The sequence below is a fragment of the Pongo abelii genome, chromosome 5, assembly GCF_028885655.2.
Source record: "Pongo abelii isolate AG06213 chromosome 5, NHGRI_mPonAbe1-v2.0_pri, whole genome shotgun sequence".
In the NCBI taxonomy this organism is placed as follows: domain Eukaryota; kingdom Metazoa; phylum Chordata; class Mammalia; order Primates; family Hominidae; genus Pongo; species Pongo abelii.
In genome coordinates this window covers 7215267-7359445 of record NC_071990.2, presented here as the reverse complement: position 1 = coordinate 7359445, position 144179 = coordinate 7215267, and the positions used below count along the sequence as shown (strand labels likewise).

The following is a 144179-nucleotide window of genomic DNA, read 5'->3' as shown; positions in this document are numbered from 1 at the left end:
TTGCTGTATAGTTTTTGGAGAAAAAAGTGATTTGACATAAAAATACTAGAGGGAAATAAACTACAAGTGTTAACAGTGATTACCTCTTGGTGGAGGGATTAGGAGTGATTTGATTTTCCTCATAACTTTTCATATTTTAAATGTTTGTGGTGAATACTACTAATTCTATAATCTTAGAAAAGATACTATTTTTAGAATGAAAAAAATATATATCAAAAAGAGGCAGGATACCAGGAGTGGTGGCTCATGCCTGTAATCCCAGCACTTTGGGAGGACAAGGCAGGAGGATTGCCTGCGCCCAAGAGTTACAGACCAGCCTGGACAACATAGCAAGACCTTGTCTCTACAAAATATAAAAAAAATTAGCTTGGCGCGGTGGCTCACGCCTGTAATCCCAGTACTTTGGGAGGCCGAGGTGGGCTGTTTACCTGAGGTCAGGAGTTCGAGACCAGCCTGGTCAACAGTGAAACCCCGTCTCTACTTAAAATACAAAAAGTTAGCCAGGCTTGGTGGTACGCACCTGTAATCCCAGCTACTCGGGAGGCTGAGGCAGGGGAATCGCTTGAACCCGGGAGGCAAAGGTTGCAGTGAGCCGAGATTGCACCACTGCACTCCAGCCTGGGGGACAAGAGTGAGATTTCGTCTCAAAAAAAAAAAAAAAAAAAAAAAATTAGCTGGCCATGGTGGCATGCACCTGTGGTCCCAGCTACTCTGGAGGCTGAGGTGGGGAGATCACTTGAGCACAGGAGTTTGAGGTTATAGTGAGCCTGTGATAGGTTTTGCTCTGGGAGCTGCACATTTGCAACCACTTCCTCAAGGAGATTCTGTAATAGTCCCATTCACAGACATTTTATTTTGTGCTTGTGTCTAAAAATTACTTTGAGAGTCATAGTCATTTACTCACCTCCATCGCTACGTGTTGACACATGTGTGACAGCCAATCTGCTGTTTAATAATGTCTTTCTGCAATTAACCCTCCCACAGTGCAGCTGGGGGAGGTGGATACGCGGTCCCCTCTCACAGCAGAACAGGGACGTGGGAAACTCACGCTCTTTTCAGCCATGGGTGGGAGTGCCCGGGCTCTGACTCATCCATGCACCAAACTGTTTTATCTCCTCCTTCCTCGCCGTACGCCCTCTCCATCTCGTCCTCTGTAGAAGCCAGGAGCTGAGATAAAAGTGGGCACACTGCTCCCCAGCTGCAAGGAGGCTGCGGAATTAGGAGCCAGCCTGGAACTCATAGAGCGAACCTGATAAGTTTCACGCATGCGCCATGACGTTCATCCCAGGCTTTTGGAGCCCTTGAGAAGCACTAATTTAGGAATCCTCCTGCAGGCCCCAGGAAGTGATCTGGGCTTGTCAAAGTGGAGAAAACTGTGGCGCAATGGGGCCCAAGGTCATGATGAGTATCTTGCAAGGGGATGCTCCTCCAAGAACTCAGGACTTATGCGTTATTTTTTAACCCTTCCGTCCTCATCCTTCTTCCTGTTATTTTCTGGAATTCAGCTCATATTTTCAATAAGTAGGGGAAACATAATAACAATTCAGTACAAAATATGATCCACAAACAGACACCCACTACTTCCAGACAGCCCAGACAATCTATGTTCCAGCAGCTTTTAGCAAAGCTTTTCCTCCTCAACTCTCCCAGGAGTATCTGATCTCTCAGGTTTTATTCCTTACAGTGCCAGCACCATTTTGGAAGGCCATTGACTCACGTTGTAAGACTCAGTGTTTCCCAGACTTAAATGTGCATAAAAGTCACCTGGGATCTTATTAAGCTGCAGCACCTGATCCAGTAGGTCTGGGTGGGGCCTGGGGTTCTGGATGTTGAAGAATCTCTCAGAGACTGCTGCTAGTCCACGGACCACACTTTGAGTGGCAAGGAGCTGGACCTAGGAAACCACCTGTAGACCATACTCCTCTTGATAAATGACATCTGGAGCCTCACAGTTCCTTCCCTCACTTTCAGCTTTCTGGGAGCTTAATTATTCTGCACCTTAAATTATTCCAAGTTTAATCCTTCTGACTCTTTTGAGTCTTGCAAACCATGCTAATGTTAGCATATCACAGCACTGTGTAGAGGTAAGAAAATCATGTTTGTTTAAAAGCCTGTACTAGCTTGGGAGACAGTATTATCTCTGATTGCACTCCACACAATTAATAGACATGCTCCTTTGAAGAATAGTACCAGGTATAATTGTTTGCTAAGCAACATTCCAATGCAATAGACTGAAAAAAGAACAAAATTAATAGGAGGTCATTTGGGAGCAAAAAGAAAAATTGCCTTTCAAAACAACCATCCAATGTGTCTCAAGTACATAGTCCAGGCATCTAAGAGGTTTTACAATATTGTTAGTGTCCAACATGACCTTTCACCTCCACCGTTTTATTTATGGGCCCCGCAGTTGTCATGGCAACACTGATAACCAGCTTCTCAATGCCCAAGGAATGCCAGAGTCATCAAAGCAATCTCATTTTTTTAAGTCTTCCAGCTTGTCACCCTATAAACTAAGAGGCAGTTGAGGCTCGGAGGCACACTTTCTAAATAAGAGGGTAGATGGTAAAACAGGAGCCTCCCCTGACTGAAGACCTCAAGGCCCAGAACAGGAGACCATTACCAAAGGAGGAGCCTCGGTTGTGCCCTTCTGGCACAGATACCAACTGTGCAGCCCCTAGAATAAGGACAACGTTTGCATCCGGCAGCATCTTACTGCCCAACAGCACCTCCTGAGATGAGTCTGCATGGTGAGGACCACGGAGACAGGGCTGTCAACTCATCCATCATGTTCCACCCCAAAGTGGGTAGAAGAGGAGGAGGAGGCTGAGGGGTGAGTAAGCAGCTCTCTTGGCTCTGGTTTCATCTGTACCGCAGATTTTCATTCTCTGCACAAAGTCCTACAGCCCGACAACATAAAACTTCACTTCGTTCTTTAGTATTGGGAAATATTTCACCTGTACTGAAAAGTGCAGCTAATATTGCAAATATGTCTGTGCCAGCTTTATCAAACATTGATTTTGTTTAAAAGAAACCAACCTGTATGGGTATTGTTAATATTCTCTGGGTGTCCCTCCCAATCCTCTTTCTCTTCCTCTTTCCAGAGCTAACTACTATCTTGACTTTGCTATTTATCATTCCCGTGCATATTTTATGCTATTGCTTCATATGTTATATGATAACAAAAATGTGTTATTGTTTTGCATGACTTTATAGAAACAGTATCACACTGTATGCATCCACTTGCAAACTTCATTTTTTTCACTCAACATTATGTTAATGAGATGTATCCATGTTGATACATGTAACTCTAGTTCATTCTTTTTTTTTTTTTTTTGAGAGGGAGTCTCGCTCTGTCACCCAGGCTGGAGTGCAGTGGTGCAATCTCCCCTCACTGCAACCTCTGCCTCCCGAGTTCAAGCGATTCTCCTGCCCCAGCCTCCCGACTAGCTGGGATTACAGGCGCCCGCTACCATGCCCGGCTAATTTTTGTATTTTTAGTAGAGATGGGGTTTCACCATGTTTGCCAGGCTGATCTCGAACTCCTGACCTCAAGTGATCCACCTGCCTTGGCTCCCCAAAGTGCTGGGGTGACAGGTGTGAGCCACCGTGCCCCGCCGAGTTCATTCATTTTTATTTGCTGAATAATAATCCATTGTATGAAGAAAAATGATTTACTTGTTCATTCTCCCATTCAAGGGCATTTAAATTCTCATTCTTTGGAGTCTAATTTGCAAACCATGCTAATGTTAGCACATCACGGCACTGTATAGAGGTAAGAAAGTCATACTTGTTTAAAAGCCTATACAAACTAAGGAGACAGTATTATCTCTGGTTGCACTCCACATAATTAACAGCCATGATCTAATGGATAAGTTAGTTATTGCTTAAATTTTTCACTCTTTCAAATAAGGTGTTCATGAACATACTTGTAAATGTCTCCCTGTGCCCATGTCCCCAAGTTTCTTACCTAGGAGTGGAATTGTTGGGACACAATGTAGGTATATCTTTAACTTAATTAGATGCCATCCTCCCTGGAGTTCTCAGTGTTCCTGAAACTTCTGGACCTTTTAAGGTCCAATTAATTTGCTCTTCCAACATCTACCAACTCACACTCCCACCAGCAGTAGGGAGAGTAACTATCTCCTATCTCTCCACATCTTTACCAACACTTAGAATAATCAGACTTTTTATTTTCTGGTAGTCTAGTGGGAAGCAAATTCCATCCCTACCCCTTTTATTAATTTATGTATTTTATTTTATCTTTTTTTTTTTTTTTTTGAGGCAGGGTCTCACTCTGTTGCCCAGACTGGAGTGCAGTGGAATGAACATGGCTCACTGTAGCCTCAGCCTCCCAGTCTCAAGCAATCGTCTCAAAGTAGCTGGGACTACAGATGCGCACCACCACATCCAGCTAATTTTTGTGTTTTTTATAGAGACAGGGTTTCGCCATGTTGCCCAGACTGGTCTAGAACTCCTGAGCTCAAGCGATCTGCTTTCCTCAGCCTCCCCAGTGTGTTGGGATTGTAAGCATCACCCACTGTGCCCAGCGTATTTATTTATTTTTAATTTTTTCAGCTTTATACTTTGTCAAGACATACTTGACAAATAACAATTGTCTATATTTAAGGTAAACAACATGATACATATGGTGAAATGATTACCACTATCAAGCTAATTAATCTATCCATCAACTCAAATGGTTATCCTTGTGTGTGTGGTGAGAACACTTAAGATCTATTCTCACAAATTTCAAGTATACAATACAGTATTATTAACTATGTCAGCATCCTGTATATATGGTTTCCATCCTCTACTTTTTAAAAACAGCTTTATTGACATATAATTTATATACCATACAATTTACCCATTGAAGGTGTGTAATTCAGTGACTTTTAGTATATTCACAGAGTTATGCGTCCATCACCACAATTAATTGTAGAATATTTTCATTACCCCCAAAAGAAATTTCATTCCTCTTAGCTGCCACCTGCAATTCCTCTCTCCTCTCCTGAAGTCTCCCCTGCCTTAGGCAACCACTGATCCACTTTCTGTTGCTATAGATTTGCCTATTCTGGACTTTTTATATAAGTAGAATTATATTTTCATTTTCTTCACAAATTCCTATAACCTGAAATGTAACACATCACACATCTTTTTGTAAATATTGGGAAATATTTCAGTATTTTATTGGTACCTATTTTAATTTGAATTTCCATTTCCCTAACTGCTAGCTAAGTCTAGCAATGTTTTCAAATGTTTATTGGCCATTTGGAATTCCTTTTTTTTTTTTTTTTTTGAAACAGGTTCTTACTCTGTCACCCAGGCTGGAGACACAATCTTGGTTCACTGCAACCTCTGCCTCCCAGGCTTAAGTGATCCTCCCACCGGGAGTCTCAGCCTCCCGAGTAGCTGGGACTACAGGCCCACACCACCACACTGGGCTAGTTTTTGTATTTTTAGTAGAAGCAGGATTTCGCCATGTTGGCCAAGCTGGTCTTGAACTCCTTACCTCAGGTGATCCACCTGCCTCAGCCTCCCAAAGTGCTGGGATTCCAGGCATGAGCCACCGCACCCAGCCTCCTCTTCTATAAAGTGCCAATTTACATTCTTTTATCCAATTTTTGATAGGATTGCTTACCTTCTCCTTATTTGTAGGAATTAGCTAATTAATCATATATTAATCCTTTTTGGTTATGTATGTTGTAGTTCTTGTTGGAAGGCCATCCTCCCTGGAGTTCTCAGTGTTCCTGAAACTTCTGGACCTTTCTGAGAAACAGTGACATGCTAAAAAGATAACGAATGCCTCCTTTTCCCCAGAACCATTTGCTTGCATTCCAAAGGATTGTAAAACCCCAGAGACCTTCCTCTCCTTTCCCCAGAATAGATTTGTGTTTGCCTTGGAGATCAAAGGTCTTTCCCTCCGCCTCCAGAGTGAGTGAGAGGCCCAGACATGCCAGCAGCATCTGGCTGTGCTCTGAGATGCATCATTTCCAAGCTCTTGCCTGTGCCACAGAGGCCTGTATCTGCAGGGTACATCTGGGTCACACTGTGCTGCCCTGTGGGAAATTGAGGGATGGGGAGTTGGCAATCAGACTGCTATTCGAGCAAATAATTGGTCTGTTTTCTGATCCAGAAACCTTGTGTTTCCAAACAGGATAAATCAATGAATATAGATATAAAAACCAAACAAATGTCTTCTCCTAGTCCATAGCTTGTCTTTTCCCATTGTTTGTGTTGTCTTTTTAAAAATATTGTGGTAAAATATACATACATAAAATTTATCATCTTAACTTTTTTTTTTTTTGAGACTCGCTCTGTCGCCCAGGCTGGACTGCAGTGGCACCACCTTGGCTCACTGCAACCTCTGCCTCCTGCGTTCAAGCGATTCTTGTGCCTCAACCTCCCGAGTAGCTGGGACTACAGGCCCACACCAGCACACCTGGCTAATTTTTGTTTTTTTAGTAGAGATGGAGTTTCACCATGTTGGCCAAGCTGGTCTTGAACTCCTGACTTCAGGTGATCCACCTGCCTCAGCCTCCCAAAGTGCTGGGGTTACCGGCGTGAGCCACCGTACCCGGCCTTAACTATTTTTAACTGCACAGTTCAGTGGCGTTATGTACATTCACAATTTTGTGCAACCAACACTACCACCCATCTCCCCAATTTTTTCTTCTTCACAAACGGAAACTGTCCCCATTAAACACTAACTCCCCTTTCTCTCCTCCCCACAGTCCCCTGGCAACCATCATTCTACTTTCTGTCTCTATGAGTTTGACTACTATAAGGACCTGATCTAAGTGGAATGACAGTATTTGCCCTTTTGTGTCTGGCTTTTTTCACTAAGCATAATGTCCTCAAGATTCATCCATGTCATAGATGAATTCCTGTGTCAGAATTTCCTTGCTTTTTAAAAAACTGTGGTAAAATATACATCACATAAAATTTATGTCTCAATCATTTTGAAATGTACATTTCAGGGGCATTAAGTACATTCTCACTGTGGTGCTACCATCACCACTAGCTATCCACAGAACTCTTTTTCACGTTGCAAAACTGAAACTGTAACATTAAACAAGAACTCCCCATTCTCCCTTCCCCTCAGCTCATTTCTTTTTAAGGCTGAATAATTTTATTTTTATTTTATTTTTTTAGAAACAGAGTCTCTCTGTTGCCCAAGCTGGAGTGCAGTGGTGCAATCATAGCTTACTGCAGCCTTGATCTGCCCCGGTTCAAGCAGTCTTCCTGCCTCCGTCTCCCAAGTAGCTGGGAATACAGGCGTGAACCAACACACCTGGATAATTTTTTTTTTTTTTTTGAGATGGAATCTCACTCTATCACCTGGGCTGGAGTGCAGTGGCACGATCTCAGCTCACTACAACCTCTGCCTCCTAGGTTCAAGCGATTCTCTTGTCTCAGCCTCCCGAGTAGCTGGGATTACAGGTGCCTGCCACCACTCCTGGCTGGTTTTTGTATTTTTAGTAGAGACAGGGTTTCACTATGTTAGCCAGGCTGGTCTCGAACTTCTGACCTCAAGTGATCCACCTGCCTTGGCCTCCCAAAGTGGTGAGATTATAGGCGTGAGCCACTGCACCCGCCCTAATTAATTAATTTTTTTTGTAGAGAGAGGCCTCCCTATATTGCCCAGGCTGGTCTCAAACTCCTGGGCTCAAGCATTCCTCTGGCTCGTCCTCCCAAAGTGCTGGGATTACAGGTGTGGGCCACCGTGCCCAGCCCCAAAGCTGAATATTAAATCTATTGTATGTGTATAGAACATTTTGTTTATCCATTTATCTATTAATAGACAGACTTGTGGGCAGCTTCCACCTTTTGACTATTGGGAATAATGCTGCTATAAAAATTGGCATACAGTATCTGTTTGAGTTTCTGCTGCCTTTTTTTTCTTTCTTTCTTCTGAAATAGGGTCTCATTCTGTCGCCCAGGCTGGGGTGCAGTGGTGTGATCACAGATTACTGCAACCTCTGCTTCCTGGGCTCAAGTGATCCTCCTCAGCCTTGTTTATGCTCTTTTAATAAAAATAAATAAATAAATAAATAAATAAAATAATATTAACACATTTACTTTTTCTACCCTTTCCTTGATGGTCTGTGCTTTTTATGTCCCATAAAACATCATTTTTAAATGCACCATGCTTGCTCGGATGGCCTGCCTGGTTTCTGGTTCCCATTGCCCCATAGTCATAATGCTGAGACTATTTACCCCCAACTCAGGATCTAGACCAATGCCGGCTGAATCACAGCATTGCTCTCACAGCCATGAGCCCATTGGCAAACACAGAGCTCATTAGCCACAGAGTGGCTAGTCACACTCAAGCCTCATGTCCTGGGTCCACTAATCAGCCTCTCCTGTCAGCATTCCTTGGGTCCAGCCCTAGTCAAGTAACTCTGATGTCAGGCCCGGTTGCTCTTAGCTGAGCCTGTCTGTTCTCAGGGATTCTTCTAATGAATGGAGTCTTGTACCTGAACTCAATCCCAGGATTGAGTGTGGTTGTTTCCTGTGCCTGGACCTCCGTAAGCCCTCTTCAGATCATGATTATCTTCATTCTACTCACCTGCCAGGACTTTCTCCAACTGCTTGTGCCAGAGATCTTTCCTAAGCCTACTTCCTGGGTCAGGGAGGGTTAGGTGACCAGGGTCCTGGGGTCACAGCCTCCTCCCCAGTGCTGTTTAGACTATAACTAGAGGTGCCGACATTCCTCATGTGCACAAAATAATCATAGTCATTCCACAATTTGTATACCATGTACTATGTGCCAAGCACTGCTTGGATGCAGACAGATAAGACCCACACACACACGGTGCTTACAGCATGGTTGATGCTAAAATAATTCATTGGGAGGTCATTAGGCTGAGGAGACTCCAGCACCCTGGGTTCCTACCTAGCAAACTGAAACCCAACTCTCTGTAAATGGTCATATTCTAGGCATCATAAACTGCCAACTAACCTCTAACAAGATTTTACACAGAAATGAATTTATTTGTCTTGCTTCTGTGTTCACCCTGTAAAAGCCTTCCCCTAGTACCTCTTTGGGGGAAGCCCCAAATTACTTGTGGTCTTCGAACTGCCAGATTCATGAATTACTGTTTGCCAAATAAATTTTTTTTTTGAGACGGAGCCTCACTCTGTCGCCAGGCAGGAGTGCAGTGGCACAATCTTGGCTCACTGCAGCCTTTGCCTCCTGGGTTCAAGCAATTCTCCTGCCTCAGCCTCCCGAGTAGCTGGGATTATGGGCACCCACCACCGCGCCCAGCTAATTTTTGTATTTTTAATAGAGACGAGGTTTCACCATGTTGACCAGGATGGTCTTGATCTCTTGACCTCGTGATCCACCTGCCTCCGCCTCTCAAAGTGCTGGGATTATAGGCGTGAGCCACCACACCTGGCCCAAATAAACTTTTTAATATTTTAGTGTGCTTCAGTTTACCTTTTAACATTGAAGATCAGACAATAAATAAGTAAACAAAGGAAATTGTTGCAATATAGGCTAAGGCTCTAATGGTTCTAAACAGGTGTTAGGCTAGAGAATCACTTGGCCATGGAGATGCTCAGTCTAAGGTGTTTGGGGAATGACTCTTTGAGGAGAAGATAGGAGATCTGAGAGCTAAAGGTGGGGAAGGAGCTGGAGGATGAGCATGCTAGGCAGAGGCTGACAGCAACTGCAAAGGCTTTCAAAGCCAGCAGGAGAGTCAACGTGCTGCTGCCTGGGCTGAACCACAGCTCCCAAGCCTATGCCAAGGAGCCCCAGTTCACCAGCAGTGCAGCCAGCTTTGTGATCCCCATGGCACTGCCTCCTTGTTTGAAGGCCCCTCATCTCCACCTGGCCCTCCCAAGATCTCATCGCCAAGGTGGGCCTCGGCCAAGCGGCCGTGACCATTGCTGTTTCCAAGAAACTAATTTGACAAGATTTTAGGAGCTAACAGATGATCAGCCTTAACGATGCAAATGTAAATAAGCAAAAGAATTGAAAGCAAGCCCAAGGCAGTGGCTCATGCCTTAACCTCAGCACTCTGGGAGGCCAAGGCAGGAGGATCACTTGAAGCCAAAAGTTGGAAAGCGGCCTTGGCAACATAGTGAGATCCCATCCCTACAAAATAGGAAAAATTAGCTGAGCATGGCAGTGTGCCCCTGTGGTCCCAGCTACTCAGGAGGCTGAGGCGGGAGGATCACTTGAGCCCATGATCACACGACTACACTCCAGCCTGGGCGACAGAGCAAGACCCTGTCTAAAAAAAAAAAAAAAAAAATTAAAAGCAGAGTCTTAAAGAGATATTTGTCCACTGATGTTCACAGCAGCGTTCTTCACAGTAGCCAAAAGATGAAAACAAGCCAAGTGTTACACATGGATAGTACTGTATTCAAAATGTAATATTGAAATGTTTCAGACTATAAAAGGAAGGAGATTTTCTTTTTTTTTTGAGACGGAGTCTCGCTCTGTCACCCAGGCTGGAGTGCAGTGGCACAATCTTGGCTCACTGCAACCTACGACTCCCTGGTTCAAGCGATTCTCCTGCCTCACCTCCTGCATAGCTGGGATTACAGGCAGACACCACCATGCCCAGCTAATTTTTGTATTTTTAGTAGAGAAGGGGTTTCACCATGTTGGCCAGGATGGTCTTGATCTCCTGACTTCATGATCTGCCTGCCTCGGCCTCCCAAAGTGCTGGGATTACAGGCGTGAGCCACTGCACCTGGCAGGAAATTCTTACAGTCTGTAACATGGATGAATCTTGGAGAACATTACGCTCAGTGAAATAAATCAATCACAAAAGGACAAATACTGTATGATTTTACTTATATGAGGTTCCTAGAACAGTCAGATTCATAGACAGAAAGTAGAATTGGTGTTGTCAGGGGCTAAGGGGAGGAGGAATGGGGAGCTATTGTTTAATGGGTACACATTTTCACTTTCGGAAGATGAAAAAGTTCTGGCAATGGAGGGTTTTGATGGTTGTACAGCAGTGTGAATGTACTCAATGCCACTGTCTTGTGAGAACCCCAAGAACTCTCAGCCTGAAAAACTTCATCTAAACCTCTCTTCAGGGCTTTGACCAAACTCTGACATGGCGTCTAGCAGCCTACAGCCTGACCCCTGGGAAAATCCAACCCCCCTTGAGTTCCTGTCTGGAAAAACTCAAGGCTGACAACTGATCTGACTATTCCAGGCACCTGATGACAGGCCCCTGACCTCCCTTTCTTAGTGCATTTACTTTGAAAAAAAAAAAAGCTTACAATTGTAAATCTTTTTTTTTTTTTTTTTGAGACAGCGTTTCACTTTTGTTGCCCGGGCTGGAGTGCAATGGCGTCATCTCAGCTCACTGCAACCTCTGCCTCCCAGATTCAAGCAATTCTCCTGCCTCAGCCTCCTAAGTAGCTGGGATTACAGACACCTGCCACCACACCCAGCCAATTTTGTATTTTTAGTAGATATGGGGTTTCACCATGTTCGTCAGGCTGGTTTCAAACTCCTGACCTCAGATTACCCACCTGTCTTGGCCGCCGAAAGTGCTGGGATTACAGGCATGAGCCACCATGCAGAGCCCCACAGTGCCCTTTTAGCATTGCCATCTGCAGATGGACGGTGTAGATGTTAACCATTTCAGTGGACCCTCTGCCTTTTTGCAAGGGCAGAGGACCGGTGTGACAGCTTTCTGTATCCCACGCTCTTGTCCAGTGTACCGGAAGTCAGGTCACACATAGAGTTGAAGGATGAATGCAGGAGTCTTAGTGAGTGGTGGAGGTGGCTCCCAGGAGGATAGATGAGGACCTGGAAACGGGACAGCGTGGAAAGATGGTCTACCCCTGGAGTTTGGCCTCTCAGCAGCCAATCTTCTGACCATCCCCAGCCAAACTCCTCAGCATTTAGATGCACCTTCTCGCCATTCTGCCATTTGCTCATCTCCTTGTCTGCTTCAGGAGCCTGGGGTTTAATAGGTACAGGATAGACGGGTGTGGCAAGCCAAGACAGCTTGTGGACATAAAAACAAGAATGCTTGGCCTCACTTAGGGCAGCAGATATCCACACTTGAAGATGGGGTCTTTGCCAGGGAACCTCCCTCTTCTGCCCAATATTTGTCTCCTGTCTATCACTACCCAGATAGCATTTGAGAGCTTTATAACTGTCAGGAATTAGTGGGTTCTCGGTCTTACCGACTCCAAGAATGAAGCCACAGACCCTCCCCAATTCTTAAAGGACGTGCGTGTGGAGTTTGTTCTTTCTGATATTCGGGTGTGTTCAGTTTCTTCCTTCTGATAAATTCATGGTCTTACTAGCTCAAAGATAAAGCTATAGGCCTATCACAGTAAATACTGCAACTCTTAAGACAGCACGTGCAGAGTGGTTCATTTCTCCCTGTAGGTTCGTGGATCTCAGTAGCTTCAAGAGTGAAACTGCAGGCTACCACGGCAAGTATTACAGCTCATAAAGTAAGCATAAACCCAAACACCAACAAACACCAAAAAGCAAAAAAGAACAAAGGTGCCACACCGTCGAGGAAAACACCAGCAGGTTCCCACTGCTAGGGCGGGCAGCCTGCTTTTATTCTCTCATCTGGCCCCACCCACATCCTGCTGATTGGTCCATTTTACAGAGAGCCGATTGGTCTGTTTTACACAGAGCTGATTGGTCTGTTTTGACAGGCTGCTGATTGGTGCGTTTACAATCCCTGAGCTAGACACAAAAGTTCTCCAGGTCTCCACTAGATTAGCTAGATACAGTGTAGACTGGTATATTCACAAACCTTGAGCTAGATATAGAATGCTGATTGGTGCATTCACAATGCCTTAGCTAGACATAAAGGTTCCCCAAGTCCCCACCAGATCAGCTAGACACAGAATGCTGATTGGTGCATTTACAAACCTTGAGCTAGATACAGAGTGCCGACTGGTTTATTCACAATCCCTTAGCTAGACATAAAGATTCTCCACGTCCCCACCAGATTAGCTAGATACACACTGTCGATTGGTGCATCCACAAACCCTGAGCTAGACACAGGGTGCTAACTGGTGTATTTACAATCCCCTAACTAGACATAAAGATTCTCCAAGTCCCCACCAGACTCAGGAGTCCAGCTGGCTTTACCCAGTGGATCCCACACCGGGGCCGCAGGTGGAGCTGCCTGCCTAGTCCTGCGCCGTGCTCCCGCACTCCTCAGCCCTTGGTGGTTGGTGGGACTGGGCGCCGTGAAGCAGGGGGCGGCGCTCGCGGGGCAGGCTCTGGCCGCGCAGGAGCCAGCGGCGGGGGAGGGGGGAGGCTCAGGCATGGCGGACTGCAGGTCCCGCGCCCTGCCCCGTGCGGAGGCATCTGACGCCCAGCGAGAAATGCAGCACAGCCGCTGCTGGCCCAGGTGCTAAGTCCCTCACTGCTCAAGGCCGGCGGGGCCGGCCAGCCTCTCCGAGTGAGGGGCCCGCTGAGCCCACGCCCACCCAGAACTTGCGCTGGCCCTCAAGTGCAGTGCAGCCCTGGTTCCCATCCGCGCCTCTCCCTCCACACTTCCCCCCAAGCTGAGGGAGCCGGCTCTGGCCTTGGCCAGCCCAGAACGGGGCTCCCACAGTGCAGCGGCTGGCTGAAGGGCTCCTCAAGCATGGCCAGAGTGGGCGCCAAGGCCGAGGCGCCAAGAGCGAGCGAGGGCTGTGAGGACTGCCCGCACGCTGTCACCTCTCAAAATTAGGAGTGGCTGGATGCAGTGGCTCATACCTATAATCCCAGCACTTTGGAAAGTCAAGGAGGGTGGACTCCTTGAGCTCAGCAGTTGGAGACCAGCCTGGGGAACATAGCGAAACCTTGTCTCTACAAAAAATACAAAAATTAGCCAGGTGTGGTTGTGCATGCCTGTAGTGCCAGCTACTCGGGAGGCTGAGGTGGGAGGATTACTTGAGCCTGGGAGGTCAAGGGAGGCTACAGTAAGCCTGTCATCTAGCCCAGGTGACAGCGAGACACTGCCACCAAAAAAAAAAAAATAATAATAATAATTTTTTTTTTTGAGACAGAGTTTTGCTCTTTTCGCCCAGGCTGGAATGCAATGGCACGATCCTGGCACACTGCAACTTCCACCTCCCGGTTCAAGCGATTCTCCTGCCTCAGCCTGCTGCATAGCTGGGATTACAGGCACCCACCACCATGCCCAGCTAATTTTTGTATTTTTAGTAGAGACGGGGTTTTGCCATGTTGGCCAGGCTAGCTTCCAACTCCTGACCTCAGGTGATCTGCCTGTCTTGGCCTCCCGTGGTGCTGGGATTACAGCATAAGCCACCACGCCCAGCCAGAAAGAAAAGAGATTTGGGGTACTGCTATACTCCAGGCACATTTGCACTCAACCATGGGTGATGCCAGCGGCACAAGGGCTTTGAGTGATTGAGATTCATCCCAACTGTAATTTCTACAGAGACTGTGTTGTTCTATTGCTGTTTAACAAATTACCCCAAAACCGAACAGCTTGAAACAACAATAAACACTTTTTAGCTCACATGATTCCTGTGGATCAGGAAGTTGGGAATGGCCTGTCTAAGCAGTTCTGGCTCAGGGTCATTCATGAGGTTGCAGTCAAGAATCAACCAGGGCTGCTGTCATCTGAAAGCTTGGCTAGGGCTGGAGGATCTACTTCCGAGATGGCTCAGTGGTATGGCTACAGGCAGGAGGCCTCAGTTCCTCACATGTGAACCTCCTCATAAGGCTGCTTGAGTGTCCTCACAACATGGCAGCCGACTTACCCCAGAACAAGTGGTTTGAGAGAGCGAGGAAGAAGCTGCAATGCCTTTGTGACCTGGTCTGGGAAGCCACACATCCTCACTTCTGCATACTCTACTCAGTGGCAGTCAGTCACCAAGTCCAAGCCAAACACAAGGGGAATTAAGCTCCATCTATTAGAGAAAAGAGTATCAAAGAATATGCAGACCCCACAGGGACCAGTTTCTTTCTCATGCTAAGGGAGAAGAGGGAGGGAAAATGGGAGGAGGAGGTGCTAACGCTGACAGTGCTGAAGGTGGGGGGACAAACAGAGCCATCAGTGAGGCTGGCATCCAAACCACCAGCCCTGGAATTATGCATTAGGCCAAGTCTGGTGAGATACTTAGATGCTTGATTTCAAGAGCAGGAGGGAATCAGAAAAAAATTAGTGGATGGTAGTCTTCTTTAGAAAAAATTGGGAACATATCAGAAGGTCTTGTATGATAAAGCTATTAAATCAAAGACTTAATGAAATGCTCCAAAGAAGACACAGAGAGAACTAGTGTCTGGGGATCACGAACACACAATTATTAAATACTGGTTAATATTTGAAAATTAAAAAGCAAGGATTTTCTTTTTTTTTGAGACAGAGTCTTGCTCTGTTGCCCAGGCTGGAGTGCAGTGGTGCAATCTCAGCTAATGGCTCACTGCAGCCTCCACCTCCTGGGTTCAAGCAATTCTCATGCCTTAGCCTCTTGAGTAGCTGGGATTACAGGTGTGTGCCACCACACCCAGCTAATTTTTTGTAGAGATGGGGTTTCACTATGTTGCCCAAGCTTGTCTTGAACTCCTGGGCTCAAGTGATCCACCCACAGCAGCCTCCCACAGTGCTGCAGTTACAGTTGTGAGCCACTGCACCCAACCAAAATTATTTCTAAGTAAGATTCCTAGAAACCACAGAACAAAAAAATCAATCAATCCAACCTCTTAAAAAAATTTTTTGTTAAAAGATCCTTGGAAAACTTATCTTCCAAATCCCTATCACAGACAAAGACATATAAGGGCTCCTGAAAATTAATAAGAAACTGAACAAACTCAATAAAATAATGGGCAAAGATAGCTCATAGAAAACGCTCTTCACATCAGAAAATCTGTCAACTTCTCTCATAACAATAAAATGCCAAGTTAATGGCCAGATGTGGTGGCTCATGCCTGTAATCCCAGCACTTTGGGAGGCCGAGGTGTGCAGATCACTTAAGCCCAGGAGTTCTAGACCAGCCTGGCCAACATGGCAAAACCCCGTCTCTACAAAAAATACAAAAATTAGCTGGGCGTGGTGGTGTGCACCTGTAGTCCCAGCTACGTGGGAGGCTGAGGCAGAGAATCGCTAGAACCTGGGAGGTGGAGGTTGCAGTGAGCCAAGATCGCACCACTGTACTCCAGCCTGAGTGACAGAGTGAGACTCTGTCTCAAAAAAAAAAAAAAGAAAAGAAAAGAAAAGAAAAGACAAAGTTAAAACCCCCCAACTGAGACACATTTATTCATCATTTAGTTTGGCAGCATGAAAATGTTAACAGCATATTGACAGTATCTGGGGAGAGGAGCATTCATCCATTGCTGGTGGGAGTGTAAACCCACGCCTATATCTATGAAAGGAGACAAGAAAATATCCACCAAAACTACAAGTGCACATACCCCTTAATCACAATCCCACTTCTAAGAATTTAAGCCTACAGATAACCTCCTGGATGGGTGAAATCATGTATGAAGGAAATTATTCACTGAAGTTTGAAAGGATTGGAAAGAACCAAATTTCCATCAAGATTGGGCCAGTTAAGCCGGGCATGGTGGCTCACACCTGTAATCCCAGCACTTTGGGAGACCGAGGCAGGAGGATCACTTGAAGTCGGAAGTTAGAGATCAGCCTGGGCAACAGGGAGACCCCAGTCTCTACAAATAATGTTTTAAAAATTAGCCAGGCATTGTGGCATGTGCCAGTGGTCCCAGCCACTTGAGAGTCTGAGGTAGGAGGATCACCTGAGCCTGGGAGGTAAACGGGAGAGTTCCCTGGCCCCCCTCACAGGGCATGTGACAAGGGTGCGGCTCTCTGTTCGACCGCCCACTGCAAGCTCAAACTTCTCGCAGGAGGGGAAGCATGCAGATGGGCAGGTGCAGGAGCCAGAGCTAGCACTTTGGGCTCCAGCCCTGCAGTAGTGTCTTTCACTCAGCATAATGTTTTCAAGATTCAGCTATGTTGTTGCATGTTGCAAAAGAACTTACTCATTTTTAAGGCTGAATAATAATCTGTTGTTTGAATACCCACATCCACTTATTAGCTGATGGACATCTGAGTTGTTTCTACTTTTCAGCTATCGAGAATAATGTTTCAGCCAGGCACGGTGGCTCCTGCCTGTATTCACAGCACTTTGGGAGGCTGAGGCAGATCATTTAAGGTCAGGAGTTGGAGACCAGCCTGGCCAACATGGTGAAACCCTGTCTGTACTAAAAATACAAAAATTAGCCAGGTGTAGCACCTGTTACAGGCATGCACCTGTAACCCCAGCTGCTCGGGAGGCTAAGGCAGGAGAATCACTTGAACCCGGGAGGCGGAGGTTGCAGTGACTGAGATTGTGCCATTGCACTCCAGCCTGGCGATAGAGCAAGACTCAGTCTCAAAAACAAAAAAGGGAGAATAATGTTTCAGAAATGCAAAATTTTGATCCACATCCGTTCCAAGATATCCTAATACTCAAAACAAGAATTGGGTGGCATTACTGCCACATGATGGATCTCTTCTATATACATTTTAAAACACGTTCTATATACATGCTGGTCTAGCTATGAAGAGTCCAAGTTGGCTGGGCACGGTGGCTAATACCTGTAATCCCAGCACTTTGGGAGGCTGAGGTGGGTGGGTTACTTGAGGTCAGGAGTTCAAGACCAGCCTGGCCAACATGGTGAAACCCTGTCTCTACTAAAAATACAAAAATTAGCCGGGCGTGGTGGCGCATGCCTGTAATCCCGGCTACTCGGGAGGCTGAGGCAGGAGAATTGCATGAACCCAGGAGGTGGAGGTTGCAGTGAGCCGAGATCGTGCCACTGCACTCCAGCCTTGGTGACAAAGCACAACTCCATCTCAAAAAAAGGAAAAAGAAAGAAAGCAAAGAGTCAAAGTTTCACTTAAGGCAAATCTTTTCTTTCCTGTTCCATACACCTCTCACCCACTCTCCTTGGGTCTTCTCATCTTTTCCTTTCTCCTTCTGCTGCTGCTGCTGCTGCTGTCCTCAGATGCCCCTTCTCTCTCCCAATCCTTCTCTCCTCTCCCTCCTACAGAACACCTTTAGCATGCATTTTTTCATTCTCCCGTCTGTGTGCCAAGATGCACAATCATCATTGCCAAATTAAGTCATCCTGGAAAAATTAAAAAGCTGGCCCACCCAAGCTTTATTTAAACAGTCATTTTTGCCGTGAGCTCTTTGCCTGTAGGCCAAGAGGTTTGTTGAAACCCGTCCTGCCCCCAGTCTTGGGGAAGTGTGAAGCTGTGGTATTTTTCAAGCCCTGGCTTACTGAGAGCCAAGAAACTCAATCTCTTTTTTTTTTTTTTTTTTTTTTAAGACTAGTTGAAGCTGGTCAAGTGGAGCACTGCGGGTGGAGAACCAAGACTCTCTTAACAGAGATTAGGGTCAGCAGCAACTGGACAATGTTTAGCTCCACATAAGTTCTGGAGGAGCTGCTGGGCGCAGTGGCTCATGCCTGTAATCCCAGCACTTTGAGAGGCTGAGGTGGGTGGATCACAAGATCAGGAGTTCAAGACCAGCCTGACCAACATGGTGAAACCCTGTCTCTACTAAAAACACAAAAATTAGCCGGGTGTGGTGGTGCGCACCTGTAATCCCAGCTACTCAGGAGACTGAGGCAGGAGAATCACTTGAACCCAGGAGGCGGAGGTTGCAGTGAGCGAAGATCGTACCACTACACTCCAGCCTAGCCAAGAGAGGGAGACTCGGTCTCAAAAAAAAAAAAAAAAAAAAGAAAGAAACAAAAACAAAAACACATCTGGAGGAGGTCTAGGAAAAGTCAGTCACACACATGTGCAGACACACAACACACACATACACATGCACATACATGAGCCCTCCCGAGGAATCCCTGCTGGGAGTCTCTCCTGGGAGTTAGAGTAAACAAAACCAAATCATTAACACAAAAGATAAGGGCTCCCAGTCTTTCATTGCCATCTGATTTCCCCAGAGAATTCCACTCACAGGGGGAGAGAAGGCCGAATTTACAAGAAAGGCATCCTTAGGAGTGAAAGGTCAGTTTCAGGTCAGTTCCTGTTCAGAATATGAGGCCATTCTACTATGGCCTGAATGAAACTCATGTGGGTTTTAAAATTATATATGGTAGCTGGGCGTGGTGGCTCATACTTGTAATCCCAACACTTTGGGAGGCCAAGGCAGGAGGATTACTTGAGACCAGAAGTTGGAGACCAGCCTGGCCAGTATAGTGAGACTTTGTCTCTATAAATAATTAAAAAGTTAGCTGGACATGGTGGTGCGCACCTGTGATCCCATCTACTTAGGAGGCTAAGGTGGAAGGATCACACAATTGAGGCTGCAGTGAGCCGTGATTGTGCCACTGCACTTCAGCCTGGGCAACAGAGCAAGATCCTGTCTCAAAAGAAAAAAAAAAAACTAACAAAAAAATAAATTATGCATGTCATTGCCCTATCAGTGGCTAAAATTTTTTTTTAATTTTTTGTTTTTGTTTTTATTTTATATATATTTTTTGAGACAGAGTATCGCTCTTGTCACCCAGGCTGGAGTGCAATGGCACAATATCGGCTCACTGAAACCTCTGCCTCGAGGGTTCAAGCAATTCTCCTGCCTCAGCCTCCCGATTAGCTGGGATTGCAGGCACCCACCACCACGCCCGGCTAATTTTTTTATTTTTAGTAGAGACAGGGTTTCGTCATATTGGCCAGGCTGGTCACAAACTCCTGGCCTCAAGTGATCCACCCGCCTCGGCCTCCCAAAGTGCTGGGATTATAGACGTGTGTCACCGTGCCCAGCCAGTGGCTAAAGTATTCTTTAATGGAAGATAGACACATTTTTTTAAACTGCATCTTTTGCTTTGGGAGTGGCAGTGTCATCTCCCCTGTACCACTGGGACAGTCCTAATTGGCCTCTCCTCCTCTCATCTAACCCAGTCCAGTCCACCCTACACAGCGGCACAAGCTGACCTTCCCCCCACATTGCCCTGTCAATCCCCTGCTCCAGAACATTCTGTGACCCTCTGGTACCAACAGAACAAAGTCCCAATTCTCAGCCTAGTGTGTGGACAGACAGGACCCTAGCTATCTTTTCACTGTCCTCCCACACACACCTGACTCCAACCCAACAGGCTGACTCACTTTCATCTGAACACTACAAGCGCATGCTAGCCCCACACTCTCTACTGTCTGTCTAGAAGGCTCTTCATTTCCTCATTCAACAAACATTTACAAAGTCCTCACTATGTACCAGGAGGCAGACTTTACAATGAGACAGCTCATGAGGGCGGCCGACCCGGAATCAGGCAGCTGTGACCCCCGTGAGAAGTGGTATGGGGCAGGGGGCTGGAGAGCAGAGTTGGGGGTTGGACAAAGAAAGGTAACTTCAGCTACACTTGCCAAGCACTTTCTAACAACTGTTAGTTAGGAATAGATACTGGAGGTCTGAAAAGGACACAGAGAGCCAGCGAGTGACCAAGGTCTAGAGGCAGAGGGAATATAAGGCTAATTCACACTTCCGCTATGACAGAAAATATCCTCTCCCTAGTAGATGACTTTGTAACATTACTTCAACCTCTTCATTTACATAGGGCATACCCCAAGTCCTCTAGAGGGTATTTAAACTCCCAAAAATTCGGTAACGGGGCCTTTGAGCCCCTATGTTCAGGCCTGCTCCCACGCTGTCAAGTGTACTTTTTTTTTTTTTTTGAGATGGAGTCTTGCTGTGTCGCCCAGGCTGGAGTGCAGTGGCACAATCTCGGCTCACTGCAAGCTCTGCCTCCCGGGTTCACACCATTCTCCTGCCTCAGCCTCCTGAGTAGCGGGGACTACAGGCACCCACCACCGTGCCCAGCTAATTTTTTTTGTTTTTCGTATTTTTAGTAGAGACAGGGTTTCACCGTGTTAGCTAGGATGGTCTCGATCTTCTGATCTCGGATCCGCCCGCCTCAGCCTCCCAAAGTGCTGGGATTACAGGCTTGAGCCACAGCGCCCAGCCCGAGTGTACTTTCATTTTCAAAAAACCCCCTTCATTTCTTCCTTGCTTTGTTTGTGCGTTTTGTCCAATTCTTTGTTCAAGATGTCAAGAACCTGGACACCCTCCACTGGTGACAGGTCTATGTGCCACACTGCACCTCACGAGGCCACCTCCACGCAGAACCTTCCCAGATCAGGGCAACCCTAAGTGACCAATTCTGGGGAACAGAGGCTCTTCCATTCTGTTTCCTTGGGCCAGGAACGGCAGGTAGCCACGTTTGCAGTGTTTCTAAACCTTTGCATGCGTGTTCCATCTTGCTCCCCAGCTGGACATGTTCCTGTGGGCAGGGCATAGTTTCATCCACACTAATTTGTACAGAATAGGCAGTCAATAAAAATATCTGCTGAATGAATAGTGAATGAATGTACTCACAGCACCTGGCTATCCATCCAAAGCCATCCATCCAAGAAATAACTACAACCTAGGGTAATTAGTCTTTCTCACTTCCCAGGGCTGCTGGTTAGATCAATTCATTTGTGTCCATAGTAAGAATTGAGCTCTTCAGATGAAAAACACTAAATCTTGCTGGCTGAAGAAGAAAAGGCTTACAGCAGGGGTCCGCAGCCCCCGGCCGTTGACCAGTATCTGGGCCGCACAGCAGGTGGTGAGCGGAGGGTGAGCAAGCATTACCGCTGGAGCTCCACCTCCTGTCAGAACAGCGGTGGCATTAGTCTCATAGGAGCACAAGCCCTATTGTGAACTGCGCGTGTGAGGGATCTAGGCTGCGTGCTCCTTATGAGAGTCTAACTAATGCCTGATGATCTGAGGTGCTGGTTTCATCCTGAAACCATCCCCACCCTCCCATCCATGGAAAAACTGCCTTCCACCAAACCGCTTCCTGGTGCCAAAAAGGCTGGGGACGGCTGGCTTACAGAATATATTTCACCCAGGAATAAGGGCCTCCATGAATCTCTTTAATGTGTGTATAATGTCTCCTTTAAACTCAAAATATAAGCAGTGGAGAGCCCAGAACGAGGGAGAAAAACTCATTTTTCCTCTTTAGATATCTTTGTCTTCTTGCAGTATCTAAAATGATCTCTGAACAGTGCATATGCTTCAAAAAATAAGAAGAAAAATCAGAAGAAATGTACAAAGTAATGCACAGCTCTGAGTTGGCCTGTTCCTGCAGGGTGGGGCGGGCGGCTCCCCCAACTCGTTCGCCAGGACACCAGAGGACGGAGGAGTGTCTCACTCAGCAATTACGGCTCCTGGAGCCACACCCAGGCCCCCAGCACCCTCCTGCTTTTGTTTCTGGGAGAAAATGCTGCTGAGCACTGACGAAATCTGCAAAGAGATTAAAAATAATTGAGGGAGATCCTCAGTTTTGCTCCCCTCGCCTTTCCCTCAGGGCTGCAGCTGCCTGCTCCCAGGAGGTGCCGTGCAGGGTGGGAGGTGGCTTTCAGGAAGGGCAGTGGGCCTGGGTGACCACACCCTTCTTCTTTAAGGCTGTCCTCCTCCCCAGTTTGGGGACACCGTGTTTTCGTTTTCCTCCCGACTCTCCTCCTTGCCAGTTTTCTGACCCTACCATCTTTTCCCACCCACCCCCATGCTCACAGTCCTACCTACCTTGAAGGTTGACGTTGTTGTTATCTTCCCTTCTGACTCCTCACCCTCTGTCTGGGTGACTCACTTATTCCTATGATGTCCGGTAGCACCCCGTAAGGGTGACCCCAAATCTTCACATCCATTCCCACATCTGCCCACTGATAGCTCAGACTCATTGTTTCCCAAAGGATCTCATTCTGTCTCCAGTTCTGACCCTCCACTGATTTCCCATCTTGATCACTGCCTACCCAGTTACTGTCCCAGTCGAAACCTGGGCGCCATGTGACGACTCTGCTCCCCTCTCTACAGCTACACAACCGCCGTGTGCTGTCGGGTCTTATCCTTTCCACCCTAGCTCCCAGGGCCTTGGCTCCTGTCCCCACTTTCTCACAAGCTTCCCATGGGGCTTCCCTGCCTCCATTCACTCTCTCAGTCCAATTTCCACATTTTGGTTGAAGGGATATCGCTAAAATGCCAATCTGATTATGTTCTCCCCTACTTAAATTCCTAAAGTGGAATCGTACTGCCCAGAGCAGTGATTTCTAAGTCTGATTGATACATCTGGGAGCTTTAAAAAAAACAGAGATTCTGAGGACCCAAGAAGGGCTGAGTCAGGATCTCCAGGGAGTCTTAGGAGGTCATTCCTGCTGTGGAGCGGATTTTGAAACTCCTTGCCTGAAGAATCATCTTCAGATCCCTTCAAAGGCCGCTTCCTCACCACACATCCTACTCTTCAGACACACTGAATGATTTCATCTCCCCACTCTCTGCATGAGCTGTTGTGCTATCTGATGTCCTCTCCAACTGAAGGCTTCCCTGATGCCCCCAGGCAAGATCAGTTCCATCCTCCTTTGGGCTTCTTTTGTAGCTCATAGTCAGGAAAACTTCTGCTGTACCTCTCATCACGCTGTCCCTGTATTGCAGTTTTTAAAAAGATGTCTCTCGGCCGGACATGGTGGCTCATGCCTGTAATCCCAGCACTTTGGGAGGCTGAGGGGGGTGGATCACTTGAGGTCAGGAAGGAGTTCCAGACCTGCCTGGCCAACATGGAGAAACCTGTCTCTCTACTAAAAATACAAAAATTAGCAGGGCATGGTGGCATGCGCCTGTGATCCCAGATACTGGGGAGGCTGAGGCAGGACAATTGCTTGCATCCGGGAGGCGGAGGTTGCAGTGAGCCCAGATCGTGCCATTGCACTCCAGCCTGGGCGAAACAGCGAGACTCCCTCTCAAAAATAAATAAATAAATAAAGTAAATAAAAAGATATCTCTCTAGCTAGATTACAGACACTCCCCAAGGGAAGTCTTTTTTTTTTTTTTTGAGACGGAATGTCACTCTGTCGCCCAGGCTGGAGTGCAGTGGCGCAATCTCGGCTGACTGCAAGCTCTGCCTCCTGGGTTGACGCCATTCTCCGCGCCTCAGCCTCCCTAAGAGCTGGGACTACAGGAACCCGCCACCACTCCCAGCTAGTATTTTTATTTTTAGCAGAGACGGGGTTTTACCGTGTTAGCCAGGATGGTCTTGATCTCCTGACCTTGTGATCTGCCTGCCTCGGCCTCCCAAAGTGCTGGGATTACAGGCGTGAGCCACCGCACCTGGCTTTTTTTTTTTTTTGGACAGTGTTTCGCTCTTGATGCCCAGGCTGGAGTGCAATAGCACAATCTCAGCTCACTGCAACCTCTGCCTCCCGGGTTCAAGAGATTCTCCTGCCTCAGCCCCCCAGGTAGCTGGGATTACAGGCATGCGCCACCACACCCGGCTAGTTTTTTGTATTTAGTAGAGATGGGGTTTCATTCACCATGTTGGTCAGGCTGGTCTCAAACTCCTGACCTCAAGTGATCCACCCGCCTTGGTCTCCCAAAGTGCTGAGATCAGAGGCATGCACCACTGCGCCTGGCTGGGAAGTCTTAATAGCTTTGCGTCCTTCCCCTGTTCAGCAACACTGGCATGTAATTGGTCTTCAATGAATACGTATTAAATGCATGACTGGATGGAGTTAAATATGAGAACACACATTATTTCCACATATGGAATTTTATAAAGATGGAATAATATAAAGAGCTAGAAACAACCGTTACAGTTTCTGAAGTTTGAAAATTTCTGAAACCCCAGAAACTTTCCATTTTCTGCCTAAAATCTAAAATCTATCATTGTTATGAGCCTGTTTGTCCCAAGATCCTCAACTAAAACCACCAGACAGATGCAGACAAGGGAGATTTAAAAGACAATAATAAACCGAGCCAGGCGCAGTGGCTCATGCCTGTAATCCCAACACTTTGGGAGGCCAAGGCAGGAGGATTACTTGAGCCCAGGTGTTCAAGACCAGCCTGGGTAACATAGGGAGACCCCGTCTCTACAAAACATTAAAAAAAATTATCCAGGTATAAGTAGCACATTCCTATAGTCCCAGCTACTCGGGAGGCTGAGGTGGCAGGATCGGTTGAGCCTGTGAGGCTGAGGCTGCAGTGAGTCGAGATCTCACCACTGCACTCTAGTCTGGGTGACAGAGTGAGAACCTGTCTCAAAATCAATCAATCGACTGATCAAAACTTTCTCTGCTTTTTCTTATCATGGGCTGGCAATTCCGAACAATGTCAAGAGATAAAATGCTTCCCATCCTGCTCACCAAGTAAACCTGCCCTCTTGTGATTCCTTTTATCACTGTCATGAACTGAGGGACCTGTACGATTTTTAAAGCTTTATCAATGAGATTGATTAGAAAACGCTATCGATGACTGAATACTACTTTCTCCTTTACCTTCCTTGGCCTGACAAGATTTTGAGAATATAGACATGGAAGAATTAGGCACTTATTTAAATGTTTTCTTGAATTTTAAGAGCATATACCAATGAAGTAAGATTTCTAGTCGTTTTCAGTGTCTGTGTAGCCTGAACTACTACAAATTGTTACTATGTAGTTCAGAGGAAAGATAAGTAACGAACACACCACTCATCTGTAGTTCAGGGAAAAGATAGGTAACGAACGCAGACCTCGTTTTCCCTCCTGAACTACTAAAAGCAAAACAACCCACAAGAATAGGGAGAACTTAAAAGGAAATAAAACTGCGGAAAAACGTACAAGACATACGTTAGTGCTAGGATAAGTTAACTAACCTGAGAAAAGCTGAATGCTACGGAGGGGGAAAGGTAACAGCCCAGAATCCTCAGCTTCTCAGAAAGAGACAGCACCAGGTAGCCCTGAGAACTAGTACGTCTGGAATTTGTGGGTTCTTGATCTCACTGATTTCAAGAATGAAACAATGAACCCTAAAATGTTTTAATTGTACAGTTGCGTGTTACAACTGGCAAACACAGCGTTGCCCAGTTTTTCATCTGGTGAGTTTGTTGTCTCACTGAATCAAGTGTAAAGCCACAGACCTTCACAGCGAGTATTACAACCCTTAAGGCACCACATCTGAACTCCCTTGTTCTATCCCGAAATGACTGTAACCCATTATAACTTCAGGAAAAAAACTGCAGACTTCTTGCAACAAATACTAGCACACACAAAAACAATCACAACCTAAAAAACAAAATAACAAACGTTTCCCCCCATAGGAATAAACCTTAACCAAATTACCACCACTAGCTCCGGTAGCCTGCGTTTATTCTCTTATCTGGCCCCACCCACATCCTGCTGATTGGTCCATTTTACAGAGAGCCGATTGGTCTGTTTTACAGAGAGCTGATTGGTCCGTTTTGACACGGTACTGATTGGTGCGTTTACAGTCCCTGAGGTAGACACAAAAGTTCTCCACGTCCCCACTAGATTAACTAGATACAGAGTGTTAATTGGTGTATTTACAAACCCTGAGCTGGACACAGAATGCTGATTGGTGCATTTACAAACTTTGAGCTAGATACAGAGTGCTGATTGGTGCATTCACAATCCCTTAGCTAGACATAAAAGTTCTCCAAGTCCCCACCAGATCAGCTAGACACAGAGTGCAGATTGGTGCATTTACAAACCTTGAGCTAGACACAGGGTGCTGATTGGTGCACTTACAAACCTTCAGCTAGATACAGAGTGCTGATTGGTGTATTCACAATCCCTTAGCTGGACATAAAGGTTCTCCAAGTTCCCACCAGATTAGCTAGATACAGAGTGCCAATTGGTGCATCCGCAAACCCCAAGCTAGATAGAGGGTGCTGATTGGTGTGTTTAGAAACCTCGAGCTAGATACAGAGTGCTGATTGGTGTATTTACAATCTCTTAACTAGACATAAAGATTCTCCAAGTCCCCAACAGACTCAGGAACCCAGCTGACTTCACCCGGTGGATCCCCCACTGGGACCGCAGGTGGTGCTGCCTGGCAGTCCCGCCCGTGTGCCCACGTTTTTCAGCCCTTGGGCCCTCAATGGGATCCTGCCCTGTGGAGCAGGGGGTGGCGCTCCTCGGGAGGCTGGGGCTGTGCAGGAGCCCACGGTGCCGGGAGGAGGAGGGGGTTGCTCGGGCATGGCGGGCTGCAGGTCCCGAGCCCTGCCCTGTAGGGGAGGCAGCTAAGGTCCCACGAGAAATCGAGCACAGCTGCTGCTGGCCCAGGTGCTAAGCTCACTGCCCTGGCCGGCGGGGCCGGCAGAACCCAAGCCCACCCGGAACTCGCGCTAGCCCGCAAGCGCCACGGCGCAGCCCCGGTTCCCGCCCGTGCCTCTCCCTCCACACCTCCCAGCAAGCCGAGGGAGACGGCTCCGGCCTCGGCCATCCATGGAAGGGGTCCCACAGTGCAGCGGCAGGCTGAAGGGCTCCTCAAGCACGGCCAGAGTGGGCGTCGAGGCCGAGGAGGCGCCAAGAGCGAGCGTAGGGCTGCGGGGGCTGTCAGCACGCTGGCACCTCTCACTAGCGGGGAAGGAATTGTGACTGGGTTCCTGAGGAGGAGCTGTTAAAGATGCTTTTAAGTCCCAGCATCCCTCCCCGACTCCTGGACGGGCCCTTTCCCACTGCAGCACAAGCCTGGGGACAGATATATTCTCAGGAGAGGGGAAAGGAGAAGGTCTCTGCACTGGGGACCGGCGGCACAGCTGCAGGGGAGGAGCCGAGAGTCAGTGGGGAGGGTGGTGTGAATGTTTACACCCTAAAGAATGCAGCAGCATACCACCGAAGTCTCTAATATCAAGGAGACCCAAGGAAAGGGGAAAAGCAACTTGGGGAAATGGGACACCCCAGGGAAAAGATAACTTCCAGAACCCCCTCGGGTATTAATAAGAGAAACTGACCTGTCTCTAGCTGGAGACTCAACCAAGTCAGGACAGCATGTTTTTAAAGCCAGATGACAGCAATATAGAGAAAAGAGAGTGAAGAATGCAGTGAGGTTTTTTGGTTTGGTTTGGTTTGGTTTTGGTTTGGTTTTGAGACGGAGTCTCGCTCTGTTGCCAGGCTGGAGTGCTGTGGCGTGATCTCAGCTCACTGCAACCTCCGACTCCCGGGTTCAAGTGATTCTCCTGCCTCAGCCTCCGGAGTAGCTGGGATTACAAGCACGCGCCACCACACCAGGCTAATTTTTTTATTTTTAGTAGAGACGGGGTTTCACCATGTTGGCCAGGGATGGTCTCGATCTCCTGACCTCGTGATCCGCCCACCTCAACCTCCCAAAGTGCTGGGATGACAGGCGTGAGCCAACACGCCCGGCCCGCAATGAGTTTTTTTAAAGTAGCATTCAAGAGAACAAAGAAAGATCTATTGGAAATTAAAAATATAATAGAAATGAAAAGTTCAAGGTAAAATTGGAAATCTCCCAGAGTAAAATGACAAGGAGATGAAAAATAAGTCAAGGAACTGGAGACTTGATGGAAGAGAGATGAAGAGAATCCCCGTGTGACGGGAAAAGGGGCCTGCCAGATGATTGCTGGACACCAGCATGGGAGCAACGAGCCCGGAGGGTCTGCATGGAGACCAAACTGGGAGGATATATGATGAAAATGAACCTATTGGTACAGGACCCAGACAATGAGCAGAAAGTTTGGAATTGAATTAGCCACAGCCACACAGAAAAGTAGGCAATTTTTTAAAAAAAAGGACAGTTGTTAATTTGGGGGAAAATTAATAGCTAAGCACAAAAGAAAAAAGTAGTTGCAATATTACAAGATTGGCTCTGAACACAGATAGTCACACTGACACAAATAATGGAAATTGATGTGAAAACTCCAAGCTACCCGGGAGACTGAGGCAGAAGGATGGCTTGAACCCTGGAGTTCAAATCCGCTCTGGGCAACATAGGGAGACTCTGTCTCTAACAAAAAGTAATAAAAATTAAAACATAACTGGGGAAGACAGGCAAGAGGACAGAAGTGAAAGTATGTGGAGAATGAAGAACTAAATCTTCAACTTTCATAGAAGAAAATAACTAATGTTTTCAACTGAAAAATAAAGCAATGCAAGCTTGTTAATTAAATTTATCCAGGTAAATACCAAAATAATCAGTCAAAAGAACATAACTGACACTAGCAAAGGAGAAACTGGGGAAGTGGGTATAGGGGAAGTGGTCCGGAAGTGTTTTTTTTAACTTAATAATTTGATTGACTTTGAAAAATAAGGGCATGGCATGGTGGCTCATGTCTGTAATCCTAGCACTTGGGAGGCCAAGGCAGGCAGATGGCTTGAGCCCAGAAATTTGAGACCAGCCTGAGCAACACAGTGAGACCCCATCTCTACAAAAAATACAAAAATTAAGTGGATGTGGTGGCGTGCACCTGTAGTCCCACCTACCTAGAAGGCTGTTGTGGGAAGATTGAGCCCAGGAGGCAGAGGTTGTAGTGAGCTGAGGTCGAGCCACTGTACTCCAGCCTGGGTGACAGAGCGAGACCCTGTCTCATCAAACTTTTTAAAAAAGAAAAATAAGTACATACATATACATTTGACAAAAAGTGAAACAGCAATATTGGATGTTTTTGCAAGTGGAAAAAATGTTTATTCTAAATTATTAACATAAAGTTTAGACCTTTTTTTTCACAATAAAGGAATAGAATCCCCTGGCTATCATTATAGTAGGCTAACACTAAAATGAATGAAATTTCTCATCCAAAACAGGTAGAGTTATTTAATTTCCATAAGAAATTCATAACTCATCTTTGAAGCAATGATATTAATTACATGAGACATTCATAGGAAGTTTAAATCATGCAAGTATGCATCCTTCCTACCAATGCTTTTTATAGAAGTGAAAAACAAGGCCGGGCATGGTGGCTCATGCCTGTAATCCTAGCATTTTGGGAGGCCAAGGTGGGTGGATCATGAGGTCAGGAGTTCAAGACCAGCCTGGCCAACATGGTGAAATCCTGTCTCTACTAAAAATACAAAAAAAAAATTAGCCAGGCATGGTGACACACACACCTAATCCCAGCTACTCTGGAGGCTGAGGAAGGAGAATTGCTTAAACCCAGGAGGCAGAGGTTGCAGTGAGCCAAGATCACACCACTGCACTCCAGCCTGAGTGACAGAGCAAGACTCTGTCTCGGAAAAAAAAAAAAAAAAAAAGAAGTGAAAAACATCTTTACAAAGGCCAGTTTCCCATATTTCAATATAAATGTAAAATTCAAATGGCTTTTAGAAGTTTTCAAATTTGTAGGAAAACCCCCCACCCAAAAAATCTTCTTGTCCAAATCAAGGTAAAAACTAATTTTCAGAATCTGAGAGTCAGAAGGGCCAGGCCCTCTGACTTATGAAAGTTTCTCATCTAGGATTTGGGGCATGATGAGTCCTTGGCCAGGACTTTATTGTGGAAACCCATAGCACATTCACCAGCCAGGCCACAACACATATGGAACTAAAGCCCACCTCCTCCCCTTTTCCTTTTTCTTTAAATGAGCAGATTATTCTCAAGACTTCCTTTTTATTTATTTATTTTTTTGGAGACAGAGTTTCGCTCTTGTTGCCCAGGCTAGAGTGCAATGGCGCAATCTTTGCTCACCGCAGCCTCTGCCTCCCACGTTCAAGTGATTCTCCTGCCTCAGCCTCCTGAGTAGCTGGGATTACAGGTATGCACCACCATGCCCGGCTAATTTTGTATTTTCAGTAGAGACAGGGCTTCTCCATGTTAGTCAGGCTGGTCTCGAACTCCTGACCTCAAGTTATCTGCCCACCTCGACCTCCCAAAGTGCTGGGATTACAGGCGTGAGACACCGCGCCCAGCCAGACTTCCATCTTAAACTGGGTTTGGAGTTTATTGTCTCCTCTCCTCACGGTTTTTCCTAGCTCAGACATCTAGTCAAAATCTACCCTCTCTCGGTCATATTGTGGCTGTCTGTCCTTTTCTTTTCTTTTTTCTCCCCTCCCCTCCCCTCCCCTCCCGTCCCGTCCCGTCCCTTTCCTCTTTCTTTCCCTTTCCCTTTCTTTCGTTCTTTCTTTCTTTCTTTTCTTTCTTTTTCTTTCTTCTTTCTTTCCTTTATTTTCTTCTTCTTTTTTCTTTTCTTTCTTTCTTTCTTTCTTTTATTTTCTTCTTCTTTTTTTCTTTTTGAGACAGTCTCATTTTGTCTCCCATGCTGGAGTGCACTGATGCGATCTTGGCTCATGGCGGCCTGTATCTCCCCGGCTCAAGCAAACTTTCCCCCTCATCTTCACTAGCAGCTGAACTATAAGCTTGTGCCACCATGCCAGCTAATTTTAAAAAAATTTTGTAGAGATGGGGTTCACACTATGTTTTTAACTCCTAGGCTGGTCTCAAACTCCTAGGCTCAAGTGATCCTCCCGCCTTGGCCTCCCAAAGTGCTGGGATTACAGATATGAGCCACCACACTCAGCCCCGAGAGACCTGTCATTTCTTTATCTCATAGTCACCCTTATCTGAGTGGCCCACCCCCTTTCTATTCATGCAGCTGCCCATCTCAACAGCTTACAGACACACACCTGTAGCTCAAGCTGTTTCTCAAAGAAGTAGCTCATAGAACAAGATTGAGAAACTCTGTAGAACCCGACCCTTCTTTCTCCTCTGAACCAGAGGCTGCCTCTAGAACTGTAAGAACACAGCACCATAGGCCGGGCCCAGTGGCTCACGCCTGTAATCCCAGCACTTTGGGAGGCCGAGGCAGGTGGATCACCTGAGGTCAGGAGTTCGAGACCAGCCTGACCAACATGGTGAAACCCCATCTCTACTAAAAATACAAAAATTAGCCAGGCATGGTGGTGTACACCTGTAGTCCCAGCTACTCAGGAGGCTGAGGTAGGAGAATTGCTTGAACTCAGGAGACAGAGGTTGTGATGAGCCAAGATCACGCCACTGCACTTCAGACTGAGTAACAGAGTGAGACCTGTATCAAAAAAAAAAAAAAAGGAGAGAGGAAATGATGGGTAAGGTGTGGGAAAAGCTATCAAGCATACTCTTTAATTAGGAAAGGGAGGAATCTGCACTTTGGAAGAGAGTGGAGATAATGCAGAAGGCAGAGGAGATAGATGACAGGAGCTGTCTGCCCAAATACCCTGGAATCTTTTTTTCTTTTTCTTTTTTTTTTTTTTTGAGACAGAGTCTCACTCTGTCGCCCAGGCTGGACCTCTGCCTCCTGGGTTCAAGCGATTCTTCTGCCTCAGCCTCCTGAGTAAATGGAGCTACAGGCACATGCCACCATGCCCAGCTAATTTTTTTTGCATTTTTAGTAGAGACAGGGTTTTACCATGTTAGCCAGGATGGTCTTGAACTCCTGACCTCAGGTGATCTGCCCACCTTGGCCTCCCAAATTGCTAGGATTACAGGCATGAGCCACTGCACCCGGCCTCTTTATTGCTTTTTATTCTATTTTCTCCTCCAATTGTGTGTTTTCAAATAGCTTGTCTTTAGCTCACTGATTCTTGGCTCAACTTGATCCATTCTGCTGTTGAGAGCCTCTAATGAATTTTTTAATTCAGCAAATGTATTTCTTAGTTCCAATATTTCTGTTTGATTTTGTTTGTTGTTGTTATTTCAATCTCTTTGTTAAATTTCTCGGATGAATTTCTGAATTGCTTTTCTGTATTATCTTGGAGATCACTGAGTTTCCTTAAAACTACTATTTGACTTATTGGTCAGAGAGCTCACATATCACCATCCTGTTGGGGTCAGTTACTGGTTCCTTGGTTTGTCCGTTTGGGAGGATTGTTGTTCCCTGTTTGCTGTTGTTTCTTCTGGATGTATGTCTGTCTTTGCATTGAAAGATGATGTATTCCAGTCTTCTCTAGCTTGTTTGGGTTTTTATTGAATATATTCGCTTAGAAGGTTATTCACTGCTAGGCCACTGCCCCCTTTTCGGCTCTGGGTGGCACCTTAAAGCCCAAGTTCACTTTGACTCTAGTAACTGATCAGTATGTTGCCCTTCCTGGTAGGAGTTTGTGCCCAGGGGACCTGTAAGCTGAACCCCCTACAGTGTGGTGCTGCTAAACAGTCACTCTGATTTGGTGCCTCCTTTGGTTGAGTTACAGAACAGAATTTCCAGGGTGTGGATGGTAGTCCTACCTCCTCCCTTTGTCTCTGCCTGTTCTCAGAGATATTTCTCCCTTTAGGTACTCGCTGTGCTTCCTGTGGGTTAAGGAAGGAACGGATCTCCTGCCAGGGAACCCAAGATGGTAGGGGAGCTGTTTGTTGACCTTGATCTTACTTACACCAGTGTAGAACAGTGAGTTGGGAGGAAATTTTCCACACACTTGCTGCCAGGTAGAATGAGGGGAGGGGTGTCACAGATGTGGAAATCTGATTATCTTACCATCTTCTCGGGTTTTTTTCACCTCTTTGTGGCCCTGAAAACTGTCTTATCTTCATATTTTAGTTCTAGGATATTTCTGGTGATAAGCTTGATGCAAGTCAGGGTTTACTGTTACTTGCAACCAGAAGCACACCAATTGATGCCCTCTTCCCTCCAGGCAGAGCAGGTTCTCTATGATCTACTTCTGGCATGTAGCTCAGCTTTTCACCCTCCCACTCCCCACCCAAACCTATCCATCCCTCAGTCTGGCTCTGGTCCTACCAGTCCCACCCAACCACTCCAATCCATGCCATTTGCTCCTTTCCCTGTACATCTATGGCATGTACCTCTGGGCCACACAATTTAGCACTTAAACCTCACATTCTTTCCAAATCATTTGTGTGTGAGTGTGAACATGTGTGTGTGTGTGCATGCGCACGTGTGTGTTATTGCATAAGAAACAGCAACATTAAGGAAAGGAGATAACATATAACCCTTGTATATTCCCCAATAGCATTCTGTTGATAGGCTTAGAATAATATTCAATTTAGAAAAATAATACAGTGAATGAACTATATGGTTACTTTTGATTTTCATCAACTTTCTATTTGCTAGGGAAGAAGTTTTATTTTATTTTGATAGGAGGATGGGATGTTGGGAAAAGAATCTAAGCCACATAAGTCTATGTTTAACGTAAACATTTACTCCTAGCTTTCAAACCTCTGTTGCAACCTCCAAGCTGATTCCGTGTGGTAAAAGTCTCTTTATGAATGCAGTATGAGGCCAGGCACGGTGGCTCACGCCTGTAATCCCAGCAGTTTGGAAGGCTGAGCTGGGCAAGTCGCTTGAGCTCTGGAGTTTGAGACCAGCCTGGGCAACAAGGCAAAACCCCATCTCTACCAAAAAAAAAAAAAAAAAAAAATTAGCCGGGTGTGGTGGTGTGCCCCTGTAGTCCTGCTACTTAGGGGGCTGAAGTGAGAAGATCCCTTGTGCCTGGGAAGTTGAGGCTGCAGTAAGCCATGTTTGCACTACTGCATTCCAGCTTGGGTGACAGAGTAAGACTGTCTCAAAAAAAAAAAAAAAAAAAAAAAAGGCAGCATAAAAGCTACCCAAAAAGAGCCCAAGGAAGGAAAGAGATCATTAGCCCATTTATGCCTAGTGTTCCATTATTGGAATGCTAAGTGTATGGGAGTTATTTATATTCTACTGCTCAAGGTCATCGCTAAGGTCTGATTTTTCACACAAAAAAATTTGCAACCTCTGGCATAAATGGGTTAACTGGGTGGCATTTCATTCTGCTGTTCACATTTTCTACTTAAAAAAAAAAAAAGAAAGAAAAATCAGGCTGGGTGCGGTGGCTCATGCCTGTAATCCTAGCACTTTGGGAGGCCAAGGCAGGTGGATTGCCTGAGCTCAGGAGTTCAAGACCAGCCTGGGCAACGTGGTGAGACCCCATCTCTACTAAAAACACAAAAAATTAGCTGGGCATGGTGGTGCACACCTGTAATCTCAGCTACTCGGGAGGCTAGGGCACGAGAATCACTTGAACCTGGGAGGCGGAGGTGGCAATGAGCCGAGACAGCACCACTGCACTCAAGCCTGGGCAACAGAACGAGACTATCTCAAAAAAAAGAATCAGACCAGACTCATGGGAGGCTGAGAGGCTTTGCAGTTCTGCAGCTTGTGGGGTGCAGGAAGCAGCCCCAGAGCAGCACTAGCCACTCCCGGAGGACAGACTGTTGACTTCCAAACTAGGGCAGGATGCTGACAGTCAAGGCAACCACTTTTCAATTTCCCCTCCTCTTCTTGAAATTATGTGTGACAGAGAAACGCCCTAATAGGCCAACAGAAAGTGGATCCCATTTCCACAGATCAGATGACAGTTCTGCCCCTATGCTGGAGAACTACCAAAGGAGCTCCTCTGGGCCTTCCTTGTCCTGGTTCCAGGTGTTAACTGAGGAAGAGACACAAACACTAACAGCAGCCTTTCAAGGGTCCGGGCCATCAAACCCAAGAGCTGCCTGATTCTCACCTGCTCTCCCAGGGGCAACCCAAGCTGTGAGGTCTGGCCTCTTGGTCCATCCAGTTTCCACTCTGTGAACATCTGCAAGCACTGGCTAACCACATTCCTAAAAGCCACAGGGTTCCGATGGCTCCAGCAGCCACCCGTTTCCACACGCTGAGCAGCCTTCTTTCATATCTGTTAGTATTTGCAGACACTTCGTTTTCCATCTAGCACAGGCGGTGCATGCGCTGCCTTCACACCCCTGCAGCTCCAGTGGGCAGCACTTGGCCTCTCACAGCACAGCCAGCCCTACCCGCACCCAGCCTCCACCCGCAGGATCCAAAGCCCCCATAATGTGCCGAATATAATCTTTCTCCCCTTCAAAACACATAGTTCTAGGAAACAAATGCTGTGCTTGCTGGGATGCTGACAGTGGCTGCCACAAAGCCCACACCAAAAGGGGTGAGGCCCCTTTGGTGTGGCCCTCCCTAGACCAGGGAGAGCCCGCCGAGGCTGGGGGTGGGGCTCCCTTGGGCTTGAAGATGGAAGCAGCTGAAATTTCAAACCCAAAATATAATCATGCAGCGATCTTTTCTGGACCTGCCTTCTCGTTGGGGCTTGTTTTTTCTTCATTGCAAAAATATTTTCCCATTGTTAACCTATTTGAAGTTTTTTGTTTGTTTATTTCCAGAACTGCCTTGTCTGCAGCAAGCCCATCTAGTCAGAGGGCTGGATTTTTGTCTCTGTGACACCTCTGGTAACTTTGCCTCTCACTCTGGAAAGCCGTCCCCAGAGAATCTTCTCTTTGTTCCCCATCCCCTGCCTCCAGAGGCAGAATCATGTAAGCCCACTCGGCCACCCCAGGACTCAGAACCGCTCCCAAGGTCACGGTATTTTAGAGAGATGCTGGGAGAGCAATCCAGCGAATGCCTCAGGACTGCCCGCTGATCCTGTGGTCAAGACACTTTCTTTCCCGGCCACAGACTGAAGGCAGCAAGCACGGTGTCCTTGCTAAGAAACCACCGCAGCAAAGACGCTACTGAAGAGATCCTAACCGGAGCCGGCTTTCCAGCAAAGCCGCAGCTCCGGGCTTTCCACACTGCACCAAGCTGAGCAACTAACTACATGCTCCATGAGGCTGCCACGAACAGAAAACAAACGAACAAAACAAACATAAGCACCCAAAACAACAACCTGGCTCTCCTCCAGAATCCAAATGACCACTTGGCTTACATGCCAGAGGAAATCTGGGGTCTCAAGTGGCGCAGGGTCGGGAGCTCGGCTGGTGCCACAGCCCCCGCCCTGCTGTCCCGCCCTATGGGACTCAGGCTGCCCGGTATGGGCCGCAGTTCCGTTCCCAGCTCCACCTGAGGCCACAAGCTGTGCACTGCGGTCCCATGTCCCAAATGGGGCGTGGCTTCCTGACGCGATGAAGAGGCCCTGAAAGCTAACCAGCTCCTCCCCCTGGCTTAGGCCAAGGCAGGGCTGGCCCAGGTAAAACTGTGAAGTCAGTAAGTTTGGCTTTTGGATTTCTCCACCCTCTCTTTTCTGGACTTTTCTCTGGACTTCCTACCACGCCCCTTCCACTGCCCTCCACCCATCACCGTTTACTCTACGTATATGAGCCATTTACAATGTAGGGTGAACTGAGCTGCCATTGAGGTCAAGGCCCTCATCTGCTCTTGAGACATATTCCCAGGAGCGGCGTGGGAGGTGAGGACGATTTCCACAGTGATCCTCCTTCCTTCTCCACGGGCTGTGCTAAGGATGGAAAGACCACTTTGCTCTGGAGTGCTGTTTTCAAATCCAAAGGAGCCTGTTCATCCAAGAACACTCACTTCCTCATTTTGGAACAGGGTAACAGAACGACAGAAGGACACCGCAAGTGAATTTGTATTAGACGCTGAGAATTCGTAGGGGAAGCCAGCATTAATTGAGTGCTTCCTACTGTCAAGCTCTGAGCTTTCACTGGCAGCACATTCACCTTCCACACCGTCCTCAGTTCAGATAAGGGAGTATGTTCAGAAAGTTGGATTTGCCCACGTTCGCCCAGTTAGTTAATACTGCAGGAGGCGGCATCCAACCACTGCACTGTGGAGGTTAGCGGACCCAGGCCAGGTGGGAAATGTCCAATGACTTCCCCAAGCTCACTGACCCTGTGCTCAACAACTCAGGAAATTCAGCGAGGCACCAGCTATGGCAGCCTATTTTGCCTTGGCTATAACACCTTCTCCCTTCCTCTAAATTTGATCTTTTTTCCTCTTGATCTTTTTACTGATAGTATTGAGAATGTTGCTTAATGAAGACTAGTTAAAAATTCTTTTTGTTTTTTCGTGTTTGGGTTGTGTTGTTTTTCTTTTTCTTTTTTTCTCTTTTCTTTTCTTTTGAAACAGCATTTCATTCACCCAGGCTGGAGCACCATCATGGCTCACTGCAGCCTCAACCTCCCAGACTCAAGTGATCCTTCCACCATAGCCTCTGAATAGCTGGGACCATAGTCGCATGCCACCATGCCTGGCTAATTTTTTTTTAGTTATATTTTAATAGAGATGAGGTCTTCTATGTTACCTAGGCTGGTTTCGAACTCCTGAGCTCAAGCAATCCTTTTGCCTCAGCCTCCCAAAGTGCTGCAATTACAGGTGTGAGCCACTGTACCTGGTCTTAAAAATTATTAATAGGCAAGGTATACATTATTTTTAAAAAATTAAAAAGGAGTAGCAGATCCTGGGCTAGAATCAGGTTCTCTTAACTCAAATCTGGGACTTTTCAATTACAGCACATGACTGCCTACTAACACCTGCATAAGTATTAACGAAACTGTAGGCCGGGCGCGGTGACTCACACCTGCAATCCCAGCACTTTGGGAGGCTGAGGTTGGTGGATCACCTGCGGTCAGGAGTTTGAGACCTGCCTGGCTAACACGGTGAAACCCCGTCTCTACAAAAAATACAAAAAAATTAGCCCGGCGTGGTGGCACATGCCTGTAATCCCAGCTACTTGGGAGGCTTAGGCAGGAGGATTGCTTGAACCTGGGAGACAGAGGTTGCAGTGAGCCGAGATTGCACCATTGCACTCCAGCCTGGATGACAAGAGTGAGACTCCATCTCAAAAAACAAAAACAAAAACAACAACAACAAAAAACTGTAAATGAATGGGTACCTATATGTCCTACAGCAGCCTCCATGCACATACCTTAAAGTATGCTTCTCTAGTACATTGAATATTGTCCAAGTCTAAGAAAAAATGCTGTTGCCCTTATTCTTCATTTTATATGAAATGGCACCTATTAGGAACCAAATGAGAAAAGTAACCGGTATTTATTTTTATTAAAGCGTATTGCGTGCTAAATGACATGCCTGCATTATATCTCATTTCATCCTAACTGCAATATAATGGATACCATTGTCCTCCAATTGACAAAAATCTTGCCACACTCTCTTTTTAGGAGCAACAAAATATACAATACAATTATGGTCATCCTGATGTGCCACAAGAAAACTACAGGTTAAACGTGGGGAACTACTTTCTGGAGCATCATTACTTGATGTGAGTTTAAAACTTCAAACATAACAGAAATTTATTATGAACTGGAGTGAAAAATTCGCATGAATTTTGTTTTAAGTTGATAGAAGAAATAAGACGTGGTGTTGATAGATCAGTAGGGTGACTATAGTTAATGTTAATTGATTGTATATTTCAAAATTAGCTAGAATAATTCAAATGTTCCTAGGGTAAAGAAAATATATATATATATATATATATATTTTTTTTTTTTTTTCAGACACAGTCTCGCTCTGTTCCCCTGGCTAGAGTACAGTGGCACGATCTAGGCTCAGTGCAATCTCCACCTCCTGGGTTCAAGCAATTCTCTTGCCTCAGCCTCCCGAGTAGCTGGGATTACAGGTGTGCACCACTGTGCCCAGCCAATATATATATATATTTTTTGTATTTTTAGTAGAGATGGGGTTTCACCACGTTAGCTAGGCTGGTCTTGAACTCCTGACCTCTAGTGAACCACCCGCCTCAGCCTCCCAAAGTGCTGGGATTACAGGCATGAGCCACTGCACCTGGCCTAAGATAAAGATTTAAGGTGATAAATATCCCAATTGCCTTGATTTGACTATATGAATATATCAAATTATCACATGTCCCCAAAAAATATGTACATCTGATATGTATCAATTTTTTTTTTTTGAGATGGAGTCTCACTCTGTCGCCCAGGCTGGAGTGCAGTGGCATGATCTTGGCTCACTGCAACCTCCACCTCCCAGGTTCAAGCAAGTCTTCTGCCTCAGCCTCCCGAGTAGCTGGGACTACAGGCGCCCGCCACCACATCCAGCTAATTTTTGTATTTTTTAGTAGAGATGCAGTTTCACCATATTGGCCAGGCTGGTCTTGAATTCCTGACCTTATGATCCACCCACCTCAGCCTCCCAAAGTGCTGGGATTACAGGCGTAAGCCACTGTGCCCGGCCAATTTTAAAAATAAATTAAAACAATTTAACAGGAATTTAGTATGAAAAGGAATGAAAAATTCACATGGACTTTTTTTCAAGCTGAAAGAAGAGATTTGAAAGAAATGTCACGCCTGGAGGTGGAGTAGAAGCAGCTCAGCGATGTTCTTCCATCTTTGGCAGAAAAGTTTGAGGAACAAACTAAGCTAACAAAATATTGTTGGGGAAAAAAACAAGTATTTTATATCTCCTTTTATTTATTCTTAAGAAGTCTCATTTTCCCCATACTCTGTATATCAACTGTATTTAAACCAATTGGAATGGAAATTTTAACTTTTTGTTGTTTTTGTTCTTCAGAATTAATATTCCTGAATATGAAATTTTAAAGAATCTTTGTGAGACTGGCTCTCACTCTGTCGCCCAGGCTGGAGTGCAATGGTGCGATCACTGCTCACGAAGCCTCAACCTCCTGGGCTCAAACGATCCTCCCACCTCAGCCTCCTAAGTAGCTGGGACTACAGGCAGTCACTACCACACCCAGCTAATTTGTAAATTTTTGGTAGAAGTGGTGTCTCTCTGTTACCCAGGCTGGTCTTGAACTCTGCCTCAGGAGATCCTCGGCCTCCCAAAGTGTTGGGATTACAGGTGTGAACCACAGCATCCAGCTAAAAAAGTATCTCATGTGAAGTTTAACTTAGATTCTGGGGGAAAGTTCCTTCCTTTGTATGTGGTTTTATCCTATATATCACATATCCACTAACGGAATTTAAATTTCCTATCCTACCAAAAGGTGGGTGAAATTAATGTAAATATTTGACCCAGTATATGCAAAATATTACCATTTCAACATGTACCCAACATTTAAAAATTATTCTATACATTATTTATTTCATACTATCTTCATAACCCAGTGTGTATTTTACACTTACAATCCAAACTAGCCACATGCAAACGCTCAGTAGTCACATGTGGCTCCTGATTCCCTACTGAAGAGGTGAGCTCTAGACCTGTCAGAGGCTTTATCAGTTCAGTTTGATCTTCATTTTACATATGTGAAAGCTGAGGCCCAGAAAGGTGACGTGAGCCTCAGCAAGTTCATCAGCATTCACCCTCGCAGTCTCAAGCCCTTTAAACGTCTATTTTTGTCGTTATTCTTTTGTTAAAGCGTGCGTTTTACTTTATGTTATTTTTTGAGATGGAGTTTCATTCTTGTTGCCCAGGCTGGAGTGCAATGGTGAGATCTCGGCTCATTGCCATCTCCACCTCCTGGTTTCAAGTGATCCCCCTCAGCCTCCCACGTAGCTGGGATTACAGGCATGTGCCACCACACCTGGCTAATTTTGTATTTTTAGCAGAGATGGGATTCCATGTCAGGCTGATCTCAAACTCCTGATCTCAGGTGATCCGCCCGCCTCAACTTCCGAAAGCGCTGGGATTGAACTGTGAGTCACAAAACCCGGCTTTATTTTAAAGTAAACCAAATCCTGATAGGATGAACTACAACTTCTGAAAAATATTACTTAGGAGTTACTTCCTCAGGAGTTCTTCAGTAACGATTAATTCTAAAATCAGCCACTAAACAGGCCAGGTGTGGGGACTCACGCCTGTAATCACAGTGTGGGGAATTGGGGGGTTTTTGGTCTCACTGACTTAATGGAGCCACAGACTCTTATGGTGTGTTACACTTCTGAAATGCAGCGTGTGCAGAGTTGGTTTCTTCTGGCATTTAGATGCGTTGTGAGTTTTACTCTTCATAGCAGATTAATGGTCTCACTGGCTCAAATGAAGCTACAGACCTTTGCGCTTAAGTGTTACGGGTTTCTAAGGACCCGCATCTAAAACTTGTCTGCTTTTTCTAGTGGGCTCGTGGTCTCCTAGGCTTTAAGAAGAAAGCCGCAACACTTTCACAGTGAGTGTTACAACTCACAAAAACGGTGTCCACCAAAACACTAAGCAGTAATAAAGCTTATTGTAGAGACTAAAAAAAACAAACTCGTAACAGTTTCCACATGAGACCTGAGCAAGTTACCACTGCTGGCTCAGGCAACCTGCTTTTATTCTCTTATCTGGCCCTACCCGCATCCTGCTGATTGGTCCATTTTACAGTGAGCTGATTGGTCTGTTTTACACAGAGCTGATTGGTCCGTTTTGACAGGGTGCTGATTGGTGCGTTTACAATCCCTGAGCTAGACACAAAAGTTTTCCACCTCTCCACTAGGTTAGCTAGATACAGAGTGTCCATTGGTGTATTTACAAACCCTGAGCTAGACATAGAGTGCTGATTGGTGCATTTACAAACCTTCAGCTAGATACAGAGTGCCAATTGGTGCATTTACAATCCCTTGGCTAGACATAAAGCTTCTCCAAGTCCCCACCAGAGTAGCTAGGTACAGAGTGTTGATTGGCGCATTCACAAACCCTGAGCTAGACACAGGGTGCTGATTGGTGTGTTTACAAACCTTAAGCTAGATACAGAGTGCTGATTGGTGTATTTACAATCCCTTAGCTAGACATAAAGGTTCTCCAAGTCCCCACCAGAGTAGCTACATAGTGTCCATTGGTGCGTTCACAGACCCTGAGCTAGACACAGGGTGCAGATTGGTGTGTTTACAAACCTTGAGCTAGAGACAGAGTGCTGATTGGTGTATTTACAATTCCTTAGCTAAACATAAAGATTCTCCAAGTCCTCACCAGACTCAGGAGCCCAGCTGGCTTCACCCAGTGGATCCCGTACTGGGGCCTCAGGTGGAGCTGCCTGTCAGTCCCGTGCCGTGCACCCGCACTCCTCAGCCCTTAGGTGGTTGATGGGACCGGGCGCCGTGGAGCAGGGGGCGGCACTCGTCGGGGAGGCTCGGACCGCGCAGGAGCCCATGGCGGGGGTGGGGGGGCAGCTCAGGCATGGTGGGCTGTTGGTCCCGAGCCCCTCTCCTCTCCTTTCCTTCCCTTGCCGGGAGGCAGCGAAGGCCAGACGCGAAGTCGAGCACAGCAGCTGCTGGCCCAGGTGCTAAGCCCTTCACTAAGCCCTTCACTGCCCAGAGCCGGCGGGGCAGGCGGGGCTGGTTGGCCTCCGAGTGCGGGGCCCGCCAAGCCCACGCCCGCCCGGAACTCGCGCTGGCCCGCAAGCGCAGCGCACAGCCCTGGTTCCCGCCCGTACGTCTCACTCCACACCTCCACGCAAGCTGAGGGAGCCGGCTTTGGCCTCGGCCAGCCCAGGAAGGGGCTCCCACAGCACAGAGGCGGGCCGAAGGGCTCCTCAAGTGCCGCCAAAGTGGGAGCCCAGGCAGAAGAGGTACCCAGAGAGAGCGAAGGCTGCTAGCACCCTGTCACCTCTCACTAGCACTTTAGGAGGCTGAGGCGGGCGGATCACCTGAGGTCAGGAGTTTGAGACCAGCCTGGCCAACATGGTGAAACCCCGTCTCTACTAAAAATATAAAAATTAGTTGGGCGTGGTGGCAGGCGCCTGTAATCTCAGCTACTGGGGAGACTGAGGCAAGAGAATCGCTTGAACCTGGGAGGCAGAGGTTGCAGTGAACCGAGATCGTGCCATCGCACTCCAGCCTGGGAGACAAGAGCGAGACTTTGTTTCAAAAAAAAAAAAAAAATCAGCCACCAAACATGCCCACACTACCACCAGGGTCTGTTGATGTAATCCTTCTTTGAGGGGAATGCTTGCTGTCCTGCACAGTCTACAGTTCTGGCCCTCAGCAGCCTCTCCTCAGCTTGCTTGAGTACAAGCTAGTAATCGGAACCCAAGAGCACACCTCCCTCTAGAGAAGCAAACATTATTGCAAAGCCAATGAACAATTCCTATTGCAAAATTAAAATAGCACAGGGTAAAAGTTGCCTTATGAGATTATGATTCATAGAAAAGGCATACCTGACCTGTGTGATCGACACTTTCAACCCATTTATTTTATTTATTATTTATTATTTATCTATTTATTTATTTTTTTAGATGGAGTCTGTCTCTGTCACCCAGGCTGGAGTGCAGTGGCGCGATCTCGGCTCACTGCAAGCTCCGCCTCCTGGGTTCATGCTATTCTCCTCTCTCAGCCTCCGGAGTAGCTGGGACTACAGGCATCCGCCACCACGCCCGGCTAATTTTTTGTATTTTTAGTAGAGACGGGGTTTCACTGTGTTAGCCAGGATGGTATCAATCTCTTGACCTTGTGATCTGCCCGCCTCTGCCTCTCAAAGTGCTGGGATTACAGGCATGAGCCACCGCGCCTGGCCATTTTATTTTTAATGAACAAGTCCTTTCGGGAGTTGTAATTCCAACCTGGCTGTTCCAAATCATTTGTTATTTTTTTTTTTAATAACAATTTTAAAGACGAAATGTTATGACCATCTAGACCAAGTTGGACTAGATAACCCAATTCCCTCAATTTACAGATGAGCAGTTTCCCCCAAAAGGAAAGAGTCTTGCCCAGTTCCATGGCAGGTTGCCAGTAATAGCCAAGAGAGGGATCTTGGACTAAAGTCGGCAACCCCATTTCCCCTGAGCAAGGTTGACAATGTTTACATGCAGAGGCAGCAGGAGACAACCTCCCAACATTGCTGTCATATTGGTACTATTTAAGGAAAAATTAGATTGGACAAGACTAAGTACCCACTAACAATCACATCAGTCCCGTGGGGCTGGGGCACTATTTCACACCCTGTTGGAGGAAAGGATCATGGCAGTGTCACTGTGGGAATTTGTCAGGCTGTCAAGTAGGCCGAGGTCTTGTTTAAACTCAGGGCCATCTCTTGGAATCAATAGCTCTTTAAATTTTTCAGCTATAACATTTGGGAAGAGATGATGACGTGTGAACACACGTCTTGATTTCATAAAGCTTCCCATTTTCCTATTTTCTTTTCTTTTTTTTTTTTTTTGAGACAGAGTCTCGCTCTGTTGCCCAGGCTGGAGTACAATGGCATGATCTCGGCTCACTGCAACCTCTGCCTCCTGGGTTCTAGCGATTCTCCCGCCTCAGCCTCCTGAGTAGCTGGGATTACAGGCGCCCTCCACTGTGTCCGGCTAATTTTTCTATTTTTGTAGAGACAGGGTTTCACCATGTTGGCGAGGCTGGTCTTGAACTCCTGACCTTAGGTGATCCACCTACCTCAGCCTCCCAAAGTGCTGGGAGCCACCGTGCCTGGCCCCATTTTCTCACATATTGTGATGATTTAGGATTAACTCATTAGGTAATCTTTTTTTGGCTGAGCCCTTTGGATGATAGTCAAATGGTCTCACATGGTCAAGATTAAAATAGCAACATTCCTCGATTATCTTAGTCTAATTTAATCTTAGTCTAATCAGTTCCATTGGCTTGAGTGCCTTCCGCACCAAGGGTCAATGGCAAAACAGGCTCTGCTGCAGGGTGTAGCACTTGAGCCCACAGACCCGACTCTCGCTGCCATTGGAAAACATGGCCGCTGGTCACAGGGAGGATGTGACTAGAAGGTGCAGATCAACCCACGTCGACTCCTTATTTTCATTTTTATGAACGTGAGGGGTGTGATCCATGGATGGAATAGCCTGATCTTTGTTTAGGAAACACAACATATTATTCAGTTAAGTATTTATTGGGCATTGACTATGTTTCAGGCACCATGCTAGGAGCAAGGATACAAAACAAAACAAAGACAGAAATCCCTGCCCTTGTGGAGCTTACACTACAGACCAAGGTGGAAGGTGAGGAAAGAGACACGGTATGAATAAGTAAATTCAACATGTTAGTTTAGTTTGTTAGAAGAGCTATAGAAAAATAATGCAAGTGAGCTGACAAGGCATGTGGGGCCTTCGGGAAGCAGGCAGGATGGCAATTTCAAATACAGTGGTTAGGACAGGTCTCACAGAAGTGGTATTGTTTTTTTTTTTTTTTTTTTTTTTTTTGAGACAGAGTCTCACTCTATCGCCCAGGCTGGAGTGCAGTGGTACAATCTCGGCTCACTGCAACCTCTGCCTCCTAGGTTCAAGCGATTCTCCTGCCTCAGCCTCCCAAGTAGCTGGGATTACAGGTGCACACCACCACTCCCGGCTAATTTTTGTATTTTTAGTAGAGACAGGGTTTTGCCATGTTGGCCAGGCTGGTCTTGAACTCCTGACCTCAGCTGATCCACCCTCCTCAGCCTCCCAAAGTGCTGGGATTACAGGCATGAGCCACCACGCCTGGCTGATAATTGTCTTTTAAAACAAGGATCAGGTTGGCAAAATGAATTCTATCTGCATTTGTTCAATATACAAGTTATCTTACTGCACCCACTAATAGAATCTAAATTTCAGAACCAAAAGGGCATTTCATGACACCAAGCTAGGTGAGTACTGGCATTATAATTCTGCCTAGACCTATCTTCTTAGCCCACATAGTTAAACCTGATGCCTACGCAAAAGAAGTCACTTAAAAGTAGTAAGTAAGGCCTGGCACCGTGGCTCACACCTGTAATCCCAGCACTTTGGGAGGCAGAGGCGGGCGGATCACAAGGTCAGGAGATCGAGACCATCCTGGCTAACACGGTGAAACCCAGTCTCTACTAAAAAATACAAAAAAAAATTTAGCCAGGCGTGGTGGCGGGCGCCTGTAGTCCCAGATACTTGGGTGGCTGACGCAGGAGAATGGCGTAAACCCGGGAGGCAGAGCTTGCAGTGAGCGGAGATCGCTCCACTGCACTCCAGCTTGGGCGACAGAGCGAGACTCCGTCTCAAAAAAAAGAAAAAAAATAGTAAGTAAAATAACAAATACATAGACACTTGTATAATACAGCACTACTATGTGATAAGCCATGTTGAGTGCTCAATATACTTTAACACATTTTTAGAAAACGTTTTATTGCCTGGGTGTGGTGGATGTAATCCCAGCACTTTGGGAGGCCGAGGCAGGAGGATTGCTTGAGCCCAGACGGTCGAGGGAGGCTGAGGCAGGAAGATCACTTGAGCCCAGGAGGTCGAGGCTTCAGTGAGCTAAGAAGATGCCATTGCACTCCAGCCAAGGCAAGAGAGTGAGACACTCTTAAAAATTGTTTTAAAAAACCTTTTTCTTAGATAAATTTTTATATACAAAAATAGTGAGAACAGTATTATGAATCCCCACATATCCATTACCCAGCTTTAGCAATTATTAACGTTCTGCAAATCTTGCTTCATCTACTGCCACTTTTCTTTAGAGACAGGGTGGAGTATTTAAAGCAATCCCAGACATCCTATTCATAAAGACTTCAGTAGATACTTGGAGGGAACACATTTTTAAAAAATGTAACCACAATATCACTATCATATCCAATAAGATGAATAATTCCTTACTGCCATCTAATACATATTTCATTTTTTAATTTTCCTTATTTTTAAAAAACCACCCCAATTTTTCTACAAATCATTTGATTTCATCAGGATCCAAATGCAGTACCCAGCATTGGGATATGTGGTCTGAAACCACTTGTGCTTTCTTTTTTTTTGAGACGAAGTCTCACTCTGTTGCCCAAACTGGAGTGCAGTGGCGCCATCTCAGCTCACTGCAACCTCCACCTCCCGGGTTTAAGCGATTCTCCTGCCTCAGCCTTACAGGCACGGTGCCACCATGCCCAGCTAATTTGTGTATTTTTAGTAGAGACGGGGTTTCACTACGTTGGCCAGGCTGGTCTTGAATTCCTGACCTCATGATCTGCTGGCCTTGGCCTCCCAAAGTGCTGGGATTGTAGGCATGAGCCACCGCACCCTGCCTTCCATTTTTTTTTTCTTATGGACTCTCCCTTATTCCAGATTTGGTTGTGTCCTCATAGGATCATTTATCCTGTTCCTGTGTCCTGTATTTCCTGTAAACTGCTAGTTACATCTCGTGGCCACATAGTTCAGGTTCAATGTTTTTAGGGGCAGGTGAGGTATTTTACAGATGGTTCTGTGTACTTCCTTTTACATCACAATGGGAGCACCTACGGGGCTGGCTGCTCCGCTTTTAATGACAAAGCAATGGGTTCGGGTACTATCAGCCTGATCCATCCATTGCAAACTTTCCCACCAGCTCTTCTCAGCATCTTTCACAATAATCTATGAGGGAGGTGCTACTATTATTTCCACAGTGGTTACAGCATTTGCCTTCTTAATGGTGTCAGGGTCCCAACCCCACAATGGGAGCTGCACCTGAGGTCCAATAAAAAATAGACCCCTCTTCTCACCTTTCTGATTCCTGAAACACTCCCATAGTTCTCATGGTCATGCACCATCAAAAAAAACCCCAAAAAACCCTTTATCCCCAACTTCTCTTCTGAGGGTTCCCTTCTCCTCACTGCATCTACACTCTGGCTTTCCTCTTGGACGCCTCTTCCCTGCTGCCCTCTTCTGCCCCGGTCATCAGATGCCACTCACTTCCCCTCCATCATGGGCGTGGGTGCTGTCCCCTCCTGCAGTGCACTACCTCTCACTCTGAACATTTTAAGCTTGTCTCTGACACTCTCAAACCATGCCCGTCAGAACTCGAATGACTCTCCACAATTCTGCCTTGGTCCTTGCCCTTCTAGCCTTCAGTGCTTTTATCTGCTACTCTACTGCAGCCACTCACACCCGTGGCTGTACCCTAGACACCGCCAGCAAGGGCAACCTCCATACTACAACTTCCTACACCCCATTCTCTCACCGCAGCCTCTCCAACTTAGCATTCTAGCATCCTGACTCCAACAATGTTTTGGCCCCAAAGCCACTACTTTTTCACTGCCAAGTTATATGACTTATGCCAGATATATACTGTACAGGATTTGTAATGGCTACAAGTTCACCCAAAGATGACAAAAGTTAATCAGCCTTTAAACAAACCCAAACATAGCACCAATAAAAGGCAATGGAAACCTGTCTCTGAGATCTGGAGATGGCTCTGCTTTATGCCAGAAGAAACTCTTACCATTCTGAAAAAAAAAAAAAAAAAGAAAGAAAAGAAAGAAAAAAGGATTTTGTGGCAGTGAGCTACTCTAGCTGTAAGGGCCACCTCCTCATGATCATGACCAGCCAGCAACCAAAGCAGGACGTGCAGTGACGCCGAAAAAGAAAGAAAGCTAAAAACCAAAGTCAAGAATTCCACAAATGCAGTCTATATTCTCCAAAGTCAGAGGCTTCTGCAACACCATCAACTGGGACTAAGATCTCTGGAAGGCTAGATGCAAGATAGTACTTCTTTCCTTACAAAACTGGCTTTAATGATTTCATACCAATATTATGGTTTCCCTTGAAACAGTTAAAAGCCTTCATGTCCAAGGCAACACAAACCCAAGGGATATGAAAGTTAAATACTCCAACCAAAATGCAGGGAATGTGACACCCTAATCCCATTTAGGAGACAGAATGTGGAGAGTTCTTGGTTTTGATCCCTGTGCTTGAAATCTTCATGGGAAACTATACTTGAGGAGAATCTGCTCACACTGCCGATCCTTTTAGCTCTTCCATCAGAAAAGTAAACCTCAGAAATCAAAGTAAAGCTCTGAACAGTCAAGGTCTTTATTTACGATGTGTATAGACCACTGGAAATTAGAGAGCATATCAAGCTTTTGAAAATGAAAAGGATTTTTTAGAGATAGCATTCAGAGCCTGACATTTGAGATGTCCTTAAATTTCATTTTTACCTGCATCTGGAGGAACTTTCATTTAATCTCTTCCTTTTCTGAGCCAAAAGGTTAATGAAATCACAGTCACAAAACAGGATGGGCCCACAGCCAAGAAACAAGCTGCTAGCACAGAATTAAACAGAATACTCATGAAAAGGAGAGATCTCAAACAACTCTTAGTACCAAGCTATAAAGTTTTTCAACATCTTGGGTCTGTCTTCATCAAGTTAGCGATAAAGCTGAAGAAAACTTGATGTTAGCCAAGAACCACGGATTCATACTTGACCAGACAGACCTGGGCAAAAAGCTGCCACTGTTCTCATTTCTTCACTAAAAGACCACATGGTCTCAAATGGTGGTGCTAGCTGGGAGTGGTGGCTCATGCCTATAATCCCAGCACTTTGGGAGATGAGGTGGGCGGATCACCTAAGGTCAGGGGTTTGAGACCGGCCTGGCCAACATGGTGAAACCCTGTCTCTACTAAAAATACAAAAATTAGCCAGGTGTGGTGGCAGGCACCTGTAATCCCAGCTACTTGGGAGGCTGAGGCAGGAGAATCACTTGAATCTGGGAAGTGAAGGTTGCAGTGAGGCAAGGTCGCGCCACTGTGCTCCAGTCTGGGTGACAGAGCGAGACTCCATCTCAAAACAAACAAACAAAGAAAAAAAAAAAACAAAAAAGAAATGGTGGTACTTTCAGGCTAAGAAACATTCTATTCCTAAACAGGTTTATCAAAGGAAGAATGAGAGTGACAGCAGCATAGGAAAGAGCTGTAATTTTGTGCTTCAAAGAAGTTACCCAGATTTCTCATAGTAAACTTTTAGAAACATCTGCATTATTTTGATGGATGAGAAAAATCAACAAAACATGAAATCAGATATATCTACAACCAACAAAATAACGTCCCCAGCTTTGGGCCAAGAGACCCAAACTTCACCTTTCCAAATAGAAAGTAACTGTACAACCAATAATCCATTAACACTAAAACCTGCCAAACAATCAAAACTCAATTGTTATCAAAGTCAGCAAGCAGCCCTGCTAGTTGTTTGCTTAAGATTAGGCTCTTTGTAAGCCTTCTGATGAGGACAGTTTCAGACAAGGTTGGCAAGAATACGATGAGTGGCTAGTAACCAGCCATAGCCTTATGACCCAGAATCCAAACCAAGGATACAGCCACATCAGTGAGAGGGGTATCAGAAAAGCTTTTCTCAGGTTAGAATCTTCATTACCAACTCTTGATGTTTTACAAGTCACTTCCTCCCAGTAGCAATGTAAGAGAATGAACTGCCCCACAATCTGGCTATTGCTACACCTGGCCAAGTGGCACTGATTCCAAGCTTGGAAACTGCATGAGATTCAGCAAAAGATAGCACTGAGGAGCTTGACCTCCTAATGCAAACATATCATGTCAGAGAGTAAGACCAGAACAAACACAAGAATTAGAAGATCCTGAAGATAAACTCCCCAAATGTGTGCAGGATTGATATCTGCTTTTGCTTTTTCTTTTGTTGTGCTAACTGTAGACTATTTTAGAGGGACTATTTTTGTGTTTCATTGAAATTATATTTCATATTTTGAACTTTAAAGTCAAAATAAACTTAAAAGAGCTCAAATGATTTCCCCCAATAACCCACTGTCAAGTAAGCAGGGGCAAGCTTCAGTTTAAGTGAAAACTAGGGGTTGATTTATAGAAATTATTTCTAAATGCAATGACTACAATAGTCACTTCCAACATAAAGTATATCATTAAAAAAATTAAATTGGTAATTTTAGTATCTGTACTATGTTGTGATGTAAGGTTGTATTTTATCTCACCCTCCTACCCTCCCCAAACCTGCTCCCACCCACAGTCTTTCCCGTCACAGTTAAGTGGCAACTCCAGTCATCTCAGTTGCTGCTCAGGTCAGAAACCCTGAAGTCACCCTTCACTCCATGCAATCTCATCTCTTCCCTTAGAATGTGCAACCACTTCTCTCATGTCTGCCTCCATCCTATACCAAGCCATCAGCGTCTCTTGCTTGGGTTTACTTCAATGAACATACCCACTGGTCTCCCACCCTTGCTTCCTGGTCAATTCTCCACAGAGGCCAGAGTAATCCTTTTAAAACAGCAGTCAGATCGTATCACTCCCCTGCCAAAACCCTCCCACAGCCGTACAGTATCTGATTGCATCTACTACTTTCTCCCTTGATGATGATGTCTCAGCTCTGTTTCTGGAAGATGTCACGTACACTCCTGCCTCAGGGCTTTGCAACTGCTGGTTGCTCTGCCTGCCATGTTCTTCCTTCTTGTTATGCAAACGATTCACCTTCTTCAAGTATTTGCTCAAATATCAGCCCTCAGTAAGGCCTTTCCAGGAACCCTATTTTAAACTGCCAACTCCTCCATCTATAGGCGCCCTCTCATCTCTGCATTATTTCTCTCCATAGAATTTATCACCTGCTGATACACCGCTTTTTACTAATTTTGGTTAATGTCTTATCTTCCTATCAAAATGTAAACTACTCAAAGGTAGTAATTTTTGTCTAGTTTGTTTTCTGCTGTATCCCCAGCAACTAAAATACTCAAAATTTTTGATGAATGAATGAATATGCCAAATGATTGAATGTAAAAAACTTTATGAACTGAGAGGTCCTAGCTCCAAAAAGAACATTGAAGACGAAATGTAAGAGCATTACAAATGATCACCAATACACACAAAGGCAGAGTTGCAGTGAATGATTAAATCAACAACCAGCTGAACTGTGGGTGAAATTCTCTTTATATAAACATGGCCTTATAATCAGATGACCTCAGATGGGTCTCTGGTGTGTACAAAGAAAGCAAAACCAATTTTCCCATGAGTGCCTCTGGACACTCATGTAAGAGTTACAGATGCTGACTACATTTAAACATTTATCATGCTTCCAAAAACATATTTGTAAGAGAAAAAAATATAAAAATAAAAATGTACAAAATTCTTTATTAAAATAATAGCTTAAATAAATCCTCTGTCAACACCAGACAGAGTCAGTGACTGGATCTAGACTCTAGAGCTTAGAGCTTTTTACATAGTTACATGAAAACATTTGAATCTGTCTTCACAAACAGTGCCATGATGACAATCTGGTTAAAACCAATAAGCCATCTTCCAGATGCAGCTTAGAGTTCAGGCGAGAAAAGTAACTGATAAAAATGACTGTACATAATATGGTTCTCATTCTATTTGCCTTTTTTCGTCTTGGCTGTCTTCTCCTTTCTTTTTTTCACGTGTTTAGGAATTTTGTTTTTTCTTTTCTCTCTCTGGGCTTCCTTGACCATCTTTTTTCTTTCCTGTAAAAAACAAACAAAAAAGCCAACTTTCATTCATTTGGAGTATGCGTTTTTTGTTTTTGTTTTTTGTTTTGTTTTGTTTTTTAGGCAGGGTATTGCTTTGTCGCCCAGGCTGGAGTGCAGTGGCGTGATCATGGTTCACTTCAGCCTCCACCTCCTGGGCTCAAGCAATCCTCCCACCTCAGCCTCCTGGGTAGCTGGGACAATAGGTGTGCACCACCACACCTGGCTAGGTTTTTTTGGGGTATTTTTTGGTAGAGATGGGGCTTCGCCAGATTGCACAGACTGCTCTCGAACTCCTGGGCTCAAGTGATCCGCCCACCTTGATCTCCCAAAATGCTGAGATTACAGGCATGAGCCACTGCACCCACCTGGAGTATTCTTATTATTATTATAACTAAATAAAATACACACATAGAAGAATAAAAGTGAGTGTAATGTAAAAGAAAGAAAAGAAAATGATTATGGTTAGTGGAGGAACTTGGGGTGAAAACTGTCTTTGAGCTTTTTCTTTTTAGAGACAGGGACTCACTCTGTCACCCAGGTGGGAGGGCAGTAGCATAATCATTGTGCACTGCAGCCTCAAGCTCCTGGGCTCAAGCAATCCTCTTGCCTTGACCTCCCTAGTAGCTGAGACTACAGGCATGAGCCACCATAAATGGCCTTGAGCTTCCTCTTTTTTTTTTTTTTTGAGACGGAGTCTCACTCTGTCACCCAGGCTGGCATGCAGTGGCACGATCTTGGCTCACTGCAAGCTCCGCCTCCCGGGTTCACACCATTCTCCTGCCTCTGCCTCCCAAGTAGCTGGGACTACAGGCGCCCGCCACCACACCCAGCTAATTTTTTGTATTTTTAGTAGAAACAGGGTTTCACCATGTTAGCCAGGATGGTCTCGATCTCCTGACCTCGTGATCCACCCGCCTCGGTCTCCCAAAGTGCTGGGATTACAGGCGTGAGCCAGCTGAGCTTCCTTAATAGAAATGTGAAGACAGCCAAACAGAAATATCCCTAAGAATGTTATTAAATGTTTGCAAATACTTTTCTTTACAAGTTCCATATTCTAACAGAAATAGACATTGGAAAGAGACAAAATATGTGTTTCTAGTAGACATATGAGAAAATATGCTAGCAGCTGAGTATGTCCCTCAGAAGTCTTGGGACCCACATTGTACAAGGTTTAAAGGATTAGACTAAGATGGAATAATAATAGTTACATAGCATTCAGTCAGCAGTGTCTCTTATGTCTATGGCTAGGGATTAAAGAAATACAAGAGTCCCTTCTTATCCATATGTTCCAAGACCCCCAGTGGATGCTTAAAACTGTGGATAGTGCCAAACCCTATATATACTATGTTTCTTCCTATACATACATACCTACGATGAGGTTTAATTTATCAATTAGGCACAGTAAGAGATAATAACTAATAATAGAATGGTAACAATATACTATAATAAAAGTTATTTGAATGTGGTCTCTCTCTTAAAATATCCCACAGTATCATATTCATGTGACAGGAGCTTATTCATTGGCAGATGCAGCCTCTCCGGTAATTTTTCTATTTTTTAGTCCAAACCTATTCCTGAATCTGTGTAACTGTTCCTTACGGTAAATGGCCTGGTGTCACTCATTTCAGGGGAACCCTTGCTGAAACCTTTGAAACCTTTGTATAGGCTCAGTGCTTTCTGGTGCAACATCGTGCCGTCAACTGGAAGATGTTTTTGTTTACGTCTTTCACCCACAAATTTCATGCCTTTTCCATCTTAACTAAGCACTTATCACATACTATGGTCCTAAGTTTTGCAGTTTGGGGTGAGACCGCAAAACCAGCACAAACATCTTTTTCCTTTTCCACAATGTCACGGATAAAAGATTGTTACCAGCAACTTCAGCATATGATTTTCCTTTTCTTATTTATTTTTTTGAGACAGAATCTTACTCTGTCGCCCAGGCTGGTGTGCAGTGGCATGATCAGCTCACTAGAACCTCAAACTTCTGGGCTCAAGGGATCCTCTTGCCTTAGCCTCCCAAGTATTTGGGACTACAGGTGCTCATCACCAATGTTTTAATAGAGACGGGGTATCACTCTGTTGCCCAGACTGGTCTGGAGTGATCCGCCCTCCTTGGCCTCCCAAAGTGCTAGGATTACAGGCATGAGTTCCCTGTTAAGTCAAGAATGGTCACCTTTCCACTTAAAAGAAGAATTTTATGGCTTCTCTAAAGCATACCTGAAATTCCAACATCACTACTCTTGTAATTTATGGCTGTTATTAAGCAAAGTAAGGGTTACTTGCACACAAGCACCACATCACAGCAGCTGAACTGACAACCAAGAAGGCTACTAAGTGACTAACGGGTGGGGAGTGTCGACAGTGTGAAGACGCTGGACCATGTGATGATTCACATTCCAGGCAGGATGGAGGAGGACAGCATGAATTTCATCACACTACTTAGGACAGTGAGCAATTTAAAACTTATAAATTGTTTACTTCTGGAATTTTCCATTTAATATTTGCAAACCAAGGCTGACTGCAGGGAACTGAAACAGTAGAAAGTGAAAGCATGGATGGGGGGACTATTATATGGTCTTTCAGATTCCAGAAACATCAAGCTGGGCTATAAATCCCCCTGAAATGGCTCTTCAGTATTTACCCTGGGTCAGCTCTAACATCACTTGTACTTCATGTGAAATGTACTGAATTTAGTGCGTGCTCTCTCTAGGCAATGCCCAAGGTGCTCCGATGAGCAGCCCAATCTCAAGATAATGTTACCACCAAAAGTCAAGTTCACACTTAGGTATTAAAACTGTAATTAGAGGTACTTATCAATAATGTTTTCAGCCATCATATCTAGCTAGATCCTTGAGCAAAGAGAAATAAGAGCGGCTGTGCTCCCACACTAAAGAAAAGGGGAAGGTATTTCATTGCTTACTTTTTTATCAACGTCAGGGTCCGTGGTGTGTTTCTTGGGGCGGGCATGGTCTCCCTGCTCTTCAGAGTCTGTGTCAGAGCACTCAGAGCTTCCAATATCTTCTGAATCAGAGCAAGTACTTTCCTCCACTTGAGTTTCTAGGAGTGCAGGGACCTTGAAATTATTAAAGAACCATGTTATTCTAAACAACACATAAACCAAGTTATGTGTTGTTGTTAAATGTGTTAATGCCAGAATTCAGATTTTAGGCTCACAAATATATGTTAAAAACTAACATCCTGTACTGAAACATCAAAACACCAGAATGAACATCAGGAGGGAAACATGAAAGTAGCCACTCAAAGTAAGGCTCAAGAACATACTCAAACGAAGGAACCAGGGCTTTACTGCGTGACCTAGACCAACGACAGAGCTGTTCTGCTTCTTTCAGCTAATCAGGAGCATTTAGTTGGGATTGGGCAAGAGGCGAAATATACATAGAGGTAGAAAATAAAGATTTATATGGATAACTTCACAGCTGTTTTCCTGTGAACCACATTTCTAGCAATAAATTAATCCAATTGGGAGGGAAAACAATATTCAAAGAAGAGAAATTTTCATTACTTCCTGAAATTTAGCAGTTGTCTAATGCAGCACTTCCTAGCAGTTTTTAAGAGTGAGGTTTCCTTTTTATAAGAAAAAAAAAACTTTAGAAGTCAATTGTACAACAAGATTTTCTAGCTTGCTGCAATAAAAGCTTCATATTCTGGAATCCAAAGCATAACTTCCTTATGACACCTGTTACTGTAACTCAGAAATGCAAAATACCAGAATTCCCCTAATTCAATTCTTTCCACAGAAAAGACATGATTTTAAGAAAGCAAACTGTGATCTTTTATTTAAGTCTTCAATTAGGAAGATTTAAAAAAATAAAGACTGCTTTTATGACTGCCTAAGTTAGAATTACTTAATCCCTGCCCTTCTAAAATGTAAAACAAAACAAGATTGTTTTAAGAAAAAAGAACATTACAGGAATCCAGCACAGCAGGACTTGCTGAACTCATGAGATTGTTCTTTAACAAGTAATACCCTGGTAGGAGACCACATTCCAAAGTTTTCCTAAGCTGGTTGTAAAAACCATCAAGAAGCACAATGGCTATCATTAATAACTCCACAAATGACGACTAGGATACAAAAAGATAAATACCTCACCTGCAATCACTGAACAATTCAGAGACAGAAAGAAAAATAAATTAATTTCCAAATTTCAGTGCTATGTTTAGAAAGAACACAAAAATGGCATTTCTGAAGTTGTCCACAGACTTTGAAAGCAATTATAAAATTTTAACAATATAAAATAGCATTTAGTTCTAATAATATTAAATAATAAATAATAAATAATATGACTAGAGTTTTATATCCTTTAAAACTGTTTTCACATAAACAAACAGTAACACATGTTCTTCATACCTTCTGAACTCCTGACAAATCTTTCTTCAATCCTGTAACAGTCTGGTATAGAATCTTATAACCAAAAGGAAAAAAAAAAATAAGGATCAACATAAAACTAGACAATGAAATATGCATATTGCACTAGTAAGAACAATGTGGGTTAAATAATATCTCCTATGATTATAAAAAGGTATCTAAAATTAATCTCGCTGTAACAAAGGAAGTTTATAATATTGATATTATTTCTGTCTACCAGATCTACTGGCCAAATCCAACCAGCCACCTGGTAGTTGTTTTTGTTTTTTTTTTTTTTTTTTTTTTTTGAGACGGAGTCTTGCTTTGTCGCCTAGGCTGGAGTGCAGTGGTGCAATCTTGGTTCACTGCAACCTCCACCACCCAGGGTTCAGGAGATTCTCCTGCCTCAGCCTCCTGAGTAGCCGGGATTACAGGTGCCTGCCACGATGCTCAGCTAATTTTTGTATTTTTAGTAGAGACGAGGTTTCACCATGTTGGCCACGCTGGTCTCGAACTCCTGACTTCAGGTAATCCACCCGCCTCGGCCTCCCAAAGTGCTGAGATTACAGGTGTGAGCCTCCGTACTGGGCCTTTTTTTTTTTTTTGAGACAGAGTCCTGCTCTGTAGCCCAGGCTAAAGTCCAATGGCGCAATCTCAGCTCACTGCAGCCTCCGCCTCCCAGGTTCAAGTGATTCTCGTGCCTCAGCCTCCCCAATAGCTGGGATTAAAGGAGCACGCCACCATGCCTGGCTAATTTTTGTATTTTTAGTAGAGACGGGGTTTCACCATGTTGGCCAGGTTGGTCTGGAACTCCTGACCTCAAGTGATCCGCCCACCTTGGCCTCCCAAAGGGCTGGGATTACAGGTGTGAGCCACTGCACCCAGCCTACCTGGTAGTTCTTACAGATAAACATTTGCAATCAATTTGAAGATAGCAAACACAAACTTTGAGCCCCAATTAAGTGAAATATTATCTGCCCCACATCAAATAATTCCACTCTTCTTTAGTATACTTGTATTACACAAAAGTGTATTCAGTTATTATGAAAGTATTTCTAATTTCACGAATAAAAATTGAGGGTGAATTTTTTTCTCTCTTGTTACATAAGGACCTATGTAATCACCTCAATTTTGTTTCTTGGCTTGCAAAGCCTAAAATATTTACTATCTGGCCCTTTACCAAAAAGAAATTGTTCCTGAATGATGTATGTTAAAGAAATATATGTTAATGGACCTAATATAATAGCCATTAATAGCCTAGACTTCTATCTGAATCTTGTTTCTACAATTACAGCTTGTTGGATTCATTCAAATGTGTCACCTCCTCTCATAAATTCCAATGAATTCCCTTTGCGTTCAATGTGCACACAAGTTAACACAGATAGAGTTAGTCACTTCGCTAGCTCAGAAGCCAATATTCAAGATTAGGGGAACTTAAAAGGCCCAGATAGGTTTGGGACAGTCCCCTACTACTTTTGAAGAGCTGCTTGCTACACACAAACCAAGCTACTTACATTATCTTGTTGGGCATTCATGGCCATGTCCTCTTCCTTCAATTTCATAATTATGTCCATATCCCTCTCATAATTTTTCACTTCATTCAAGGTTCTAGGAATATATGCTCGCTTAAACACCTAACAGAGAGGAAAAGCAAAATCAAAACTGTTACTCATACACTTCTCACATTCACACAGCATACTCCTCCATCAGGTTACAGGGGAATCTATATATTCATTCATCCCCAACACCGATGCTTGGCTAAGCTGTCTGCACACACTGGTATCCCATCTGTGATTTGGTGTCCCAAAAGTAACACTACTAATGATAGAACACTAAATTTTGCATATGACTTATTTTAAGGAAGGGAAAGAAAACATTAGAGCTGATTCAAGATTATCCTTAGAATAACACTTCTCCTTCATTTTTGTTCCAAAAAGCTTTTCTGAGCAGGAGGGAAAGGGGTGGAATTACAGTTGGCAAGCGCTGCCTGGCTATGCTTTACAAAACATACCCAGCTGCTACAGTGAAAAAGGTGGAGAGCTGCCGACAAACACAGGGCACCCACAGTCAACCATTAAGAGTTGCGAGAACTTTTTTTAAAAGCCTACTATGGCTCCTTCACAAAAAAACACCCTGACTCATTTTTATCAAAGCCTAACATTTAAAATCTATAACATTTCTAGAATCAATATTTAAGTCACTTAAAAACTCACATTTGCAAACTAAAAACAGGCTTTTCCTTCTTGACGCCTATATCCTAACAGGATCTTTAAAAATTTTCTCCATCTAGGACAATGGGCTAACAGGTTGCTGAGTGGACCAATACAGTGAAATGTAAACTATCCAACTTGGTTCACTTAAATCATTTACTGTAATATATCTTAAGGAAATATTACCATCATTTGAAAAAGCTGCTTATCTATTTAAATCAAGTTTATGCTCTAGCAACATAAAAAAAAAAACCCTCAAAACACAAGTGTTTCCAAAGGCTGTGAATAGATAATAAATCCTACCTCTTCATCCACATGATCTTGGCTAGACCTTTCTTCCTTGGTCCTTTGAGATGCTATTTCCATGGCCTTGGAAAGTAAACAAAAATGACTTTCTTTTATATTCAAACTGCAGAAGACATATCCATGTCCCAGTTTTGGTATAAATTTGTTCCAATCTTTATAAGTATCACCTCCTCACACTTATGAAAGCATTTAGTGAGCTCTAATGGTACAAGTTAGCTTTCTAGCACAGACCTCACCAAAAAGGCTGCCATCAACCCAAAAGTAACAATAAATCAAATTCTTCTAGCCTAGGGGGATCCCTAGCCCCCCTTTTTCAAAAGTTATGCTACTTTTACTAAATTTAAATAATTAGCTTTTGCATTTAGTAAATGCTTTAGTATTTACTAAAGGAATACAGAGACCTAAACAATGAAAGAACCATTCCTTAAATTCTGAGCAGTCGGTGAAGGGAATTGCAAAGAAGGCTGGCTGTAAATCTTGAATATACGGCTCTATTGCTGCTGCAGTATAAACCACCAAAGAAAGCTCTCTGAGCAAACAATGACTGAAGCGAGGGTGACAAAGATTCCAAAGGGTTCTTTTGGTTTGTAAAACTGAGTGTCTGTTCTCTTCTCATATAGAAGAAAGGAAAAAATAGTGGGAGCAGAGTTTTTTTTTTTTTTTTTCAAGTTTAGACATGAAAATCAGCGCTGACCCAGGCACGGTGGCTCACGCCTCTAATCCCAGCACTTTGGGAGGTGAGGCCGGCGGATCACCTGAGATCAGGAGTTTGTGACCAGGCTGGGCAATATGGTGAAACCCCGTCTCTACTAAAAATACAAAAATTAGGCCGGGTGCGATGGCTCACACCTGTAATCCCAGCACTTTGGGAGGCTGAAGCGGGTGGATCATGAGGTCAGGAGTTCGAGCCCAGCCTGGCCAACATGGTGAAACCCCATCTCTACTAAAAATACAAAAATTAGCCAGGCATGCTGACACGCACCTGAAATCTCAGTTACTCGGGAGGCTGAGGCACGAGAATCGCTTGAACCCGGGAGGCAGAGGTTGTGGTGAGCCAAGATTGTGCCACTGCACTCCAGCGTGGGTGACAGAGCGAGACTCCATCTCAAAAAAAAAAAAAAAAAAAAAACCACACAAGCACACAAAATTAGCAGGGAATGGTGGTGGGCTCCTGTAATCCCAGCTACTGGGGAGGCTGAGGCAGAAGAACTGCTTTAACTCGGGAGGCGGAGACTGCAGTGAGCCAAAATTGCACACTGCACTCCAGCCTGGGTGACAAGAGCAAAACTCCGTCAAAAAAAAAAAAAAAAAAAAGAGGCCGGGCGCGGTGGCTTACACCTATGATCCCGGCACTTTGGGAGGCCGAGGCAGATGGATCACCTGAGGTCAGGAGTTCAAGACCAGCCTGACCAACACGGAGAAACCCCATCTCTACTAAAAATACAAAATTAGCTGGGCATGGTGGCGCATGCCTGTAATCCCAGCTACTCGGGAGGCTGAGGCAGGAGAATTGCTTGAACCTGGGAGGCAAAGGTCGCAGTGAGCTGAGACTGCCCCATTGCACTCTAGCCTGGGCAACAAGACGGAAACTCCATTTAAAAAAAAAAAAAGAAAAGAAAAAGAAAATCAGTGCTAAGTTAAAAAGTTGAGGAATAAAAATGACACACTTATTTATTCCTTTAACAGATGTGATTGCCTACTATGGGCCAGATATTGGGTACTTGGCAATACAGAAAACTCCTGTTCCATAAAAGTTCATAACTGAGGGTGACAGAATTAAGAACTTAGTATAATAAGTGACACAGTGTGACTACTTCTATTATAGTTATATGAGACTATACCTATGAAAACAATTTCTGCTGAAATCCCCCTCCAGAGAGCTTTCTAACCGGAGCTTTAAAGTTCACCAGGCGGAGCAAAGTTGAGCAAAGGCAGAAATGGGAAGGTATTGCAAGGAAATGGAAAAAGAGGAAAAGACAGGATAAAACCTGAAAACCTGGCCAGGCAAGGTGACTTATGCCTGTAATCCCAGCACTTTGGGAGGCCGAGGCAGGCGGATCACCTGAGGTCAGGATTCGAGACTGGCCATGGCCAACATGGTGAAACCTCGTCTCTACAAAAAATACAAAAATTAGCTGGGCATGATGGCAGGTGCCTGTAATCCCAGCTACTCAGGAGGCTGAGGTGGGAGAATCACTTGAATCCAGGAGGTGGAGGTTACAGTGAGCTGAGATGGCGCCATTGCACTCCAGCCTGGGCAGCAGAACAAAACTCCATCTCAAAAACAAACAAACCTGAAAACCTGTGTAGGGGGCATACATGCCATGTGTTCAAAACTCTATGATTCAGAGACAAAAATAAAAATAGATAAACTGGATCACATCAAAATTTAAAACTTCTGTGCATCAAAGCTTGCAATCAACAGAGTGAAAAGACAAGTCACAGAATGGGGATAAACATTTGCAAATCACGTATCTGACATATCCAGAAAATACAAACAACAACTCAACAAAAAAAAAAAACCCGATTAAAAAAAGACATGGGGCTGGACACTGTGGCTCATGCCTGCAACCCCAGAACTTTGAGAGGCCGAGACAGAAGGAGTGCTTAAGCCCAGGAGTCTAAGACCAGACTGGAAAACACAGTGAGACCCTGTCCCAACAAAATGAAAAAGAAAAAAAAAAATTGGCTGGGTGTCACGGTGTGCGCCTATAGTCTCAGCAGGCTGAGGCAGCTGAGGCAGGAGAACTGCTTGAGTCTAGAAGGTTGAGGCTGTAGTGAGCCAGGATTGTACCACTGTACTCCAGACTGGGTAACAGAGAGACCCTGTCTCTTAAAAAAAAAAAGAGACATTTCTCCAAAGAAAATATATAAATGGCCAAGAAGCACATGAAAAGATGCTCAACATCACTAGTAATCAGGGAAACACAAACCAAAACCATAATAACATACACCTCACACTCATTAGGGGGTCTCTCATTGTCAAAACAAAAGAAAAAACAAAATAATAGGTGTTGGTGAGGGTATGGAGGTTAGTAAGTGCTGGTGAGGATGTGGAGCGATTAAAACCCTTGTGCACTGTTGGTGGTAATGTAAAATGGTGCAGCCACTATATAGTAAACAGTATGGTGGGTTCCTCAGAAACTTGAAAATAGAAATACCATTTGATCCAGCAATTCTGCTTCTGGGTGTATATTCGAAAGAACTGAAAGCAGCATCTTGAAGAGATATTTATACATCCATGTTCATAGCAGCATTATTCAGAATAGCCAGAAGGTATAAGCAACCTGTATGTCCATTCACAGATGAATGGATAAACAAAATGTAGTATATACACACACTGGACTATTATTCAGCCTTAACAGAAGAAATCCTAGGCCAGGCGTGGTGGCTCATGTCTGTAATCCCAGCACTTCAGGAGGCCAAGGCAGGCGGATCACTTAAGACCAGGAGTTCGAGACCAGCCTGGCCAACATGGTGGAACCCCGTCTCTACCAAAAAATACACCAATTAGCCGGGTGTAGTGGCTTGCGCCTGTAGTCCCAGCTACTCAGGGAGGCCAACGTGGTAGAATCGCTTGAACCCGAAGGCGGAGGTTGCAGTGAGCCAAGATCACGCCACTGCACTCCAGCCTGGGTGACAGAGTGAGACCCTGTCTCAAACAAAAAAAGAAGAAATCCTGTCACATGCTACAACATGGATGAACCTTGAAGACATCATACTAAGTGAAATAAGCCAGACACAAAAAGACAAATACTATATGATTCCACTTATAACAGGTACCTAGAGTAGGTGAATTCTCAAAGACAGAAAGTAGAATGGTGATTGCCAGGGGATGGGAAGTTGTTATTTAATGGGTACAGAATATCAGTCTGGGATGATGTAACAGGTGTGGAGACAGACAGTGGTGATAGTTTGTACAACAATGTGAATGTACTTAATGCCACTGAACCATACATTCAAATGGTTAAAGCAGTAAATTTTACATTATGTCTTTTACCAGAATTCTAAAAAATTCTATATTCAGAAGGCCTCTGAGGTTGGGCATCGTGGCTCACACCTGTAATCCCAGTACTTTGGGAGGCTGAGGCAGGTGGGTCACCTGAGGCCAAGATTTCAAGACTAGCCTGGGCAACATGATGAAACCCTGTCTCTACAAAAAATACAAAAATTAGCTAGGTGTGGTGGCGTGTGCCTGTAGTCCTAGCTACTCGGAGACTAAGCTAGGAGGATCACTTGACCCTGCAGTGCAGAGGTTGCAGTGAACCAAGATTGCACCACTATGCTCCAGCCTACGTGACACAGTGGGATCCTGTCTCAAAAAAAAAAAAAGAAAGAAAGAAAGAAAAGAAAAAAGAGAAAGGCCCCTGAGAAACAAAGGAAAAGAATTAATGACCAAAAAACTGACAGTTTTCTTACTAAACTTTCACAAACTTTGACAGTCTATGTAATCTTGCCAGATAATTAAAGTAAAAAGCTTGGATATCAAGTTGACTCAGGAGAAGGAAAAAAAAAAAAACACCTGGCTTTACCATTGGCTGTTGGCTGTTTTGCTATATTTTTGATTCTTCATCTGTTAAGTAGGAAGGAAAAGGTCTCAGGAAGCTGTCAAAATGAATAAACTACACTATGCAATCTGGGTCCCTCAGAAGTGTCAAGCAAATGCAATTACTGGTTAGCATCCCAAATCCAAAAATCAAAAATCTGAAATACTCCAAAATCCAAAACTTTCTGAGCACCAACATGATACTCAAATAAAATGTGAAATAGAGCAGTGAGGATTTTGGATTTTGATATTTCGGATGCTCAACTAGGGTAAGTACAAGGCAAATATTTCAAAACTGGAAAAAATCCAAAATCTAAAACACTTCTGGTCCCAAGCACTTGAGATAAGAGATACTGAACCTGTACTGCTATTTTCTATTCCTCCTTCCTCTCCCCATCTTACCTTTGAGAGGTAAGCATCCATGTTCTCATGTGTAATGGATGGATCTGTGACAAATTCAAAGAGCTCCCGCACAGTCATGACAGCAACACTGTGCTTCATAAAGAAATCTGTCAGAAGGAAAAACGTTAATGACAGCTTTTATGAGGAAAAAGATTATTCCAACTACCTTATAGAGAAACAAGGAGATAAAATTACATACCATCTCCCAGCAAATGGTTTAAGCATCACTGCACCAAACAATTTAGTGAGAAAATTTTATGCCAACAGCTTAACTGAATACAAAACCAAAACAGACCAATGAGCTGTCTCGAAAATTGCCGTTTCTCCTCACCATTGACGTTGGCGCAATCCTTTCTCAAGAACTCCAAGGCATGTGGGTGGTCGTGCTCCACGGACTGAGACACGTCAATGATATACACGCCTCCACCGTGGTACCTACAGGCCAGAGACACAGAAGCTGCGGGATGGTACTACTTTACTGTGTTTTTTGTTTAAAATAAATTCTACTCTTAAGAGCAAGGGAAGTAGCTCACAAAATCACCAAGGTAGATAAGATGAGGCAATCTTGAGTAACAGATGGAAACTGGGAAAATTTCCAAAATCCATTCACTGTTAATGATCCAAGCAGTCAATTCTGTGACTAAGGTCACTGAGAAAAGGAATCCTATCTTATACCATTTGGAAGTCAACAATAAAACTTCAGAAGTTAGTGTGACTTCTTGGATTGGGATTTTGTTTATCATTTTAAAGGACACGAAACAACTTACAGGCAGTTCTTAAGAGACAAAATACACTCACAGCATGTTAAATTCACTGAGATCTGCATGGACGAGTCTGGCATCCTGATACATTCTTCTCATGTACTGAATGACCTGCAGGTACAACTCCCGAGCCTTGGATTCTGATAACTGGACATTTTTCAAGAGTGGTGCAGGCCTTGAAAGAAAAGAAAAGAACTAAGATAAAATGACCAAGAACAAGTTTTCTCGCTTCTTACTATACTGTTACATGCCCTTCTCTTCTACAGCTCATCATGTGAGCTGTATGTGGGACAATCTGTCTCACTGCAGATAAACCAAGAAGGTACCAGCAAATAGATGCTTTCCCGACACACTGTGTAAGACCACCCTCCCACACAGGACTAACTTGCTCCTCATTCTGAAGCATTTTCAGACTTGAAAAGGCAGAATACGTTGATCACACTTATTCACTAATACAGTGGGAAAGATTAATAAAAGAAGTTATTCAAATGGGAAATATTCATATAGTGGATAAACTCAAAGAACTTAAAAATACAGTTCTGAGAATGCAATTATTAGCCCTTCCACGTACTTACATGTCATCTTTACCGATGAAACTCATGACAAGAACATGACTTCTTAGCATTATTGGTTCTGGACATGGTATCTCTGCTGTGTTTAGCCTGTGATATTATAACAAATAAAAGGACAACTGAAAAGTTGAAAAGGGCATCTAAATAAATTACAACTGCAAGTCACAAGATTAATATTGCTGTTAAGAAATAGCACCAAGGCCTCCCAAGTGTGTTATAATATTTCATAAACTCTAAGATAATTTTAAATGGCACCATTATGTATCACTGAGAATGACAAAACACTAGCAATTCAACTATTACATCCCATAACCTGTAATACCCAAAGCAATTCCAGAGATGTTAAACTGAAAAAAAAGTGCATCTTACAATGGAGGAAATAGAGGAGATAGGTCCACAAGTATCTTTTGTGTTGATTAGCCTGAAAAATGCTTCATAAAAGTAGTTGGACTCACACCTAATAGCTTGTTGAACACAAAAGACTTTCAAAATGAGTAGTACTTGCTCAGTACTACACTATCCAATGTGTCACCTGTGTACACCATATAAAAAGTTATAAGACATTTTTAAAAACTCCATAATTTTCAGAAAACTTGATCTCAACTAGATGAGGCCTTTACCTGATAAAAAGGTGTTAGTGCAAACAAAGAATATAAAAAAGTGTCCAAAACTGGACTAAGAAAAGGAAACTATGATAAACAAAGAGTTCACAACCTAACAAGATTAGCCGAAAACTCCAATACCTACGAAAACATGACAGAGCATTATAACCACCTGATTGTATCACTTCCCTGCTTAAAATCCTTTAGCAGTTCCTTATTATCCTCAGTATAAATTCTAAACATTTTCAATGGCTTACAAGGCCTTCCAAATGATCTAGCTTTGTGGAATAAATATGAACTGTGGCAGTATTCTTTTGTAATGGATTCTCAGAATAGAAAACAACAGAATAGGAAACAATCTCTATTTGTCCAGAAATGTGTTTCTTCTGCTTACTTCAGCAGACCTAATAGAAACAAAGGCCCTAACAAGTCCCTACATTTGGGCAGAACCACACTGGGATCTGCTGGGAGGAAGGGCTGATGTTCATATACAGGGCATAGGACAGACATACACACATCCCAGACAGTCACCTGATTAAGTTCCTCATTTCTTTTTCTGCCCAAGTTTTCACCATTTTCCTAGGGTTTCCTTTACAATAGCCATGACGAAATCTTGAATAAGAAAAGTGTTTATTATTTCAATCATTCCATTATTGTTTTAATGTTTTAGGAAATAGAAATTAAACCAACTGGAGGGGAAAATGTGAACTTACCTGAATTCTCCACTTACATATTTATCCCGATCTTTGAACACCAAAATAGAAGTTTTATAAATTTTGATTGCTCTGCTCTCTCCATTTGCTGTGCTAGCATGGTATACATTAGCCTATTTTAAGTCAAAAACAAAGAAAATGAAGTTTATGTTAAATAACTACTTTTTCAATCTTTTTTCTAACCTCAAAAGTCAAGTGAACTGAAATAACATGCATAAGGAATACCACTGTCTTCTGAATATGTGAATTAAAATATAAAACACTACATCAAAAGGACAGTAAACATAGCTCCAATATACAAATACAGTCATGTGCCACATAACGTTTTAGTTACTGACAGGTGACAGACCGCATATATGAAGTGATCCCGTAAGACTGTAACAGGTATTTTTACTGTACTTTTTCTATGTTTAGATAGATAAATATTTACCATTGTGTTACAATTGCTACAGTATTCAGTACAGAAACCTTTTGTACAGATTGGGAACTACCATACAGCCTGAGAGTGCAGTAGGCTATACTATCTAGGTTTGTATGAGTATGCTCTATAATGTTCTTCGCATAATGACAAATTTGCCTAATGATGCATTTCTCAGAAAGTATTCCCTTCATTAAGCAATGCAAGACTGTACAGTAAAATCCAATTTAAATATAGGGGAGAAGTGGTTTCAAACTTTTTTATATCTCAAGTATATGCAAAAGAATTATAGACATTCTTAAATCCAGTGATTTAGGCCAGGCGCAGAGGCTCATGCCTGTAATACCAGCACTTTGGGAGGCCAAGGCGGGCGAATCACTTCAGGCCAAAAATTTGAGACCAGCCTGGTCAACATGGCAAAACCCTGCCTCTACTACAAATACAAAAATTAGCTGGGTGTGGTGGTGCACGCCTGAAGTCCCACCTATTCGGGAGGCTGAGGCAGGAAAATTGCTTGTACCTGAGAGGCAGAGGTTGCAGTGAGCTGAGAACATGCCACCACACTCTAGCCTGGGAGACTGTCTCAAAAAAAAAAAAAAAAAAAAAAAGACTCTGTCAAGACTCTTTTTAAAAAAAATTTAAAAATCCAGTGATTTATAAGTTGAATTTTACTGAGAATTGCTTCCAGCAGAATGAGTTTTACACTTTTAAATAATTGCTTTAAAATAAAACAAAAACAAAAACAGAAACTATATGTGAGCTACAACACTCACATATATTTATTAGATGGCCCTTTCAAGAGCCTGCAGACCCCTGCCATTATAGATGAGTAAATCACAGTAAGAGTTTCCTTCAAGCCAGAGTAGTCAATTTTAAGTCAAAAGGATTTCAAAGTCTTCTCTAACAAACAGAAGGCAGTATTCCCATATGTAAAGAAAAAAATAAGAAAGACTTGCTGACTCATAGAAACATAACCATAAACCCCTGTCCCCATGAGTAATTTATTTTATTAGAACTCAGGCCTGTAATAATCTGGCCATCTCACTCACTACTGGGCACAACTAGTTAGACTCAATGATCCAATGCAATAGCGGTAGTGAAAAGGGCATAGTTATATGTACAATTTCCTCTCTAACCATGAATATTAATGTGTATGGCTTTGTTTTTCTTTCTTCTTAAAGGCATAATGTAGTTCTAAGTGCCAGTTTCATCTGGTATCTGAAATAAGAAAATTAAATATCCAATCATCCAAAGAAGAGCTCACTTCTTTTCCTGTGCTAATGCAGCCATTTATCTCTGTTATGATTCCTCTAGTCAACATCTTGAATAAAATCATTCTTGTTCTGGGATCCAACACCTAAAAAGAAATGCAAAAATTAAAAAGTTCCAAAAGACGGTACCAAATTTTCCTCATTAAAATCTGTGACAATCAATAAACAGCAGACCTTAACTGTACTACGCTATCCTGGTTGACTAAATGAGAGTCACTATTTGGTGCTTTTATTCACTCTAATTGTTAATCAGTAAAGTGTCAGGTAAAGGCCAAAGGAACCAAAGGCAACCAACTAACAAGTTCATCCAGTCATGGAAATCAAAGGCTACCAAGTTCAAGGGAAACAGAACTCTAGGCTATTAGCTAATAGAAATATAATGCAAACTACATAAATAGTATTACATGTTCTAGTCACTACACCGAAAGTAAACAGAATCAGGTGAAATTATCTTAATATATTTTATTTAACTCAAAATATCTAAAACACTATTATTTCAACCTGTATCAATATAAAAAGTCATCAGTGAAATAATCCTTATTTTTGACACTAAGTCTCCAAACTCCGGTGTGTCTTTTGCATTTAAAGCACATCTCAGTTCAGACTAGCCACATCTCAAGTGCCCGGTGGCTACTGCTGTGGACAGGCAGCTTTAAATCAGGGGTCAGCACTCTCCGGCCCATGGACCAAATCAGGCCGCAGCTTGTTTTTCCTTAGCTTGCAAGTTAAGAATGGGTTTTACACTTTTAAAGGATTGCTTTGAAAAAACAATCAACAGAAACTCTATGTGAGCCACAATGCTCACACATATTTATTAGTTGGCCCTTTCAAGAGTCTGCAGACCCCTGCCATTATAGATGAGTAAATCACGGTAAGCTTTTCCTTCAAGTCAGAGTAATCAATCTTCAGTAAAAAGGATTTCAAAGTCTTCTCTAACACACAGAAGGCAGTGAATTTAATGGCTGTTCTTGTTTATCTCTGAAACTAAAGCAGCCAAATATTTGTATGCAATTTCTAAGGATACCAACCAATAGCTCCTTGTGGCTCAGGCAGGCCCTCTATCCCCCATGGGGTGAGACGGTATTATAAACTAGCCAAACTCAACTATACTTTAGGGTCCACCTTCAATGAAGTGGTTGGGGTCACACCAGAAACCTAAGGTTAATATAAACAAAACCACCTGGGAAGACTACAGGACTAAAAACCAAATCACGACCATTGCAACTACAGAAGAATGAAAAGGCACTAGTTTCCATTCCTTCTCTACTGCACAGGTAAGCAAAGAGGGGAAGTCAGCTGGCTGAGTATGGGCCTCTAGGTACAGAACTGTGCTTCTGCAAAGTTGGCAGTTAGACAAGTAAGGGGCATAGGAAGAAGTAACAAACCAAATGGCTTAAGAACAAAACAGGGAAAGAGAAATGATAAATTTACACACAAGCATATATTTTATATAGACAGCTGAAGATTCAAGCTATGTACTCTATCATTCAAAATTAATTTTGAAAGAGAAAAAGAATTTCCTGCCATAACCCTAAAGTTATTTAGGGTCTTTGAAACTTAAGGCTATCTCATTTTTCTGAGGTGAATCATACTTTGTTTTCAATTACAGAAATAAATCACAAAATAAACTAAGGGACAATGAAGACACAGACCCCAGACCCGGCTTCTGTCTAATGGTGGAATTCAGAACATGTGTTTGTGTATATGGGTGGGGGTGGTGGAGAGGGGTGGTGGAGAGGAGTGGTAGGTGGCAGAGGCAAGCAAATGTTCTGACTCTTTTTATCACTTTCTTCACATCAAAAATCTGGGCCAAGGCTAATATCCAATCACATTCTTCTGAATGTGGGAAAATTAGGGGCCAATTTTTCCCCATTCTTGAATAGAAAGAATAAAACAAGCATAATTTCTAAACAAAGGATTCCTAATTGGAAATTTGAAGACATTATCTGCCCCTCTCTCTTTTACACCCACACTTCCTGCTTTGTGACAGACACCCTACCTATCTTCTGGGAAAGCTCACAAAATTCCTACAGACCTTTTCTAAAAGATTGCTGGTCTGATAATCTCTCCAAGAAGGGAAAGCATCACATGGTGGCCCTGCAAGGCCACTGAAGGACCATGACTCTAATTCATCCAATAGTCCTATAAAAGCACGATGTAGGGCTCTAAACTCGAAACTATAAAAAGGAATAATTTTATATAGGAGTAATTTTAGGTAACATTAGCATTAAGCAAAAAGGATAAAAGCAAACTACAATTCAAAGAGAAAAGAAATGCTAATTAAAAAGAGTTTGCAACACATTTAAATTAGTACCTGTTCTACAGTTGCTCTGTCTGCCTTATCTTTGATGCGATACCTAACCAAAAACAAAAACGTATAGTTGACACATTCAAAATTCAGTGAGAAGCCAAAATCTTCTAAATATAGATAATTTCATGAAAATTCCTAAGTAGGTAGTTTCTTTAAATAACAGATTTTATGATATGATTGTAGATTTTTCATTACTCAGTGAAACTTTCTTCATTTCCCCTGAATACGCAAAATTCAATTCTGTATTTTGGCAAAAGGAGTACGTCTACAGTAAAAAGAAAAATCTATTCCTATCTCAGAAGCATCAAAGAGCCGCCAGGGTAAAGTGAACTATGCTGAAAAAGAGAAAACATTGAGTATATTTGTACTGTCCTTCATATCTTTAATGATTCTGTTAGCACAGAATTAAAGTCTTGTCTTTTTTTTTTTTTAAAGAGACAGCATCTTACTATGTTGCCCAGGCTAGGCATAGACTCCTGGGCTCAAGTATTCCTCCTGCCTCAGCCTCCACATAGAGTTAGTCATTTACAAGGCTTTCTGTTTACAGTCATTTTCTAAGACACAAGCTTTTTTGTTTTTGTTTTTGTTTGTTTGTTTTGAGATGGAGTCTCGCTCTGTCGCCCAGGCTGGAGTGCAGTGGCGCCATCTCAGTTCACTGCAAGCTCCGCTTCCTGGGTTCACGCCATTCTCCTGCCTCAGCCTCCCGTGTAGCTGGGACTACAGGCACCCGCCGCCAAGCCCGGCTAATTTTTTGTATTTTTAGTAGAGACGGGGTTTCACCTTGTTAGCCAAGATGGTCTCGATCTCCTGACCTTGTGATCCGCTCGCCTCTGCCTCCCAAAGTGCTGGGATTACAGGCGTGAGCCACCGCACCTGGCAGTTTTTTGTTTTTTAAAATCGTTTCAAGACAGTATTCAAATGCAGACTGTGATTTGCTTCTGTTTATACACTGAGTGACTCCACCTAGCACACTAACCTAAACTAATAAAGGTTTAAACACAAAGATTCAAATAGATACCAGTGAAATAACAAATGACTATGGTGTATCTCAAAAAGCTGATACCTCTTGGACATAGCAATAAATTGGAAGAAAGTTGGCTTTTAAGTTCAATTCTCACAGTTAGTTGTATGATCTTAGTGTCGTTTTCTATAATATAGTGATAATACTTTAGAGTTATTAGCATATAAGAGAAGTTAGCCAGATCTTAAACAATTGGCTTTGAGAACGGAAGTGTAAACAGAAACAGTTCTCAGTTATATCATTAGTTCATAGTCTTCCCTTAAATTTTTAAAAATACCTCATGGGAAAGAATAATTCTTAATAAACTTTAAGGGAACATTTTTGCACATTTTAGTTTAAACTGAAATCTACACTGTTCCCCTCATGAGAACACATTTGTAAATTTCATGAGATTATAGTTTTACTATGTATTTCTTAAAATTCATTAATTTTTATTTTATGTATTTATTTTTGAGACGGAGTCTTGCTCTGGCCCAGGCTGGAGTGCAGTGGCACGATCTTGGTTCACTGCAACCTCCACCTCCCAGGTTCAAGCGATTCTCACACCTCAGCCTCCTGAGTAGCTGGGATTACAGGCGTGCACCACCACGTCTGGCTAATTTTTGTATTTTTTGTACAGATGTGGTTTCACCATGTTGGCCAGACTGGTCTCAAACTCCTGGCCTCAAGTGATCCCCACAGCTCGGCCTTCTGAAGTGATGGGATTACAGGCGTGAGCCACCACACCCAGCCAAGATTCATTAATATTTTTAATTCACAAAGGCATAGACTATCCTGATTTAAGCTAAGGAAAACACACACACACACACACACACCCCCCCCCGCAAAATAATGATTGGTTTAAGTATACAAATGAACATCCTCTGTAAAAGAATTATGATCAAGGTGCTGCTTAATCTAGATTAGCCCTTATCACCCATGCATATCATTAAAATATTACTTACATATCTGCTTCCTTTTGTCTAGACTTTTCGGTGACTTTATTTATGACAGAATCAGTAACATTTAGCTTATCTAAAATACAAGAAACCCACAATGTAAACAATACGTAAGACAAAAAGACACTAACAGAGTTGCTGAACAGGGTATTTCTCCCCTCTTCCTTCTCTTCTATACTTTCTAAATATTTTATTGTAGATAGAATACAGTTTAGTAATGAAAACAATGTAATGTTTTTAAAAGTAGGCACTAAACTGTGTTTCCTTTGTAAGTGTCACTTTCATCACTACAGCTGTCATATTTGAGCCACAGAATTCTAGACGCAGAAATTCTTCAAAGATAATAATTTGCATAATATATTTCAGACACTTGCTAGTACTCCACATGACTAATATAACTGCCTGAATTTCAAGTTTAATTCTAAAAACTTGTTTCACTTCAAGTTATAAGTCTATGATAGGCAAAGAAGGCCCTAAAATACTTATATTAATTTAGCATGTATTGACAGCTTATATGAGAAACACTGTGCTAGGTTTAGAGTGAAGATCCACAAGAATAGAAAGATGGCCTTCCTTCCTTCCCTCCATCCCTCTTGCATTTTCTAAGAGGTGATGATTCAAATTAACATTCTGATGCCTGGCATCGAACAGGTCACTAAATAATTAACACCTACACAAAAAACCTCTAGTGAAACCATATGTAACTATATTCAATACTCTAGTATTTTCAACATCCTACTATGAGATAACCCTATTACAAAATCTAAAACAGGCCAGGCGCAGTGGCTCACACCTGTAATCCCAACACTTTGGGAGGCTGAGGCGGGCAGATCACTTGAGCTCAGGAGTTCAAAACCAGCCTGGTCAACATGGAGAAACCCTGTCTCTACAGAAAATACAAATTAGCCAGGTGTGGTGGTGTGCACCTGTGGTCCTAGCTACTTGGGAGGCTAAGGTGGGAGGATCGTCTGAACCCCAGAAATCGAGGTTGGAGTGAGCCAAGATCGTGCCACTGCACTCTAACCTGGGTGACAGAGTGAGACCCTGTCTCAAAAAAAAAAAAAAAACCTAAAACAGAACAGACAATACTTAAATGGGTTTTTGTAACATTACATTCCTATGGCAAGTGGGAAAACAACCAAAATAGCATAAACTTAAGTCTTTTCCTAAAGTTATGTTTTTAAATTACTATGATTTTTATTTTCTCTAAACATTATTGAGTTAGTAACACTTGAATACATTCATTTCTTTTTTCTTTTTTTGAGATGGAATTTTGCCCTTATTGTCCAGGTTGGAATGCAATGGAGCAATCTCGGCTCATCACAACCTACACCTCAGGTTCAAGGGATTCTCCTGCATCAGCCTCCCAAGTAGCTGGGATTACAGGCATGTGCCACCACGCCCAGCTAATTTTGTATTTTTAGTAGAGATAGGGTTTCACTATGTTGGTCAGGCTGGTCTCAAACTCCTGACCTCAGGTGATCCACCCACCTCAGCCTCCCAAAGTGCTGGGATTACAGGCGTGAGCCGCCATGGCCAGCCTTCATTTCTTGATCTAATAAAATTATACAACACTTCATTGTTTTTGAAAAATGTCTTCTTAGCCCAGTGATGTATTTTGTAAACTCACCTAAATTAATTTTATTCTCAAATTTCCGTAAGACCTTGTCTGCTGGAGTAGACATTTTGGCTGAACTGCTGTCGGAGGTCTGTCGATTTGCCTAGAAGGGAATTCCAGAGTCTAAGGCACTAGTTGTGAAAACAAACCTAAGATTCATCATCACATTTCCTTAGTTCATACTTAGCTATTAAAGCATCAATACTTAGAGGAGTATCTTAAGGAAAGATAAGAGTCAATCAAATTGGCTCAAAAAATTTTTTAAAGAGCATTTGAAACAGAAGGTTAAAATTACTGACTAAAAGAGTCTGCAAAATCTGTTTTTTTAACTTCTCTATGATTCATCTTATTATAAGTAACAGATTAAAATTAAATGTAGTTTTCTAATTTGACTGGTTTATAGACTTAAAATTTGAGAATGTTCATTTACCCCCAAAGTATATAATAAAGAGCTAAGACCAGCATTAAGCTGGTTCAGAATTTCATTTTGGGCCCAATGTCTCAAGAGAGGGAAATATTAAGTACGAGGCTTAGCACTTACACTGGTGCTATGCGCAAACTTAAATAATGAAATTGCTCAAAGCCTCATTACGAATCAATGAAGGAGTCACCAAAACAAGACGATATAAAAATGCGAAATTTCTTGTCACTCACAATGTGGTTATTTTAAAATGCATATATTCTGGTCCATGATATAGCCATTTTATTGTTGTTGTTTTTTACAGACAGAGTCTCGCTCTGTTGCCCAGGCTGGAGTGCAGTGGTGTGATCTTGGCTCACTGCAACCTCTGCCTCCTGGGTTCAGGCGATTCTCCAGCCTCAGCCTCCCGAGTAGCTGGGATTACAGGCGCCCACCACCACGCCTGGCTAATTTTTGTGTTTTTAGTAGAGACAGGGTTTCGCCATGTTGGCCAGGCTGGTCTCGAACTCCTGACCTCAGGTGATCCACCCAGCTTGGCCTCTCAAAGTGCTGGGATTAGAGGCATGAGCCACTGCGCCCAGCCGATATAGCCATTTTAATGGTCAAAGGAAGACTGCTGGATTAACCTTTATGCTCAAGGAAGATGTACCATGTTAATCCTATGGCCTTACAAACTCCTAACACACTTGGTACTTCCAGTATGAAAAGCAGCTGTACGTGGTTTGGTAACTTTTTTTTGTACATGGTAAATAATCACAAACATATTCCTATCTCATTAATACAGTCTTCTATTACAACATCTTTTATGGCTGTATAACGCCTCATTGTATAACGCGAATCAGTCCCATAGCAGGTTTAATCCAGTTCAAGGTTGCTTCCAATGTTCCTCTACCATAAACAATCCTGGAGGATCATTCTTGTAACTAAGTCTTGAAACACTCACAGAATCACTAAGTCAAAGTATTTTGAAGCTTTTAAAGTTCTTATCACATACCAGCTTATCCTACAAGTAAGTGTACCTATTTACTTGACCATCAATGATATGTTTTTTCTTTAACAGTTTCACAGGTGAAAAAACGACATCTCTACAAATTTAATCTGCATTTCTTTAATTACCAATGAGGCTGAACTTTTTTATCATGTTTCTTAACTATTTGTAGTAAACTGCCAATCCATGCCCTTTCCCATGAAGATTTTAAGCTCACAATCTTTGTAACTCTTTTTAAATTTACAGATTCTGGAAAGAATCCACACCCAGGAAATTATCAGAAATACAGAAAGGATGAAAAGTGAAAATCAGTAAAGGCTGAGGCTACGGGACAATATAACATGAAGAAAATCTTTTAGTTATTCAATTTCAGAATCACAAAACAGCCTTTTAAAAAAGTAGACATAAGCAGACTATATAAAGATGTGCAGGATCCTTTATAAAATACCTGTGGGTTGCTTCCTCCGTTCCATACATAACCCTTGGTGAGTTTTCCAACTCCTTCATCCCAGTCCCAGTCGTCATCATCATCATCATCATAACCCTCCTCCTCCTCATCTTCTATTTCACCTTCACCATTCTCATTCACATTGTCTTGAAGGTCTTCAAACAGAATGTCATCCTTCTCTTTGACTGTCTTCAAGTCTCTGTTTTCACTAGAAATAACAATGTTTTATTATTTCATAACAATATTTCCACATACCCTAACTGATCTCACATATTTATTTATGATGTAAGATATTAAAATATTGATAAATCTAAAATAGATTATATATTTATATAAAATACACCTTCCGATAAGCTCCATCTCCTTAAAATCATGTTCTCCTGTTTTCTAGTTCTGTTGCAGTTGTTTGCTCATTCTCCATGCCCAAAGCCTATTATTCAAGAAGCACATCAAGTTAAATCTGCTTCTGCCTTGTTGAAGTTAGAAATTACATTGTTATCTTCTCTGCTGAATAAACAACTCAGACCAGTATACCAGACTTGACTCTAGGAAAATCATTCACAGAGCTGCTTTAGAAAATCTCTAGGAAAATCTTTCTGTAAAAGAAGAAAAAAGAGACAGGGGGAGAAAAGGCTGGTACAGCGGCTCACACCTTTGATCCCAGCTACTCGGGAGGCCGAGGCCATAGGATTGCTTGAGCTCGGGAATTCACGTCTGCAATAAGTCATGATCATGCCACTGTACTCCAGCTTGGGCAACCCTGTCTCTAAAAAAATTGTAATTCAAAAAAAAAAAGCTTTCTGACAAAAAATTTGGGAATAAGTCTAAGGCAGTCTTACTTTGAACTCGATAACACTTTGCAATAAAAGAAGTTACATCAAGATTTGTGTTCCACAAAGAAATCCAAATCATCCCTGTTCATGATGGGAAGAAATGGTGAATACAGGGGCCAGGCACTACAAATGAGAGAAGTAGGCTGTACAATAGAAGTGGGGACTGGCAAACTGAGAGAAGAAGTCCAAGGTAAAGGGAGCACAACTAGTCAGGGCTTTTTCTTTTTTTTTTTTTTTTTTGCTATATTAGAATTCAGGCCTAATGTTACCAGATCTTAATTTTTCAAGTGAAGCTGTAAGTCTGGATTTCTGTGTAAAATCTATCCCTTCATTGGCATAGTCAATTTTTACAAATAACTGTGCATACCAAACAAAACATGTCTGCAGGCCAAATTCAACAGAGGACTCAGTTTTTACCTCTCATGTACAGAAAAGGACAGAAACCATAAAAAAGCAGCTGATAATATGAGATACCAGCTGAAAAACAGACAATGAGTTTAAGTAAATTCAGATTATCAATCCCAATTTATTAATTAGCCATGGCTCTGAGGGTTCCCCATGGACATGTGGAGGAAGAAAACAGATAATCATCAAACACTTGCTATTTACCAGGACTTCATACATATGCTCCACAGATTGATATATAATTGCCTAGAGTGGCATGTTAAAGTTATAACTTTGCCAGATAATTCTTCGTTGTGGGGGACTGTCTTCTGCATTGTAGGATTTTTAGCAGCATATCTCTGGCCTCTACTTACCAGATGCCACTAATGCACCACCACCCCCAGTTGTGACATATAAAAACGTCTCCAGAAATTGCCAAAAGTCCCCTGGGTAGAAGTCGGGATGGCAACATCTTCCCCGATGGAAAATCACTGGTGTATCCTTACAATACCCTGGGGTGGATGGTAAATTAGTGCCCTCTCATTACCATTAATTACCCACTAGCTATGCTGGCTGTGTTTCTTCTGCTGCTTTTCTGCCCTAAAGCTTTTTGTATACTTCTGTGTAACCATAAAACTGGAATGCCCTTCCTCTTTCTCTGGCTAACCCCTACTCATCCATCAAGTATCAGCTCACTATCACTTGCTCAAGGAAGTCTTCCCTATTTTTCACCCACTTCTCCTTTGTACTACTTACCCAATTCGAATACAAACAGTCTAATTATTTAATAATATCGGTTTCCCCTGCTAGGGTGCAAGCTCTGTGTCATTCAGGATGGTATTTACCAATGCCTCCCTACCACCTAAGACGAGATCTGACTCACAGAAAGCAGTCAACATACATATATTAAAAACATCCCCAATAATTAAAAAAATCCGCATGTAATGAATCCTTACTGTAAACATAAAGTACAAACTGTTTTCTTGGAATTCCAAAATAACTCCAATATGTTTCATTTTGCTTTTAGGCAGGAGTTATCCTTCATCCCTCTTTCCCCAGACGCCACGTCCAGTCTACCACCAAACCCTGCCACTTCTACCTCCAAGTCATATCTTTAGGATCTGAGCTCTAGTCCCCACCATCTTTGAATCTGATTACCTTATTGCTTTTGAACTGGTCTCTCTGTTCCACTCCCACCCTCCATGAACATCATCCACCTAGAAGAATGATTCCTTTAAATCACCAATCAAATAATGTCATTCTTCTGCTAAAATCCCTCCTATGGCTTTCCATAAGACCCACATTAATATCGGAACTTTTCACCATCACTTGTAAAGGTCTCCATGATCTGGCCCCCCTTCTTACTTCTCTATCACCCTACCAATCTTCTCAACTACCTCCACTGTGCTCTAGGCACTCTGGCCTCGGGGCCTTTGCTCTTGCTGTCCCTTCTGTGTGAAATGCTGTTCCCTCTGTTCTTGCCAGGATTAGCTCCTTGTCATTCAAATCTGGACTTAACCTTTCCCTACCCATTCAGTCACCACTTGGTATATCAAACGATCTGCATAGTCTACATCATTATTTGGTTTTTAAATGGTGTGCCCTCTCTTTCACGTAGAAGGTAAAGTTCCATGACAGCAGGAAGTTGGTTTGTCTTGTTATCTCCGGAGCCCAGGACAGAACGTGGTACATATTAAGTGCTTAGTAAGTATTTGTTGAAAGCTAAATGTGGTTAAAACGCAAAAACCCATGTTTCCTAATCGCTATTCCCAACTCTGCCTCCCAGCGACGCTAACCGACCTGAGAACCGCAGACTCCCTTGACAAGTAGCTTTCACTTAACTGCCGCGTGAACTGGGAGAAAGACCCGGCTGGGATGCAGAAACAGGCAAAGGGTTGTCAAGAGAGACGCTGAGTGATGAACCACTAGTCTCCCTCTAAACCGCAAACAAGAGTCCACGCCCCAAGGGGGCGGACAAGGAGAGAGCAGTAACCAGAGCCAGGGCACTGTACGGCCGCCTACCTGTCAGAGGAGTCCGCGTCGTCGAATTGCCCGGGTACCACCCGGCTCATGAGAAGCCGCCGGTAGTCCATGACTGGAGAGCGCCGCCGGAGGCCGCCGCTCTACGATGGAAAGGAACGGCTCAGACGGATGTACCCACGGCCGATCCAACGGCCTTGGCGTGGATCTCCGCCTTGCAAACCATTCAGAAGCCAACGGTGGCCGCCACGTGCGACGGGAAAACGGGACCAACAGATCCACCACCCTGCCACCCCAACCGGAAGCCCCTCAACGCCTCGCCCGGAAGTCTGACTTGAGCGGAAGTCCCGCCCCTGCGCCGAGCTGGGAGTCCGGAGCTCTCTGGATGGCGCGCTGTATAGGCCTGTGGATGTTCTGTGCTCTCAGGCAGGCGTGTTGAGTAGCCGGCCCGGCGAGGCCCCTGCTGGCCGTTTCTTCCCGGAGTTTTCGTTTCCGTACCCCACTGTGTGTTTACTGCGGCAGGAGGCGCCAGCTAGCCCACGAGCTGTTCGGCCTAGGGGGTCGTACCCTCCTAACTTCACCACTCTCTGGGAAGACAGACCCGAGGCCGCCCCCCGCCGCACCCACAGTGGGGTCGCTCGGGCCTCGCGGGCTGCACCTGTCCCTGCGGAGAGCCCCCGGCGCGGGCGGACGTCACACAGGGGCGTTCCAGCACTCCGGGAGCCCGATTGAGAGTTTGTGAGAGTCCTCGGTGGAGGAGGCTGGAAAGCGTTCTCCCTCCCACAAAACCCGGTGCAGAGGGAGGGAGCGCCAGTTCCGTAGCGTGGGTCCAAGAAACTATGGATCCTGGAAGTGAGCACACTTTTGTGTCTTAAAAAGTTTGGTGTCTCGTTTCGAGGTGAAAAATGGATGAGATAAGTGCTTTTTAAAAAGGTAAAGTTTGTCGTACAACTGAAAAAGCTTTTAAACAAAACTATAGTTTTTGCCAGTAACTCTCGTGACACCTCTTTTAACTCCTATCTTAAAACAGCTTTAGAATGTCTCTGGAACATCTATTCAAACATTTGATAAATACGTTAAAAATCTAACATAAACCTGTAAGGACAAATGGAAGATGGAAAACATAGCCTAACTTTAAATTAAAAAGGTAAACTGGCAGATTGTGCAGTGCCACATGAGGGATGAACAAAGTTGTAGAAATGTAATCGGAAGTGCTGGGTTCACAAACAAGGAAACCAAGAAACAAGGCCTTTGCGCTTTTTTTGCATTGGGAAAACAAAGCAAGAATTTTTCAGATCTCACCACAATCCAGGCAGCATTATTTGAAAGACAAGGGAAAGGTGAGCATAAAGTTGGGCCTTTCACTGATCCTGACTAGTCTGCTTGACTTACTTTTTTATATTTTACCAAGTGATGACATATGTTTGAAAACAACTAATTTTCAATAAACTATTCATTCAGAAATTCAGTAAAAGAATCCAGGCAGATGAGTAGTGACTGTACATTGAGAGAGCTTGATAGAAATAAGTCATTGGAATGCAGGTTTTATTCAATCAATATTTGCTGTGTAGACAGCACTGGTCCATTTGCAGTAGGGGATATTGGAAAGCCCTAAGTCTGCTCCTCTCAAGACATTTATGATCTGTAAATACAAACACTAGCACCCTTGAAACAGTGGTGAAGCTCTAAAACAGTAAACGAAATCACCAAGTGCTGAATTACAAGATGGAGATTTAGAGACTGAAGACATTGTAGGAATTTTGAAAATAGATGAATGGGTAGATGGGAAGGTTTTAGGAGAGAAGCACATGCCAGGGCGGATGACTGAAGCTTAATTTGTAAGGAACATTATCTGTCTGCAGGGAAATGAGCCTGATCTGAGTAGAGCAGGGGAGTACTGGGTAGGTAATGTCACTCCAGGCTATGGATGGCCTGGAAGGACAAGAAGAATTTATAGACTCAATGTGAGTGGCCATCCTTTCCACTCTCAGCTCTGGACAGGCCTGAGGAAGTCAGGAGAATATGGACCAGTGTGGCAACGCGGGATGGAAAGAAAGCACGGGTTACTGAAAGACTTTTTTTTTTTTTTTTTTTTTTTGAGCCAGAGTCTTGCTCTGTCACCCAGGCTGGAGTGCAGTGGGGCCTTCTCGGCTCACTGCAAGCTCCGCCTCCGGGGTTCACGCCATTCTCCTCCCTCAGCCTCCCGAGTAGCTGGGACTACAGGCGCCCGCCACCACGCCCAGCTAATTTTTTTTTTTTTTTTGTATTTTTAGTAGAGATGGGGTTTCACCGTGTTAGCCAGGATGATCTTGATCTCCTGACCTCGTGATCCGCCCGCGTCGGCCTCCCAAAGTGCTGGGATTACAGGCGTGAGCCACCGCGCCCGGCCCTGAAAGACATTTTTAAAGGAGACATGGATGGGACTTGGTATCTGAATAGCCATGCATGATGAGGTAGAGGGATGCCAAGACAAGTCCAGTTTTCAAACACATGTACCTGAGGGAATAGGCGCAGTATAGGAAAGTGAGGAGGGAAAACTGAGTTACAATGCTGGGTTTGACTTGGTAGTGAGGTGTTCAAGTGGAAGGTATCAAGTAAATAAAAATCCAGGATTTTGTGGAAACTAATAGGTCTCTGATAACATTCTGTAAATATCCTTTGATTAAATAACATAGCGATCCCTTTACTTCTAGGTCCAAAGCCTTCTAGGGAGTTATTGGATAGTAGCCAATACTGTTTGTTTTTCTCCAAATCAGTATTTACTACCATACCAAATTACGGTATACTCAGACTAAAATTTTTAATTTTTCTAATAACTTGACAATTGACATTTCAAATAAGGGCAGTGAACTTTGCTACTTTCTTAATGAGAAGAGGGATAGGGAAAAAACTTTTTGTTTGTACCTACTAATAGACACAATTTTTTTTTTTAAAGAAGCCTTCCATTGTTCAACAGTTATGAACAAGGACTATCAAAAATTTTGGTCATCACCTTCAGATCCTGTACATTTTGAAGTGGATACTTCTCATGAAAAAGTAGAAAGCATGTCAGAATCGGATACCATGAATGTCAGCAATCTTTCTCAAGGTGTAACGCTTTCAGATTCTCCAATCTGTATGGAAACCACCAGTACCACTTGTGACTTGCCTCAGGTGTGCATTGCTTATAAGTTCCAAGAGGCTCAGATGTATTCAGAATTCACATTGTCTTCCATATGAAAATTTCTTCAAAAATATAAGGAACAATAAAACAATATTCAGTGGACACATAAAGGAGGGGAATACAGGGTCTGCTTTTCCCAGTTTCACTAGCGTAAGATACATTTTGACCAGCCTGGGCAACATGGTGAGACCCCATCTCTGCTAAAAATATAAAAATTAGCCAGGCATGGAAGCGAGCACCTGTAATCCCAGCTACTGTGGAGGCTGAGACAGGTGAATCACTTGAACCTGGGAAGTAGAGGTTACAGGGAGCCAAGATCGAGCCACTGCACTCCAGCCTATGCGAGAGAGCAAGGTACATTTTTACACACAGTGTTAAAACTGATCCTTTCTAGCCTCATGAAGTCCCAGGAGTGCAGCCAGGGGACGTGACCAATTCAGTCAGAGGCAGGACAAGAGCCCCAGGAACCTGACTTCTACTCTAATGCATCTTCCACTTAATCAGTATGCAAATGATTCAGTTGTCATTTGTAATGACATTGACAGCACCCTGCATGTAAATGACAACTTTCCTGTCTTCATGAAAATGCCTACCTCCCTTTATTAAAAAATAAAAGATTGTAATGTCCCAATATCTTCATGAGTGTTGTGCTAAACATTTGATAGTCAGTGACATCTGATTCCACTAAATAGGAATTTATAAAAATACATCACAGATATATGCCTGTTTTATATATTTTCAGTGTTAAAAGACTGGAATAACAACCATCTTAATGCTGTTTAGACTAGATTTAATAAACATCAAATAATTATCAATACATAAATATGCTATCACGTATCCCTAAGTTTATAGTCACATGATTTGACTTACCAAAAAACCAAAATATTAAAATAGCAAGCTATTTGTTACATTGTTGTTTAATATTGGGACTCTGTCAGCATAGTTTTACTAAAAGGGAGCCAAGTATATGCTGGGGAAAGATACTAGAAAGCACGTTTTACCTGTGTAATGAAATATTCTAATAGCAGAATTAGGCAATGTGCAAATACCTTTAGAAAAAGCTTGTGATGTTTGCTTGAAGTATTAATGCCTTTTTTATTAATACAGAATGAAATAAAGAATTTTGAAAGGGAAAATGAGTATGAATCCACACTTTGTGAAGATGCTTATGGCACACTAGACAATTTGTTAAATGGTAAGTATCTACTTGTTAGCAATATGCAAAAGAGAGAAACTTTTTTTTGTGTTCCGTGATAATAACAATAGCCAGGTTTTGTGCTAAGCACTTTATATACATCATAACACTTAATCCACAAAAAATCTTATTGAAATGAGGATTTTAAAAAATTGAAGTAAGGGCTGTTTTTATCTTCATTTTACAGATAAGGAAAATAAGGCTCAGAGAGTAACTTGCCCAGGATTGTGTAGCTTTAAATGAATGAGCCGTGATCAAGTCTCAGACTCAGACACAAAAATTTTCTACTATACAAATATCTTTAAATATGTATTGAGGTTGGGTGTGGTGGATCATATCTATAATACCAGTGCTTTGGAAGGCCAAGGCGGGAGGATTGCTTGAGCCAGGAAGTCCAAGGCTGTTATGAGCTATGATCATGTCACTGCACTCCAGTGGGCAACAGAAGGAGAACCTGCCTCTTAAAAAAAAAGAGGGGCCAGGCATGGTGGCTCACACCTGTAATCCCAGCACTTTGGGAGGCCGAGGCAAGTGGATCACCTGAGGTTGGGAGTTCAAGACCAGCCTGACCAACATGGAGAAACCCCGTCTCTACTAAAAATACAAAACGAGCCGAGTGTGGTGGTGCATGCCTGTAATCCCAGCTACTTGGGAGGCTTAGGCGGGAGACTCCCTTGAACCCAGGAGGTGGAGGTTGCGGTGAGCCGAGATCGCGCCATTGCGCTCCAGCCTGGGCAACAAGAGCGAAACTCTATCTCAAAAAAAACCAAAACAAACAAAAAACACCAGGTACAGTGGCTCACACCTGTAATCCCAGCTCTTTGGGAGGCCAAGGCAGAAGGATGGCTTGAGTCTACTAGTTTGAGATCAGATTGGGCAACATGACGAAACCCCGTCTCTACTAAAAATACAAAAAATTAGCCAGGCGTCGTGGTCCGCTTTGGAGGCCTGGGTGGGAGAATTACCTGAGCGTGGGAGGCTGAGACTGCAGTGAGCTGAGATCACGCCACTGCACTGCAGCATGGGCAACCACAGTGAGACCTTGTCTCAAAAAAAAAAAAAGAGAGCTGTGTGTTGATGTAACCCCAAATCTGTTATTCTAATCCTAAATTGATAGATGAAAGCTATTTAGGATTTAATCATATAATGAGATACATTGATCATGTTTTTGGTTTTGTTTTTGAAATGGATCTCACTATGCTGCCCAGGCTGGTCTCAAATTCCTGGGCTCAAGTGAGTCTCCTGCCTCGGTGCCCCAAAGTGTTGGGATTACAGATATGAGCCACCACACCAGGCCCTACATTGATCATGTTTATTAAAGTAAATCTAAATGCTGTATACAAATGTCTTTATTTTTAATACTTGTAAATAATACTAAAATGAAAAGATTCGACAAGGCTTATTGAAATTATGGAATTTAATACATGCAGGTGTAAGAAAAATAAGAGCTGCCGAGGCAGGCGGATCACGAGGTCAGGAGATCGAGACCATCCTGGCTAACGTGGTGAAACTCTGTCTCTACTAAAAATACAAAAAATTAGCAGGGCATGATGGCGGGCGCCTGTAGTCCCAGCTACTCAGGAGGCTGAGGCAGGAGAATGGCATGAACCCGGGAGGCGGAGCTTGCAGTGAGCCGAGATGGCGCCACTGCACTCCAGCCTGAGTGACAATAAGTGCTATAAGGATTAGAAAGGAAGAGAAGTAATTATCATTATTTGCAAATATGTACTTTTCTACATAGAAAAGTCATAAGCACCTACAGATGAGCTATTAAAACTAATAAGAAAGTTTAGAAGAAAGCTAGATATAAAATTAATATTAAAAAACCAATAGCATTCAATGTACTAGCAACAACAAATGTAAAACAGTAATTCTTAAAAACTTACTATTATCAGTAGCAGCACAAACTAAGGTACCTAAGAATAAATCTAACAAAAAGTGTAAGATTTCCATTAAAAAACATTATAAAACTTTCCTGGAGGCCATAAAAAATAATTAAATGTTTCATGTTCAGATTGTAAAGATGTCAGTTTTCCTGAAGTCTATTGATTAATGCAACTTCATGTATCCTACCTTACTCCTAACATCCCCATTCAGAAGTGAAAAAGTTAAAAAAAAATACCCAATACAATTTTGAAAAAGAAGATGTGGAGACTTACCCTGCTAGATAACAAGAGTTATTAGTTATAGTAATTATAACAATGTATTATAGGCAGAAGGGTAACAAACCAGTAGGATAAATAAAAGACAAAGTCCAAAAGTAGATCCATTTATATATGAGGACACCTGGTATTTGATAGAGGTGTCATTATAAACCAGTGGGGGAGTTCATTTCGTTGTGCTGGAACAGTTGGCTCTCTCAATGTAGGAAATGATTAGAACCTTACCTCACACCAAATACAAAATAAAGTCCACGTGGGTAAAGGCCTATATGTGAACTGCAAAGTTCTAACTTATAAAAGAAGTGTAGAAAATGCTGTATTAGGCTGTTTTCACACTGCCATAAAGAACTACCTGAGACTGGGTAATGTATAAAGAAAAGAGGTTTAATTGGATCACAGTTCCACATGGCTGGGGAGGCCTCAGGAAACAGAATCACGGCAGAAGACAAACAGGAAGCAAGGCACATCTTAAATGACGACAGGAGGGGCAGAGGAACCGCCAAACACTTTGAAACCATCAGATCTTGTGAGAACTCACTATCGCAAGAACAGCATGGGGAAAACCGTTCCCATGGTTTAATTGTCTCCCACCAGGTCCCTCCCTCAATAAGTGGGGATTACAATTGGAGATGAGATTTGGGTGGGAACACAGAGCCAAACCATATCAAATGCCTTTGTGACAACAGAAAAGATTTCTTTTTCTTTTTTTTTTTTGAGATGGAATCTCGCTCTGTCACCCAGGCTGGAGTGCAGTGGAGCGATCTCGGCTCACTGCAACCTCTGCCTTCCGGGTTCAAACTATTCTCCTGCCTCAGCCTCCTGAGTAATGAGACTACAGCCACCTGCCACTATGTACGGCTAATGTTTTTGTATTTTTGTAGAAACAGGGTTTCACCATGTTGGCCAGGCTGGTCTTGAACCCCTGACTTTGTGATCTGCCAGCTTCAGCCTCCCAAAGTGCTGGGATTACAGGCATGAGCCACCACGCCCAGGCTAAGATTTCTTAAGACATGAGAAATGCAGGGCTGGGCATGGTAGCTCATGCCTGTAATCTCAGCACTTTGGGAGGCCGAGGCAAGCAGATCAGGAGGTCAGGAGTTCAAACCCAGCCTGGCCAATATGGTGAAACCCCACCTCTACTAAAAATACAAAAATTAGCTGGGCATAGTGGCGCGTGCCTGTAGTCCTAGCTACTCAGGAGGCTGACGCAGGAGAATCACCTGAATCCGGGAGGCAAAGGTTGCAGTGAGCCGAGATCACGCCACTGACTCCAGCCTGGGTGACAGAGTGAGACTCCGTCTCAAAAAAAAGACAGGAGAAATGCAATCCATAATCGATGCATTGACTACATTAAGAAAACGTCTGTATGGCCAAAGTATAATAAAGTAAAAAGCATGGACTGAAGATACATGCAATATGTATAATTGACAAAGATTTGGTATCTAAAATAACGAACTACAAGTCACTTAGAAAAAGGCACATAATGGCTGGGCATGGTGGCTCACGCCTGTAATCCCAGCACTTCGGAAGACCGAGATGGGCAGATCACGAGATCAGGAGATTGAGACAATCCTGGCTAACACGGTGAAACCCCATCTCTACTAAAAATACAAAAATTAGCCAGGTGTGATGGTGGGCGCCTGTAGTCCCAGCTACTTGGGAGGCTGAGAAAGGAGAATGGCGTGAACCCAGGAGGCAGAGCTTGCAGTGAGCCGAGATTGCGCCACTGCACTCCAGCCTGGGGGACATAGTGAGACTCCGTCTCCAAAAAAAAAAAAAAAAAAAAAGAAAAGAAAGGAAAAGAAAAAGGCACATAATTCAGGCTGGGTACAGTGGCTCACACTTGTAATCCCAGCACTTTGGGAGGCTGAGGTGGGCAGATCACATGAGGTCAGGAGTTCAAGACCAGCCTGGCCAACATGGTGGAATCCCATCTCTACTAAAAATACAAAAATTAGCCAGGCATAGTGGTGCATGCTTGTAATCCCAGCTACTTGGGAGGCTGAGGCATGAGAATCGCTTGAACCCAGGAGGTGGAGGTTGCAATGAGCCGAGATCGTGCCACAGCACTCCTGCCTGGGTGACAGAGACTCTGTCTCAAAAAAAAAAAAAAGGCACGTAATAGAAAAACAGGCAAAGTATATGTATTAGTAGTTTGCTAGGGCTGCCATAACAAAACACCACAAACTGGGTAGTGTAAACAACGGAAATTCATTTTCTCATTCTGAGAGGCTGGCAGTCCAAGATCAAGGTGCCAGCGCGGTCGCTTTCTCCTGAAGCCTCCCTCCCTGGCTTGCAGATGGCCAGCTTCTTGCAGTGTCTCACATGGCCTTTTGTCTTTGTGTACGCCTCGCTGCTGTCTCTTCCTCTTCTTATAAGGACACCAGTCATACTGGATTAGGGCCTACTCTTGTGACCTCTTTTAAGCTCAATTACTTTTTTAAAGGCCCTGTCTACAAATAAGAGTCATATTTTAAGGTACTAGGGGTTTGAGCTTCAGCATATGAATTTTGGGGGCACACAATTGAGCCCATAACAGTATACAACAAGCAGACCACAGAAAAAGAAACCTGTAAGACCATTAAATACATGAAAGGATGTACATTAAGAAGGTCACAGTAACATACCATTTCATACATATGAATTTGACATGTTTTGGAGGGATGTGTAGAGCAAAGGAACCCTGGGGCTACTGGTAGAACCATAAATTGGTACAAACACTTTGGAGAGTAATTTTGCAATATCTAGTAAAGTTGAAGATATGTATTTTCTATAATCCAGCAATTTCACTTCTAGGTGTATCCCCAGAGCCTAGCCAAAAATTTTTACATTGGCATAGAAGGAAACATGTTCACTGCAGTGCTGTTTTTAAGGGCAAAATTAGAAGCAACTTAAATAGCCAACAAAAAAGGAATGAAGTGTAATCTTTCAGTAAAATGAACTACATATATATGTATTTATATGGCTAAGCCTCAGAAGCAAAATTTTGTGTGAAATAAAGACTTTTTTTTTTTTTTTGAGACGGAGTCTTGCACTGTCACCCTGGCTGGAGTGCAGTGGCATGATCTCGGCTCACTACAACCTCCGCCTCCCAGGTTCAAGTGGTTCTCCTGCCTGAGCCTCCCGAGTAGCTGGGATTACAGGTGTGCACCACCACGCCCCACTAAATTTTGTATTTTTAGTAGAGATGGGGTTTCACCATGTTGACCAGGCTGGTCTCGAATTCCTGACCTCAGGTGATCCACCCACCTCAGCCTCCCAAAGTGCTAGGATTACAGGTGTAAACCACTGCATCCAAGACTTTTATATGGCTATAAATAGAGTGAGATGCTATTTATGTAAAATATAAAAGCACATAAAACAATACTATACATTAATCATTCACCTAAAGTGTTGCAGGGTATTTTGGAGTTTGAGGGAAACAGTGACACTGGACATCTATCAGACCCCCACAATCTGTTAGCTGTAGTTTTCACTATAAACCCATACTATAGTCCTTCCTATGATGTCTTATTTGTAAAGGTAGGTTTTTGGAGGTTGCTATAATAAAAAGCAAGTCCTGTGTGAAAATCATTGTAGAATAGGAAGTGAGAGTGGTGGTCTCCAATCTGATTCCACGGTTTGAGGTGCTGTACGGTGCCTAACAGTGTACATCCAAGTAGTAAAGTGTGGTTGTTTAAGAATAAAATCTTATATTTTTCTTTTAGTTTATGTGTGTTTTCAAACAGCTAATAACTTAGGACAAATACTAGTTTGAACTTAATTATTTACTAAATGGAACTTAAGTACTCCTTTTGGTCCAGAGGTACTGTGAAAAAAAGTACTGAGACATTAAGGGTGTCAGAAAATGAGGAAATCTGAGAACTTTATTCTTTGGGAAGATTATGTTGATTTTATTATTTAAGATACATAAATCAGTAGTAAAAGTACAATGGGAATGGGAAAAATGAATACATATGAGCTTCAGTACACTGGTTATCTCTGGGGAGGAGGAAAGTTAGATAAAAGGGATCATTAATTTGTAACATTTTGTTTTCTTATTTGCTCCTGATTTTAAAAAAACATTACGTCTGCATAATTTGTCATATTGAAAAATAGTATAGCATAGCATTTAGAAGTAGTAGTCTAGAATCTCAGCAGCACTGCTTAGCAGCTCTGTGACCTTGGACAAGTGACTTTAACATCTCTTACACTTCAGTTTCCTTATCTGTAAAAGAGGGATCATAACAGACTGACATCATGGGATTTTTGTGAGATTAAGCAAGTTTATATGTGTTTTCTATTATACTATCCTTGTCCTTTTGGAACATTGTATAATTTAAAACATCTTAAAATTACAGTACAACAAAAGAATTTTGAAGTTATCTTGAAATTTATTGTAATTGTATTTGACCAGAATTACATATAACACACTTTTTCCTAGCAGTCATTTGGGGAGTTCTTTCCCCCATGTAAAAAGTTTTGTTTTGTTTGCTAGCACAAAACCATGCTAAAATTCACACAGTAAATAAGGTTGAAATAATATATAATTTTTAAGTGGCTACAGCGGTTTATTTGATAAATATAACTGTTACCATCCAAGTTCATGGCCTACTCGTTTTTATTTCCTTCTTTCTCTTTCTTATGAGATAACAACATTGAAAATTACTCAAAGAATGTACTAATTCAGCCAGTTGACACCATCAGCATATCTTCCTTGAGACAATTTGAAACCGTTTGCAAATTTCACTGGGTAGAAGCATTTGATGATGAAATGACAGAGAAGCCAGAATTTCAAAGTCAAGTGTATAATTACGCAAAAGACAACAATATAAAGCAAGACTCATTTAAGGAAGAAAATCCAATGGAAACTAGTGTTTCTGCAAATACAGACCAACTTGGTAATGAGTATTTTAGACAGCCTCCTCCTAGAAGCCCACCTCTAATCCACTGCAGTGGAGAGACGCTGAAATTTACAGAAAAGTCACTGGCTAAAAGTATTGCCAAGGAATCTGCCCTCAACCCTAGCCAACCTCCAAGCTTCTTATATAAGGAAAGTGTACACAATCATATTGTAAAACCATTTGATAAAGAGAATAGTTCTAACCTAGTTCATCTGAGAGTTAATTATAAAGCAGAGGAGGTACGATTGTGATGGTCAGTAAAGCCTGTGGAGTATTAAAGGATGCATTTAAAAAATTATATATATATATATAATCTGAGACTTTTCCAAGTAGTGTTAAATCACCCAGTTAGCATGAGGGACTTTGCTTCTCTGGGGAAAATGCATTCTGAGATCTTAGTCAATTCAGAAATAAATTTTTCTAGTAAAATCAAGTCCATACTTGAGGATTAGCTCTACCAAATGGTAATTTCTCTAAGGATCAGGACTGTCTTACTCACCCTCTTATGCCCCACAGCGTCTATATGGTTCCTTGAATATAATAAGCTTTTTTTACTATAATTTTTTTTTCACCACAAACAAGTTTATTAGAGAAGTAAAGAAACGCCGGGCGCGGTGGCTCACGCCTGTAATCCTAGCACTTTGGGAGGCCGAGATGGGTGGATCACGAGGTCAGGAGATCGAGATCATCCTGGCTAACATGGTGAAACCCCATCTCTACTAAAAATACAAAAAATTAGCCGGGCGTGGTGGCGGGCGCCTGTAGTCCCAGCTACTCGGGAGGCTGAGGCGGGAGAATGGCGTGAACCCGGGAGGCGGAGCTTGCAGTGAGCCGAGATTGCGCCACTGCGCTCCAGCCTGGACAACAGAACGACACTCCGTCTCAAAAAAAAAAAAAAAAAAAAAGAGAAGTAAAGAAACAAAAGAATGGCTACTGTGTAGACAGAGCAGTCTGAATATAATATTTTAAATTTGTTGAATCAAAATGGCTGGAAGTAGCAGAGTTTACAGTGATGGAAAGGTTAAGAAGAGGAAGGAGTGCAGAGGCACTAATTCATTTTTCAAGAAAAACAAGATTTCTCTGTCATATTGGACTTCTATTGACAAGCAAAAAATACTAATTTTTCTACTAAAGTGAAAATATTAGTTTATCGTTTGGTTTATTGATTCCGAGCAGACATGTAGTATCCTAAGAGCACTGAAGATACCGACAGTATATATTCTGTGTACTTTCTGAACAAAAAAATTAAAAATACTAGGAATTGGTATGGGAAAATAGGTAAAATTCAAGAATAGTATAGGTAATACCTTTTCTCTTTTTTTGTTGTTTTGTTTTGTTTTTGATACGGAGTCTCACTCTGTTGCCCAGGCTGGAGTGCAGTGGCATGATCTTGGCTCACCGCAACCTCTGCTTCCTGGATTCAAGCGACTGTCCTGCTGCAGCCTCCTGAATAGCTGGGATTACAGGCGTGTGCCACCACACCTGGCTAATTTTTTTTGTATTTTTAGTAGAGAAGGGTTTTCATCATGTTGGTCAGGCTGGTCTTGAACTGCTGACTTCAAATGATCCACCCGCCTTGGCCTCCCGAAGTGCTGGGATTACAGGTGTGAGCTACCACACCTGGCCAATAATACGTTTTCAATGTGAGTTTGATGGGAAACACTATGACTATAATGTCTTATTTACAAGTATGAGCATTTTCATTTTTTTGAAAGTAGATGACAGCATTTAAAAGAACTTTATTTGTCCATGTTGATGTCTGGAAAACAACATTTAAAAAATCAGCTTAAATAGGGTTTCGCAAGATTGTTCTTTCCTCTTTCCATTGCATTTAGCCATTTTTCATTCAGTCAATAGATACTTTTAGGCATCTATTACATGCCAGGTCTGTACTACATATTAGGTAATGGTTAGAAAATAGACAAAAAGATGTACTTGTTGTCCTCATGAAGACAACATCCTACTAGAGGAGGTAGTCATTCATCAAATAATCACACAAATAAATGTGAACTTGCAACTATAATAAGATCAATAAGTTAGGTGAATAAAGTTACATATAAAGTATATGTAGAACATGTTATATAAAGTTACTATTGATGCTATGATGCTATATAAAGTTACATATAAACTTGCAACTATCATAAGTGCTGCACATGTAAGTAGGATGGGCATCTATGATAAGGATACTACCCTGATCAGGGAGTCTGGGGAAGGCATCCCTGAAGAAATGATCATTGAGCTGAGCTCTAAAGGATGGGTAGGAGTTAATTAGGCAGCTATGGTAGGAGAGCTTTCCATACAGAAGGAATAACGTCTGCAAACCCTGTGGCCACAGGAAGCATGGTACCTACTAGGACCTGAAGGAAGCCCTGAGTCCAGGAAGATAAGAGTTGGAGGAAGGAGGAGGGGTATAGCAGATGAAGACAGAGAGGTGGTATGGGTCAGATACTGCTTTAGTTCATTTCATACTGCTGCAACTATATCACAGACTGGGCAATTTATAATGAATAAAAATTTATCTGGCTCATGGTTCTGGAGGCTAGGTCCATGGTGCTAGCATCACGCGAGGGTCTCTGTGCTGTCATTTCATGGTGGGAGGTGAAGGGGCAAAAGAGGGTGAGATCGAGGGAGCAAGTGGAGGCCAAACTAACTTTTATTTATTTATTTATTTATTTTGAGATGGATTCTCGCTCGTGTCGCTCAGGCTGGAGTGCAGTGGCGCCATCTTGGCTCACTGCAACCTCCGCCTCCTGGGTTCAAGCAATTCTCCTGCTTCACCCTTCTGAGTAGCTGGGATTACAGGCGTGTGTGCCACCACGCCCAGCTAATTATTTGTATTTTTAGTAGAGACGGGGTTTCACAGTGTTAGCCAGGATGGTCTCAATCTCCTGACCTTGTGATCTGCCTGCCTCGGCCTCCCAAAGTGCTGGGATTACAGGTGTGAGCCACCGCTCCCAGCCCCCAAACTCACTTTTGTAACAAATCCACTTGTGATAACTAACACACTCCTGCGATAACAACATTTAGTCACTTTTATTCACCTCTTACTAGGCCCCGTCTTCCAACACTGTTGCATTGGGGATTAAGCTTCCGGCACATGAACTTTAGGGGATGCATTTAAAGCATAGCAGATATCAAGAGCAAGGTATTAGGACCTTATAGGTCTTAGTAATGATAGTTGTCTTTATCCCAGAACAATGAAAAACCATTAAGATACAAGGTTCTGCAGAAGGATGAGCCAAAAAAGCAAAATACAGAAGTCCTTGTCTCTAAATTCCAGAGAATTATACAGCACACCACTACAGATACCTTTTACTGGGTTTTTATTTATTTATTTTTTGTAGATACAAGGTGTGTTGCTCTGTTACTCAGATTGGAGAGCAGTGTGATCATTGGCCCACAGGAAATCCTCCTGCCTCAGCTTCCCAAGGAGCTAGGACTACAGGCACGTGCCACCACGCCTGACTGATTTTTAAAATATTTTTTTGTAGAGATAGGGTCTCACTATGTTACCCAAGCTGGTCTCGAACTCCTGGTCTCAAGGAATCCTCTCACCTTGGGCTCCCAAAGTGTTGGGATTACAGGTATGAGCCACTGTGCCTGGCCTGGGTTTTGTTTTTGTTTTTTGTTTGTTTGTTTGTTTTTTGTTTTTTTGAGACAGAGTCTTGCTCTGTCACCCAGGCTGGAGTGCAGTGGCGCAATCTCGGCTCACTGCAGCCTCTGCCTCCAGGGTTCAAGCAATTCTCCTGCCTCAGCCTCCTGAGTAGCCGGGACTACAGGAGCGCACCGCCACACCCGGCTAATTTTTGTATTTTTAGTAGAGATGGGGTTTCACCATGTTGGCCAGGATGGTCTTGATCTCCTGACCTGGTGATCTGCCCGCCTCAGCATCCCAAAGTACTGGGATTACAAGCATAAGCCACTGCATCCGGCCCTGAGTATTTAATGTCATATTCATTTCACCATTTCTTACCACAATTTACTGTCTTTTTAAATTTTTATTTGTTTATTTTATTATTATTACTTTTTGAGACAGAGTCTCGCTCTGTCGCCCAGCCTGGAGTGCAGTGGTGTAATCTCAGCTCACTGCAACTTCCGCCTCCTGCATTCAAGTGATTCTGCTGCCTCACTCAGCTTCCCGAGTAGCTGGGATTATAAGCATGTGCCACCACGCCTGGCTAATTTTTGTATTTTGGGCAGAGATGGGGTTTTATCATGTTGGTCAGGCCGGTCTCAAACTCCTGACCTCAGGTGATCCACCCACCTCGGCCTCCCAAAGTGCTGGGATTACAGGCATGAGCTACCTCGCCCAGCCTACTGTCTTTTTATAACCTCCTCGAAACCTGTATCGGCAGCATAAAGTCAATCATGAGACATGTTCTTCTGCCATTCTAATGTTCCTGAGAGTCACAGAATAATGAGATAATGGTCTAAATGTGGAATAGAAAATATTCAAAAGAGAAGAGACCTTTCCTACCTAAAAATCCAAACTTTTGGCCCAGTAATAACATGTTAAAAAAAAAAAAAAGAGAGCGACCTTGCAGTCTGTAAGGTAATTGACACATTTATTTGTCTGAATTCATTTGAAGTCAAAGCATCTTATATGTGTTCAGAGAAGTTTGCATAATAGAAAATGGTAAGAGGATGAAAGTTTAATTTTCCTTTTGTCAAAGTAAATGGGATGTATATCTGTCATATACCTACTGCCTGTGCCCTGCTGTCTGTTAGGTGCTGTACATTTAGCAATTAATACATAGGTATTAACTTTTGTTAATAGGCATTATTATTGGAAGTAGACACTATTGTTACTTTATAGCGGAAGAAGCCAAATAGGGGATCTACTAATAGAATTCAAGGCCAGCCCTATCTGACTTGAAAGTTCATGATCTTTCTACTCGTTCACACTTACTTTGTTTACTATAATTTACAGACTGCAGTTCCTTCAAAAGAAATACAGAATTATGGGGAGATTCCTGAGATGTCAGTCAGTTATGAAAAGGAAGTCACAGCAGAGGGTGTGGAGAGGCCAGAAATTATCTCAAGTTGGTCTTCGGCAGGCATTTCCTGGAGGAGCGAATCATGTCGGGAGAACTGTGAGATGCCTGACCGGGAGCAAAGTGCTGAAAGCTTACAACCTGTTCAAGAGGACATGGCTTTAAATGAAGTCTTGCAGAAATTAAAACATACTAACAGAAAGCAGGAAGCGCGAATCCAAGAACTCCAGTGTAGTAACCTGTATTTAGAGAAGAGGGTTAAAGAACTACAGATGAAGATTACCAAACAGCAAGTGTTCATTGATGTCATCAATAAGCTAAAGGAGAATGTTGAAGAATTAATTGAAGACAAATACAAAATAATCCTAGAGAAGAATGATACTAAAAAGACATTGCAGAATTTGGAAGAGGTTTTAGCTAACACCCAAAAACATCTTCAGGAATCCAGGAATGACAAGGAAATGTTACAGCTTCAATTTAAGAAGATCAAGGCTAATTATATGCGTTTACAGGAAAGGTACATGACTGAAATGCAACAAAAAAATAAATCTGTAAGTCAGTATTTAGAGATGGACAAAACCTTAAGCAAGAAAGAAGAAGAGGTAGAGAGACTACAACAACTCAAAAAAGAACTGGAAAAGGCCACAGCTTCTGCTTTGGACTTGTTGAAACGGGAAAAAGAGACCCAAGAACAAGAGTTCTTGTCTTTACAGGAGGAATTCCAGAAACGTGAAAAGGAAAACCTGGAAGAAAGACAGAAACTGAAATCTAGACTTGAGAAATTGCTCACTCAAGTTAGAAATTTGCAATTTATGTCTGAAAATGAAAGAACGAAGAATATAAAACTTCAGCAGCAAATCAACGAAGTAAAAAATGAGAATGCAAAACTTAAACAGCAGGTTGCAAGGAGTAAAGAGCAAAATTATGTCCCTAAATTTGAGACAGCTCAGTTAAAGGATCAATTAGAGGAAGTCTTGAAGTCAGATATTACCAAGGTATTGATACACATTCTAAATCTCTAATGCGGAATTTCAAGAGTTTCTAGTGGTCTGGTGATGCATATTTAGACATGGCACTTATATTTGTTTGCAGAAAGAATTATTAAAGAAAGAAACAGATCTCAGCATTTTGGGAGGCTGAGGCAGGAGGATCTCTTGAGGCTAGGAGTTTGACACCAGCCTGCACAACATAGTGAGACCCCATCTCTACAAAACATTTTTTAAATCAGCCAATCTGTCATGCATGGTGGTGTGCGCCTATAGTCCTATCTATTCGGGAGGGTGAGATGGGCGAATTGCTTGAGCTCAGGAGTTTGAAGCTGCAGTGAACTATGACTGTGCCAGTGCACTCCAGCTTGAGTGACAGAGCAAGATTCTGTCTCAAAAAAAGAAAAACGAAAATCAGATATGGAAAGGAAAATACACCACAGGTTTGGAGAAGTTTCTTTTGGTTCATGAACATTCAAAGAACAGCTATTCCTGCCTTCTTGTGGTTATTTTGGTAGAGGTGGCAGTTAACCTGGGAATTTTGTGGGTACTCATTGCCAGTCATCAAAAGCATCTTCCAGCAGTTACTTTTTTTTTTTTTTTTTTTTTTTTTGAGACAGTATTGCTCTGTCACCCAGGCTGGAGTGCAGTGACACGATCTTGACTCACTGCAACCTCTGCCTCCCAGGTTCAAGTGATTCTCCTGCCTCAGCCTCCCAAGTAACTGGGATTACAGGCATGCGCCACCATGCCCAGCTAATTTTGTATTTTTAGTAGAGATGGGGTTTCACCATGTTGGCCAGGCTGGTCTCGAATTCATGACCTCAAGTGATCCACCTGCCTCAGCCTTCCAAAGTGCTGGAATTACAGGTGTGAGCCACCGCGCCCAACCCCAGGGTTCCTTTGAGAAAAGATTTTCTAAGTCATCTCTCAATTCTATTCATCAACAAAACAAAATAATACAATTGTATGTTTGGTTTACAAGGCAAAACAAACCTGTATGATATACTAGTTTTATACATTTAAGAACAGCATCAGAACCATATCAATATGTTTGAAGAAGCTGTAATCTTTTATTATATGTAGTTTAAAAGGCTTTTTTGGCAGCCAAGAACCTGGAAACACATTCTGGAAGTGATAATTTTCAGAAGACAGAGGACATCTATTTCAGTTGTGTAGGCCTGCCTTAAAGTATGTATAGTAAAATCTTATTAACTGATTACTTAGAAAAAAGGCTAATATGAACTAGAAAAATGTGTAAGTTTATTTTTTGTATTTGTTTTATTTATTTATTTATTAAGACGGAGTCTCGCTCTGTTGCCCAGTCTGGAGTGCAGTGGTGTGATCTCCTCTCACTGCAACCTCTGCCTCCCGGGTTCAAGCGATTCTCCTGCCTCAGCCTCCCGAGTAGCTGGGATTATAGGCACACACCACCATGCCCAGCTAATTTTTTTGTATTTTCAGTAGAGACAGTGTTTCACCATGTTGGCCAGCCTGGTCTCGAACTCCCAATCTCAGGTGATCCACCTTCCTTGGCCTCCCAAAGTGCTGGGATTACAAGTGTGAGCCACTGCACCTGGATGTGTTTATATTTGTTTTAATAACTTGAACTGAGCTGATGTTACCTTAAGATGTCCTTAGTGGACCCTCTTTTATGAATCTGTAATCATTTTAAGTATTCTTTACAAGTAAATGATTTTACTGTTTTTAAGGATTCTTAGGAAAATATTCTTTTCCTAAATTAAAAAAAAATCTAAGATCTAAGAAAAAAGGATTATCTAAGCCAGTGATTTTCAAACTTGAACATTCTTCAAAATTCCCTAAAACGCTTGTTAAAACACAGATTGCTGGCCCTATCCTAGAGTTTCTGATTCAGTAATTCTGGTGTGGGGCCTGAGAACGTGCACTTCCAGCAAGATCCCAGTTGTTGTTGATGCTGCTGGTCCTGGGACCACACTTTGAGAACCACTGACCTAAGCCACCTTAACTTGAGCTCCTAACCAAATCATGACGAATTTTAAATTGGTAAGCTCTGAATGAATTAGTTTAATTGTACACATTTAGCACAGTATATAATTTTCTTCAAGTTCCTTATTTTATATTTTGATTAATCAATTTCTCTAACACTCTGAATTCATACTTACTCTGCTTATGGTTTTGCTTTTCATGAACTCTAGTTCTGTTTTCTCCAAGTATGGTTTGGGAGTATCTGTGAAGTCAAAAGTATTTTTATAGTAATATTAAGACATTATTGCCTTTTTTACTCTCATTTTTCACAAGTGTGCAGTGGAGTTTTCCAGAAGCTACATGATGTGTGATGATGTAATTGCTCTCATGGCTGATGGAATGTGTGATGCAAATATGAGAATCCAGCTATCTTCAATTAAGCCAGCATTAAAAATATTTGCAAAAAATGAAAGCAGTGCCATTCTTTTCACAAATTTTTTGTTCTGAAAAATGTGATAATTGTTTTTTTAAAAAATTATTATTGGTTTGGCACAGTGGTTCACACTTGCAATCCCAGCACTTGGGAGGCTAAAGCAAGAACATTGCTTGAGTCCAGTAGTTCAAGACCAGCCTGGGCAACATGGTGAGACCCCCATCTCTACAAAAAATTTGAAAAATTAGCCGAGTGTGGTGGCCTGCACCTGTGGTTTCAGCTACTGGGGAGACTGCGGTGGGAGGATTGTGTGAGCCTAGGCATTTGAGGCTGCAGTGAGCCAGGTTCACACTACTGCACTCCAGCGTGTGTGACAGAGTGAGACCCTGGCTCAAAAATAAATAAATAAATAAATTGTTATTTATGCTTCTACATAATGGAGTTATTGCTACTTTAAAAGAATTGGTAAACAAATATTTTAAAATATTCTCAGTTTTAATTTCTGAAGGGATCCTAAGATGAAAAAGTTTGAGAACTATCGCCCAAGGTTTTTAAGAGTGGCATTTTATCCAGCATTTTACTTAAAAGATATTTCAGGTTCTTCATCATTATTTTGACAAATCTGAATTATGTGCACGTAGGATACAAAAACGACACAGTCTAATCTGCTCCCGGATTGCTCACTTTGTGAAGAAGAGAGCCTGAATCCTGCAGATATAAAAAGAGCTTCTCAGCTGGCCTCCAAAATGCACAGTCTTCTGGTTCTGATGGTGGGACTTCTCACGTGCCAGGTAATAAAACATAGATATTTTAGTAGGGGAGGAATAAATACTGGGGTTGGACTAAAAGAGACGCAATAAAAGGAATTAAGTTGTGGAAGAAGAAAATGAAGAATTGAAGATAAAATACAGACCCCTAAGCCATCCATCCAGCCCTTCTTCGCCCCATGTCTTCTTTCTGCTTATCTTTCTTGAACACCTAATCCTCACAAGTGTACAGATAGATAAGATGTAATAAGATAAAAAGAACCCTCTATTAAGTACTTCCTACATTTCAGCGATGCCCTCCCAGATCAGTAGTCTTATGCTCTGGTCAGTCTGCGCCTAGTGATTAGTGACTGTTAACATTAATGAGCTGTTTGCCCAATCTAAAATGCCACGTTTGGTTAGGAGTAGGGGAAGGGCAGTGTAGAGTTGTGTACATTAGTAGAATGAAAAGTGAAGTTGCTGTCAGATGAGTTCGGATGCTGGCTTATCATTTCCTAGTTGTGTAACTTGACCAAGTAACCTAACCTCCATTTCAGTTTCCTTATCTTTAAGATGGGAAAACGATGCTTCTGTCCTGGGAGCTTATAAGCACTGCATTTAATGAAAAAAACGATTAAGGGACATGCACGGCCAGGTGCGGTGGCTCACGCCTGTAATCCCAGCAATTTGGGAGGCCGAGGCAGGCAGATCACCTGAGGCCAGGAGTTCGAGACCAGCCTGGCCAACATAGTGAAACCCCATCTCTACTAAAAATACAAAAATTAGCTGGGCGTGGTGGCAGGTGCCTATAATCCCGTCTACTTGGGAGGCTGAGGCAGGAAAATCGCTTGAACCTGGGGGGAGAGGTTGCAGTGAGCAGAGATCGCACCACTGCACTCCAGCCTAGGCGAAAGAGCAAAACTCTATCTCAAAAAAAAAAAAAAAAATTAAAATTAAAAAAATGAAGTCTTTCTGTACTAACCCTTTATTAGATGCCTTCTGATAAGTAATTGAGGAATGGAGTTCAATATGATTTTACCTCTTTTGATTTGCTTACTTATTGAAAGATTTGTTTTTGTTTCATATGCATAGTTTTGGCCTCATTTTAGCTTTAGTAAAAACTTTTTCATCTAGCTTCTGAAACTCTTACCCTTAGGACATCACCAATTCTGATGCTGAACATTTCAAAGAGAGTGAGAAGGTTAGTGATATAATGCTGCAAAAACTGAAGAGCCTCCATCTTAAAAAGAAAAATTTAGATAAAGAGGTACTATATTTATTCTTCATCTAAAAATTGTATTATTTTTAGTGAAAAAATAGTTAAAAGGTAGTGAAGAAGTAACTCTTAAAGTTGGAATCATTTTAAAAATTATTTTGGGGGACCAGATTAGTTTTACTGTGCCCCTCACTAAAGAGATAAAATGTCCCAACATTTGACTTGTTTTATTGTTTGTCTGTATGGGAAAATCTCATTCACCTACAAAAAATTTAGTATGATAAATTTTTTCATTTTTGCACGGCACTACTGATTCCTGAAGGGTTGTTTATTTTGACTTTCCTATAGTGATTTCAAACTTCATCCTTTGGAATAATAGAAACATTGAAAACAATTTTATTTCTCACGTGGGTAAAGGATGAGGGCAGAGGTTCTTGGATTGTCCTTAGTTACTCTTTCCTTTAATTTTTTTTTTTTTTTTTTTTTTGAGACAGAGTCTTGCTCTGTTGCTCAGGCTGGAGTGCAGTGGCATGATCTTGGCTCACTGCAGCCTCCACTTCCCGGGTTCAAGTGATTCTCCTGCCTCAGCCTCCCAAGTAGCTGGGATTACAGGCGTGTGCTGCCATGTCCAGCTAATTTTTTGTATTTTTAGTAGAGACAGGACTTCACCATGTTGACCAGGCCGAATTTAATGAAATGCAGCCATTGAACTCCTGACCTCAGGTGATCCACCTGCCTTGGCCTCCTAAAGTGCTAGGATTACGGGCGTGAGCCACCGCACCCGGCCTCAAGTACTCTTTTCTAGGTGTGGTAGTATAGAGATTGAAGGATAAAGTGAAGAGAATTAAATAAGGAAGGTGATAACAGGATGTCAAATTGTACCATTTTGAATCTGAGGGGAATGCAGACATGACAATTTTATCTGGCTAAAGGAATCAAAACGTATTCAAACCTGGAATCTTGGATTATAACAAATTCATTCTGTAACACTTATCTGAACTGACGTGTTGCGGGTATCCTGAAGAATCTCTCTGCCTCCTAGCCAGCCTGTAGAGGACAGGACCAAAGTATGAGCACAGTCATGCAGAGAAACGACTGGCCTCTACTCCTCTAAACAGCTTTCAAAAATAAGCCCAACTGAGGTTGTTACAAAAATACAATTTCAGGCTGGGCACAGTTGCTCATGCCTGTAATCCCAGCATTTTGGGAGGCTGAGGAAGGTGGATGGCCTGAGCCCAGGAGTTTGAGACCAGCCTGGGAAACATGGGGAAACTCCGTCTCTACAAAAAATAAAATTAGCCAGGCGTGGTGGCACACACCTGTATCCCAGCTATTCCGGAGGCTGAGGTGCGAGGGTCACCTGAGCCCAGAAAGGTCGAAGCTGTGGTGAGGCAAGTCTCAAAACCCTGTCTCAAAACAAACAAACAATAACAACAAAAAGAAAAAAAATCCCCAAAATATTTCTTTCAGATATTTATGTTCTTTTGGTTAATTTCTTCTGTGTAATTACTGAAGTATTGACAGGTGATATGATGTCTGCAGTTTGATTCAGTGAAGGGGGATAGAGGGAAGAGGGAAGTGATTGAGGATATAATGACATTGACCATTAGCTGTTAATTATTGAAGCTGAATGATAGTTACATGGGGTTCATTAAAGTTTTTTCTCCATTTTAAATATTGGAAAATGTTTGCAATAAAGAATAAAAAATATTTTGCGCACCACACTTCACTAACCAGTTTGAATATTGGATATTAAGATGATGATTATACTGAAGGAATAAATAAGAAATGATTATAAATTACACCCAGATTTGGCTAATTTTTTTCTTTAAGGAAAAATTTTAATAGCCTGATTGTAACAACAATCGTATGTTAGGATAACTCCTTGGAGACCCCAAGACCACCCCCAGGTTTGATGATTGAGCTGAAGGACTGTGAGTCGTCCTCACAGCTATGACTTACCACAGCAAAGGATACAATGCAAAATCAGCCGAGGGAAAGGTACAGGGGCATCGTCTAGAGGAAGCAAAACTCAGGCTTCCAAGAGTCCTCATGGAGTCACATGGGATGCGTTTCATTCCCCCAGCAGTGAGTTGCAACTACAGGTGTGGAAGTGTCATCTACCAGCGAGGCTTCTTAGAGACCCGGTGCCCCAGGTTTTTATCAGGAGCTGTTCACATAAGCACCCTCTGCCTAGTGCGTACCAAAATTCCAGACCCCTGGAAGGAAAGTAGATGCTCAGCTTAAGTCCCATGCTTTGGGCAAGTAGGTTAAGCACCATAAGCCATTTACATCAGAGAGTGGTGGAAAACTTCCTGCAGTCCAACTTTCCAAATGCCAGTCATGGGGCAGCCTTGCCAGCAGGCCTCTCTAAGCCTAGCAGTCTTGGACCTGCTGTGTGAATTCTTTTCCTCACAAGAGCTATAAAAACATATTTTTTATATGTTTTTTGAAGACTGTTACACTGCATGGTTTGATTTTTTTTTTTTTTTTTTGAGACAGAGTCTCGCTCTGTCGCCCAGGCTGGAGTGCAGTGGCACCATCTCGGCTCACTGCAACCTCCGCCTCCCAGGTTCAAGCAATTCTCCTGCCTGAGTCTCCTGAGTGGCTGGGATTACAGGTGCCAGCCACCATGCCCGGCTAATTTTGGTATTTTTAGTAGAGACAGGGTTTCACCATATTAATCAGGCTGGTCTTGAACTCCTGACCTCAGGTGATCCACCGGCCTCAGCATTCCAAAGTGCTGGGATTATAGGCATGAGCCACTATGCCTGGCCCGGTTTGATTATTTTATTATAAATATTAGAGTATAGTTGTATTTTTTCTCTAAAATACGGAATGTTTTCCTTTTCTTAGCTACTGAAACATAAAGATAGAATCACAACTTTTAGAGAGTTAATTGCTAAGGAAAAAGCATTTCAAGATCATGCTATTAAGGTGAGCTTAATATTTACTATGTACTATCTTTAACATAAAAATATACAATTTCAGGTATTTATGTTCTTTTGGTAAATTTGTTGAAGTCCTTCTAGTTCTAAGTTCTGCACTTTTATTATTCCAGCCACTGATAATCTCTTTGATTTTTAAACTAATAAAGTATTTATTGTCAGGTATTCCAAGGAGTATGAAATGATTGAAAGTAAGAACAAATATATTTAATCTCAGGTCATAGACTGTGATTCAGATGAAGCCAAGAGTATCAGAGATGTACCTACCTTTCTGGGAGCCAAACTGGATAAGTACCACAGTCTAAATGAGGAGCTTGATTTCTTGGTAAGAAAGACCTTTTCTTACCTTGCTATTATTTTTGTACACAACATTATTTTACTAGCAAGTTTAAGAAGTTATCATCCTTCAAAAAACTGGCTTATAAAAAGGGTCACACACTGGCATCATGGCATTATTATTTACCCACAATAATATAGAATTGAAGTTTGCATTTTGGGGTTTTGAAATTTTAAATATTGTCCTACCTCGTTTCTGTTAAGATTAATCAGATTTATTTCCTTCCAAATGCAGAAATTTAAAAAGTGCTGTTTTTCATAGTAGATGAAGTACACTAATACTGTTGCATATACTACAGTAATAGCTGTGTACAACAACCATGGTTAAGGTGTGCTTTAGGCAATAACACTCATAACGTACTTTAGATGGTGTTGTAAAGATAAAGGCAGATAAAATAGGAAAAATATGTTAGAAGAAAATGAAAATGTGATCTTAGAATCTAGATAGTTATAGAGCAATTTAGGAATTCAGTTGGATCTCACTAAAATGAAAACGACTAATTAACATAATGAATTTTTATAGAAGTTAATTAGCTAAGTCTACCATCATATTTTTTAAATGATTAAAAAGCAGCATTCTATACTAAATTCATTACATACAATTCACCTTTAATAGAAAAGTGTCTAATAACGTGAAGGTTCAAAGCTTTCCTCTTTTCTAATTTTTTTTTCATTTAAGAAGTAATTATTGACCAGGCGTGGTGGCTCATGCCTGTAATCCAAGCACTTTGGGAGGCTGAGGTGGGTGGATCATGAGATCAGGAGTTCAAGACCACCCTGGCCAAGATGGTGAAACCCCGTCTCTACTAAAAATACAAAAAATTAGCCAGGTGCAGTGGCAGGCACCTGTAATCCCATCTACTCGGGAGGCTGAGGCAGGAGAATCGCTTGAACTCAGAGGGCAGAGGTTGCAGTGAGCTGAGATCGTGCCACTGCACTCCAGCCTGGGTGACAGAGTAAGACTCTGTCTCAAAAAAAAAAAACAACAGTAATTATTATTGACTTCCCAGAAAAGATTAAACAAGCTAATCACTAAGGAGCTAGAAAGCGAAACAAAACATAAACCCTGGTACTAAGGAATCTAGAAAAGAAGATAAGATACATAAATAACTGTTTATCAGGAGGAAAGGGAAAGTTTTTAGAGAAGAGGTACAATAGCTGGCATCTAACAGAGTGGATACTTGTCTGAGGACTGGAAGAGATTATTTCTAAGTGCAGGTTATGAAGGAGATGGCAGTTGGGTCTTAAAGACCAGTAAAATTTGGGCATAGGGAGCTAAGAGGACAGCACTCAATACATTCTGTTGTCCATTAGCAGTACCTATGCTTCAGGCCCTGGTGATGCAAAGATGATGAGAGTGAACAGTAGTGTTCCCAGCAGTGGGAGCTGGAATGGGAACAAGGCCACAAATGGCAGAGTGTCAGACACACCTTTAAAATGCACTATAGGCTTTGATGTACAAACCCTATCTCAGAGTATCCAAATAATTGATGAGGGAGAGTTCTTTATTGAAGAATGTAAGCTATTAAAAGCTGAAGAAAAGATAAGTTTAGAAAATTATATTTTGCACTCCTGAATAAATTAAGGTATGTAAGCAGTTATAATGGCTGCTAAAACCTTTAGGTTCAAGATTAATAAGGAGTTTTTAATGAATGAGTCATATTGACCAATACTTGAACACACCGATGAATCTCAACCCCGCTAATGGTGAGACAGGCAGACCCCTGCCCCTTGACATGGTGCAGAGGAAGCACACAACACCCTCCACAAGGCTTCTTACCAAAACTGCTGAATCCAAAAGCTAGCTTCTAGACCTAACTAGCAGCAGACAGGAACTACAGTAGGTAAAGAAAGGTACTCGGTCACACCATAATGACAAACCCTGAATGTGGAGGCCTCTCATAAATAAATGATTGGCACGAGAGAAGGGAAGGACAGGGAGTGACTGTTATAGACTAAGAGAGGCTAGAGATTTAAAGGACAAATCAGCCAGAGGCAGTGTATGAAACTCAACCAACCACTATAAAAAGACATTTGTGAGATAATAGAAAATTGAATTCAGCATATTAGATAATATTAAGAAATTATTGTTGATTTTAATAGATGTGATAGTGGTATCATTGTGTTTTTAAAAGCCCTTATCTGTTAGTATTACATTTGTTTGTTTTTAGAGATGGAGCCTCGCTCTGTCGCCAGGCTGAAGCAGTGGCACGATCTTGGCTCACTGCAACCTCCGCCCCTGGGGTTCAAGCAATTCTCCTGCCTCAGCCTCCTAAGTAGCTGGGATTACAAGCACCCACCAACCACACCCAGCTAATTTTTTGTATTTTTAGTAGAGACGGGGTTTTGCCATGTTGGCCAGGCTGGTCACGAACTCCTGAGCTCAGGTGATCCGCCCGCCTCTCAAAGTCTCTGGGAAGTACTGGGGTTACAGGTGTGAGCCACCATGCCCAGCCTGTTAGTATTACATTTTGAAAAGTATTTATGAGTGAATTAATATGATGACAAGGTTTGCTTTAAAGTACTCCAGGAGAACAAATAGGTGGCATAGTAGGGGTAGGGGCAGGGTTGGAGAAAGATAAAACAGTAATGGAAAAGGTGGATAATTGTTGAAGTTATGTGATGGAAACATGGAGGTTCATTATGTTATTCTTTAGACTTGCGTGAAAATTTTCAAGATAAAAAGGATTTTGTTTTTATTTTTTGGATGTGCAGAATGTACTCCAGAAGATTCACACCTCATTCTCTAAGGAACTCTGGGCCAGCAAGGTGTGGCCGCTGGAGTGCAGGGTGATGCTCATGCTCCCCTTGGCCCATCATTGTGTGCTTCTCTCATGTCCTTCTGACCCCTTGCCACTGGCTCCTCTTCACAGTTCTGACCCTGCCATCTGGTCCGTTCACAGCCTGACCTCCTCCATCCTGAGACAGGGTCCTTAACTTCAGCTTTGCCTTCCTGCTGACTCAAGCATCCTGGGAGTTTAACTGTCAAGTGCAAAATGTCTCCTGGTCCAGAAAGACACTGACACAGTCAGGGATTTGATCACTGGGAACAAGGCAAAAGTCCACTTAACGGTATTGATGTTCAGAGTTGAAAGAGGCTCATAGTAAGTTCCTCCTAGATCCCATCTTCAGTAAAATAGATAACTTCTAATACAGATAAGATATCTCTAACCAGTATTACGGAGTAGTTAAAATTTAAAAACCAAAATCTGTCTTAAAACATACCACTTCAATATGGCAATCATATATTACGTAAAACATTTACCTAATTTATTATTTTGGTAGCCTTTAAAATTAACAGCTTGTTAAATTGTAAAGAAGTCACAAGAATAAGAAAGGAACAGGCAAAGTAGAAAATTACTGCTTTAGGAAAAATTTTCCAAGTGAGCCAAAAGAAAACAATCAAAACCCAGTATCTTGTGGTCCACCTGAATGACGAAACGGACCCACCTGTGTCTGGATTTGGCACGGTATTACCTTGAGTATACTTTATAGTTTGCCGGCCTCTCTGCCACTGATCAGCCTCCTAAGGAAGAGACTAGGGTCATCACTAAAACTTGGGTCACACAGGTGGGAGGGCTGTCCAGCCAGGTGGAATCTTACATTCTTAGTTTACATAGATGTCAACCTTACCAGCTGTTTTCTTGTTCTCTCAAGCATCCTGGCATTTCACAGTAGTGCTTCTGATACTCTGACCCTATCCCTCACCTTCCTGGTTCTGATTTTCTGAATTTCCATTCTAAAGCAAGGGTGGGAAACGATATTTGCACTACAGGTCCTTACTGAAGGATATCACATCAATCTATTTCCTGACCAGCTCTTAGCAAGAGCTTAAGAGCTCTTGTATCTCTGAAGGATTATCTTTGCAGTTCTTTTGTTCCTCTAGTAGTAATCTTCAGTTTAGAAAAAATACATTTTACATCTTGATGGAATACTTATATGCACACACACACAGCTAAAACATTGGGTTTTAAAATTCTGTTCTGTTCTATTCCATTTCATTTTTTATGTTGGTTATAAATTCATTTTACCACTTCATAAAGAGTCATAACCTGAATCATGTTCATGATCTGAAAGCTGCTGCTTGGAACATACTATCTCGGCCCTTGCAGAATTGCTTTTACTGAGTTGTGCTTTGGTGTTAGACCCTCAACAATCCTAGGAAACGTCCTTCTCATTTGCTACAGAGACATGGTTGTTTCACTTGGATGAGAACTTCCTTAGAGGATCTCGGGCCCACTAGGACAAGCTTCTCTTTTAGAAGCAGGTATATTTTCATCACATAAATAATGACAACCAGATTTGTCATTATTTATGTGACTGACCAGATTTCCATTTCGTTCTAGCTACAAAGAAGTTTATTAGCAAATATGACACTGGAGTGTAGGTCTTAGCTATCTTCATATCTGCATGTTGTTTCTCACTTGCTCTATGTATTCTGGCTTAATGTTTAGTTTCTGATTGATATTGTATTTGTTTGTTTTTTGAGACAGAGTGTTGCTCTGTCACCCAGGCTGGAGTGCACTGGCGTGATCTCGGCTCACTGCAACCTCCACCTCCCGGGGTTCAAGTGATTCTCCTGCCTCAGCCTCCCAAGTAGCTGAGAATACAGGCATGCACTACCCCACCTGGCTAATTTTTTGGTATTTCTTAGTAGAGACGGGGTTTCACCATGTTAGACAGGCTAGTCTTGAGCTCCTGACCTCAGGTGATTCGCCCGCCTTGGCCTCCCAAAGTGCTGGGATTACAGCTGTGAGCCATCTCTCCCAGCCAGGTTTATATTGTATTGTATGTACACAACCTCAAAACCTTTGTGTAGAGAATTGGAAACTCAATCAGCCAATCTTCTTCTCATATCTCAATCTGCAAGGCTATTAATAATGATGGCTGATTTATTCACTGTTCATGGTGAATGTTATGTCTACCTTGACATACTTTCCCTCTAAGTTGACACTACCAGAGTGTAAGACAACCCTATATGAGGAAAGTGTGTTAATGCAAGTAAAAGCCTCTTAGGAAACCTTGAATTATGACCTAGATAGAGCTAAATACCCTGGCTTCACCTCATGGCCAGGCTACCTGCACCTCAAATCATGGAGGGCCTCAGTAACCCTCATAACAGGTGTGTGGTAGCAGGATAATGGCACCCCCAAAGATTCCCACACCCTAGTCCCCAGAACATGGCAGAATGGACTTTGCAGATGTGATTAAATCAAGGGCCTTGAGATTCAGGGGTACATTATCCTGGATTGTCAGGGTGGGTCCAATAATCATGAGTTCTTAAAAGTAGAGGATCTTTCCCAGACATGTCAGAGGGAGATTTGACTACTGAAGAATATTCAAAGCTACAACACTTGCTGGCTCTGAAGATGAAGAGAGGGGACCTAAGCCAAAGATGTGGGCAGCCTTTAGAAGCTGGAAAGTCTCCCCTAAGGCCTCCAGAAAGGAGCGCAGCCCTGTTGACACTTTGACTTTAGCCCAGTGAGACCTGTGCCAGGCTTCCCACCTACAGAACTATAAGATAATCACTTTGTGTTGTGTGAAGCCACTAAGTTTGTGGTAATTTGTTACAGCAGCGACAGAAAGTGAATATAAGATGTGTGACCTCAGTTTTTTAGTGATTTGGATTTCAGTGCCTCATAATATATTGAAGCAAGTTAATATATTATTAACTTGAACTGTGTCCACAAATTTGGGATACAGAGAGGACCAAACCCAGGATATCTTTGGAGGGCTCAAGACTGAGCAGTCCCACCTGGACTGAGTGAACCTCATCTTGGCTTCTCTGCCTCTTGCTGGCTATAGTCCACACTGCCAGGGGAGCAGCTCTCCAAAAGGACTTCCTCCTCTGCTATGTCAAATGTCTGTTGCTGTGAACATGACCCAACATGGGTGTTCAGCCTCTGCCTAACTCACCCCTGCCCTTAGAGCCTACATCTTCAAGGCAGTCAGTGAGGCCCATCACAACTTCTGTGGGTCTGTGTCTGCACTCTGTGCTGCAGTACACATGGGCAGGCCACTCAGGAAAGGAGGTGCTGAAGAGGTGGGAAAGATACTTAACATCATTAAGATACAAATTAGGCCAGGCAAGGTGGCTCACACCTGTAATCCCAGCACTTTGGGAGGCCGAGGTGGGTGGATCACCTGAGGTCAGGAGTTTGAGACCAGCCTGACCAACATGGTGAAATCCCATCTCTACTAAAAAATACAAAATTAGCCAGGCGTGGTGGCATATGCCTGTAATCCCAGCTACTTGGGAGGCCAAGGCAGGAGAATCGCTTGAACCTGGGAGGTGGAGGTTGCAGTGAGCTGAGATTGTGCCATTGCACTCCAGCCTAGGCAACAAGAGCAAAACTCTGTTTCAAAAAAAAAAAAGATGCAAATTAAAACCACAAAGAATACCACTGCACCCCTTTTAGAATGTCTAAAATTAAAAAGACTGACTATACTAAGGCTTGGAGAGAATGTGGAGCAAATGCAACTCTCATTCACTGCTGGTTGGGATGTAAAATGGTACAACCATTTTGGAAAACATTTTGGCAATGGCTTTAAAAGTTAAACACACACCTACCGTTATTCTACTCCTAGTTTTTTTGGGTTATTGTTTTTAAGAGACAGGGTATCGCTTGCTGTGTCACCCAGGCTGAAGTGTAGTGGTGCAATCTTGGCTCACTGTGGCCTCCCACCTCAGCCTCCAGAATATCTGGGACTACAGGTGCACATCACCAGCCCTAGCTAATTAAAAAAAAAATTTTTTTGTAGAGCTGGAGTCTTGCTATGTTGCCTAGGCCAGCCTCAAACTCCTGAACTCAAGCAATCCTCCCGCCTCCATCTCCCAAAGCACTGGGATTACAGGCATGAGACACTGTGCCTGGCCTACTCCTAGATATTTACCCAAGAGAAATGAAAGCATATGTTCATACAAATATGTATGAGGTCTTTGTAGCTTTATTTATAATAAATAGCCCAAATCAGAAAGCAACCCAAATGTCTGTCTACAGGTGAATGGGTAAATACATTGTATATATTCATTCGATGAAAATACTCCTCAGTCATAAAAAAGGGATGAACTACTGAAACACATGCAACATAGAAGAACCTCAAAATAATTATACCAAGTGAAAAGAACGAGACAAAAAAAGAGTAAATGCTGTTTGGTTCCATTATATAACCTTCTAGAATATACAAAGTAATCTATGATGACAGAAAGTGGATCAGTGTTTGCCTGGGACTGGCAGACAGTGTGGAGGTCAAGGAAAGCAGACAGGCAGGAGGGAGGGATTGCTGAGTGGCAAGAGGAAACTTTGGTTGTGGAGGGTGATGGGCAGGCTCATTATCTTGATGGCGGTGATGGTTTTGGAGGCATATATATATATCAAAACTTACCTAACCGCAGTCTGGCCAACATGGTGAAACCCCATCTCTACGAAAACTACGAAAACTAGCCAGGCGTGGTGGCATGCACCTGTAGTCCCTGCTACTAGGGAGGCTGAGGCAGGAGAATCACTTGAACCCTGGAGGCAGAGGTTGCAGTGAGCAGAGATTGCACCGCTGCATTCCAGCCTGGGTGACAAAGCGATAGTCCATCTCAAAAACAAAAACAAATATAAAAACAAACAACAACAACAAAAATTTACCAAACTGTGCACTTTAAATATGTGTTATTAATCGTATGTCACTTATACCCTTAAAGCAGTTAAAATGTGTATGTTAGCAGAAACTTAAAATGTTGTGTTTCTTTTCATAATAATCTAAAAACCCGGCTTCTGCAGAGCAATTCCTTTATCTCTAAAATAAATATTATTCTGTAAGGAAGGTTTTGCTATTCTTTCTTTAATCTGAGGTTAGCAAATTAAAAAAAATCAATCTGCAGACTTAAAAGGGTTGTTATTTTGATCTTGAAAGCTATTAAAGAATTCAAAGCGTGCCATGAAATCTATAATGAAAAAGAGAAACTGAGAGGGAATTCCACATTGCTTCAGTCAAGTGCCATGAAGCAGAGTGCAACCCCCACTCCAGGATGTAGTGAGGAGATGGGATGAAAAGAGCCTAACATTAATAGCTGAGAAATAGGGATTCTAGCATTTTCTACTTCAAAAGTCTTTTAAATTCTCTTCACTTTGGTTCCAACTGTTAAATTGAGGTAATAATAACTGGATTAAGTACCTTAAATAATGTATGTTGTTAGAGAAGTGGGACCACTGATTTGATATTGTCCTCATTAATTTATTCATATAGGAGAAAGAAAGTTGCTATTTCTGCTGAAAATTTGCTCTGTTATTGATTCCTCTAGGGTTCTTCACCACAGACACATAAGTATATTTAAAACATTAGGCCGGGCACGGTGGCTCACACCTGTAATCTCAGCACTTTGGGAGGCCGAGGGGGGCGGATCACCTGAGCTCAGGAGTTCAAGACCAGCCTGGCCAACATGGCGAAACCCCATCTCTACTAAAAATACAAAAATTAGCTGGGCATGGTGGTGCACACCTGTAATCCCACCTACTCAGGAGGCTGAGGCAGGAAAATTGTTTGAACCTGGGAGGTAGAGGTTGCAGTGAGCTGAGATCGCGCCACTGTACTCCAGCCTTGGCGACAGTGAGACTCCATCTCAAATAAATAATTAAAAAATAAAACATTAGATGATTAAAAGTCATGTAACATTGTTATTTCATGTTTATAGTTTTTCTTCTATAATTGCTTTGAAAATTAAGGTAACTGCTAGGGGAACTTGTGAATACCATTTCCTGATAATTAATTTTAGATGTCACATAATTTTTCATTTTTAATGGCTTTCTTGCAAATAAAAATTGGACCATAGGTCAGAAAATGAAATACATTAAGCTGAACCTTTTTAAAAACTTGCGATCATTTATGCAAGGGAGAGTATTTCTCAAACCTGAAAAATCAGTGCTTTACTTCATATAGAGTCAAATATGTCTACCCATTGGCTATATATGGAAAGACGATAAGGAAGATTTGGGGCTGATAAATATTTGTATGTACCAATAGGTGTTCAGTTATTTGCCATGCTGTTTTATAGTATAAAGAGGAAAGGTAAAACCGCATTATAATTTTTGTTTATCTGTTCTAAGTGCAGTCTAACCATTATCTGGTTCATAGCCTCTCATGCTTCACCTACAGTACAACTCAGTTTAGAAGAATATTGGAATAAAGTATTGCTCAGTTTTCTCATTTGTTCTTGGCATCCATGCATAGCTTTCCTGGCAGGTTCCAGGTTAGTATGTTTACTGATATTTCTCCATAGATCACAAAATTGGGACATCTCCTAGAGTCAAAAGAAAACCACTGCAGCAGACTCATGGAAGAAAATGACAAGTATCAAAGATATTTAGGCAACTTAATAAAGAAGGTACAAATTTTTTTTTCTTTTGTATTTTGAGACAAGATCTCACTCTGTCACCCAGGCCGAAGTACAGTGCAGTGCTAACTACAGCCTCAACCTCCTGGGCTCAAGCATGCCTCCTGGCCTCAGTCTCATGAGTAGATGGGATTATAGGCATGTGCCACCATTCCTGGCTAATTTTTAAAAATTTTTGTAGAGACATGGTCTCACTATGTTGCATAGGCCGGTCTCAATCTCCTGGTCTCAAGCAATCCTTCTGCCTCGGCCTCCCAAAATCCTGGGATTGCAGACCTGAGACACAGTTCCCGGCCTGGTACAAACTGTCTTATGGAAATATTTGTGCCTTTTAAAAACTATGCCAAATATTAATAGAATTTTAGAGCTAAAAAGGGTCTGTGGGATGATGTAGCACATTTATATTGATCCCTTTTACTTCATAATGACATTATAAAACACACCCATTATCCTTTTAGCTGAAAGCTATCAAAGATTGTTGTGTGTGTCTATCCATTCTGCTGTTGGCAATTTAAAATCTTAGTATTGCTACTTCACTTTCAGGATAATTCTAAATCTTGCCAACTTAGTGTTCTAGTTTACCTTATTAAAACTGCATTAACTTTAACCAAATGAACTATAATCCTTAGCTGATGCATATAGTACTTTTTAGAAGACAACTGGATTATAGTTGACTCATTACTGTTGTCCATTTTTTGGTACTTCATGTTTTCTGCATGATTAATGGGCATGTTATAATTATTTTTTTCATGTTCCTGATTTCAAAATGTAAGGAAGGTGTTTTGCCTATTATGAAACTTTCATTAATAGTCAGATAATTAAACTTCAACTTGTAGTCATAAAAAAGAAAAAAGAAAAATTCTAGAATGAAAAATAATTGGTTTAGCTTATTTTTTTCAAGGTTACATCATATGAAGAAATCATTGAATGTGCTGACCAAAGGCTCGCAATATCCCACTCCCAGATTGCACAGTAAGTTGAAAAAATGAATCCTTAATTTTGTGAATATTTACTAATACCTTATTCTCTGGATTCTAAATTCTTTTTTTCAGACTCCTAGAAAGAAGAAAAATGTGCAGTTTTATTAATTAAGTTCATTCTTTATTAATATAGGTAGACTGCTTAATGTCTGGACTACTTCAACAGTTAAGCAACCAGATTTTCATCTTCCTTTCTCAGAGCTCCCTTTGATTTAAAGGGGTGATGAAGGAATTAATAAAAAACATTCAACAATTTTAGAGGACATTATCGTAGTATTCAAGTAAAATCTTGTAGTGCTTAGAAATTACTCACAAAAAGATATTGAATGCACACCAAATTAAACATATTCATACATATATCAAGAAGGAAATAAACTCATGAGAATGGGATTCAGCATGAAACACTGCAAAATCTGTGCTCCTAAACTCTGCATAGTTCTTATTTATTCATTATACTTGTTTCTAATATGCTGCTTCTTCCATCCTTCCCCCAATTTCATTTATGCTGTGCTGGCTATCACTGGAGCTTAACAAAAAGTCTAATTTTATAGAGACAGCGCCACCAAAATATGAGCTTTCTATAAGCCTGCCTCACCCAAAATAATTAAAAGTGCATGCATTTGTATCTTAGAAAGTTTGCTTTTGGTTTTCACAATTGTTTCTAAGCAGAACAAATGTCAGTTTTTCCATTTTTTCAAATTAATGCAGGCAAGTTTTAAATTTGAAGAGGGGAGAGGATGTTGTATACTCAGGAAATATAAAATTTGATTCCTCTTCAGCTTATAACCAAGGAAATTCAGCCAATGCTCAATGATCATAGGCCAATGAAATATCAAAATTAAAAAATTAATATTTAAAAAATAATATCAAACTATCATTTTGCTGATATTGCTTTGCCTCAGTTATTTTTATTTTTATTTTATTTTATTTTTTATTTTTTTCCATAGGTTATTGGGGTACAGGTGATATTCGGTTAGATAAGTTCTTTAGTGGTGATTTGTGAGATTTTGGTGCACCCATCACCCAGTCAGTATATACTGCACCATATTTATAGTCTTTTATCCCTCATCCCCCTTCCACACTTCCCCACAAGTCCCCAGAGTCCATTATATCATTCTTACGCCTTTGCGTCCTCATAGCTTAGCTCCCACATATCAGTGAGACCATACGATGTTTGGTTTTCCATTCCTGAGTTCCTTCACTTAGAATAATAGTCTCCAGTCTCATCCAGGTCACTGCAAATGCCATTAATTCATTCCTTTTTATGGCTGAGTAGTATTCCATCATATATATGTCTGTGTGTGTCTACACATATATATAATAACAGTTTCTTTATCCACTCTTTGATTGATGGGTATTTGGGTTGGTTCCATGATTTTGCAATTTTGAGTTGTGACGCTATAAACATGGGTGTTCAAGTATCTTTGTCATATAATGACTTATGTTCCTCTGGATAGATACCCAGTATTGGGGTTGCTGGATCAAATGATAGTTCTACTTTTAGCTCTTTAAGGAATCTCCACACTGTTTTCCATAGTGGCTCTTTACATTCTAGTTTACATTCCCACCAGCAGTGTAGAAGTGTTCCCTGATCACTGCATCCATGCCAACATCTACTGTTTTTTGATTTTTTTATTATGGCCATTCTTGCAGGAGTAAGGTGGTATCGCATTGTAGTTTTGATTTGCATTTGTCTGATCATTAGTGATGTTGAGCATTTTGTCATGTTTGTTGGCCACTTGTATATCTTCTTTTGAGAATTGTCTATTCATGTCCTTAGCCCACTTTTTGATGGGATTGTTTATTTTTTTTCTTACTGATTTGTTTGAGTTCCTTGTAGATTCTGGATATTTGTCCTTTGTCAGATGTATAGAGTGCGAAGATTTTCTCCCACTCTGTGGGTTGTCTGTTGACTCTGCTGACTATTCCTTTTGCCATGCAAAAGCTCTTTAGTTTAAGTCTCAACTATTTATCTATGTTTTTATTGCATTTACGGGTTCTTGGTCATTAAATCGTTGCCTAAGCCAATGTCTAGAAGGGTTTTTTCCAATGTTATCTTCTAGAATTTTTATAGTTTCAGCACTTAGATTTAAGTCCTTAATCCATCTTGAGTTGACTTTTGTAAAAGGCGAGAGATGAAGATCCAGTTTTATTCTCCTAGATGCAGCTAACCAGTTATCCCAGCACCATTTGTTGAAAAGGGTGTCCTTTCCCCACTTCATGTTTTTGTTTGCTTTGTCAAAGATCAGTTGGCTATAAGTATTTGCATTTATTTCTGGGTTCTCTATTCTGTTCCATTGGTCTATGTGCCTGTTTTTATACCAGAACCATGCTGTTTTGGTGACTATAGCCTTATAGTATAGTTTGAAATCAGGTAGTGTGATGCCTACAGATTTATTCTTTTTGCTTAGTCTTGCTTTGGCTATGCAGGCTCTCTTTTGGTTCCATATGAATTTTAGAATTGTTTTTTCTAATTCTGTGAAGAATGATGGTAGTGTTTTGATGGGGATTATATTGCATTTGTAGATTGCTTTTGGCAGTATGGTCATTTTCACTATATTGATTCTACCCATCCATGAGTATGGGATGTGTTTCTATTTGTTTGTGTCATCTGTGGTTTCTTTCAGCAGTGTTTTGTAGTTTTCCCTGTAGAGGTCTTTCGACTCTGTGGTTAGGTTTTTGTTTTGTTTTGTTTTGTTTTGTTTTGTTTTGTTTTGTTTTGCAGCTATTGTAAAAGGGCTTGAGTTCTTGATTTGATTCTCCACTTGGTCGCTATTGGTGTATAGAAGAGCTACTGATTTGTGTACATTTATCTTGTATCAGGAAATGTTGCTGAATTTTTTTATCAGTTCTAGGAGCTTTTGGGAGGAGTCATCAGGGTTTTCAAGATAAATGATCATGTCTTCAGCCAACAGTGACAGTTTGACTTCCTCTTTGCCAATTTGGACGCCCTTTATTTATTTCTCTTGTCTGATTGCTCTGGCTAGGACTTCCAGTACTATGTTGAAGAGGAGTGGTGAGAGTGGGCATCCTTGTCTTGTTCCAGTTCTCAGAGAGAATGCTTTCAACTTTTCCCCATTCAGTATTATGTTGGCTGTGGGTTTGTCATAGATGGCTTTTATTACATTGAGGTATGTCCCTTGTATGCCAATTTTGCTGAGAATTGTAAACATAAAGGGATGCTAGATTTTGTCAAATGCTTTTTCTGAATCTATTGAGAAGATCATATGATTTTTGTTTTAAATCCTTTTTATGTAGTGTATCACATTTATTGACTTGCATATGTTAAATCACCCCTAAATCCCTGGTGTGAAACCCAGTTGATCATAGTGGATTATCTTTTTGATATGTTGTTGGACTCAGTTAGCTAGTATTTTGTTAAGGAGTTTAGCGTCTGTGTTCATCAGGGATATCAGTCTGTAGTTTTCTTTTTTGATTATGTTCTTTCCTGGTTTTGGTATTAGGGTGATGCTGGCTTCATAGAATGAATTATGGAGGGTTTTCTCTTTCTCTATCTTGTGGAATAGTGTCAAAAGGATTGCTACCAATTCTTCTTTGAATGTCTGGTAGAATTCTGCTGTGAATCCATCTGGTCCTGGACTTTTTTTGTTGGTAATTGTTTAATTACCATTTCAATCTCACTGCTTGTTATTGGTCTGTTCAGGATATCTAATTCTTCCTGATTTAAGCTAGGAAGGTTGTATTTTTCCAGGAATTTATCCATCTCTTGTAGGTTTTCTAGTTTATGTGTGTAAAGATGTTCATAGTAGCATTGAATGATCTTCTGTATTTCAGTGGTGTCAGTTGTAATATCTCCTATTTCATTTCTTAATGAGGTTATTTGGATTTTCTCTCTTCTTTTCTTGGTTAGTCTTACTAACGATCTATCAATTTTATTTATCTTTTCAAAGAACCAGCTTTTTGTTTCATTTATCTTTGTATTGTATTTTTTGTTTCAATTTAATTTAGTTCTGCTCTGATATTGGTTATTTCCTTTCTTCTGCTGGGTTTGAGTTTGGTTTGTTCTTGTTTCTCTACTTGAGGTGTAACCTTAGACTGTCAGTTTGTGCTCTTTCCGTCTTTTTGATGTAGCTGTTTAGGGCTATAAACTGTCCTCTTATTGCCGCCTTTGCTGTATTCCAGAGGTTTTGATAGGTTCTGTCATTATTGTAGTTGAGTTCAAAGGATTTTTAAATTCCCTTCTTGATTTCATTTTTGACCCAATGCTCATTCAGGAGCAGGTTATTTAATTTCCATGTATTTGCATGGTTTTGAAGGTTCCTTTTGGAGTTGATTTCCAGTTTTATTCCACTGTGGTCTGAGAGAGTGCTTGATATAATTTCAGTTTTCTTAAATTTATTGAGGCTCGTTTTATGGCCTATGATATGGTCTATTTTGGAGAAAATTCCATGTGTTGTTGAATAGAATGTGTATTCTGCAGTTCTTGGATGAAATGTTCTGTATATATCTGGTAAGTCCATTTGTTCCAAGGTATAGTTTAACTCCATTGTTTCTTTGTTGACTTTCTGTCTTGATGACCTGTCTAGTGCTGTCAGTGGAGTATTGAAGCCAGCCCCCCACTATTATTGTGTTACCATCTATCTCATTTCTTAGGTCTATTAGTAATTGTTTTATAAACTTGGGAGCTCCAGTGTTGGGTGTATATATGTTTAGGATTGTGATATTTTCTTGTTGGACAAGGCTTTTTACCATATAGTGTCCCTCTTTGTCTCTTTTAACTGCTGTTGCTTTAAAGTTTGTTTTGTCTGATATAAGAATAGCTACCCCTGCTTGCTTTTGGTGTCCATTTGTATGAAATGCCTTTTCCCACCCCTTTACTTTAAGTTTATGTGAGTCCTTATGTGTTAGGTAAGTCTCCTGAAGGCAGCAGATAGTTGGTTGGTGAGTTCTTTTTTTTCTTCTTCTTCTTTTTTTCTTTCTTTCTTTTCTTTCTTTTTTTTTTTTTTTTAGACAAGTGTTTCACTCTTGCCACCCAGGCTGGAGTGCAACAGTGAGATCTTGGCTCACTGCAACCTTGGCCTCCGGGCTCAAGTGATTCTCCTGCCTCAGCCTCCTGAGTAGCTGGGATTACAGGCATGCACCACCACATCTGGCTAATTTTTTATTTTTAGTACAGATGGGGTTTCACCATGTTGGCCAGGCTGGTCTCAAACTCCTGATCTTAGGTGGTCCACCCGCCTTGGCCTCCAAAAGTGCTGGGATTACAGGCATGAGCCACTGCACCTGGCCAGTGAGTTCTTATCCATTCTGCAGTTCTGTATCTTTTAAGTGGCGCATTTAGGCCATTTATATTCAATGTTGGTATTAAGATGTGAGGTACCATTGCTTTCATCATGCTATTTGTTGCCTGTGTACCTTGGTTTTTTGTTTTTGTTTTTTAAATTGTATTTTTGTTTTATGGGTCCTGTGTGATTTATGCTTTAGAGAAGTTCTGTTTTGATGTGTTTCCAGGATTTGTTTCAAGATTTAGAGCTCCTTTTAGCAGTTCTTGTAGTGGTGGCTTGGTAGTGGGGAATTCTCTCAGCATTTGTTCGTCTGAAAAAGACTGTATCTTTCCTTCGTATATGATACTTAGTTTTGCTACATACAAAATTCCTAGCTGATAATTGTTTTGTTTGAGGAGGCTGAAGATACAGCCCCAATCCCTTCTAGATTGTAGGGTTTCTGCTGAGAAATCTGCTATTAATCTGATAGGTTTCCTTTATAGGTTACCTGGTGCTTCTGTCTCACAGCTCTTAAGATTCTTTCCTTCATCTTAACTTTAGATAACCTGATGACAATGTACTTAGGCGATAATGTTTTTGCGATGAATTTCCCAGGTGTTTTTTGTACTTCTTGTATTTGGATGTTGAGGTCTCTTACAAGGCCAGGGAAGTTTTCCTCGATTATTCCCCAAATATGTTTTCCATACTTTTAGATTTCTCTTCTTCCTCAGGAACACCGATTATTCTTAGGTTTGGTCGTTTAACATATCCCAGACTTCTTGGAGGCTTTGTTCATATTTTCTTTTTCTTTTTTCTTTGTCTTTGTTGGATTGGGTTAATTCAAAGACCTTGTCTTCTAGCTCTGAATTTCTTTCTTCTACTTGTTCAATTCTATTGCTGAGACTTTCCAGATCATTTTGCATTTCTATAAGTGTGTCCAATGTTTCCTGAAGTTTTTATTTTTTTCTTTGTGCTATTTCCTTGAATATTTCTCCCTTCACTTCTTGTATCATTTTTTGGATTTCCTTGAATTGGATTTTACCTTTCTCTGGTGCCTCCCTGATTAGCTTAAGAACTAACCTCCTGAATTCTTTTTCAGGTAAATCAGGGATTTCCTCTTGGTTTGGATCCATAGCTGGTGAGCTAGAGTGATTTTGGGGGATGTTAAAGAGCCTTGTTTTGTCATATTACCAGAGTTGGTTTTCTGGTTCCTTTTCATTTGGGTAGGCTTTGTCAGAGGGAAGGTCCAGGGCTGAAGGCTGTTGTTTAGATTCTTTTGTCCCATGGGGTGTTCCCTTGATGGGGTGCACTCCCTCTTTTCCTGTGGATGTGGCTTCCTGTGGGCCGAGCTGCAGTGATTGTTACCTTTCTTTGGGGTCTAGCCACCCAGCAAGTCTACCTGGCACCAGGCTGGTACTGGGGGTTGTCTGCACAGAGTCCTGTGATGTGAACTGTCTATGGATATCAGCTGTGGATATCAGCACCTGTTCTGGTGGATGTGGCAGGGGGGTGAAATGGACTCTGTGAGGGTTCTTAGCTTGGGTGGTTTAATGTTTTATTTTTGTTCTGGTTGGCCTCCTGCGGGGAGGTGGCACTTTCCAGAGAGCATCAGCTGTGGTAGTATGGAGAGGAACCGGTGGTGAGCAGGGCCCTAGAACTACCAAGAATATATGCCCTTTGTCTTCAGCTACCAGGGGTGGATAGGGAAGGCCCATCAGGTAGGGGCAGGGCTTGATGTGTCTGAGCTCAGACTCTCCTTGGGCAGGTCTTGCTGCAGCTGCTGTGGGGGATGGGGTTGAGATTGCTAAGTCACTGGAGTTGTGTACCTAAGAGGATTATGGCTGCCTTTGCTGAGTCATGCAGGTTGTTCGGGAAGTGGGGGAAAGCCTGCAGTCACAGGCCTCACCCAACTCCCACACAATCCAAAGGGCCTATCTCACTCTCACCATGCCCCCTTTTACAGTCTGTTTCCAGGCAGTGGGTGAGCAGGGCTTGAGAACTTGCCCCAGGCTACCCGCCTCCCAGCTGTGAAAGAACAGGGCTTTGGTTCTTTTCCCTCCTGTGGAGTCTGCAAACCAGATAGATTTCCCACCCTCCCCCACGTTCTGGCCAGGAGGCTTCTTGCTCAATTCAAATTGTTACAAAGTTCCCCCACCGCCCCCCCAACCCCCCACTTTGGATCCCTGTGGGGCCAGGCAGGAAGGGCCTGCTTGGGGACCCAGCGAGCTCCCAGGGCCTTTCTCGCTGCTTCCTCTACCCCTGTATTTCGCTTGGCTCTCTAAATTGACTCAGCTCCAGGTAAGGTCGGAAACTTCTCGCAAACTAGACCTTCATTTTCTTCAGTTGGGGTGTGTGTTTGGGAGCAGAGGGTCTCCCTTTCCCACTTCTGCAGTTTGGGCACTCACAGTATTTGGGGTGTCTCCCAGCTCCTGCAGGAGCAGTCCGCTTCCTTCAGAGGGTCTGTGAGTCCTCTCAGGGTTCCTGATTTGTTCTTGCAGTCATTCTGGAGCTAAAATTCATGACGCGAGCCTCCACACACTGCTCTGTCCATCCTAGTCAGAACTGCAATATAGTCCTGCCTCCCGTCCACCATGATGATTGTCCCAGTTATTTTTAAATTAAAAAATGTAAATGTTCTGCAGGGCTTGGGTGAAAAAAAAAATTTTTTTTAATGTGTATTTCAGTTGAGTGGTTGATCCAATTTGTGTTGAAGAAGAGACCATAGGTCAGAATCTGAATTTAGGCTTTATCATAAGCATTGTCAACTGTGACTGCTTATTAGAATCTTCTTTCTTTTCTTTTTTTTTTTTTTTTTTTTTTTTTTGAGATAGAGTCTTGCTCTGTTGCCCAGGCTGGAGTGCAGTGGCATAATCTCGGCTGGAGTCAGTAGCACAATGTCTGCCTCCCAGGCTCAAGCAATTCTCCTGCCTCAGCCTCCTGAGTAGCTGGGCCCACAGGTGTGCGCTACCACACCTGGCTATTTTTTTTCTTTTTTTTTTTTTGTTTTTTCAGTGGAGACAGGGTTTTGCCATGTTGGCCAGGCTGGTCTCTAACTCTTGGCCTCAAGTGATCCACTCACCTCAGCCTCCCAAAGTGCTGGGATTACAGTGAACCACCGTGCCCGGCTTTTTTTTTTTTTTTTGAGACAAGGTCTGGCTCTGTCACCCAGCCTGGAGTGCAGTGGCGCAGTCTTGGCTTACTGCAATCTCCATCTCCTGAGCTCAAATGATCCTCCCACCTCAGCCTCCCAAGCAGCTGGGACTACAGGCATGCACCACCATGTGTGACTTTTTTTAAAATTTATTTTAGAAACAGGGTCTCGCTGTGTTGCCCAGGCTGGTCTTGAACTCCTGGACTTAATCAGTCCTACCACCTTGGCATCCCAAAGTGCTGGGATTACAGGCGTGAGTCACTCTACCCGGCCCTGATTTACTTTTAAAAAAATCAAATCTAGTCTGTTATATCCATGAAGAACAGTATTTTTGTTTAATTATAGTGAATTAGCTTTAGTCTCATTAAAAGGTATACACTGCTTCAAAAATTATCAGGCTGTTCTGCCTATGGAGTAGCCATTCTTTTATTCCTTTACTTTCTTGATAAGCTTGCTCTCACTTTATAGGTTCACCTAAAATTAAAAAAAAATTATCTGCAAGCCCCACCTCCCGGGTTCACACCATTCTCCTGCCTCAGGCTCCCAAGTAGCTGGGAGTACAGGCGCCTGCCATGACTCCTGGCTAATTTTTTTGTTTTAGTAGAGATGGGATTTCATTGTTAGCCAGGATGGTCTCGACCTCCTGACCTTGTGATCCGCCCGCCTCAGCCTCCCAAAGTGCTGGGATTACAGGAATGAGCCAACCCACCGGGCCTGTAATTTTTCCATCCATAGGCTTTGGACTTATAGAAACAGCTGTTTACTAGGAAAGCTATTCGTTACATTTTATTTTTCTAAGAGACTAGAAAAAACTACTTGGTAATGATCCACTCTGTATAAACAACCAGAGTGCTTTCTGAAATATAAATATGTCATTTATGTGTCTGCTATTGGTGAGTTCTCGGTCTCACTGACTTCAAAAATGAAGCCACAGACCCTCATGGCGAGTGTTATAGCTCTTAAGGTGGCGCGTCTGGAGTTTGTTCCTTCTGATGTTCGAATGTGTTCAGTTTTTTCCTTCTGGTGAGTCTGTGGTCCCGCTGGCTCAAGAGTGAAGGTGCACACCTTCGTGGTCAGTGTTATAGCTCTTAAAGCAGCGCATCTGGAGTTGTTCGTTCTGCCCAATGAGCTTGTGGTTTCACTAGCTTTAAGAGTGAAGCTGCAGACCTTCACAGTAAGTATTAACAGCTCCTAAAAGCAGTGTAAACCCCAAAAAAACCAGCAATAACAACAGTTATTGCAAAGAGAAAAAGAACAAAGCTCCCACAGTGTGGAAGATGAACCCGAGCAGGTTGTCACTGCTCGTTCAGGCAGCCTGCTTTTATTCTTATCTGGCCCCACCCACATCCTGCTGATTGGTAGAGCTGAGTGGTCTGTTTTGACAGGGCACTGATTGGTACGTTTACAATCCCTGAGCTAGACACAAAGGTTCTCCACATCCCCACCAGATTAGCTAGATACAGAGTGTCAACACAAAGATTCTTCAAGGTACCACCAGAGTAGCTAGTTACAGAGTGTTGATTGGTGCATTCACAAACCCTGAGCTAGACACAGGGTGCTGATTGGTGTGTTTACAAACCTTGAGCTAGATACAGAGTGCCGATTGGTGTATTTACAATCCCTGAGCTAGACATAAAGGTTCTCCACGTTCCCACCAGACTTAGGAGCTCAGCTGGCTTCACTCAGTGGATCCCGCACGGGGGCTACAGGTGGAGCTGCCTGCCAGTCCTGTGCTGTGCGCCCGCACTCCTCAGCCCTTGGGTGGTCGATGGGACTAGGCACCGTGGAGCAAGGGACTGGGCTCCGTGGAGCAGGGGGCGGCACTTATCGCGGAGGCTGGGCCACACAGGAGCCCATGGAGTGGGTGGGAGGCTCAGGCATGGCGGGCTGCAGGTCGCGAACCCTGCCCCGCGGGAAGGCAGCTAAGGCCAGGTGAGAAATCGAGCGCAGCGCCTGTGGGCTGGCACTGCTGGGGGACCCAGTACACCCTCCGCAGCCGCTGGCCTAGGTGCTAAGCCTCTCATTGCCCAGGCGGGCAGGGCCGGCTGCTCCGAGTGCGGGGCCGCCAAGCCCACGCCCACCCGGAACTCCACCTGGCCCGCAAGCGCCACGCCCAGCCCCGGTTTCCGCTCGTGCCTCTTCCTCCACACCTCCCTGCAAGCTGAGGGAGCCGGCTCTGGCCTTGGCTAGCCCAGAAAGGGGCTCCCACAGTGCAGCGGTGGGCTCCTTAAGTGCCACCAAAGTGGGAGCCCAGGCAGAGGAGGCGCCGAGAGCGAGCAAGGGCTATGAGGACTGCCAGCACGCTGTCACCTCTCACCACTTTCTCTCTAACACTTATGTGCAGATCTGTCTGTTTCAGATGTAGAAGTCCCTGCTCCAAACAACATTATGTACTGTCTGTGTTTTTGATGAATCTATCCCATTCCTTCCTTTGTAGGAAGGAACACCTGCCTACAAAATGTGAGACTTGTTCTACCTTTGTCCCCATCACAATCATTACATCATCCTGGTGAGAGATGGATCCTCTTATAAAAATGTCCCAGTTCATTTCCTGTCCTGGCTTCCCATTTTATCAAGCCCTGCTACCTTGTTATTCAAGGTGATCTTCTATTCCATTCCTACCCATCATATGATCCCTGATCATAATCTGTAGTTTTTGAAGTCACTCATCAAAGTCTTCTGCATTAACTTCTTTACTATTCACCATCCACAGAATACCAACAGAGTCCTAGAAGGATACTTCCATGCCATATCTCCTACAGACAACACTGAATTCATAAATGACAACTCACTGCCCTCTCATGGCAACTGTGCTTTCCACCCACATGAAGCCCCTGTAAATGTTTTTCCATGCAAAACCATATCAAAAATCACAGAAAATTTCAGTGTAAATCCACAACCTTTCTTTCTAAGTTTCATGATAGTTTGAGTACAGGATGATCAAAAAGTTTGATTGGATTGAACATTCTTTTAAAAATCCGTGTCATTTTATACCTTGATCACAGAGAATAAGGTGAACATTTGTTTATCCCTAAAACTTGTAAACCCCACAGAAAGCTGCATTTCAGTATATAGTAAAAATAACATTAGTACTGCCCTTATTTATAGTCACAATCCCATTGTATTTCTTTGACTTCTTTTTCTTTTCTTTTTTTTTTTTTTTTTTTTTTTGAGACAGAGTTTCACACTGTCACCTGGGCTGGAGTGCAGTGGTGCCATCTCAGCTCACTGCAACCTCCACCTCCCGGGTTCAAGCGATTCTCCTGCCTCAGCCTCCCAAGTAGCTGGGATTACAGGTGTGCACCACCACACCTGGCTATTTTTTTTTGTATTTTTAGTAGAGACAGGGTTTCAGTATGTTGGCCAGGCTTCTTTTTTAATGAAAAAAAGGTTGGCATAAATACACCCAACTGATTTTCAACAAAGCAAACAAAAACATAAGTGGGGAAATCACACCCTATTCAACAAATGGTGCTGGGATAATTGGCAAGCCGCATGTAGAAGAATGAAACTGGATCCTCATCTCTCACCTTATACAAAAATCAACTCAAGATGGATCAAGGACTTAAATCTAAGATCTGAAAATATAAAAATCCTAGAAGATAACATCAGAAAAACCCTTCTAGACATTGGCTTAAGCAAAGACTTCATGACCAAGAACCCAAAAGCAAATGCAACAAAAACAATGATTAACACATTCATTGTGGAGAAGGGTGGCAGAGCAGGTCCCTGAGCACTGACAGTCAAGGATAGTTTCTCAGTCAGGCTTTAGACTGGAGAGAAAATAAGTGAAAACAGAGACAGAGGTGCCAGCCAGCCTGCAGGGGCCACTACAGATACCCGGAGTATGAGTCATCAGTCAGACACCCTTCCTGTGCCGTCTGGCCAGATGAGAGGCCAGGTCCTCAGATACCAGAGCATCTATACCCAGCTGTTGAGATGATGCTGCACTTGCGGCAGACCATGAGGGAGTACTTCGTGCAGCTGGTGAGCAGGCAGGGCCTGCCGCTGGAAGAATGGAGGCACACTCAGGCCATCCGTGAGCATGAAGCCCTTCTGGGTCGCTTAATGTGCCAGATGATCCAGCTCCTATAGTCTGGGACCATAAGTGGCCTGGAGCTCCAAGTGCCTCTTCCTTCCCAGGACTCTAGGGGTGATGTCAGATATGGGCAGGGGGCCCAACTGTCCAGGCAGCCTGATCCAGTTCCCCAACTGAGTGATTGTGAAGCTGCCTTCATCAGCCGTGACCTATCCAACTGTGGGATTGACATCTCTGTCTTCTATTAGTCGAGCTTCCAGGACTACAATGCCTACCAAAAAGACAAATAGCATAAGGACAAGAACACCTTGAGCTTCGTTAACCTTGGCACCAGTGAGAACAAGCTGTGCATAGATCTGATGACTGAAAGATTGCAAGAAAGTGACATGAACTGCATTGAGGACATCTTGCTGCAGTACCCTGATTGGAGAGGGCACCCGTTCCTGCAAGAAGAAGTGGCCCAGTTCCTGACCTACTAGTGCAAGGCACCTGCCCGACTTGATCCAGAAAATGTGGTTGTTCTAAATGGCTGCTGCTCTGTCTTCTCTGCACTGGCCATGGTTCTGTGTGATCCAGGCAAGGCCTTCCTGGTCCCTGCTCCCTTCTATAGTGGCTTTGACTTTAGCTCCTGCCTGTACGTGAAGGTTGAGTTGATTCCTGTCCACCTGGAGAGTGAGATCACTGTTACAAACACCCATCCTTTCCACCTCACTATGGACAAGTTAGAGGAAGCCCTGCTTGAAGCTAGGCTTGAGGGGAAAAAGGTCCGAGGCCTTGTGCTAATCAACCCTCAGAATCTTCTGGGTGACATCTACTCCTCAGACTCGCGATGGAATACCTGGAATTTGCCAAGAGGTATAACCTACATGTGATCATAGTGAGATTTACATGCTGTCTGTGTTTTTGATGAATCCATCACATTCCACAGTGTCCTAAGCATGAAAAGTCTGCCTGATCACAACAGGACCCATGTGATCTGGGACACCAGTAAGGATTTTGGCATCTCTGGCTTCTGCTTTGGTGCTCTGTTTACACCCACAACAAGGAGATGGCTTCTGCTGTGAGCATCTTTGGCTACCTCCAGAGTATCTCTGGCTTCACCCAGCACAAGCTGTGTCAACTGCTCCAGAACACAGAATGGATTGACAAAGTGTACCTGCCCACCAATAACTACCGGCTGTGGGAAGCTCACAAGTACATCACTGCCAAGCTAAAGGCATTGGAGATCCCCTTTCACAGCTGCAGCTCTGGCCTCTATATCTGGATCAACTTGAAAAAGTACCTGGATCCCTGTACATTTGAAGAGCAACAGCTCCTCTCTCCGCTTCCTGGACAACAAGCTGTTGTTATCCCGTGGCAAAGCCTGCATGTATAAGGAGCCAGGCCGGTTCCACCTCATCTTTGCAGACAAGCTCCCCCGGCTAAAATTGGCCATGCGTCAGTTCTGTGGTGTGCTACAGGAACAGAAGCAGGCTTTGATAGTGAAGCAGTTGGAGGATGCATTGAGGGAGTAGACTGTCTGCCTCCCAATGAGTAGCTCCAGCCCGTCACTTGCTCAGGGACCCCCTAATGTCAGCCCCTGGTTCAGAAGGCTGGGGTGTATTTTTGTCGGTGCTGCGACTAAGAAAATGGTGGGTTCCTCCAGGAAGATCTCATCTGACCCAGTCATCACCCTCCTTAAGCTGAGTGCCTGCTGTCTTTGGAAGCTTTGCATCTTTTTAGTCTTTGCTAGCCATTATATATGCAAAATTTTTTTATTGGGGTTGGGGTGGGAAGGCCTGGAGGCACCTAAAGAAATAAAGGAAGCTCCCTGGGCCCCTATTTAGATGGTTGATTTTTATATTCAATATCTAATAAGTTCTATATTCTCTTAAAAAAACTGATAAATAGGTGGAACTTAATTAAAAGTTTCTGCACAGCAAAAGCAATAATCAGCAAAGTAAACAGACAACCCACAGAGTGGGAGAAAACCTTCACACTCTGTACATCTGACAAAGGACTAATATACAGAATCTACAAGGAACTCAAACAAATTAACAAGAAAAAAAAATCCCATCAAAAAGTGGGCTAAGGACATGAATAGACAATTCTTAAAAGAAGATATGGAAATGGCCAACAAACATATGAAAAAATGCTCAGCATCACTAATGATCAGGGAAATGCAAATCAAAACCACAATGTGATGCTACCTTACTCGTGCAAGAATGACCATAATCAAAAAATAACAGATGTTGTCAAGGATGGGGTAAAAAGGAAACACTTCTACACTGCTGGTGGAAATGTAAACTAGTATAACCACTATGGAAAACAGTGTGGAGAGTCTTTAAAGAACTAAAAGTAGAACTACCATTTGATCCAGAAATCCCACTACTGGGTATCTACCCAGGGGACAAGAAGTCATTATTCAAAAAAGATACTTGCACATGCATGTTTATAGCAGCACAATTTGAAATTACAAAAATATGGAACCAGCCCAAATGCCCATCAATCAATGAATGAATAAGGAAATTGTGGTATATATATACACCACGGAATACTATTCAGCCATAAAAAGGAATGAAATAATGGCATTCACAGCAACCTAGATGGAATTGGAGACCATTATTCTAAGTGAAGTAGCTCAGGAATAGAAAACCAAACATCATATGTTCTCACTCGTAAGTGGGAGCTAAGCTATGAGGACACAAAGGCATTAGAATGATACAGTGCCTTTCCTTTCAGTGGAGCATGGCGGCAAGATGGCCATACAAGTTTCCAAGAAGAGGAAGTTTGTCATTGATGGCATCTTCTAAGCTGAAATGAATGAGTTTCTTACTCAGGAGCTGGCTGAAGATGGCTACTCTGGAGTTGAGGTGCGAGTTACACCAACCAGGACAGAAATCATTATCTTAGCTACCAGAACACAGAATGTTCTTGGTGAGAAGGGCCGGCAGATTCGGGAACTGACTGCTGTAGTTCAGAAGAGGTTTGGCTCTCCAGAGGGCAGTGTAGAGCTTTATGCTGAAAAGGTGGCCACTAGGGGTCTGTGTGCATTGCCCAGGCAGAGTCTCTGCGTTACAAACTCCTAGGAGGGCTTGCTGTGTGGAGGGCCTGCTATGGTGTGTTGTGGTTCATCATGGAAAGTGGGGCCAAAGGCTGTGAGGTCATGGTGTCTGGGAAACTCTGAGGACAGAGGGCTAAATCCATGAAGTTTGTGGATGGCCTGATGATCCACAGCAGAGACCCTGTTAACTACGACGTTGACACTGCTGTGCGCCACGTGTTGCTCAGAAAGGGTGTGCTGGGCATCAAGGTGAAGATCATGCTGCCCTGGGACCCAACTGGTAAGATTGGACCTAAGAAGCCCCTGCCTGACCACGTGAGCATCGTGGAACCCAAAGATGAGATACTGCCCACCACCCCCATCTCAGAACAGAAGGGTGGGAAGCCAGAGCCTCCTGCCGTGCCCCAGCCAGTCCCCACAGCATAACAGGATCTCCTTGGCAGCTGTATTCTGGAGTCTGGATGTTGCTCTGTAAAGACCTTTAATAAAATACTGTACAAAGACAGAAAAGAAAAGAAAGAATGATACAGTGGACTTTGGGGACTTGGGGGAAAGGGTGGAAGGGGGTGAGGGATAAAAGATTACAAATTGGGTACAGTGTATACTGCTAAAAATGGCAGGTAAAAGTAAATGGCAAATCCATGTTCTAATCCCTAGAATCTGTGAATGTTACCTTATATAGCAAAAAAGGGCCAGCTTTATGTATCCACCAACGTTAGTTAGCATATGTGAAAAACTAAAAAAGAAAAAGCATATGATAATTTTGACAGACAGAAAAACCGTTTGACAAAATCCAACATCATTCTTCATGAGAAAACCTAAACAACCTAGGAAAAGAAAGGAACTGTCTCAATAAGGACAAAGAGCACCTACAAAAAGCCTACTAGGGGAGGAGCCAAGATGGCCGAATAGGAACAGCTCCGGTCTACAGCTCCCAGCGCGAGCGACGCAGAAGACGGGTGATTTCTGCATTTCCATCAGAGGTACCGTGTTCATCTCACTAGGGAGTGCCAGACAGTGGGCGCAGGTCAGTGGATGAGCGCACCGTGCGCCAGCCGAAGCAGGGGCGAGGCATTGCCTCACTCGGGAAGCGCAAGGGGTCAGGGAGTTCCCCTTCCTGGGGTGACAGACGGCACCTGGAAAATCGGGCCACTCCCACCCGAATACTGTGCTTTTCCGACGGGCTTAGGAAACGGGGCCCCAGGAGAGTATAGCCCGCACCTGGCTCAGAGGGTCCTACGCCCACGGAGTCTCGCTGATTGCTAGCGCAGCAGTCTGAGATCAAACAGCAAGTCGGCAGCTTGGAATACACCATGGAATACTATGCAGCCATAAAAAATGATGAGTTCACGTCCTTTGTAGGGACATGGATGAAATTGGAAATCATCATTCTCAGTAAACTATCGCAAGAACAAAAAACCAAACACCGCATATTCTCACTCATAGGTGGGAATTGAACAATGAGAACACATGGACACAGGAAGGGGAACATCACACTCTGGGGACTGTTGTGGGGTGGGGGGAGGGGGGAGGGATAGCATTGAGAGATATACCTAATGCTAGATGACGATTTGGTGGGTGCAGCGCACCAGCATGGCACATGTATACATATGTAACTTACCTGCACATTGTGCACATGTACCATAAAACCTAAAGTATAATAATAATAAAAGAAAAAAAAAGTAAAAAAAAAACAAAAAAAAAAGCCTACTAACATTATACTTAATTATGATAGACTAAATGCTTTCTCATCATCAGGAACAAGACATTCCAGTACATTCACATTGTACTGGAAGTTCTGTCCAGTACAATCAGGCAAGAAAAATAAAACTCATCCAGATAGGACATGAAGCAAAAATGCATGTATTCACAGACACATGATCATCTATGTAGAGAATCTGATGGAATCTACAAAAAAGTTACTAGGACTATTAAGATTAGCAAGGTTGCAGGATCCAATATCAACATGTAAAAGTTGTATTTTTATATACTAGCAACAGACAATCAGAGATTAAGACACCTTTCTGATAGCATCAAAAATATGAACTACATAAGGATAAATTTGGTGAAAGTATGTAAAAGACTCATAAACTAAAAATTACAAAACATCATTGAGAGAAAGTAAAGAAGAGTTAAATAAATGGAGAGGTATATCTCTTTCATGGGTCAATTTTGTTAAGATTTTCCCCAGGTTCATTTATTGATTCAGTGCAATTCTAATTTTAAATAAACTTAACAAGCTGATTCTAAACTCATATGGAAATTCAAAGACATAGAATAGCCGAAAGAACGCTGATAAAGAAGGATAAAATGGGAGGGAAACTCTGATTCTAAGACTTTTTATAGAGCTACAATAATCAGAACAGTGTAGCATTGGTGTAAAAATATAAAAATCAATGGAACAGACCAGGGAATGCAGACCTGGACCCATACATATATGGACAAGTGATTTTTGACAAAGGTACAAAGGCAACGAAGTGGAAAAAGGGTAGCCTTCTCAACAAATGGTGCTGAAATCATTGCCGATTTTCAAAAAAATTAACTTTGATTTATACACTCCACCACATACGAAGTAAACTCAAAATGGATAATATACCCGAAGATAAAGGCTAAAACCATAAAACATCTAGAAGAAAACATATGAGAAAATTTCTATAACTTTGGGTTAGGCAACAATTTCTTAGACATGTCACTAAAAGCATGATTCATTAGAGAAAATTTTGATAAATTTGACTTCATCAAAGTTTAAAACTGCTCTTCTTTTTTTTTTTTTTTTTTTTGAGACAGAGTCTCACTCTCTCACCCAGGCTAGAGGGCAGTGGTGCAATCTTGGCTCACTGCAACCTCTGTCTCCTGGGTTCAAGTGATTCTCCTGCCTCAGCCTCTCAAGTAGCTGGGATGACAGGCGCACGCCACCACACCAGGCTAATTTTTTTGGTTGTATTTTTAGTAGAGACGGGGTTTCACCATGTTGGCCAGGCTGGTCTTGAACTCCTGACCTCATGATCTGCCCACCTCGGCCTCCCAAAGTGCTGGGATTACAGGTGTGAGCCACCTCGCCCAGCCTCAAACTGCTCTCTAAAGACACTGTTAACAGATCAAGAGACAAGCCATAGTCTGGAAGAATATATTTGTAAATCGTGTATCTGATAAAGAACTTCTATCCAGATGTAATGAACTCTCAAAACTCAGTCATAAGAAAACAAATAACCCAATAAAAATGGGCGAAGATTTTAGTAGAGATTCTACCAAGAAAGTATATGGATGGCAAATAAGCACATGAAATATGTTCATGTCAGCTGGGCGTGGTGGCTCATGCCTGTAATCCCAGCACTTTGGGAGGCCAAGGTGAGAGGATCACTTGAGTCCAGGAGTTCGACACCAGACTAGTTAATATGGCAAAATCCCATGTCTACTAAAAATACAAAAATTAGCCAAGCATGGTGGCATATACCTGTAATCCCAGCTACTTGGGAAGCTGAGGCATGAGAATCACTTGAACCAGGGAGGCGGAGGTTGCAATGAGCTGAGATTGTGCCACTGCATTCCAGTCTTGGCGACAGATCAAGACTCTGTCTTAAAAGAAAAAAAAGAAAGAAATACACTCATGTCATTAAATGCAAATCAAAGTACTTATTATACTCCATTCAGTGGTGCTGCTTTGCTTGCCTAGCTCTCAGCAGAGTTCTCCCGTGGCCTCTACAGAGGACATGATTTCCTCCAAAATAAACCAAGGACTCCATTTAGGTAGGCTTAGATTATAGCTTTTTGCCTGCAGCTCTACAAACGGGAGCACAGTGTCAATATATTCCACTGTTGCCTTGTTGCACACTTGGAAAAACTTTTCACTTTCTTTCCTTGGATATCTCCCTCCTTCAGGAGTTGGGCTCATTCTTTTCAATTCTAGAAATACAGAAGACTTATTCCATGTTGTTTCTCTGATAATAAAGCATGATAGACTCAGGCTTTTGGTATACACAGAGTCTGTTTCACATTATCTTCTGTTCCTGGGTTTGACAACTTCTCTTTATCCCTTTAAAACAAAAGCCTGATATCTCTGAAAGAAAGAGTATAAGTTTCAAAATGACAACCTACAAGTTATATTCTGGGGTATATGTGTTTTGTCCATATAATATTTAACGTATTTTTTAAATTAATTGCCAAAATTGAAAAGGGAAGATAATTCTGTAAAAATATAGATTTATATCTCCTCTTTAAAAACAAGAGTAGGCTGAGCATGGTGGCTCATGCCTACAATCCCAGCACTTTGGGAGGCTGAGGCGGGAAGATAGCTTGAGGCCAGGAGTTCAAGACCAGCTTGGGCAACATAGCAAGACTCTTGTCTCCACAAAATATTAAAACAATTAGTCAGGTGTGGTGGCATGCACCTGCAGTCCTAGCTACTCAGGAGGCTGAGGATTGCTTCAGCCTGGGAGTTTGAGGCTGCAGTGAGCTGTGATAGCACCACTACATTCCAGCCTGAATGACAGGGTGAGACTCTGTCTCTAAATAATAAAACTTTAAAAATAAATAAAACAAGAAGATCTGATCTCATGGCTGCAGCATTCTCACATGGCAACATTTGTCAAGAGCTAAGTAGCAGCTTCTTTTAGGCAAGGCCTAGGAGTGTATGCTTTTTGGTTTGTCTGAATCACCATTTAGCTGGCTTCGCTAATTTCACATACCTGCCTGACCCTTCTATAGGCGTTTGAGTTTAGACCTCTGCAGTAGAATTTCATATCCTCTCAGGTCTATTTATCCTCTACAGTAGGCTGAGGAATGGCCCAAAGATATCCAAGTTCTAATCACTAGAACCTGTGACCGTTACCTTATATAGCAAAAGAGCCTTGCAGATGTGATTACATCTTGAGTGGCGGAGATTATTTTGGATTATCTGAGTGGGCCCTAAATGCAATCACAAGGGTCCTTATAAGAGGGGGGAGGCAGAGAGAGATTTGATGACAGAAGATAAAGAGTCAACATGCAGTGGAAACGGGGAGAAAAGGTGGTGTGATGTGGGGCCGAGCCCCCTCAGGAATGAGGACGGCCTCCAGATGCTGGATGAGGCCAGGCAAAGGATTCTCCTCTCGAGCTTCTAGAGGCTGCACATCCCTGCCAACACCTTGATTTCAGGCCGATGAAGCTTATTTTGGACTTCTGACCTCCAGAAGACAATAAACGTATGGTGTTTTAAGCCACAGAATTTGTGTTGATTTGTTGCAGCAGCCACAGGAAGCTCATACAACCTCCCTGGATGGAAAAATGGGTTTGTGACGGTCTTGTAATGCTATCACATATTTTCCCATGTTAAGCTGTTTCTAGCTCAGGGTTTTTTGGGTTTTTTCTTTTCTTTTCTTTCTTTCTTTTTTTTTTTTTTGAGACAGAGTCTAGCTGTGTCCCAGGCTGAAGTGCAGTGGCACGATCTTGGCTCACCGCAACCTCCACCTCCTGGGCTCAAGCAATCCTCCCGGCTCAGCCTCCCAAGTAGCTGGGATCACAGGCATGTGCCACCATGCCCGGCTAATTTTTGTATTTTTGTAGAGACACAATTTCACCATGTTGCCCAGGCTAGTCACGAACTCCTGGGCTCAAGAGACTCGCCTGCCTCAGCCTCCCAAAGTGCTGGGATTACAGGTGTGAACCACCATGTCTAGCCAGGAGTTTTGTTTTTAACATGTTACCCCCAGGATCATATTGGATTTACTCATATAGAAGGATCAGTATGAGTAAACCACTGTGTAAGCAAATGGGAGAATATCTGAATGCTGCTTTATATATTTGCTACTGTCTACTTTCCTTCTTCGCCACTGGAACCTATAAAGGGAAAAACTGATAGAATAATTTTTAGTTGCTAGGAAAGAATCCCAAGTTTCTATATGGTTAGGTGGTTGGATAGCATATAGATAATTAGATTACCTATTTTTATCTACTAAAATCCTCCAGTGAATCTAACAAAATATTGGTCTAGAAAAGTCAATTTTAGTCATAAAATTCAATTGTTTCTTCTTTCAGTTTGGAAGAGAGAAATAAACATTTAGAGGATTTAATTAGAAAGCCCAGAGAAAAAGCCAGAAAACCAAGGTAAGTTTCCCTTTATTTTTTAAATTAATAATGTCTTTAAAATATAGGTAATACGGCCAAGTGCAGTGGCTCACGCCTGTAATCCCAGCACTTTGGGAGGCCAAGGTGGGTGGATCACCTGAGGTCAGGAGTTCAAGACCAGCCTGGCCAACATGGCAAAACCCCATCTCTACTAAAAATACGAAAATTAGCCAGGCATGGTGGCACGTGCCTGTAATCCCAGCTACTGGGGGGCTGAGGCAGGAGGATCGCTTGAACCTGGGAGACGGAGGTTGCAGTGAGCCAAGATCGTGCCACTGCACTCCAGCCTGAGCAACAGAGTGGGACTCTGTCTCAAAAAAAAATGTATATATTGATAGATAGATAGATAGTTAGATAATACTTAAAAAAAACTTTTTCTTATCTCAATTTAAGGTAAACAAGATAATTATATGAAAGTGCTTCATGTTTTGCCTAGCATAAAGTAGTTGCTTAATTAATGTTTTTTGTAGAACCTGAAATGGAAAGCCAGATTCCCTGCTTTCATGGAATGTACAGTCACTCTAAGGAAGAAACTATAAAGATTATGGGCTAAGATTTTTGTCTACAACAAAACTACTTGCCCTGCTCTGTATTTTACCACCATATTTTCTTACAGTAACATTAAGCCTTACAGTCTGCTATTTTAGAAGAGGCTCAATATCTGATGCTACAAGATGTATGCATAAACCCTGTGTGGTTGATTAAGAACATAGCAGTATAGGTAGGGCACGGTGGCTCATGCCTGTAATCCTAGCACTTTGGGAGACTGAGGCGGGTGGATCACTTGAGGTCAAGAGTTCAAGACTAGCCTGGCCAACATGGTGAAACCCTGTCTCTACTAAAAATACAAAAATTAGCCAGGCATGGTGGTGGGCACCTATAATCCCAGCTACTCAGGAGGCTGAGGCAGGAGAATCGCTTGAACCCGGGAGGCAGAGGTTGCAGTGAGCTGAGATCGTGCCACTGCACTACAGCCTGGGCAACAGGGCAAAAACTCCATCTCAAGAAAAGAAAAAAAAAAAAAAAAAGAACATAGCAGTATGTTAAAATGTGACTCTTTCTAGCCCAGTTCCTTAGGTGCTAATAAAACTGTTACCAGTTCCCAAAGTGAGAGTGAGTTTTTCCCATGTGCAGAGTTTCTGAAATAAATGATTTCAGAGAACCCCTTCCATGACTCCTATCTCTTGGCCAGATCCAAGATATAAAAGTATGGAGAGTAGGGAAGATTGGAGAAGGATTTCTTCGAATCCGTCGTGTCATGAGTTCCTGTCTCCCAGGTAATTCTACCTCTTTTACCTAAAGCCTTATGAGGAGTTTCCAGGGAATCACCTAGAGAGCTTTGAAACGTGTTCCCTAAAAGTTGGGAAACACAGAGGACTGGTGACTCATTCATGCATAAGAAAACTAAGGCAAGCTGTGGCTGCTCAGCAGAGGGGCTGTGTTGGATAGCTTTTCTCTCTGAGCTTGTTGAGACAAAGGATGGGTGTGATAACCCCTTAAGAACCATGCAGTTGAGAGTTGAGTTATCTTCAGCTCTGCCCAAGGAGGCCTGGAAGCAAGAAACTAGAAGAGAATGCCAGATTCTTCGGGGCTGATAGAGTATCGAGTGATCACCCAGAGGAGAAATGCCTCCTCGTAGGTCCAGGGAACTGCAGGACAGAGATCCCCAGCAACGGCAAGCTCCAAAGAGAAAGAATCAGCATTAGCCAATTGCCAAGCCGAGACTCTGAAGCCACCCAGCCAAGTATGAGCTGTCCTGTGGCCTTTGCCCTCCTCCTACAAATGGAGAGGGAAATGAGCAAAAAGAGGAAACTGGCCTCCAAAGACAGTGGTGTCCATCAGCTACAGACCTGAACTGATAGATGGGGAGGAGAAGCCCTGCTTTTGAGTGAAGATTAAAGGATTGATTAATATTAAGAGAGTACAGTATACCTAATGAATTGAGACTGTTTATGCCTCACAGTGAAGACTGTTACTTTAGAGTAAGCAAAAGAAGCATTGGCCCTGCTGTGTATTCATCCAAGGAAGGGCAAAGGAAAAGCTTCTCTGAGTGCAAAAAGCTTAAAGTAGAAATGGAAGACCAAAATTAAAGTTGCATTTTGATTTTGTCATAAGTCACGTTTGTTCAACATACCATTTGCAAATACAACTGTTTTGAAAATCGGAGGCCCATTCCTTCAACCTCTGCTGCCACTGCTGCCACCACCGCTACCACTGCCACTTCCCAGGGGGAGAGGAAGCGGGAGAGGAGCCCAAGTCTCCTGTCACTCAAGTCCTCCAGCCGCACCACCTCGAAGAGTTTAAGATGTTTGCCTATGCCAAGCTCGCCTGCACCCCCGCTCTGAAGTTCTATCTTAAACGCCGTAGAGTTGCATACAGACCTGGAGAGGGCTCTATAGTATTTAATGGGGCCCAGAATGGTGTGTCTCAGCTAAACCAAAGGGAGTTTCAAACCAGTGCAATCAGCAGAGACATTGAGACTGGTGTGAAATGTAATGGTGCAGGCACTGCAACATTAGGAGTGGCTGGTTCTGGTGCTGATATTGGAACAGTCTTTGGTAGCCTTATAATTGGTTACGCCAGAAACCCTGCACTGAAGTAGCAGCTGTTCTCATATGCTATCCTGGGATTTGCCTTGTCCAGACTTACAGGTCTCTTTTGTTTGATGGTTGCTTTCTTGATTTTGTTTGCCATGTAATAAACCACGGCTTGACATGTTGGTATTCATGTTAATTACAGATGTAATTCTGTGTCTCTTACTGCGACCCCAAAAACCATAGTGTTGGTGTCATGGAAATCTTTGTTATTTCCAAGGTCATTTCATTAAAGATGTAAAAAAAGAAAGAGAGAAAGAGAGAAAGAAAATAGAAAACCCTTGGCAGATTTAAACTAGCATTTGCAAGTGATAAGTTAACTATGACTTTTTCCCCAGAATGAAAAAATGTGATCTGATCCTTGGCATACCACAGATGCTCAGTAAATGCTAATTTATACTGAAGATGGATCTTCTCTGAATTGCTGAGAGAAACAATGGAATTTTTTTCCTAGGCTTATTTTAAAATAAGAAAATTTAAATATGAATTTACATGTGTTTCACCAGTTCAGACCTCTGTTTACTTATATTTGGCCTATCTTCACAATGGAGTCTAGGCCCATTTATATAGATTTAGACTGGCCTAGAAGCCAGGGGGTGAGACGGGCAGGAGAGCTCTCAAAGCCCTTTCCAGCCAAGAAGGACATTTGTTAGAAAACTCCAGACCTACATCAGCTTTCAGCCACCACCCTCTGTGAAGCCTGTGATGATTGGCCCAGTTGATCTCAGTATATTCGGCACTCAAACAAGCTTCAGCTTACTCTGCAGCCTCTCAAAATTATGGCATTGCTTTTGCCAGTTGTCTTCAGTAGTGGAAATAGTGGGAAATAAGGATATGAAAGCGAGTATCTTAATAGCCTCAGATGTTTTATTTTTGCCTCTAGTTCTTCATGACTTTCAAGGAAATTCGTTAAGTTTTCAAGTCAGAATCATATCCTAAGTAAATCTATGAAAATGTTAAATGTAGTGAGAGTGTGCCTCATCGTTATTTTATTTTATGTATTTTTTTATTTGAGATGAAGTCTCACTCTGCTACCCAGGCTGCAGTGCAATGGCATGATCTTAGCTAACTGCAGCCTCCACCTCTCGGGCTCAAGCAATTCTCCTGCCTCAGCCTTGTGAGTAGCTGGGGTTACAGGTGCGTGCCACCATGCCCAGGTAATCTTTGTATTTTTGGTAGAGACAGGGTTTCACCATGTTGGCAAGGCTGGTCTTGAACTCCTGACCTCAAGTGATCCACCCACCTGGGCCTCCCAAAGTGCTGGGATTACAGGTGTGAGCCACCGCAGCCTGCCTCATTGTTTTTATTTAAATGCACTGAGAATGATTCACATGTTATATACCAAAAAGCTTGATCTTAATCTCTGAGGGTCTCGTAGTTCCATCTTAAATGACAATTTCTCCTTGAAAGTGAGGGGAAAATATGCTAAATAATGGCACACTTGCTCACCACGTTCACTATTTCAGTCCCCCCTTCCTCCTTTTTACATTATTTTCTTTCTATTTCTTACAGATCGAAAAGCTTAGAAAATCATCCAAAGTCCATGACCATGGTAGGTCACCTTGATGATCATGATAAAGAATCTTACATTTCCATGTAATTTGACAATAACACAAGATTTAATAGGAGTTCCTGAAGTCACATTTCCATACTGTGCAACCTAGCCTTCCCGTCTGTCCTCAGATGAGGGCTCTTCCATCTCCTGTCATAGCTGGTGCTATAATTGGAAACCCCTCCCTCTAACCTTGTAGGGCCCCCTTCACTCCATCCCCACTGCTACTGCTTCAAGCCTCTGTCGTTTCTCATATGACCTGTTGCACTCACTTCCTAATTATTGTTTCTGCCTCCAGTTTTGGTCCCCTTCATGCCATCCTCCATAGAGTAGACAGAGTGATCTTTAAAAAGCAAAATATTTTCATGCCCCTCCGTTGCATAAAGCCCTTCAGTGGTTCCCAATCACATTCTGGATCAAATCTGAGCTCCTTTATGGTATAAAGTCGCCTATGATCTGGCTCCGGCCCTCCTATCCACTCTTACCATTCACTGCTTTCTCCTTCTCATCATGCATATTGGCCACGTCTAACCAACTGCAGCTTTCTAAACAAGCGATTTTTTTTCTTTTCTTTTTAGTTGGCATATTACTTGTACATATTTATAGGATACAGGCTGGGCGCAGTGGCTCACACCTGTAATCCCAGCACTTTGGGAGGCCGAGGCGGGTGGATCACTTGAGTTCAGGAGTTCAAGACCAGCCTGACCAACATGGGGAAACCTCGTCTCTATTAAAAATACAGAAAATTAGCCAGATGTTGTGATGTGTGCCTGTAATCCCAGTTACTTGGGCAGCTGAGGCAGAAGAATAGCTTGAATCCAAGAGGCGGAAGTTGCAGTGAGCCAAGATCTCACCACCACACTCCAGCCTGGGCGACAGAGAGAGACTCTGTCTCAAAAAAAAAATATATATATATATATATATACACACACACACACACACACACAGGATACAGAGTAGTATTTCCATGCATGTGCACAATGTGTGATGATTACATCAGTGTAATTAGCAAATCTATCACTCCAGACATTCATCAGTTCTTTGTGTTGGGAGGATTCACAATCCTCTCTTCTAGCTATTTGAAAATATCCAATAAATTATTGTTAACTCTAGTTACCCTGCAGTGTTATAGAACACTAGGACTTATTCCTTCCATCTAGCTGTAATTTTGTATCCATTCACCAACTTCTCCCTATCCTCCCCTCACTACCCTTCTCAGCCTCTACTAACCATGATTCTACTTCCTACCTCTATGCATGGTATGTCATTTCTGTGCTTTCTTGTTACTGCTCATGCAGCTTCTCCTAGTTGGTATGTTCTTCCCCGACTCTTTCTCTCACTTACTCAGTTCCCACCTCACAAACGCCTGTCAGCTCAAGCTCTGCCTCCTCTCTGAAGCTTTTCCTGCTCTGTCTCCCAAATGGAACTGACTTGCTTCCTCCCATGTGCCCACACTATACCCTTTGACATGATAGCACCTATGACACAGCATTACAGTTCTCTGCTTGCATGTCCTTTGACTTGACTAGAACTCTTTGAGTACAGGAATTGTCTCATATTCATTTTGATATCCTCAAGTACCTATCTCATAAAAGATACTAAGTAGGAGTGAATATTAGACTTGGGACCCAGGACCAATGCTACACTTGCTGGAGTGATCCCAAAGACCAGACACAGCTGCTGCCACCTCTGTCCCATTCCAGGACATGGGTATGTTCATAAATGCCATGGCCTATTTGTAACATAGCTTTGGGGATGAGGGGACACTCAATAGGGCATGCTTCCATATGCTGCCATTGAGACCCAGCTTTTCTCATAGTTGAACTAAGAGGGTGCCTTAATACTGTCAATGGTTTATTTATTTATTTATTTTTTAGACGGAGTTTCACTCTTGTTGCCCAGGCTGGAGTGCAATGGTGCAATCTCGGCTCACTGCAACCTCCACTTCCGGGGTTCAAGTGATTCTCCTGCCTCAGCCTCCCGAGTAGCTGGGGTTACAGGCAGGTACCACCACGCCTAGCTAATTTTGTATTTTTAGTAGAGATGGGGTTTCTCCATGTTGGTCAGGCTGGTCTCAAACTCCTGACCTCAGGTGGTCCACCTGCCTCAGCCTCCCAAAGTGCTGGGATTACAGGTGTGAGCCACCGCGCCCAGCCAGTACTATCAATTTTTAACTATGCCATGCTGGTAAGTCACTTTTGGATTATTCAGATTCTTGCTTCTATTCCTTTTTCTACGTCTGTCAATTGCCAACCAAACCAAGGAAGATGAAACTCAATCCACATTGTTCTTCATGGTGTTCCTTAGTGGGAAAAAGGTTGAAACAAACAAACAAACAAAAATATCAGTTAAAATATAGTGTTGGAGGCCAGGTGTGGTGGCTCACACTTGTAATCCCAACACTTTGGGAAGCTGAGGCGGGTGGATAACTTGAGGTCAGGAGTTCGAGACCAGCCTGGACAACATGGCAATACCCCGTCTCTATCAAAAATATAATCCTAGCACTTTGGGAGGCTGAGGTGGACAGATCACTTGAGGTCAGGAGTTCAAGACTAGCCTGGCCATCATGGTGAAACCCCGTCTCTACTGAAAATACAAAACATAGCCAGGCATGGTGGTGAGTGCCTGTAATCCCAGCTACTTGGGAGGCAGAGGCAGGAGAATCGCTTGAACCTGGGAGGCAGAGGTTGCAGTGAGCCGAGATTGTACCACTGCACTGCAGCCTGGGTAACAGAGCGAGACTCTGTCTCAAAACAAACAAACAAAATATAGTGTTGGTATTATCTGTGGAATTCATCTATCTATAGGCTTACTTTGCACCCCTTTTCCATATGTAATCAAAAATTGGCTGTTTAGGGGTTCTGTCACTGAATGTTAGTCTTTCCCCAAAACTTACGAAACATTTTTCCTTTCATTTTTAGATGCCAGCTATTTTTAAAGAAAATAGAAATGATTTAGATTAAACAAGCCTGAAGATTAAACAGTAATCATTGTTGTCAACCACTCCAGGAAGAGTCATTACTACATATGCTAGCCAAATCAATCCATGCAGATGATGTATTAAAATCTGTATAAAGGGTAAAGTTTTACATTCCAAAAATGTGATTACTTTTCTTCTAATTTCTTCCTGTGAATAATCAAATATATTCTATTTAACATAAACAGAAGAATACAGTGGTTTTTTTGGTCAAATATTGTCACAGAATACCACTCCCATTTTATCAGGCCTTTAATGATGCACAAAAATCGTCATGGATTTCACTTCAACTTTTTATTTCCTCTGCAGGACATCCTTTTTCTGTCCAGGCAGATTCTTCATAATACCAGCCAAATTTTAAAAGACACCAACTCTGAAATCCTTTGGAATTAAAACCCAGATAAAAGAGCCTGGGCGGCCAGGCGTGGTGGCTCATGCCTGTAATCCCAGCACTTTGGGAGGCCGAGGCAGGTGGATCATGAGGTCAGGAGATCGAG

At 42.8% G+C, this 144179-nt stretch overlaps 2 protein-coding genes and 2 pseudogenes across 3 annotated transcripts; 3 read left to right on the top strand and 1 right to left on the bottom strand.

The window, feature by feature from the left end:
• Positions 1–51941: 51941 nt before the first annotated feature.
• On the bottom strand, positions 51942–80294 carry RIOK1 (RIO kinase 1). Of its 2 annotated transcripts, none has more exons than XM_024247938.3 (17): positions 79671–80294; positions 76432–76639; positions 74587–74677; positions 72963–73032; positions 71001–71043; positions 68680–68772; positions 66998–67110; positions 66816–66896; positions 65686–65772; positions 65148–65285; positions 64681–64784; positions 64350–64456; positions 59399–59464; positions 58400–58519; positions 56889–56942; positions 55440–55592; positions 51942–52510 (listed from the first exon to the last, which is right to left on the bottom strand). In XM_024247938.3, exons 1-17 carry the CDS (start codon positions 79739–79741, stop codon positions 52400–52402), a joined length of 1710 nt encoding a protein of 569 aa, XP_024103706.1. In that variant the 5' UTR covers positions 79742–80294; the 3' UTR covers positions 51942–52399.
• Positions 80278–143831, top strand: CAGE1 (cancer antigen 1). The gene is made up of 14 exons (XM_054557170.2): positions 80278–80968; positions 82564–82781; positions 83899–83986; positions 90777–91186; positions 95962–97020; positions 100033–100182; positions 101294–101404; positions 104210–104290; positions 104519–104626; positions 113906–114010; positions 114921–114991; positions 136470–136538; positions 140666–140705; positions 143627–143831. The coding sequence occupies exons 1-14, from the start codon at positions 80803–80805 to the stop codon at positions 143666–143668; spliced, it is 2718 nt and encodes a 905-aa protein (XP_054413145.2). The 5' UTR covers positions 80278–80802; the 3' UTR covers positions 143669–143831.
• LOC100439832 (probable inactive 1-aminocyclopropane-1-carboxylate synthase-like protein 2) lies at positions 126594–130414 on the top strand (annotated as a pseudogene).
• On the top strand, positions 130138–130977 carry LOC100440201 (small ribosomal subunit protein uS3-like; annotated as a pseudogene).
• Positions 143832–144179: the final 348 nt, after the last annotated feature.

Bases quoted from the DNA above. Each gene is read 5' to 3' on its own strand.
- RIOK1 (XM_024247938.3), bottom strand. From the start codon at position 79,741: ATGGACTACCGGCGGCTTCTCATGAGCCGGGTGGTACCCGGGCAATTC. The intron at 73,033-74,586 runs GTGAGTTTACAA...CTTGTATTTTAG, and splicing joins TGAGAATAAAATTAATTTAG to ATAAGCTAAATGTTACTGAT. The intron at 59,465-64,349 runs GTAAGATGGGGA...TTACTTTCCAAG, and splicing joins TGGATGCTTACCTCTCAAAG to GCCATGGAAATAGCATCTCA.
- CAGE1 (XM_054557170.2), top strand. From the start codon at position 80,803: ATGAGGGATGAACAAAGTTGTAGAAATGTAATCGGAAGTGCTGGGTTC. The intron at 80,969-82,563 runs GTGAGCATAAAG...TTTTTTTTAAAG, and splicing joins ATTTGAAAGACAAGGGAAAG to AAGCCTTCCATTGTTCAACA. The intron at 100,183-101,293 runs GTAATAAAACAT...TCTTACCCTTAG, and splicing joins TGGGACTTCTCACGTGCCAG to GACATCACCAATTCTGATGC.